The following is a 141,698-nucleotide window of genomic DNA, read 5'->3' as shown; positions in this document are numbered from 1 at the left end:
ACAGAAATGTACTTACAATGGAGGTCTATGGGGCATCCAGTTTCCCTATAGTCTTTTATTGTAAGTGCATAACTATCAACATATCATTTTTGTTTTTTACAAATTGTGGTCTAAATTAGAATTTTTTGTTGTGCTGTCGATAGAGGTTTACCTGGAATATTCAGAAGACTGCATACACTTAAAAATAGTTCACCCCAAAAATTAAAAATAGAGATTTTGTCACCCATACTCCACACTGGAGGGGACGATAATCAGTGAATAATGAATTTTGGCTTTTTCCTCACACAAAGCTATTGTGTGGCTTCAGAAGACTTGGAATATAGAGCACGAGTCATTTGAAATACATCTATAGAGCGTTATTTTTGGTGATTTCCTGTATTTATTGTATTATTATTTTTTTATTATGGAAAAGACATGCCTGAAAGCTCAAATATATATATAAAAAATATTTGTATTTTTGTTCCACTGAAGAAAGGCAACCGGTTATAACAACATAATTACATAATTTAACTTTTTGGGTGAACTATTCCTTTAGTAACACTAACAAATATTCACAGTGAAATATAGAATGAATTATTTGTTAAAAACAAGCAATCTAATATGTCTAAGGCCTACAGGTCCCACCACAGTTAAGTCATACTACCCTCCACAACAAAATCGATAACTTTACCGTAGAGACCAACCCACCCGCAATCTCAGAATGGAAACTCCAGCAGTGACAGGGCTTCTGACAACTGTGGTCTAATAGATGGATATAAAGGGCCCTAAAAGTGTGTGTGAGGGGGAAAGTATGTGTGTGTGAAGGGGGAGCCAAATTAATCTGGGGTCTGATACCCCCCTATGGGAGCAGCTCAATTAACGATCCACACCGGCTGAGGCACTGGGCTAAAAGCCATTTCACTCTCACTGTCTCCCTCTTTCTCTCTTACTCTCTCTCTCTCTATACCCACCCCCTAATCCTAAAAGCAAGAATGAAGGAGCCAGAGAGCAATAGAGAAAGTCTCTTGGAGATTGCACTTTAAAGCAATGGTTCTCAACTGTTGGGTTGCAACCCCCAAAATGGGATCTGATGGGGTTGTGGGGAGCAGGGGGGAAAAAATGTAAATGCAATTGAGAAAAAAGCAATAAACCATCTAACCATGTAGCGTTTAGATAGGAAAATACTAATCAACTTTAAAAACAGGGGAGAAAACGCTTCTCATATCTTTTGTTGTTGATTTCAAAGGACATGCATCCAATCAAACTCTACAGTACTTTGGCGCAAATCCATCTGCCACTTGGTAAATGTCAGCCAAATTAGATGGTAGATGCCAACATGGACAGGTTACTTATACAGGACTTTTTTGTATAATAAACAATTTTGGTATTGTGTCACCCCTTAACACCAATGTAAAATCTGGGTCGTAAAGAAAGACCATTGCACTATAGGACAGTCTGGGATCATACGTTTGTGTGTGAGTCCTTGCATGTGATTTTATCAAACGCACACACACACACACACACACACACACACACACACACACACACGGTCTCTCAGAGTCGCCACAAAACAACACGACATTCTTCCCCTCATCAAAAACACAGCTAACCAAAATCACAGCATGTGGCGTGCCTGTGTGAGTGCATGTGAGGAGTATGAGAGTGAGTGGATCTGTGGGTGTTTGTGTGGCTAATTACTATTTTGGGTAGTGCATGTGTGTGTATACATTCTTAAATGACCAAATCTACCTTCGGGGACATCTGGGGACATCCTCAGTTGAAAAATGGATTCATACTTTTCCTTAAAGTTGATGACCATTCGTCTCTTAATTACAAAAAATTGGCTTATAGTAATAGTACTAATACCAATACTAACAGCTATGACAAATTGTAAAAACAAAAAAAAAGTTTGCTCAACTTAAGCTACATTTCTTACTATTCTTACTAGTTTTAATTAAGTTATCATTACTCTCTAAACCCTAAAGTTGTCATTATTAAAATCACTGAAGTGGTCCTAATTAAACAGTATTGAAATATCACATTTCGTTCTTTAACTTTGGCTTCAAGTAAAACTAAAACTGATCAAGTACAAAATTGCAGCAGTATGGAATATCCATAAGCAATTGCACTTGAATACATTATTTATGTTTGGACATAACAAGGGAACTTATGTAGAGCAATAATAAAGTATGTTAAATATGTACAGTATATAGTTATAATTCTTATGACTATTATTGTTGTTTTATTGTAGCTGGTTGATAGTTGTGATTTGTGTGCAGTCACAATGAGAGTGATTAGTGTTACCTCTGGTGAACTTGGAGCCTATTCAATTTAAGCCATTCTTCTTTACTCAATTGTACTTTACAAAAGTGTAGATTTATGTGCACTGAGTACTGAGGAAAGTCCAGTGTGTAATATGGCTAACCGAGATTCCAGTTTTAATTCCCCTTACACTGTAGAAGACGTGCTATAACTTAATTTAAATAATTAAATACAAATAATGATACTTTAGTCACAGGTAAAGGTTACTTGTAACTAGTTAACATTACATAAAAAGTACTTGTAAGTATGTTTACTTAGAAAAAGCATGCAAACCGATTGCCTTAAAAAGATCTAAGGTCATCTAATTAGATTTTACAATGTAACCAGTAATTAACAAACTTTTTTTATTATTCTGAAAAAAAGGCAAACATTCTTCTTTTAGGGCAAGTGTGTGGGTTAGGGCTAGTCTATAGTAATTATAATGAGCTTTGTAAAAAAAACATAGAAGTCTATAGTATATCCTCAAGTAACATCTCTGTATGTGTGTGTGTGTTCTCACTCACATATTTTCATTAATTTGTGATGGATTTGAGTTGAAGATATAAAAATCATAAAATGCTCACGATGAATTGATGACAACAGTATTTTGCTCTTTGTGTGAACCAGAGAACATCATCCTATGACCAACACAGGAGACATCAGAGTTGCAGAAGGGTAAATATTTCATAGAAATACACTCATCATTCTCTCTCTCTTGCTTTCTCTTTCCCTCCCTCTTTCACAGATGATTTAATCTTTTAATATCATCCTATATTAAGAGAACAGTCCAGTTAGGTCAGTCCACTCTCCACACACACACACACACACACACACACACACACACACATGTTGTGTTTCCATGTTTTATGGGGACTTTCCATAGACATAATGGTTTTTATACTGTACAAACTTTATATTCTATCCCCTAAACCTAACCCTACCCCTAAACCTAACCATCACAGAAAACTTTCTGCATTTTTACATTTTCAAAAAACATAATTTAGTATGATTTATAAGCTGTTTTCCTCATGGGGACCGACAAAATGTCCCCACAAGGTCAAAAATTTCGGGTTTTACTATCCTTATGGGGACATTTGGTCCCCACAAAGTGATAAATACACGCTCACACACACACACACACACACACACACACACACACACACACACACACACACATTCAAGACTACAGTATGCTCACATAGACCAACACAACCCATGATTAGTTCACACAACCACACTCTTCACAATCTATGAAACTAAAGTACCCTAAACTAGTGTTCATGCATATATAAACAACACCAAGCCATGGATTATCCACACACTAACACACATAATTACTTACACAAAGTGGTTGAATGGCTTGTCGCATAGGAGGGCTCCCTACATTACAAACTCTTGCTTTTTAAACTATCTGTTGGGACTTCAATGAAAAAGTATTTAACATATGAAATAAAAACATTGTGGGATAAAGATGGTCTTCAGCTAAACACACATTAAAATATGAGCATATTTTAATACACACAGAAAAACAATGCACTTAAACAGCATAGTTCTGAATAAAAAACACACACCTTTTTTCTTTCTTTTCTTTCCTTAAGCCTCAAGTTTATCCGTTTCTGACAGGTGCCATGGTCCTGTAGACTCCAGAGGAACGACAGGCTCCAACACACACTCTCCTTACCCTCTCAAGAACACACACACACACACACACACATGCGCCGGGGAATGACAGATCACACCAACAGCAGCAGAAGAAGCAGCCCACGCATGAACGTGTTTTAAGTCCAAGAGTTCTTTTAATTTATGTGTCTAGTCTATTCTCTTTCTCTCTTTCAGTTTCTTCTGTCCCGGGTTAAAGTGATTTTCCAGTCAATGTCTTTTATTGCTCTTTTCTCTCTTTCCTGTTAAGTTAATCTCTCCTTCTTCTCCACTTTACTCCACTTATTCTACTACTTCTTTCTCTATCAACCATTTTTCTTTCTCTCCCTTTTTCTGTCAGTGTTTCCCTGCTTTGGTTCTTGCACTGACTGTTACCGCAGAGAGCTCCAGCTTTCCCTCTCTCTCCCCTCCCTCTGTCAGCCACTCCCTCCTGATGGCAGGCTATTATGGGTGGAGACTGGCCAGAGGTAAAAGTCTCTCTCTTGTATACTGGGATGAACACTATCAGATGTGTGTGTGTGCGTGTTTTGTAATGTTGAAGATGAGGTTTTGGAATGTTTTAATTAGTTCTGGATGGGTTCCTGTGGACTCACCTCAGGACTGTAATGATGTCAATCATTCACTGTGTTTTAATCATGTATCAGTGCATCTATGAAATCAGGCTTTTAAATGGTGAAGATCTGCACTCATTACAAATACACAGTGCTGTGTGAGCTGCACTACACAAGTTTGACGGAGTGATGTCATAACAGCACAGATGAGACCCTCTAGAGGGAAACAGTTTGCATCTGTTCATCATGGCCTTACACAATAATATTTTTACATTTTCTTTCTATATATATTTTTATTTCTTTTATTCTCTTTATCTTATTCTGTTTCTCAAAAGTGCACCTGAACATCCACTTCTTCATCTTGGCAAACTCTCTTTTGAGATGTCAATAAGTAAAGTCACTGTAACAGGTTTCTCTCTGTGAATGTGTCTGAGAAAGAGAGATAGATAAGGAAGAGATAGAGAGCTCACCCATGTTATATGACACTTACCATAAGCTGTCATGGAGACCTGATGTCATCAGCAGCCTATAATGTAAACCTTTGTTTTCCACCGGCTTCACACGCACACGCACATCCACACACACTTACACATACTGAACTTTCTTTGCCCTAGGACCCAGATTTTATATTGGACATCAAGTGGTGGCCCATCGTATAAAAGTAAACAAAAATGTCCTTAAAATAAAACATTGAAATGTATTAATATTACCATGAACTGCATAAGCCAAACCAAATGATTGTTTTTTAAATACAGTATCTCTTGAAAGTTGATGGAATGTTGACCGCACAAAAAAACATTGTGATTGGCACAAATCATATTTTAAAGTTGCAAGTGAACCTGAATTTAATGTAGTCATATTTTCTTTTATCTTGCATTGTTTTGTTCATAGCTTTCGAAGATGTTGTCTATGTAGGCATTTGGCCAGATTTTACCGAGATAGATGAATTTGCAAAACACTGCAGTTTGACTAGACACATGGCTTTTGACATACACAAAATCATCAAAAGCTATGGAAAGCATTATCTCCTTCTTTTTGAATTGGATAACCCTATTTATTTTGCTGTCCTAATTATGCATTTATTCATTTGGCAGATTATGCATGACTATATGGTTAGTAGCGTTTTTATTATTTGCATTTAGCTTTGCTGTCCACAACCCTATGAGAACAGACCTGCGACCCATGTTGAGAACTACTACAATAACACATATGCAGTGAGGGGACAAATGATGTCATGGGTATTTGAAATGAACATTACTTTACCATGACATTTCCAGTCATTTGTGATATCATTTTGATGTAACCGTTTCGAGTATTTTCCTTAAAAAATAACCGAATTAAGAATTATTTGCTCACAAATCACGATGGCTTGCAAGCAGGTTTTACACTACACAAGAGCAATATATAGCTGATAAAATATTTTAGAGAAGAGGAAAACTACAAAATGTATATTCACAGTATAAATTCCCATGACTTTAAGATTTCCCAAGATTTGATCAATTATCATTAATTATCCAGTCCTCGAAAAAACAATTTTACAATTTCCTGATATTAGAATGTAGAATGTTTTAAAATGGGGTGACAATTGTAGCTATGATTTTCACTTGCTACTATCTCACATATCTCACTGCTTCTATCTTTCCTTTTAATAAAATGTTCTTCTCTTAGCCGAACAATGAAGGGGAACACACACACAAATGTGCTCTCTCCAGAGCAGGCAAAGGAACCCTGAATGGCCTATAGTTGGGGACACAACTTAGGAAACAGAACTGTGAGACCCATAAATACCAGGACCACCCTAAATAAACTGAACATACACAAAATTACACAATCACAAATTGTGTGTTCTTTTAACCTGACTCATATGTGAGAGATGTAACCTTGCAATAATTTCCCCAAGTCAAGATTGCTTCCTTTTATCTTACAGTATGATAATTAAAGGTCCCTGTAATTATGTAAGTATTCCTGTACAACCATGTAAGTGACCTGCTCAAGGGCACAGTGCAGAAAGAACATGATGGGCATCCTCCATAACTCTTAATTTCATGGGTTGCACCAACCTGGGATTACGCCTGTGACCTCTGCTAAAACATACGGTACAGCTACTCCACACAACCATTAGACCCCTATTAAAGAAACACCACACATTTTATGAATACAAAAGAAAATGTAATGTAACGAACCCATAAAAAAAATTATTATATGTATGAAAAGTATAATTAGTGTTGTGTAATGTAATACAATTTAGTGTACAAACTAAATTAATTATTATGTAACTTTTCTTCTCTGTGGAACACAAAAGGTAGCTTAGGTAACATGTTAGATACAGTATGTTAGTCTCAGTCACCATTCACTTTCATTGTTTCTCTTTTCAAAACAATAAAAGTAAATGGTAAGAGGCTGTGATTGTGACTTTTTGTTCCACACAAGAAATAAAGTCACATGGGTTTGGAAGAACATGAGGATGAGTAAATGATGACAGAATTTTCATTTTTGGGTGAACTGTACCTTTAAATCTTTCACAAATAAAACCTACAATCATACTACATATGACACTCAAAACCTAATTAAACAGATCCATCATTTTTTACAAGCACTGTAATTTGTGGCCACTAAATAATATTTAGCTTTTTATTTAAGACAGATTTTATCCTACAGTATTGCTTCATACTAACAATCCATCAAACTCATAGATTATGAAATATATTTAATTAATTTACATAACAATTTTAATTGTAGCTTTTGTCTATTATAAAAGGTTTTTTTTCAGTGAGCGTGTCATGTCATGTCACTTTCCGAAAGAGTTTCCTTTGTCGTTATTCTTTTTTTAAATGGATTCAGATGTGTGATTTATAAGAGCAATGTGGAAAAGTGTAGAGAAGTTTAGCTAACTGCTCATAAAGGAAGGGTTTAAGCATTGACTCAAAATCAACCCTTTATGACAATAATCTGTTATACAACAATGTAGCTGCATAGTCTTGACACAAACATTTTATCTAGTGAATGTTATTTAAAGTGAAATGACTCTAGCACAAATCACTATAAGATGAGGTCAGTACATTCACTGGCATTAAAAATCACTTCAGGACTCTAATGGTCAAGTATTAAAGAGCCTGTAGAGTTGTAATAGCTTTTACTGTTGCTACATCATAATAATAGGTCCACTACTTCATTCTCCTAATGTAATTTTATGGAAATGTAAACAACACAACCGACGCCGTAGTGAAGGGAGGAGGCCATTGCCAACCAGAAATGTGCATAACAAATCTTACAGAAGCAATGAAGATAATTAATGACATTTAATACCCAGAGTGCTGTCCTCTGGTCAGAGAAATTAATGAAATCAAAATGTTCCCCACTTGATCCTTCTGTCTCTTTCTGTTATTCGCTTCAGCCAGCATTCCTGATGGACTGAGTGGAATTCAGGCATTCCGGCCAAAGTCTTCCACTCACACAAGGCGCAGTGGAATTCTGATGTTGTTACAAAATGCAAAGCAAAGCCCCCTCTCTTTTAAAGCTGAACTGTGTAATTTATGTGCCTCTAGTGTCATTACATGGCATTACAAATGTAATCACTGTTTTTTAAATGATGCCAGAAAACTCACCCTGTCTTTCATTAGTTGTACAAACAGATATTTCTGCCCGAAACTCACATGATTGGTTGAACCAATGTTGCAGTGTGGGGCTGGACAAGCAAAACTGTCACAAAATGTGAGGACCAAATGTCCCCACAAGGAGAGTAAAATCTGAAATCACCTGCATAGTGGGGACCAAAAACAGTCCCAACAAAAAAAATGTTTAAGGCATACAAAAAATAAATAAATAAATAAAAATAAAAAAAACGCAAAAAGGGTTATGTTTAGGAGCAAGGGAAAGGGATCAAAAGCATAATTAGCTAAAAAAAACAATGGTGAATGGAAAGTCCCCATCATGATAGAAAGAAAAAGCGTGTGTTGACGATGTGTGAGAATTTGTTTGACTTGTAACCTGCCAACAAAGTACAATACTTGCGATGTGATGGTTCATGGTGCATTAGCAAGTTGATGAATGTTCACACACACAGACAGACGCATATGCACACGACTCAAGGTCTTTGCAAGCATTGAGCCACATTTGCTATCAGTGTGAAAGAGTCCTTGAAAACTGTTTATCAATCAATACTGGCTCAGTTAGGATAAGAAAAAGAGAGGAAGGGTTGTGGAGGAAATAAAATAAAGGGATCAGAATATAAAAAAATTTGGAAGTGGAAGAGGTACACAGTGGTTTCTAGTGAAATAGCAGGTTGCGCTGTAGTTCGCTTGTGTTTTTTGGACACTGTGTATCTGGCAAGAGTATGCATCACTCAAATTTGAGCTAAAAATTTAATTAACATAGAACTTTAGAAAGGCCAACTGCACATTTACACGCATATGAATACTCTGAATGTTAAACATATTGTGTTCCTTTCTTCTGTTAAAACTATGGATTGTTTTTCAGGAATAATCTATGTTAGCTGTTATTCTGATTTGGTAACTCAAAATCACTCAAATGTATTTAGGTTAAAATTACACATTAACACTACCCAATGGTTTATCACCTTGATTGTGTGTTATAAGACAGAGCTGCTTCCGGATACAGATGTGTGACATGGCTTTAAAGAGGCAGGCAGAAAAACTGGGAATCATGCAGAACAGAATTTTTTTACTGGCAAAAAAGTTAACTGTCAAAATTACAGAAAAAATAAATAGAGGGATGCAAGACATGATGAAGACTGATGACAATACAATGCAAAGAGAAATACATTACCAGGAAATAACTCAGTTTTGTATTCATTCAACATAATTATACAGTTGTCTGTCTTTGATTTCTACTTTATTACAGTTATACAGTCATTCACATTTGCTGCTTTACAGAACTTTGAACGAAGATCGGGACTTCCCTCTGCTTTTCAGACACTGTAATTCAGACCCTTTAATGTTTTCTGGCTTTTCCCTAAAACACACTGACTCACATACAGAACACACTTGCTTTAACCATGTGTGAGGGCCTTGGTAATTGCACCTAAACTCTATGTTAGTGCTTATAATGATTTTTGAGGGGGGAAATGCAAGATAATCATTACATTTTACTCAAAGTATACATATATGTACATAGAGTATGTTTATAACATATGGTGTGCACAGTGGTCAGAGAGATGGAAAGAAAAAGAGGAATTCATTCCATCAAAGGGAAACCCAGTAGAGAAGTGGGAATCTGATATTTCACTGATGTCACTGTGTGTGTGTGTGTGACCTTTTACATCATTATGACATCATGTAACATATTGTCATCAATTCAATTGCTAATTGTTCTTTTCCCACACTTGAGCATTAGATTAGTTCATGCTGTATGCTTGCTATAATGATGTAATGGACAGCAGTGTGCAATGAAATGTTGCATACAATCAGCTCAATCTGTTCTCTTTGTCTTTTTATCCTACCATCTGCAAATTTACCCTTTCTGCTCCTTTTTAATGGTTCAATGTGCTGTCTCATTCTTTCACTCTTTTCTGAGGTTGGTTGCGTGAGCAGTGTTAAAAAACACACACACACATGTTATGTTAACATGTTATGTCATGTTAAAGTCTCTAAAAAAATTTTTGTGATAAAGTGACCAAAAGAAGAAACTTTTCTTGCATTATTCATTCAATTTTTCATCTACTTTGAAAAACCTCTCCCTCTCTCCATTGTTTGATCTTTTCCCAAAACCTTTGATGTGGTATGCCATATCATTTATAAAAATGACACGTCAGCACCCTATCACTCTTGAACACAAACTTTCAGATTTGCACACACAGGTGTTGATACTAACCATCAAAAACAGACAGATGCCAGCTGTTCAGTGTAGCCCTGCACACATACAGACACATGTTAACTTGCTGTCTAAATGAGGACTTCCATTGTTTTTATATAAAGCTAATTATAATTACTACTATTTAACCCTATAAAAGAAACCTTCCAACATTTTTTGAAGAAATAAAAATATCTTTGAATCATTATTTTACAAATGAGGATATCAGCTAATGTCAGTTTGGTCAGATTTAGCTCACTTTGGGGGACAATTTTGTCCCCAAACTACAGCTAAGAACACACACACACACACACACACACACACACACACACACCAGCTGCAACGTATGTTAAAGTATCTCTCTTTCATCTTGCCTTACACTACCATCAATTCCCCTCCGTCTTTGGATCTCTGTTAAATGCTGAAACACTTCTTTTCCGAAACGTAGCTAACCAAATTCACTTCATTACCCAATTCTTTCTCTCTCTTTTTCTTTCTCTCTCACTCTTTCCTCTTGTTCATTGTTAAAACAGATGTTTGTCTGCCTGTTCCATTGGTATGCTGATTCTACTGTGTGTGTAAGTGAGTGAGCATGCGCGCACGTGTGTGTGTGTGTGTGAGCGTGTATTTATCACTTTGTGGGGACCAAATGTCCCCATAAGGATACTAAAATCCGAAATTTTTGACCTTGTGGGGACATTTTGTCGGTCCCCATGAGGAAAACAGCTTATAAATCATACTAAATTATGTTTTTTGAAAATGTAAAAATGCAGAGCGTTTTCTGTGAGGGTTAGGTTTAGGGGTAGGGTTAGGTTTAGGGGATAGAATATAAAGTTTGTACAGTATAAAAACCATTATATCTATGGAAAGTCCCCATAAAACATGGAAACACTACTGTGTGTGTGTGTGTGTGTGTGTGTGTGTGTGTGTGTGTGTGTGTGTGTGTGTGTGTGTGTGTGTGTGTGTGTGTGAGTGAATGAGGAAACTAAAATGACTGAGCATTTAACATTGAACATGTGGGACAGCTATGCACTCTGGGTATTGGGATAAGTGGTGACATAGGTTCAGGTTGCAGGTAAGTATTAGTTGAATATTTACAGATATGTGTAATTAAGTTATGAATTATGATATTAAATATTGCAGCATCAGGGACTGACTTTAGGGAGGTGTTCCAATTCACCATTATTATTATAAGTTTAAAGGAATAGTTCACCCCAAAAATTAAAACAAATAAACAAACCCAGATGACTTACTTTCTTCTGTGGAACACAAAAAGGAAATGTTTTAAAGATTGTGGCGATCTCTCTTTAAAAGGACCATCACAGCAGGAGGACACAGGAGAGTGGTTTCTTCACAAGTAAGGCTTTAATGAATATACTCCAGCGCTTTTCAGCTTCTTAATATCAGCTTCACAACAATCACTCATCAGCTTCACAATAAGGTCTCTTGTCCCTGACTCTCTCTCCGTCTTCTGGTGGCGTGGCCACATATATGCTGCTCTCCACATGCTCACTGGAATTAGAGACAGGTGTTAGAATAATTTAGCTCAGGTGTAAGCACCCTTACCTATTTCTCTCTCTCTGGACGGACGCTCGACCACGCCCCCACTGCCACACTCTGATTTCCATAGCACACTGAAAAAAGTGGTAACCTGTAATTGTTACATCAAGGATCTATTTCTACTTGGTCTAACCTATAAAAATTACATTTTTTTGGTGTAACCTAATTTGTCAGGTTGATTTATCCACATTAAATGAAAAAATTTTAATCAAATAAAAGTAGTAAATTTAGCTGATACAACCCAAAGCACATTTTAAGGTTACCTCACAAAAGATTTTTAGAGTGCAGCTGATATTGACTCACTGTAATGCTTAAAACATCACCAAAAAGCATCATCAACGTAGTCCATGCAACTCGTGGATCATATTCCAAGTCTTCTGAAGACACGATCACTTTGTATGATGAACAAATCGAAATTGAAGTCATTATTCAATATCAAATCATTGATCAACTCAAGTATACAGAGCCAAAATCAAATATGGCGACACGTCAAAACATTAAACCTCATCGATTCTTGTGTCAAGACTTTACAATGTAAGTTGTATTGTATAATTACATAAGTTATACACAGCCAAATCAATAAAAGTTAAACATCACACTATGTCTCACAGGATTCAGAACACATATTCCCCGACTGAAGCACCAGGATATTACATTTCCTTTAATGCCATGTGGCTAAAGGATCGGTAAGGCCTAAAGGAACTGCTAGTTTCTGTTTCTCTCTCTCTCTCTCTCTCTCTCTCTCTCTCTCTCTCTCTCACACACACACACACACACACACACACACACACACACACACACACACACACACACACACACACACACACACACACGTACACTGCCAAATATCTTGTGTGCTTGATTGCGCATAACAATGTTATTTTGTGGCTTGAACTTCAAGAGAACGGTACAGAGCTCTTAAAAAGTTTTTTGGCCTCTCTCTTTATACTCGCTTTCTCTCTTTCTCTCCCTAAAAAATTGCTCATTTCAGAGGATCAGGAAATGGAACAACAAATACCCACTGACACACACTTTCTGTGGTAACCAGCAATGGTTCCAGCTAATGAGATGTGCAAGGACCAAGTGGCCATACAGACAAAAACAAAGAGCCCCATCTGAACTGTCCTTGGCCACACACACTCATGTTGTGTCTTTAGGAGTGAACACAAAGGGACAGACTGAGTCACTGGATAGAAAGAGCCACTAAAAAAAGGAAAGGAAGAAAAGAAGTGTTGAGAGACTCTGGGGAAGTTCACAATGATGAATTGTCCATTTAACCTGCCTTTGAACTGAATCAGATTCATTTGATTCATTATTAACTCGACAAGTCTCTGAATGCAATAAAGCATGAATTGTTTGTTTGGACGACGTGGTGACAGGGTGCCACAATTATAGAGTTTAAAGCTAAACTGTTTAGCCAAAACTAAACAGTTAGAAGAGGGTAGCCTCCTAGAAAAAGTGTAAATGTGAGTTTATGAGTAACAATGAGTGTGTGTGAGCAGACTGAAGGAGGATAAAATGTGTACAGATTACTTAAAATAAAAAAAATACAATTAGCAAAATAACAGAAGAGCGTTCAAGGTCCTTCAGAGTTGATAGTTTAAGGTAAAGTGATGTAAGCTTGGAATGTGCAGGGGAACTACCACAAAAGTGTACATTTACATATTCAATTGATAGCCCTATTTATATTATAATTGTAATATGCATTTGGGTCATACCTTTGTGCCTTTTAAGTCCCCAGTAAAAGCTGTGGTACTTAATAGGCCTGTTCAAATAGACCACTTGAAATGTTGTACTCTAAATAATTGAGTGTAATTTCCTTATGTCCCAAGAGCTGCACCTTCTACATATTTGACAAAAAAGGGATAAATCATTCGATTACAAAATGTTTTTTTGTCATGAGCAGTATTTACGTTTTTACCCCACGCCCTCGCACTGGAAACTGTTGCAGCTAATTCGGGCTGATTAACTATATAAATCCATGTAAACAGCCACATCAAATGTAAATGCCGTTTGTTCTACGGAACGTGTGATTGACAACTGGAGCGTGAACAGACAGCATTTATTAACATGCAAAGTGAGGGGCGCGAGGTGTGCATGATCATATGGTGAATAATATATATGTTAACATAAAGAGTAAACACATTTTATCTAATGTACAATATTGTATTTAATTGTTATATTATAGTATCTTTAAACCCCAATATAAGCTAGCATTTCTGGGCGCACAGCGCCATCCTCCGACTATAAACAGCAATTCTTTTGTACTGAAAACTGAAATAAGGATCCACACAGGACTTTCAAAGCTATGAAATAGTGAAAGTAGGCATTAATAAAACATGATCTTGCTTTGGTTTATATTTCAGCATTATATATAATGTCCCTGTGGGACATTTTCATGTTTTTACTGTAATAATTACTAGAAATGTTTCCAAACCTCTCTTCTTATTGACAAATTCATCCAGATTTGACAAGAGCCCTTAAAGGGATATTTTAACAAAATTCACCCTCATGCCAACATAGATGTGAATTACTTTCTTTCATCTGCTGAACACAAATTAAGATTTTTAAAAGAATTTATCAGCTATTTTGGTCCATACAATGCAAGTGAATGGGTGCCAATATTTTTAAGAAAATAAAAAAAATCACACAAGTCAACATAAATGTAATCCACAAGACTCCAGTGGTTAAATCAATATCTTCAGAAACAATGTGACAGGTGTAGATGAAAAACAGATCACTTTCACTTCCTTCTTGTGTTTTTGGTGATTCACATTCTTCTCTGCATATCACCCCTGCTGGGCAGGGAGAAGAATGTCTAGCAAAAAGAAAATGACAAATATTGATATGTTTCTTACTCACACATATCATATCACATCACTTCTGAAGATATGGATTTAAATACGGGTGTCTTATGGATTACTTTTACGCAGCTTTTTTGTGGTTTTTGGAGCATCAAAATGTTTAAATATTCTTCTAAAAATCTTAATTTGTGTTCTGCAGAAGAAAGAAAGTCATGCACATCTTGGGTGGCATGAGGGTGAGTAAATGATGAGAGAATTTTCATTTTGGGTTAACTATTTGTTTAAAATGATAGCTCAGCCATAATTTAATAATTTAACATTCTGTCATCATTTCACTACCCTCATGTTGTTCCAAACCCATGTGAACTTCTGTGTTCTGTAGACAATGTTAGGGACTGACAGTCTCAGTCACCATACACTCAAATTATAGAGGGAAAAAAAAAACACATTCACTGAAAGCAAATAGTGTCTCAGGCAAACATTCTGCCTAATATCTCCTTATTGTGTTGCTTGGAAGAAAGAAAGTCATATGGGTTTGGAATAACATGACGGTGAATGATAACAGAATTTCCATTAATAATAACAATATTAATAATTCTGTAGTACATGTTAAATGTGAATTATGTAATGGTATATAGGGGAGTTAACTGCCATTACGTAATTTGTGAAAGTAACAAGTTACTCACTACTTGAATACTCTTTTAATTGGATACTTTCTTACTATTACTCAAGTAATTATTTATGTAAGTACATTTACTTCTACTTGGGCAATTCTTTTTTTAAAGTAATTGTACTTTTACTTGAGTACAGTTTTTGGCTACTCTACCCACCTCTGACAATTAGGCAAAGAAATGTGTGATGCAGCAGTTTCCTTCAGGATCAAAGCACATGGTTATGTTCTTGTTATTTATACCCTGTCTTGTTTTTTCGTTGCCCTTTGTTTGTCATTTTTGTCACTTTTGTAGCTCCTTAGTTTTCACTTTTGGCACCCTTGTAACTCCATAGTCTTGTTTTCCCTCGTGTTCACTGTTCATTGTTTTCACCTGCCCTTGTTAATTTGTCATTTGCTTCTGTTAATCACCTTGTCATCTAGTTTGTGTTCTGGTTGTTCATTGGCCCCTTTGTCTCACATTCTTGTATTTAAACCCTGTCTGTTTGTTCTGTCTCGGTCAGTCGTTGTTTGTTAATGGAGGTATGTTGTTAGCCTGGTATGTGTTCCCTGCCTGAGTTCTCTGTTTGTGTTCATCGTGTTTAGTTTTCAGTTTTATGTTTTATTTCCCCATTGAGGGTTGTTCCTTTGTGTTTACTTGTTTGTTTATTTAATAAATTCTTAACTGCATTTGGATCCGCATCTCCTCATCTGCCTCTCTGCTCAAGCGTTACAGAACGACTGACCCAACAATGGATCCAGCGGTTCTCCGGGCAAGCTGCCGCCTCCTGGACCTGAAGCAAGGAAGCCGCCCGGTGGAGGATCACATTAGGGACTTCCTGTACCTGGCGGGCGCCACCGACTTTCCTGACTCCTCCCTGGTGGTGTTTTTCCAGGCTAGCCTGACCGGTTCGCTCCAAGAGCGGTTGCCCACGACGACGCATGGCTGGACGCTCGGCGAGTTCATGGAGGAGACACTTCTGGTATGCGGCTCGCTGCTTAGTTTGGGTGTGGTTGAGGATCCTGCCTCTACTCCCACGGCGGTGACCCTCCAGTGGTCCTTGGCTCGTCCTCTTCCACCTGCCCCACCGGTCAGCGAACTCGCCCCCACGCCTGTCTTCATCCATGAGCCAGCACGGTCAACTTCGTCCACCCAGAGGAGGAAAGAAGACTGGTTTCCGCCTCCCGGCCCACGCCTGCCCCGGTCTGCGAGCCAGAGCCTACGCCTGCCACCGTGAGCGAGCCAGAGCCTACGCCTGCCACCGTGAGCGAGCCAGAGCCTACGCCTGCCACCGTGAGCGAGCCAGAGCCTACGCCTGCCACCGTGAGCGAGCCAGAGCCTACGCCTGCCACCGTGAGCGAGCCTGCGCCCACGCCAGCCACAGCCAGCGAGCCTGAGGCCACGCCAGCCACAGCCAGCGAGCCTGAGGCCACGCTGACCAGGAACAGTGTCCCAGCTTCGCCAGTCGCATCAGCCCGGAGGAAGAGGAGAAGGGGAAAGGTCTCTGCTCTCCAGCCTCCGCCTGCCGCAGCCCCGTACCATAAACCCCTCTTGGCTCTGCTCTCAGCGCCCAGCGAACCAAAACTGGCGCATACCACGGTAACCCAGCCAGCGCCTGTCGCCTCAGAGGTCTGTGAGCCAGCACCTGTAGCCTCGACCGTCCCTGAGCCAGCGCCTGTAGCCTCGACCGTCCCTGAGCCAGCGCCTGTAGCCTCGACCGTCCCTGAGCCAGCGCCTGTAGCCTCGACCGTCCCTGAGCCAGCGCCTGTAGCCTCGACCGTACCTGAGCCAGCGCCAGTGGCCGTGACCGTCCAAGAGCCAGCGCCAGTGGCCGTGACCGTCCAAGAGCCAGCGCCAGTGGCCGTGACCGTCCAAGAGCCAGCGCCAGTGGCCGTGACCGTCCAAGAGCCAGCGCCTCTCGAGCCTTCCAGGGCTCCGCCTTCCGGGCTTTCCAGGGCTCCGCCTTCCGGGCTTTCCAGAGCTCCGCCTTCCGGGCTTTCCAGAGCTCCGCCTTCTGGGCTACCCGGGCTTTCCAGAGCTCCGCCTTCTGGGCTACCCGGGCTTTCCAGAGCTCCGCCTTCTGGGCTACCCGGGCTTTCCAGAGCTCCGCCTTCCGAGTTACTCGGGCTTTCCAGAGCTCCGCCTTCCGGGCTTTCCAGAGCTCCGCCTTCCGGGCTTTCCAGAGCTCCGCCTTCCGGGCTTTCCAGAGCTCCGCCTTCCGGGCTTTCCAGAGCTCCGCCTTCCGGGCTTTCCAGAGCTCCGCCTTCCGGGCTTTCCAGAGCTCCGCCTTCCGAGCTTTCCAGAGCTCCGCCTTCCGGGCTACCCGGGCTTTCCAGAGCTCCGCCTTCCGGGCTTTCCAGAGCTCCGCCTTCCGGGCTTTCCAGAGCTCCGCCTTCCGAGTTACCCAAGCTTTCCAGAGCTCCGCCTTCCGAGCTTTCCAGAGCTCCGCCTTCCGAGTTTCCCGAGCTTTCCAGAGCTCCGCCTTCCGAGTTTCCCGAGCTTTCCAGAGCTCCGCCTTCCGAGTTACCCAAGCTTTCCAGAGCTCCGCCTTCCGAGTTTCCCGAGCTTTCCAGAGCTCCGCCTTCCGGGCTTTCCAGAGCCCCGCCTTCCGAGCCTCCCGAGCCTTCCAGGGCTCCGCCTCCCGAGCCTTCCAGGGCTCCGCCCCTCAAGCCTCTTGAGCCTGCCAGGGCTCCACCTCCCAGGCCTCTCGAGCCACCCAGGGCTCCGCCTCTCGAGCCTTCCAGGGCTCCGCCCCTCAAGCCTCTCGAGCCTTCCAGGGCTCCGCCCCTCAAGCCTCTCGAGCCACCCAGGGCTCCGCCTCTCGAGCCTTCCAGGGCTCCACCCTCAAGTCTCTCGAGCCTGCCAGGGCTCCACCTCCCAGGCCTCTCGAGCCACCCAGGGCTTCGCCTCTCAAGCCTTCCAGGGCTCCGCCCCTCAAGCCTCTTGAGCCACCCAGGGCTCCGCCTCTCGAGCTTTCCAGGGCTCCGCCCCTCAAGCCTCTCGAGCCTTCTAGGGTTCCTCCTCTGAAACCTCCTAAGGCGCCACCCCCTTCGGCCCCGCTTCCAGAGACTTCTAGGTCTCCGCCTCTTCAGCCTCTTACGGCGCCACCTTCCTTGGCCCCGCCTCCTGAGCCTTCCTCGGCGCAACCTCCAGAGCCTCCCACGGCTCCGCCTCCTGGGCCTCCTGAGCCAGCATCGGCTCTGCCTTCCTCAGCCCCGTCTCCTAGCTCTTCCAGGGCTCCACCTCCAGAATCTCCCAAGCCTCCCACGGCTCCGCCTCCTGAGCCTCCTTCAGCTCAGCCTCCTGCGGCTCTTCTCCTCGAGCCTCCCTCGGCTCTGCCTCCAGAGCCTCCGACGGCTCCACCTCCAGAGCCTCTTAAGCCTCCTACAGCTCCGCCTCCAGGACCTCCCACGGCTCTGCCTCCCGAGCCTCCTACGGCTCCACCTCCAGAGCCCCCTACGGCTCTGCCCCCAGAGACTCCAGAGCCTTCCAGGTCCCCGCTCCTAAAGCCTCCCACGGCGCCGCCTCCCTCAGCTCTGCCTTCTGAGCCTTCCAAGCCATCACCCCCCCTCGGCTTCGCCTCTCGAGCCTCCTTTGGCTCCGCCTCAGAAGTCCCCTTTGGCTCCGCCCCTCGCAGCTCCGCCGGCCTCCCCAGTGGCCACTCCTCCTCCCAGGCCCCCTGAACCGGTCCTTGCACCACGGCCACCTCCTAGGCCACCAAGACCGGCCTCTGTCCTGTGGCCACCTCCCAGGTTCCCCAAACCGGCCCTTGGCCCACGGCCTCCTCCCAGGCCCCCTGAACCGGCCCTTGCCTTATGGCCAGCCCCCGGGCCATCTAAACCTGTCCCTGCCCAGTCAATACCACACCGGCCTCCTAAACCTGTCCCTTTGTGCCCCCATGGACTGCCTTATTGCCCCTTGTGCCCCCATGGACTGTCTCATCTCCCTTTGTGCCCCCGTGGACTGTCTCATTTCCCCTCGTGGCCCCCCTTGGACTTCCTGCCTGCCCTCTGTGCCCCTTGGACTGCCTCCTTGTTCTTGTGCCCCCCCTGGTCTGCCTGTCTGCCCCCGGTGCCATCATTTTGTTCTCTGTGGGTTTTCTGTCTTTTGTCTTGGGTTTTTAGGATCGTCTGGAAGCCGATCCTTTGAGGGGGGGGGCTCTGTTATGTATACCCTGTCTTGTTTTTTCGTTGCCCTTTGTTTGTCATTTGTCACTTTTGTAGCTCCTTAGTTTCCACTTTTGGCACCCTTGTAACTCCATAGTCTTGTTTTCCCTCGTGTTCACTGTTCATTGTTTTCACCTGCCCTTGTTAATTTGTCATTTGCTTCTGTTAATCACCTTGTCATCTAGTTTGTGTTCTGGTTGTTCATTGGCCCCTTTGTCTCACATTCTTGTATTTAAACCCTGTCTGTTTGTTCAGTCTCGGTCAGTCGTTGTTTGTTAATGGAGGTATGTTGTTAGCCTGGTATCTGTTCCCTGCCATCTGTTCCCTGCCTGAGTTCTCTGTGTTCATCATGTTTAGTTTTCAGTTTTATGTTTTATTTCCCCATTGAGGGTTGTTCCTTTGTGTTTACTTGTTTGTTTGTTTATTTAATAAATTCTTAACAGCATTTGGATCCGCATCTCCTCGTCTGCCTCTCTGCTCAAGCGTTACAGTTCTACTAAATGGAGAGAAACCAAATTTTTATTAATGAATTAATTATTTAATATACTTTATAAACAGGAAGTGGTGTAAATAGAAAATTACCTGTGATAAACCCTTTGGTCTTTGGTTTCATGAAAAAAAAAAAAAGATCAGAATTAAATTAATGAATTATTAGCCAGTTACCAGCTTTAATAATAAAGTTATCACTCCAAAACAATTGAAAGGTACTTAATTCCCGTTAACCTTCAGATAAAAAAAAAAATTCTTTCTTTTTCTTGAAATTAAATAATTTCCTTGATTGATTCCAATCTTGACCATCTGTTTGGAGATTTCAGCATTTTCCCATTCAAGTAGATAAGAGCTGTAATTATCTGAAAACAAAATAGCTGCTCAGAGACATTACGAATATGGCCACCATATGAATTCACACTCAATTGGTAGAGCATGTCAATTGTAACTCTAAGGACAAAAGTTTGATTCCAATATAACACCAGTGCTGGCATCTCTCCACTGGCTACCAGTTTGATACAGAATTAAGTTTAAGTGTCGGTCAAGTGAATAAAAAATGCAATTATTCACAATCATGATATTTATCAAAGTGCCATCACTTTACCATTGTGCACCCAGAGTAATTTTTTGTAAAGAACACAAAATCCTGTCATTCACAAATTATGTTTTTTTTTCAGTTTCCCCCTGTTGCCGGTGCTTGCAATCTCTGAGCGGTGAACCACAGAGAGCACACAATGTGCCAAATTACTAAAGAGAGACAACACAGGTACATACACCACACACATACCTCACCCCCACAACCCACCTGTCAGCAAAACAGAGACAGAGAACAAGAGATGTAAAATATTCTTCACGTTACATAGCCCTTCAGAGTCAATGGCCCATGTTAAATCTCTCAAGCAATGAAAGTGTGTTGCTTGTGTATATGTTTGTGCACTTGAAAGGAAGAGTATGTATGCGGGTGTGTGTGTTGCTCAACAGGGAGGAAATTAAAATGTGGCTTGTGATTTATCTTCAGTTTATAGCAGGTCACACACACTCCTCTACAGATCACAGTTGGCATGGTGGGTTGAAGGTAACTTAGCAGATGTCCTTGCAGAAGGAGGTAGACACCATTAAAGACAGTGAAAGAGAGAGAGAGAACAAATACTGTAGGTAGGACAGTTATGCATTAAAACAGTTAATTGCTTTATGAACAGCCAACAATACTAAGATTTGACCCTATTCTGATCTGTCCTTATAATATAGCAATGGTTCTAGTATGTAACTTTTTTGATGTTAAAATATTTATCCTATTCCTACTTATAAGTATTATAAGTGGATTTTTTTGAAAACTGTAAACTCTCCATCTCTGTGCTGTTATATAAAAATATGAAGTGGCCCGACTGCTCAACACAGCAATATTAATGGTGTAAGTTGGAGGCAGGATGTATGTCTGTTCTCATATAGTAACAGACAATCATACATGGTTAGGATAACAACGCAAATAGGCTTATCATGGGAGGCCAACAAAATAAAAAAGCTTTCCATATCTTTTGTTCTTGATATCAAAGGTGCGCGTCCAATCAAACTCTAAAGTATTCCGGTGAAAATGAATCTATCTTTGGGTAGAAGTTAGCAAAATTAGACAGATGCCAGCATGGACTGGTTTAACATCCTCTCATCCTTGTAAACCATGAATAAGACGCAAGGTAAAAACAATAAAGGGAAAACATGTGACCAATAAACCATCCTCGGGGGAGAGGAAGAGAGGAAATATTGATGAGAACATTTGCTGCACATTTAAAGGGCTGTGAAACATATTAGCACATATAGCAGCATAAATGTTGCCTCTCTCTCTCTGTGTTCACCTGTAGAGGTATGCACTTGTTCTGATTGACAGGCATTGGGAATGATGTTTACATGCTCTCACCCTGAGATGGTTCTGTCACACATAACTGAAAGGTGTTCCTTAGTCTTGAGTTATTTTGATAAGGACACTTTTAACACCAAAGCTATTTAAATTCTATAAATTCATTTTTTTTTTTATTACCCAGCTTTATGTAAACAACAATAAGTATTTTGGAGGTTGATTTCACCAAAAAAAAATTAAATGGTGACGAGGGCTGTAGCTAGTGGGGTGAAAGGTGGTAACAATTCTTGGGGCACAAAGGTCTAGAGGGGGCCCACAACAAATTCAATACAGGTTTTTTTTAATAGGAAAGGGGCCCAGAGCAATATATAGTCAAGGGGTCCAAAATTCCTGCTATGGCCCTGATGGTGACTGTGGTGCTATCTAGGAATGCACCAATATGAAAACTTTAACAAAAACCTATATAGGCCTATACTGATACCAATATCGATATTTTGCCACTTACCTTATTTTGTCATCAGATCAGTGTTTCACTTTGGAATTATGCTTTAAAAACGTACAAAGAAGTACAAAAGCTTTGTTACTGTTCTTACAATAAATAATTGATTTAACATTCCATTTAATATATATATATATATATATATATATATATATATATATAAAGTTGGCAACCTGCTCGACCCACTCTGAGAGAGATTCGAACATGTGAGGCAGGAGCGCTAACAAGGAGACTATAGACTACAGCTTCTAGCATCAGTCGCTAGTGCACCTCTTAACAGCAAGGGAGTGAGGTTTACACACTGCACCGCTACCTACCATTTGGCTACCGGTACAGATGCAGTCATGTGATCCATTTAACCTAAAACTATCAAGATGGGGCTCATGATGCAGCGCCGTTGTTTTGCCTGCCATTCATTTTGATAGCGTAGTTTAAGATAAATATTACTTAAACCGAATTGGTGTCCGGTGATGGAACATGAGGACAAATGCGTTTCAGACCACTGTGGTGTAAGGGGATTCAAGCATTTAAAAATGTGTCACTGTGGACGAGAAACTTTTGGAAAATGCTTGAAAACAGCGATGTGGTGGTCAGCGTTTTGAAAAGGAAAGCACATTTTTCAAATGTTTCAGGATTGATGTTGACATAGCCTAAATATTACATGCTCTTAGAAGTGCCAACCCTTCTACATATTGTGGCTATTATTATTTCTTGATTATGGATTTGAATTCACAGAGTTTTAACAAAGTGGGTTACTAATTAACCATAAATAAATAATCACTTTTTCACATCAGCACATTTCCATGCTTGTATAAAATATGCAGATGGTTTGAATATGGTCAATAATTGGCTGATACATATCAGCGGCTGATACATCAGTGCATTCCAAATGCTATCATAACATTGCTCTGTTTGTTTAAGCAATTGAGTGAGTTTGGGGCAGGGCTATCTGTTTGATCGACCAATGAAAGACAGGGGTAGTCTTTGGAAAACCTGTTTAGAAAAAAGCACATATTATTGTCACAGAAATTGACACAGAAATGGCACAGAAATTACACACTTTAGCTTTAAAGACACAAAATCTAAACATGCAATTAAGTGGCAATCTTAAATAGCGAACACATTCTCAAACTAACACATTCATTCCTTCCTTTCCACATCACATATTCTGTCTGTGTTATTTTGCTTCTCCATTGCTAATCTATGACTCAAGAATATTAGTTAAAGAAAGAAAGACAGCAAGAGGACAGAGAGGAAGAGGACGTGGAGAGAATGCACCCTCAGGGTGCCATGTTGTTTGGACCTGCCTTCCCAACTCTGACACACACACACACACACACACACAATGACCAAATAGCAGTGCTTGTCAACTGGTTTTGCTTCAGAAAGACACAGTTTTTACTTTGGGTACTAATTGTTTATAATTGTTAATATAATTATTTTACAAAAGTAAACAAAAATGTCAAAGTCAAAAAGACGTAGAAAAATAATTCCTCTCCATTTGTTGATAAGTCTATATACTGTATTTTACTAACCTAACAATGCATGATTATAGTTGCATTTGATTTCATAAGTTTTCCCTGCTGTTCACAACCCTATCAGAATAGACCTACAACCCATTTTTGGGTCACGACCCACCAGTTGAGAACCACTGGCCTAATGTACAGTAAGCCCTCTCTCTATGGTACATAAAGAGGGATGTACTGTAATAAATCAGGATTACTGTACTGTATATTTAAGCACTAAAAAGTAACGCTTTTGTTTAATACTTTCCTCCCCCATCATGGGAGAGTGAGAATGAACAAGGGAGGGAGGGAGAAATGAAAGGAGATGGTGGAGATCACACCATAATGGGGAGACAAAGAGGAGGACGAGGAGAGAAAGATGAAGATCAAAAGAGAGTGAGAAAGACAGCCAAAGAGAAAGCTGGAGGGAGGGAGAGAGAGAGAGAGAGAGAGAGAGAGAGAGCAAGGTGGTAAATACCTGATGGTATAAAAAAGACCTTTGACTTTTGTTAGTGTTGTTGTATTAGAAAACGTAACATTAAAACAAGTGGCATTTATTTCAAAGAGAGTTAGCACAAGCACCCTTTTCAAAACAATTCACAAAAAGACGTTTGTAAGGTTTTTAATAATAGAACAATACATATAATTACATTAGAATGATATATTAATATTATACCTGAAACATGTAATGTGATAAACTATGCATGTGGTTACTCTGCTATGACACCTGTGTGAACTTGAGGGGAACGAACCTCATACATCCACTAAACCTAAAAACTGACCTTGGGAGCAGTAGTTTAAAAATAACTGCAAAAAATGGCTTAGAAGAGTGAAGTTATCGCTGAGAAAAGATTCACTTGGTTTGATAGTCTGTTATCTAATACAATTACCTTTCTTCATGTTTAAGTGTGGTTTAAGTGTCAAAATACTTATTGGGGCCATTGTAGATGAATGTCCAACAATTAGAAAACTAGAACTGATGAGAATGTTACATTAACCAACTGACTGAAGGGGTGGCATTAGCATAGCTGGTCCAATAAGAGAATGAGGGAGAGATTTATATCTTATAATAGGATAATCGGCTTGTTTTGGGGCAGTGTTGGACATTATTGCATTTGGCTGCGTTAAATCAGGTGGTGGTTTAAGCCTCTGTTGGACAAATGTTGCCGTTTTTGCTGGCAAGTTTGAAGAGATTATCCTCAAGAATATTTTGCATTTCATCACTGTATTCTAGGTTAGAGACAGCAACATTCGAAACTAGATTTTTACATTTTCTGAAGATCTCTGTGGTGCTTGCTAAAGACTAATACTAACTCAAAAAAAAGAATTATTCTAAAACATTGTTTAATTTATGAATTGATACTCCACATGAAAATGTCTCTGAATGTCCCCAAAGGGAGGGTTTTGTCAGATTATTGTCCTCAAACTAGTGCTAAGAACGTACGCACATACACACTTTCTGTTTTCAGATTGTTCCAGGAAAAATGTGGTCAAGTGTGCAGATCGGAGTCAATTTAAAAGCTCCCCATTGTTTTTGTTTCTCTGTTCACAATTTATCATGGATAAATTTATCAATGGAACTATCTACATTAGCTCGCACACACACACAGGAAATAAGGTGTGCAAGATATGCATCAGGTACTGAACATAATGCAGATAGAACAGCTATTAGCACAGCCTTCACACAACAGGTGTGAACGCAGCTGACAAAGCGATTCACATACATGAGCACACATACAAACAAATATGCATACTTGAAACATCAATAAGTTTCATAAACACAGCCCCGGGCATACTGCATTTGTCATCGGCCCAGTGAGTACAAATGCAGCTTCTGAGAGAGGGACAAGACCAAACAGCCTACCATATACTCACTCCACGAGCACACACACGAGTACACTGTACATGCCAAGGGTGAATCACTTGAGTTATGAGAGAACTATAATGTAAGGGTGAACTCGAATGAATTTAAAGGGACTTACTTCATAAAATGTGACAGAGAAAGAGAGAGGGAGTAAGAGAAAGAGATGAAAATGGAAAGAAAACAAGGGCATTGGATTAAGATGGGTGATTCTTTCTGATGTCTGCTCCGTGCTGAAAAAACAAAAACATCTTAAACCAGCCTAAGCAAGTTTTCTGGTATTAAAGTAATAGTTCACTCAAAAATGAAAATTCTCATCATTTACTCACCCTTTTATCATCCCAGATGTGAATGACTTTCTTTCTTCAGCAGAACACAAATGAAGATTTTTACAGGAATTTCTCAGCTCTTTTGGTCCATACAATGTAAGTGAATGGGTGCCAAAAATCTTTAAGCTCCAAAAAGTTTATAAAAGTAATCCATAAGACTCCAGTGGTTAAATCTATGTCTTCAAAAACTATTTGATAGGTGTGGGTGAGAACCAGATCAATATTTTAGTCAGATTTTACTAAATTCTCTTCCCTGCACAATCAATCTCCACTTTAATTTTTACTTTCACATTTACATTCTTCATGCACACCCCCACGTGCAGGTAGAAGAATTTCTAGCAAAAGTGAACTTAAATATGTATCTGTGTCTCACCCACACCTATCATATCACTTCTGAAGATATAGATTTAACCACTGGAGTTTTATGGATTTATTTTATGCTGACCTATGTACTTTTTGGAGTTTCAAAATGTTGGGACCCATTCACTTGAATTGTATGGACGTACAGAGCTGAAATATTCTTCTAAAAATCATAATTTGTGTTCTGCAGAAGAAAGAAAGTCATACAAATCTGGGATGGCATAAGGGTGAGTAAACGATGAGAGAATTTTCATTTTTGGGTGAACAATCCCTTTAACTTGTTTAAATTGGTTTATAAGCTGGGCAAGCTGGTGTTCAGCTGGTTTGCTGGTTCCCAAAACCCCTCTAAAACCAACAAAACAGAACAGGCTGATCAGGCTGCGAGTCCAGCTCAGCCCAGCAAACCACCAATGGCTGGTTCAGGATGGCCAGCATGGTTCACTGTTAAGTGCTTACAGTTAGACAGAGGGACTGAAAGGAAGTGAAGGGTGACACAAGTGTGTGTGTGTGTGTGTGTGTGTGCGTGAGCAAGCGTGGTGCATTACACTTGCAGGTTCACATGTGCAGACTGTATCTGAGGCCCTGAGGACCTGCAGTACCTCTCTGAGATATAAATCAGTGTGTGTGTGTGTGTGTGTGTGTGTGTGTGTGTGTGTGTGTGTGTGTGTGTGTATTCTTCAGATTAGACACATTCAATTGACAATCATTTTCACTCATTATCTCACACGAACAAACACGTTCACACTGAGGGTTAAGACATTTCTCTCTATTTCACAAAATCACATTTCCAGTAAACACCCACCAATTTCATGATTTTATAGTGTGCATTCTAAGAATCTATGAAGAGCCTGTACAAGAGATTTAGAGATTTCGTAATAACACTACAATCAAATTTCCATATTAATCACCATTATCCCAATAATTGATAAATATTGATCTAACCATTGTATTTTTTTTAAATAATAACACAGAGAAATAAATAACCAAACGTAACATTTTATATAGAGACCACAACGAGACATACAAGCTTATTTTAGTCTCTCTAAAGACCAACATTTTAATCCCTTAATAAATGTAACACTGTAATTATTATCTGAATACTTCACATTATTTGTCCATCTAAGGTCCACGGTGAAACTAAAATGTTCATGCCTATTATTATTATTATTGTTTTTGCAAACCCCCCAGCTTGGGGTTAGCCACATCTTAATGACCAACCTAAAGCCTAAGAAACACGTTTTGACCTGCATGCTGTGTGTATGTGCATATGCATGCTTTACACAAAAAACAAATGTGTTTGGTGGACTTAAATATCAGTGTTTTATAAAACTAAGTACAACATTTAATCATTCTACTTACGTCTTCTATATCAATATATGTTATACTACAACTACTACATTCATGCCAATACAATAATAAATAATGTCATAAGACATAGGCCATGTATGTGTTTGCATAACCCTGGCCTCTTTTGTGATAGGTCTTTATATGTACCCTCAGGATGACTGAGAACTGGGTGATTGATGGATGAACAGATAAGGATGGAGAAAGAAGGAAGGCAGTAGCTGACTCTGACACCCAGGGTCTTTTGAAAAGAATTTAGCACTTCAGGACACACTGAAAAAAATACTTTCCTAATGCTGTTTTCTGTGCTTTCTCATTTCCTTTTACTCTTCTTCACTCATAATTCTGTGCTAGTGTCTGATCTTAAATCAAACTCACAAATTTGCGCTGTTGATGAAGGTGAGATCATCAAAGAAGGAACAGAGAATGATGACAAGATACATTTGAATAAACATTAATATATAACTATGAATACACAATGCAGTGCGACATAATAAATATCCTATAAGAACCGCAAGTAGCCAGAATACTGAAAACTGAATATTCAATCCACAAACTGATCTCACAGTGCAATCGGAAACTGTAGGTTAAATTTTCTTTAGCAGTAGCCAAACTGTTGTTGGGCGTATGGTTATTTAGTATATATAAGCTCCTTTTTCTGGGTGTAATGTCCACAGAGTGGCACCAAAAGCGACTTGAACACTTTTAGTAATTTGCCAAAAGAACATGATGTAATACATTGAAGAGGATTGCATATTTTATAAACTGTACCCACCAACCCAAACACCAAACCTAAACCTAACCATTAGTGGAGAAAAAAAAAAGTAATGTACGAGTAAAGAATTGCACTCATCACTGATTAATTCCTGGTTTCAACACAGAATATAAACCCGGGTCTCCCATGCTGCTGACTGTTACGAATGGGCAGCGAAGGCAGACGAGGAGATGCGGATCCAAGTGCAGTTCAACTTTATTGAGGAAACAGACAAGGCAGGTACACGGAAAACTCGGGAACAAAGGAAAAACCCTCAATGGGGAAATAAACACAAGACTGAGAAAACAGGCAGGGAACACATACCAGGCTAACAACATTCAACGATAGACCCCGATTGAACAAACAGACAGGGTTTTTTGGACTCAAGATGGCGCCGAGTATGGCTGCTGCGTTGCGAGCTCCTTTACAACACTGCGGTTTATTGTTTGTTTTGTTTACAGTTCTTTGTTTTTTTGTCTTGGATGTTGTCTGCCTTATTGTTTACGACAGCCAAACGCTTTTGGACATTGGTTCTACAATTTCACATCGAAAACCGGACTTCAAATTCCTTAATGCCGACCCGCTGTTTACAAACACGCCGGCGGAGCCCTTTGTCTGGGCTGCCCGGCCGCGGAAACACAGAAGGAAAAGAGGAAAACGAGCCGGCGTTCTCATCAGAGTAAGACGTCGTGCAAATCGACCCCCGCTACCAGTATACTACTGGCAAATGTTCAGTCTCTGGACAACAAGCTCTGCGAGCTGAGAGCGCGGATCTCTTTCCAACGAGAGACGAGAGATTGCTGTGTTATCTGCCTTACAGAAACCTGGCTGGCTGCGGAGATTCCAGACTCGGCCATCGAAATCACGGGCTTTTCCGTGCACCGAGTGGACAGAGCGAAAGACCTCTCCGGTAAAAGCAGAGGTGGTGGTGTATGTTTTATGATCAACAAATCATGGTGTGATCAGAGGAACGTACATTTCATCAAGGCTTTCTGCTCTCCTGATCTGGAGTATCTCATGCTTCTGTGTCGACCATTCTGGCTACCGAGGGAATTCACAGCGGTCATCATCACAGCTGTGTACATCCCCCCACAAGCCGACACAGACCGGGCACTCAGGGAACTGTATGGGTGTATAAGTGAGCAGGAAACCGTGCACCCTGAGGCTGCGTTCATTGTTACCGGGGACTTTAACAAAGCCAACTTCAAAACAATCGCTCCAAAATACCACCAACACATAAAGTTTAACACACGAGGGGATCGGGTTTTAGATCATTGTTACTCTCCTTTCCGGAATGGCTACAAATCCTTCCCCCGCCCCCCATTTGGCAAATCGGACCATTCTTCCATTCTGCTTTTGCCCGCTTACAAGCAGAAGCTGAAACGGGAAGCACCCACCCTCAGAACGATCCAGTGCTGGTAGGACCAATCAGACTCTGCGCTACAAGACTGTTTTGATCACGCGGACTGGGAGATGTTCCGGTCCGCGTGATCAAAACACATACATGGGTTAACGGCGAGGTTCGCGCGGCACTCAATGCGCGGTCCTCCGCTTTTAATTCTTCTAACACGGAGGAGCGTAAACAAGCCAGTTATGCCCTCCGTAACACCATCAGTGAAGCCAAACGCCAGTACAGGCACAAACTTGAAGGTCAGTTCAATACCACTGACTCTAGAAGTATGTGGCAGGGAATTAATACCGTCACGGACTACAAACGGAATAAAGACTCCGCTGTGAACACTGCTGCATCTCTCCCGGACGAACTTAATACATTTTATGCTCGTTTCGAGGACAACACCACAGCCCTCGCGGAGAGAGCATTCGCGACTGACGCTACAGAGGTTGGTTCACTCTCTGTCTCTGTTGTGGATGTAACCCGATCCTTCCGACGGGTGAACATCCGTAAAGCCGCGGGTCCAGATGGCATTCCGGGCCGCGTCATCAGAGCGTGCGCGAATCAACTGGCTGGTGTTTTTACGGACATTTTCAATCTGTCCCTCTCCCAGTCTGTAGTCCCCACATGCTTCAAAACATCAACCATTGTGATGGTTGCAAATGCTTTGAGAGGTTAATCAGAGATTACATCTGCTCTGTTCTGCCCCCCTCTTTGGACCCATTGCAGTTTGCCTACCGCAACAACCGCTCCACTGATGATGCCATTGCATCTACACTACACACTGCTCTCTCCCATCTGGAAAAAAGGAACACATATGTGAGAATGCTGTTTGTAGACTACAGCTCAGCATTCAACACCATAGTGCCCTCCAAGCTTGATATGAAACTCCGGGCTCTGGGCTTAAACGGCTCGCTGTGCAGCTGGATCCTGGATTTCCTGTCAGGCAGACGTCAGGTGGTTAGAATGGGCAGCAACACCTCCTCATCACTGACCCTCAACACTGGAGCCCCACAGGGCTGTGTTCTCAGCCCACTCCTGTATTCACTGTACACACATGACTGTGTGGCAACACATAGCTCCAGTGCCATCATTAAGTTTGCTGACGATACGACGGTGGTAGGTCTGATCACTGACAATGATGAAAGAGCCTACAGAGAGGAGGCGCACACTCTGACACGCTGGTGTCAGGAGCACAACCTCTCCCTCAACGTCAGTAAAACCAAGGAGCTTGTGGTGGATTTCAGGAGGAAAGATGGAGAACACAGCCCCATCACCATCAATGGAGCACCGGTAGAGAGAGTCAGCAGTTTCAAGTTCCTCTGTGTCCACATCACTGAAGAACATGGTCCGTCCACACTGAGGCCGTTGTGAAGAAGGCTCACCAGCGCCTCTTCTTCCTGAGACGGCTGAGGAAGTTTGGAATGAACCAACACATCCTCACACGGTTCTACACCAGCACTGTAGAGAGCATCCTGACTGGCTGCATCACTGCCTGGTACGGCAATAGCACCGCCCACAACGGCAAAGCCCTGCAAAGGGTGGTGCGAACTGCCAGAAACATCATCGGAGGTGAGCTTCCCTCCCTCCAGGACATATACACTAGGCGGTGTGTGAAAAAAGCCTGGAGGATCATCAGAGACTCCAGCCACCCGAGTCATGGGCTGTTCTCACTGCTACCATCAGGCAGGCGGTATTGCAGCATCAGTACCCGCACCAGCCGACTACATGACAGCTTCTTTCCCCAAGCAGTCAGACTGTTGAACACTTGATCTATCACGATCAATAATTAGCACCACACTTTATTCATCTATAATTTCACACTGGACTGTCAACATATTCTCCTCAATATACTACTTCATATATATATATATATATATATTTCATATACTCCTACTTATTGTATTGTATATTGTGTATTGTATATTGTGTGTATTGTTTACTGTACATAGTATATAATTATTGTGTTGTGTAAGTATGTGTACATTTGATTTGTAAATTGTTTTGTGCAAGTATTTTGTTTATTGTAATTGGTATATGTCTCGTCACTGTCATGACTGCTATGTTGCTCGGAACTGCACACAAGAATTTCACCTACTGTTGCACTTATGTACATGGTAGTGTGACAATAAAGTGATTTGATTTGATTTGATTTAAATACACTGACAAGGGAAGACAGGAACCAATGAACAACAGAACTCAAAACAAGATAACAATGTGAATAAACAGAAACCAATGGTAGACTAATGAGGACTGGTGAAAACAATGACAGAGAACACGAACGCTAACAGGGAGACTGTGGAACTAAACAAGGGACAAAAGTGAAAACTACGGAATACAAAAGTGACAAAAATGACAACCAAGGGGTAAAAGTAAGAACAAGACGAGGTAACCCTAACAGAGCCCCCCCTCAAGGAGCGGATTCCTGACGCTCAAAAGTGTCATAAAAAACAGGAAGAACAAATGTCCACTGACTGGGGGGGGAAGCTTGTGGTGGGCAGACAGACCAAGGGGAGCAACGAAGGGCAGACAGGCAGTCCTGGGGGGAACGAGGGGCAGACAGACAGTCCAGGGGGCAATGAGGGGCAGACAGGCAGTCCAGGGGGCAACGAGGGGCAGACAGGCAGTCCAGGGGGCAACGAGGGGCAGACAGGCAGTCCAGGGGGCAACGAGGGGCAGACAGACAGTCCAGGGGGCAACGAGGGGCAGACAGGCAGTCCAGGGGCAACGAGTGGCAGACAGGCAGTCCAGGGGGCAACAAGGGGCAGACAAGGAAAAGGGACCGGTTCGGTGGGCCTGGGAGGTGGCCACAGGACAGGGACAGGTCGAGGAGGCCTGGGAGACAGCCACAAGACGGGGACAGGTCGAGGAGGCCTGGGAGGCGGCCTTCGGACAGGTCTAGGTGGTCTGGGAGATGGCCGCAGAACAGGGGCCGGCCCAGGGGACCTGGGAGGAGGCCATCGGACAGGGACAGGTCCTGGAGGCGGAGCCGTAGGAGGCTCAGGAGGCGGAGCCTCAGGAGGCGGAGCGTAGGAGGCTCGGGAGGCGGAGCCGCAGGAGGCGGAGCCGTAGGAGGCTCGGGAGGCAGAGCCGTGGGAGGCTTGGGAGGCGGAGCTCTGGAAAGCTCGAGAGGAGCCCTGGAAGACTCGGTAGGCGAAGCTCTGGGAAGCTCGGAAGGCGGAGCTCTGGAAAGCTCGGAAGGCTCGGAAGGTGGAGCTCTGGAAAGCTCGGAAGGCGGAGCTCTGGATTGCTCGGAAGGCTCGGAAGGCGGAGCTCTGGAAAGCTCAAGAGAAGCCCTGGAAGACTCGGTAGGCGGAGCTCTGGAAAGCTCGGAAGGCGTTGGCGCTTGGACGGTCATGGCTACAGACGCTGGCTCAGGAACGGTCGAGGCTACAGGTGCTGGCTCAGGGACGGTCGAGGCTACAGGCGCTGGCTCAGGGACGGTCGAGGCTACAGGCACTGGCTCAGGGATGGTCGAGGCTACAGGCACTGGCTCAGGGACGGTCGAGGCTACAGGCGCTGGCACACGGATATCTGAGGCTACAGGCACTGGCTCATTGACGTTTGAGGCTATCGGCACTGGCTCATTGACGTTTGAGGCTACAGGCGCTGGCTCGGGGACGGTCGAGGGCTCAGGCTCGCTCACCATGGCTGATGAGGACTCAGGCTCGCTCACAGTGACATGCGTTGGCGCAGGCTCACTCACAGTGACATGCGTAGGCGCAGGCTCGCTCACCGTGACAGGCGTGGGTGCTGGCTCGCTCACCGTGGAATGCGTGGATGCTGGCTCGCTGACCGTGGAAGGCGTGGGCACAGGCTCGCTGACTGTGGAAGGCGTGGGCACAGGCTCGAAGACCGGGGCAGGCGTGGGCCGGAAGGCGGAAGCCCGTCTTCTCTCTCTCCTCCGGGCAGATGAAGAGGGCCGCGCTGGCTCGCTGACCAAGGCAGGCGTGAGGGGACGAACCACGGGCGAATGGAGGGTTACCACTGTGGGAGGAGTGGGAGGGTTCTCCTCGATGACACCCACAGTGAACGGTGAAGCGCAGACCAGCAGAGTCTCTTCAATAAACTCGCGGAGCGTCCAGCCGCGCGTCGACGGTGGTAACCGCTCCTGGAGCGCACAATTCAGGTTGGCCTGAAAAAACACCACCAGGTCGGAGTCAGGGAATTCGGTGGCACCCGCAATCGCGAGGAAATCGTGGATGTGGTCCTCCACCGGACCGTTTCCCTGCCTAAGGCTGAGCAGACGGCAGCTTGCTCGCAGAACCGCTGGATCCATTGTTTTGGTCTATCGTTCTGTTGTGAATGGGCAGCGAAGGCAGACGAGGAGATGCGGATCCAAGTGCAGTTCAACTTTATTGAGGAAACAGACAAGGCAGGTACACGGAAAACTCAGGAACAAAGGAAAAACCCTCAATGGGGAAATAAACACAAGACTGAGAAAACAGGCAGGGAACACATACCAGGCTAACAACATTCAACCATAGACCCCGATTGAACAAACAGACAGGGTTTAAATACACTGACAAGGGAAGACAGGAACAATGAACAACAGAACTCAAAACAAGATAACAAGGTGAATAAACAGAAACCAATGGTAGACTAATGAGGACAGGTGAAAACAATGACAGAGAACACGAACGCTAACAGGGAGACTGTGGAACTAAACAAGGGACAAAAGTGAAAACTACGGAATACAAAAGTGACAAAAATGACAACCAAGGGGTAACAGTGAGAACAAGACGAGGTAACCCTAACACTGACGCAGCATGCCTCTGGTCATGCCACAGCTGGGTAGGCACAATGTGGCCGAACCTAGGATACTGGAACTATCTGAAACAACAAGTCGACTTCCTGTGTGATCATGTTGCAATCAAATTCAATTTCACTGTGAGTGAACTGTGTCAAAACAGAAATGTCTTGTAAAATGAGAGCACAGGTACTCAAAAACAACAGGTAAACACAACAAACAATGCACAGTCTGTGTGTATTTGTTTATACAAACCAGAATGATGACAGAATATGCTTTACTAGAGTATGATTATGCGTTACAAATTCAGATCACATAGTCTTAAACATGATATGTTTAAGAAAAACTTAGGTATGCATGGACCAACTTCTCAAATCAAAGGATAAAGACTGAGCCCAACACAATTACACATACTCAAGTCTGACCTTAATCCCCAGCTACAAAATCAGTAACTCTTGATTTTTGCAACCATACTGTCTTGATAAGCAGTGTAATGATTTTTGTAGATCACCTTTTGCGAGTGCACATACACACTGGTACACAGAGCCAGATCTAGTGGGTGCTGTGATGAGTAATGTAAAGTGTCAAAATGTATCATAATGGCACTAACCCTAACAAAATGTACCGGAACTAAAAACACATGCAACACCCCCTTCCCTAATGTCGACGGGATACTCACACACACCCCACCCCATCGAAAGAATACACAGTGCTGTCAACAGGGCTGAAAAACTAAACTAAAATGTTTTAAATTCTTAAATGTTACTATATTGACATAATTTCAGAAAAGGTAGCAGCAAGACAAATTTTTAAATCGATGTTGTCTCCTGCATCCACAAGATGAAGCAATTAATCAATATAGACCAAACAGCACAGTGTTATAACTACACTATGTAACTTTTGGCTTTCTAGCGTTTAAAAAATAAATCTGCATGTGTCTTGAGGAAGAACACTGTTGTTGTTTGTGGTTCGGCTCTGCTCCTCTGCATGGATGAATGTGGTTTGAAGCACCGGTGAACACATGGATACAGGACATCTTACCAGTTTGAAAAGACACATAAATAACGAAAGAAAGGAAAAGACGGATATCTGAAAACATGTCATCTGAGCATGTGAGTGCCATACCTTATGCTGTTGTTTTGACTTATTGGAAACATTGATGTTTGGAAATAATGATGTTTCAAATGTTAGGCAACATAAGACACAATGATAGTTAGTCTGATAAGGTCAAATGCTGTAAGGTTTTTATAACTACAGGATATTCTGGCCAAATAGACCACGTTAGTAACTCATTTATAGAATGTCATTGTTACCAACCAGTGGTCAACATAGTTTCAAGACTCACATGTCCTTGGGAAGCCTAAGACTAAAGGATTTATTCATATAAACGATTGCCATTCTAAAGAAAATACACACTTGTGCTAGCAAGTGAAAATCTGCACTGATTATAGTCTAATTATTGTAATTCACTACACACATACACACAAACATGTGTAATAATGCACATGACCTTATTCACAGTTGGGGCATCTTTAAGTTATAATGGGAATGACAATGAGGGATAAACCAAGCCTCTTCAATAGGTTGTACTCTTTAGTGTTTTGGATCGTTCCACTAAGAAAACATAAAAAAGGGAGGGAAACAACTTGTTGATAAGAGTGGTCAACGTAGAATGGCCAGACTGGCCCGAGATGACGGAAAGTCTACAGTAACTCAGATAACATTCTGTACAATTGTAGTGAGCAGAAGAGCATCACAGAATGCACAACATGTCGAACCTTGAGGCGGATGGGCTACAACAGCAGAAGACCACGTAGTGCACTTCATTTGGACGATAGTGTTATTACAGTGCTCAGTGAGTATCTGCTTACCCAGCCACAGTATTGCTACAATGAATGAATTCAATCTTCATTTCAATTCTTTTTGAAGTCTGAATTAATCATAATGATGTGATTAAAACATAGAATGAAAATTTGCGCCTACAACGGGACTCAGTTCCCTCCACCTCTCAAGTGACGTAGGCACGTTGGCATGTTCACATGAAAACTGATGTGATACAACCGGAATTGCAACTCGATATGTTTACTAAAGAACGCTTTTCACAAGTTTCAAAGGTTTTGCTTTCATTTGAACAAGCCAGCACGCTTATGTCACACTAGAGGTGGAGGGAACCAAATCCTGTTGTGGATGCGTATCAGAGATCGACCGGAAGTAAACCATTATAGTGAAAAGGATTTAAATTATTGATCTGTTTCTCAACCAAAGCGATTGAATAGCTTTAGAAGACATTAATTTAACCACATGGATGCTTAGTATGGATTGCTTTTACTATGATTGTCTGTGCTTTTTGGAGCTTTAAAGTACAAATCACAATCCACTTGCATTGTGAGGACCTACAGATCTCAGAAATTCTTCTAAAAATCAACTTCTGCTGAAGAAAGAAAGTCATACACATCTGGGATGGTATGAGGGTGAGAGAATTTTCATTGTTGGGAAAATTATCCCTTTAACGAACATTTACCAACCCCAATTCTGAAAAAGTTGGGACAGTATAAAAAATGCTAATAAAAACAAAAAGGTGTGATTTGTAAATTATATTCATCCTTTGCTATATTGAAAGTGTCACGACTGGTTGCTGAGATGAGACAGGAGACATAGGATCTATTTGCAGGCTTTAATAAAAATTATGCCAGTGAAACAACAAACAAGAACTGACAAAGGAATGCAAAAACTAAAGGGTATTTTACCACCGTGAAACATCACCATTTCTTCTAATAACACTTATTAAGCATTTGGGCACTGAAGACACAAGTTTGTTAAGTTTAGAAAGTGGAATTTTCCACCAATCATAGATTGTGTTGGTCTTTAGCTGCACAATTGTTTGGGTTCTTCATTGCCGTATGGTGTGCTTCATAATGCGCCACACATTCTGAAGTCAGGACTTCAGGCAGGCCAAACTAACACCTGCACTCTCTGCTTACACAGCCATGCAAAGCCTTGAAATCCATTCAGTATGCGTTTTGAAGCTGTCCTGCTGGAAAATGCAGGGACGTCCCGGAAAAGACGATGCTGGAGGGCAGTACATGTTGCTCCAATATTTGTACATATCTGTCTGCATTCATGGTGTTCTAACGAATGTGTGAGTTACCCATGCCATGGGCACTGACATACCACTGGCCCATACAGACACTGGCTTTTGGGCCTGATGCTAATAACAGATTGGCCCTTTTTCTCTTTGGTCCAGATAACATGATGGTTTTGCTTTTCAAAAACCTTTTGAAATGTGGACTCTTCAGACCAAAAAACTCAGTTCCACTGTTCTACTCTCCATCTAAGATGAGACCGAGCCCAGAAAAGTCAGCAGCGCTTCTGGACAGTGTTGATGTAGGGCTTCTGCTTTGCATAGTAAAGTCTTAACTTGCATCTGTGGATGCAGCGGTGAGTTTTGTTGACTAACAAAGGTTTACTACAGTGATACCAAGCCCATGTTCATGATATCCAGATGAATATTACAGATGAATGACGTTTTTTAGACAGTGACATCTGAGGGATCAGAGATCACACGCATTCAAAAATGGTTTTCATCTTGCCCTTTACGCACCAAGATTTGACCAGATTCCTTGAGTCTTTTAACTATATTGTGCACTGTAGAGGGTGAAATGCCCAAAATCCTTCCAATTTTTCTTTGGGGAACATTGTTCTCAAAGTGCTGGATTATTTGTGGAAGCATCTGTTGGCAAATTTACAAGTACTGAATGATCCTTGCTCTTGAAAGACTAGGCTGTTTTTTGGAGGCTCCCTATATACTATGACATGATTGACTCACCTGTTTAACATCTCCAGTTTCACATCACCTTGTTCTTTCAACTCGTCAAATTGTTATAAGTCTTAATTGCCCCTGTCTCAACTTTTTTGGAGCGTTTTGCAATAATCTGATTTGAAATTACTGAACATTTAAAAAAAATACAAATAATTCACAAGGAAATACATCATATAATGTGTAGATGTAGTGCTTTCAATATAGCAAAGCTTAATATAATTTACAAATCAATCCTTTTTGTTTTGTTAGCATTTTTATATTGTCCCAACTTTTTGGGAAGTTTTTGTGGTTGTATATGCATACAAGACTTTTCCCTATGTAATTAAACTGTACTCTTTTTCTGTGACAGTGAAAGCTGATCCTCTCAGTAACGGTGTGAATCAGATAAAAACTGTGCTTCTGCTACATTCAGAGAGAGAAACTGGCAAATAGAGAAAGACTATGAGCTGGAGTAGAAAGTAAAATAAGCATACATAAGTCCCTTGTGCTCATGCTTTGTCCGCTTTAGTGGGGTAAAACCACAATGAAACTTGAGACAAGAGAGAAATTTGGAGTCTTACTCTTTGCATCTTTCACACACATAATGTACATACAAACACACTTATGGTTGTTATTAATACAGCCACCAGTATACAGTAGCTTTTAGAAAGACTGGCCAATAGCCTATAAGAACCATTCTGATGGAAAGATGGTCGGAAAATTAGCCCGGTGGGTTTAATTCAATACTTCAGGCATTACTGAGTGGCTTGGACTAAGTAACCTGCTAAAACAACAACAAAAACAGCTTAAGTCTTATTGGTGTCCCAGCCAGGTAAAGTTGGTCTTGAGCTAGTTTATCTGGTCGGCCAGCAGTTGGCAAGTGCTAAAACCCCTCTAAAATCAGTAAAAGAGACCAGGCTAGGAAGACCAGCAAAACCAACTCAGAGTGGTTTATGGTGTTTTTTTACAGCAGCGTAAAAGGGCCGTTCAAACTGAAAACATTTTTGCTTCCGTCTGCAAGGTTTTTCAGTTGTTTTTGTATGTCAACAAGCACTAGATGTAGCTTGTCTCAAGTTATAAAGAAAAAGGTGTCTCCAGAGTAGACATTGTGCATTCTGTTCTATTCATTGCATTGCATTTTTTTTTTTTTGTGCAAGAATGCTATCAGTCTGAACAGCCCTTAAGGCAATTCTTGACAGCATGGCTCAGACTGGTTCACACTAAATAAACTGTATTTACTTCAGTAAAACATTTCTTTCACATTGGATTCAGTGTGTAGACCTCTATATGTTCCAGTAGCCAAAATAGACTAAGACAGATGGTGCATAACAAATGACTAAATGTGACTGTACTCACACATACAATGTGCACAACACCAACTACCTGTACAATCCACACACATTCACACAAATAACAAGAAGTGGTAGATATTGAAAAACTGTACGTGGAGTGAAGTGTGGCTGTGTGAGTGTGTGTTTTTGTGTCCTAAGAAAGATTTAGTTGATCTGTTGGCTGTTCACTCATCATCACACATATTTGTTTTTTCTATCATGGTGGGGACTTTCCATTGACCTCTATTGTTTTAAACTCAGCAAATATTATTTTATGTACCCTAACCCTAAAATAAAAAATAAATAAAATTATCATTAAGACAAGTATGTTTAAGTCACTTGTGGGACCAGGTAAATTTAAGTTTTACTTGTAGGGAACATTTGGTCTCCACAAGGCAAACCTGATACACACACTTTCTCCAGCATCTTAATCTCTTAAAGGTAAATATCAATAAAAAATGTTATGTCTTTAAAAACTTTTTTCATCAATCAAAGTCTCTCACAATCCTTCCTGTATCTGTCTTTATTCAAAACAAACCACACACACACACACACACACACACACACACACGAGAGAGAGAGAGAGAGAGAGCGCTCTTGTCACTGACATACCAAAATCACAGCCATTTTACCACCTGCTTTTAAATCATCTCTCACTTTATTATGGGCTGTAAGTAACTATGGTGATTGGCCAGGTTGGCAGGTGAATGCTGAGGTCATTAGGGTGGGTGGAGTTAAGCTGCATTCCCTAGACATCACCTCACCACACACACTTACACATTAACGTCTCCATGAAGATGAACTCTGCCCTTCCAGCAGCATTCGCAGCTTTAAAATGCGAGCAGGGTTGATCCTTTACTACTGGATACAAAACACACAGCCATAGTCTGACACACCTGTTCATAGCAGACAAAATCTTTGAACTACAGCGCCACAGTGCTTTGGTTTGAATTTTATTTGTGACATTTTTTTTTTAAATTATTATCAAAAGCATTTTAATTCTGCATTTAACTTTGCAGTTTTATTATAATATGTAATGTTATAAATTATAATTACATATTAAACTTATATAATAAGTAATATTTGTATTATGATTAAATATAAAATATTATAAAAGAGATGGTTGTGTAACTTTAAATTCTGATTGTAAAATGACTATAAATGCACATGTGTCTGCACAACGTTGCAATGTTGTTTGTCAACAGCCTACCATTAGTATAATTAGGCATAGGTGGGCCGACTTGTTTATTTTGATAATTAGGTATTAATAATAACTGTAACTTTTTATTGAACTTTGGTGTCTTTTATCATAATGTTGTTGCAGCACTATGCATTAAAGTGATTTCACCATGGGTAAGAAGGCTTTAGAAGTACAGCCCTAAGAACACCCCTTACCAATGGTAAAATCACTGTCGCTCATGGCTTATGGCTCTGTTATTAATTTAACCTGTGTAGGGTCATATTCTGAAAGGTCAATAATCCTACACTCATATTCTCAGACAAAACCTGTTGTTGGTGCCAACCAGCACAATGAGACAGCAGGCTTGGTAACCACGGGCTCAATCAAGCATATCATTGTTAACTGCCAAATACACACCCTGACACAAACTCTCACAGTGAGCGAAAAGAGGCATGAGTATAGGAAAGAATAAAAACACCATATCGAATTGGCAGAATGTGGCAAGCGTGAGAACCAAGTGAAAGAATATAAACAAGGTTCACACGGTGATCAGGGTAAGGACACATTACACAATTAATTTAGTCAATTAATAAGAAACATTTACTTGAGAAGTGAAGCTGTGAAACCTATATATATATATATATATATATATATATATATATATATATATATATATATATATATATATATATATATATATAAACTCAGTAAAAAAGAAACAGGACACTGTATTTTAAAGATCATTTTGTATAAATCCAAATAACTTTACAGATCTTTATTGTAAAGGGTTTAAACAATGTTTTCCATGCTTGTTCAATGAATCATAAACAATTAATGAACATGCACCTGTGGAACGGTCATTAAGACACTCTCAGCTTACAGATGGTAGGCAATTAAGGTCACAGTTATAAAATCTTATGAAACTACAGAGACCTTTCTACTGACTCTGAAAAACACCAAAAGAAAGATGCCCAGGGTTCCTGCTTATCTGCGTGAACATGCTTTAGGCATGCTGCAAAAAGGCACAAGGACTGCAGATGTGGCCAGGGCAATAAATTGCAATGTCCGTACTGTGAGACACCTGAGACAGCACTACAGGGAGACAGCAAGGACAGCTGATTGTCCTTGCAGAGTCAGACCACGTGTAACCAAACTGGATCGGTACATACAAATATCACCCCTGTGGGACAGGTACAGGATGGCAACAACAACTGGCTGTGTACACCAGGAACGCACAATCCCTCCATCAGTGCTCAGACTGTCCGCAACAGGCTGAGAGAGGCTGGACTGAGGGCTTGTAGGCCTGTTGTAAGGCATCTCAACGCTGTGCATTACAGGGAAGACATCCTCCTCCCTCATGTGGTACCCTTCCTGCAGGATCATCCTGACATGACCCTCCAGCCATACTGCTCGTTCTGTGCATGATTTTGTGCAAGACAGGAATGTCTGTGTTCTGCCAGAACCCGGATCTCAATCCCATTGAGCACGTCTGGGACCTGTTGGATTGGAGGATGAGAGCTAGGGCCATTCTCTCCAGAAATGGAGTTGATAATTATTTCATAGCAACATTGAATGAGCCACCATTAACTTCTGATATGTTTAACATCCGTTACTTATGCGCAGATCAAATAATATCATGTAAACTGCTCGTAACGTCATCCAGTGACAGGATGTCTTACATCCTCTACGAGTGGTAGCCATTGGCAAATGGATGAGGAAAAGCAATGGCCAAAAACCTTTTTAAAATGCAATTTAAAAGGTGCTTTTAAAGTGCATTTAAAAGGCTCATTAATGTTCCCTTTACAAAAGGCTTCACTACGATGTTGCGCTGCTAAGCGCTACGGGGAACAATCTTGCATTGTGAGCAGCTGTGAATTTGTGTGAAACACGTCAATGAACATTGACCTGAATTTATAGCCTCGGCTGGTGAAGATCATTAGATGCACCTGTGGCCAGGCTATAAAATAGAGGCGTCACCAGCGTGTCGACAGATATTTTTCATTCAGAGCATACTATGCTGTGTGTCTCACAACCTGCTAGAAAACTTTCTTCCCTCTTTGTTAGGAGTTAGAAATTGTTAGGCAGTGCGCAGAACTTTCTTTCTTTCTCTCTCTGCTCTGAAAGAGTATTTATATTTATATATAAAAAAATAAAAAAGAGAGAATGACGGAGAAACAGAGCAAACGATGCGTGTTTCCTTGTCAACGTCTCATGACGGACAAGGACACGCATGAGTTTTGCTTTGTTTGTTTGGGGGAAGAGCACGCGGCTCTGGCGTTGGGGCGGGGCGGGTGCGCGCATTGTGACCTCCTTTCGGTCGGGATGCTTCGCGCTCGCCTAGCTACTTCCGAGAGCCAGCACCCGCACTTCATTCGTGGGGCTCTCGTATGGATCTGGCTGAGGAACGAGAGACGGGTGCGTCCCTTTCGCTCGCTCTCTCCCCAGATCCGGCTGGTCCTTCTCGTGTTCTTGATGCGCGCTCCGGCGCCTCTTCAGTTCAGGAGGGGGACCTCGATTCCCTTGGGTCTATAGATTTCGAGTTACCCACATCAGAGCACTCAAAACATGATGCAAAGTCCTCTGAGGAGTTACTCGATGTGGTGACTCGTGCTGTGGCCAGACTTCAATTAGACTGGCCACGTGACCAAGAAACCCCCAAACGCTCCAAATTAGAGGACAGATTTCTGTCTGATGGCCAAGGGAAGGGAACACCTCATCAGTCCCTTCCCTTCTTTGATGACCTCCACGATGAGCTTGCTTGTTCGTGGAGGTACCCTTATACCTCGCGCATTCACGTGCCCTCGACGTCATTATATTCGACTATCGTGGGTGCTGAGGTGCGAGGGTATTCGAGGATGCCGCCGGTCGAAGAGACACTTGCGGGTTATCTCTCGCCGGTTCGGCATCGTCCTTGAAAAAACCTGCTCTCCCCTCTAAGCCATGCAGGACTACCTCTGTGCCATTGGCCGGTCTATGTCCGCTTTAGTCAGTACGGAGAGGCATTTATGGCTTAACCTGTCAGGCATCCGAGATAGGGACAGAGTTTTCTTAATCGATGCCCCGGTTTCGCCTTCTGGTCTCTTCGGAGCTGCCATGAATATGGTTATCTCCAGATTCCAGGAGGCGAAAAGCCATGAGGAAGCCTTTGGGCAGTTTCTTCCTCGCCGCACTCAGGGGGCGGGGCCGTCAGCCACCCAGTCTCGCCCCGCCTCTGCTAGGAGAGAGGCTCAAAAACAGAGCGTGGCGAGTTGTGCTCCCCTCGTAGAGACTGGGGACAGGCTCGTCGCCCTCAGCAGCCACCCAAGAAGGACCTCAGGGCTGTGATCTCTAAAAGAAAGAAGCCCTCACGTTCTTGTACCCAACTTTGTGAGGGTAGTTCCCTTCGGGACGGGGCGCGTGTATCATCCACTTCGGCCCTCCCGATACCCTCATGAAACCTCTTCACTCCCACCGCCTTTGGTGTTTCGGGTGATAGAGGCTTCCAACAAAGAGTTGGGTGTACCATTACTCCCTGCCTTAGTCTAGGACACGGAACACTCAACACCCCCTCAACAGGAAGTGTTGAAATTAGTACCCATCTCAGGGAACCTGGCAGCGTGGAAACTTCTGCCAGGTATTTCTATGTGGGTTCTAAAGACAGTAGAAAGAGGCTACAGAATTCAATTCGCTCGCCGCCCTCCACGTTTCAACGGCATGGTTCCCACTACCGTAAGACCGGAGCAGGCATGTCTACTGTGGAAAGAACTGCAAAATCTCTTGGCAAAAGGGGCCATAGAACATGTTCCCCTTCCAGAGAAAGAGTCAGGCTATTACAGCAGATACTTTCTGGTTCCCAAGAAGGGTGGGAGGTTGCGTCCGATGCTAGATCTTCGAGGCTTGAACCGCTCGGTCAGGGTGTTCAAGTTCAAGATGCTAACTGTCAAGTCGGTCGTGTCTCAGATCCAACATCACGATTGGCTGGTCACGATCGATCTCATGGATGCATATTTCCATATTGGAATTCTGCCACAGCACAGGAAGTTCCTGAGGTTCGCTTTCGGGGACGAAGCCTTCCAGTATAGGGTTCTTCCATTCGGCCTAGCCCTATCACCCCACACATTCACGAAATGCATGGATGCAGCACTGGCTCCTTTGCGACTCCAGGGCATCCGCATTCTGAATTATTTAGATGACTGGCACAGTCGCTATCACTAGCACAATCTCAAGAACTGGCAGTTCAGCACAGGGATATCGTCTTGGCTCATCTAGGTTCTCTGGGTCTGAGACTCAACGTCCAGAAGAGCGTTCTTGCTCCAACCCAGGAAATTACCTATCTAGGGATTATATGGAACTCATTCACGATGCGGGCACAGTTGTCTCCCACTCATGTCAGCTCCATCCAGAATTCCCTGAGCAATCTCAGGCTAGGTCAAAGTTGCACTGTTCATCAGTATCAACGAATACTAGGTCTCATGGCGTCTGCGTCCACGGTGATTCCTTTGGGCCTTCTCCATATGAGACCGTTTCAGCTGTGGCTAAAAGCCAGGGGATTTCATCCAAGGGCCAGTCCCCTAAGGCAAATAAGGGTTACGCGCACGGCGCCGTTCCCTTTCTATGTGGCTCAGACCCCGGTTCCTTACCTTGGGTCCCACTCTCGGTGCGTCACGTCATCACAGGATGCTAACGACAGACGCCTCCCTGACGGGTTGGGGTGCGATCTTAAGTGGTCGTCCAGCCCAAGGGGAATGGGAGGGTCATCAGCTCGATTGGCACATCAACTGCCTCGAGCTGATGGCGGTATTTCTGGCCCTGAAATACTTCCTCCGACATCTGAGAGGCTGCCATGTCCTTGTGCGGGTGGACAACACAGCAGCAGTCTCCTACATAAACCGTCAAGGAGGTCTACGCTCTCGCCACGTGAATTTGCTGGCACGTCGGATTCTCCTTTGGGCCCAGGGCAAGCTCCTGTCACTCAGAGCAATTTACATCCCTGGAGGCCTAAATGTGGGAGCAGATTTGCTGTCCAGACAAAACATACCGAGGGGCGAGTGGAAACTCCACCCCGAGGTAGTACAACAAATTTGGGAGAGATTTTACAGAGCAGAAGTGGACCTCTTCAGCCTCTCAAGAGACTGCGTAATGTCCCTCTACTTCTCTCTGAGTCACCCAGCCCCCTGGGTCTGGACGCGATAGGCATACATGGCCCAGAATGTGTCTGTATGCTTTTCCCCGGTTTCTCTGCTCCCGGGAGTCTTAGCCAGAGTTTGCCAGCAAGGGTCTTGCCTCTTACTGATAGCGCCTCACTGGCCGAACAGGATTTGGTTCTCAGAAATTATATCTCTCCTCGACGGCTCGCCTTGGGCGATTCCGGACAGGAGGGACCTTCTGTCTCAGGCACAGGGGACGATATTTCATCCCCGGCCCGAATTGTGGAAACTTCATGTTTGGCCCCTGAAGGGTACCAACTGAGGAACACAGGGCTGTCAGCCTGAAGTTATCGAGACCATTCTTAGTGCTAGGGCTCCCTCCACCAGAAGAATCTACACCAATAAATGGGGTGTCTTCGAAAGGTGGTGCAGTTTACATGGTGCAGATCCAGTTAACTGCCAAATTGTTTCAGTTCTGGACTTTCTGCAGGAAAAACTGTCAGCAAGCATATGCCCCGCTACTCTCAGGGTTTATGTGGCCGCCATTTCGACTTGCCACGCCTTGATGGACGAGGCCTTTGGGGAGGCACCCTCTACTCGCTCGCTTCATTAGGTGGAGCCAGGCGACTGAGGGCTCCTGTTAGGACAAGAACTCCCTCATGGGACTTAGCAATAGTCCTGGAGGGTCTGGCCGAAACCCCTTTGAACCTCTAGAGTCAGCGTCTGATAGACTTCTGACTCTCAAGCTGGTTTTTCTTGTGGCGATTACCTCTCTTAAGAGAATCGGGGATCTACAGGCTCTGTCTGTTTTGCCGGCCTGTTTAGAGTTTGCCCCAGGTATGGCCAAAGCTATCCTGCATCCTCATCCTGACTACCTTCCTAAGGTGCCTTTTTCGACACTACACCCTGTCACTCTGGAAGCCTTCTGCTCCCGCCGTTTTTAACGCCGGAGCAGAAAAGTCTTCCCGGACTCTGCCCAGTCCGTGCCCTTCAAACTTATGTCCACCGCACTAGCCAGTGGCGTAAGTCTGGGCAATTGTTTGTCTGCTTTGGGGCCGCAACAGGGGGGCAGCCGCTACCAAGCAGACTATGTCACATTGGGTGAGGGATGCTATTGCCCTGGCCTATGAGGCGCGCGGTCAAGCTTCGCCAGTAGGTGTCAGGGCTCACTCCACCAGAGGGGTCGCCGCCTCTAAAGCCTTGGCTAGAGGGGTCCCTCTGCAGCAGGTTTGTGATGCGGCAGGCTGGTCCTCTCTGCACATATTCATCAGATTTTATAGTTTGGATGTTCATGGAGTGGTGGTGGTGTAGTGGACTAAAGCACATAACTGTTAATCAAAAGGCTGCTGGTTCGATCCCCATGGCCACCACCATTGTTTCCTTGAGCAAGGCACTTAACTCCAGGTTGCTCTGGGGGGATTGTCCCTGTAATAAGTGCTCTGTAAGTCGCTTTGGATAAAAGCGTCTGCCAAATGCATAAAAATGTAAATGTAAAAAAATGTAAAAAAATGCTACTCCGGGCTCTTACGTCCTTGAGTCAACATCCCAAGCTCATGCCTGAACGGGTTTGTGACGCGGCAGGCTGGTCCTCTCCGCGCACATTCTTCAGTTTTTTTATGGCAGGCTCGTGCCTGAACACATTCGTGATGCGGCAGGCTGGTCCTTTCCGCACACGTTCATCAATCTTCATGGGTTAGATGTTTCTGCTACTCCGGATTCTAACGTCCTTGAGTCGACATCCCAAACTCATGCCTGAACAAGTTTGTGACACGGCAGGCTGGTCCTCTCCGCGCACATTCTTCAGTTTTTATGACAGGCTCATGCCTGAACAAGTTTGTGATGCGGCAGGCTGGTCCTCTCCGCACACATTCATCAGATTTTATAGTTTGCATGTTCATGCTACTCCGGGCTCCTATTCCCTTGAGTCGACATCTCAGCTCATGCCTGAACAAGTTTGTGATGCGGCAGGCTGGTCCTCTCCGCTCACATTCATCAGTTTTTATGACAAGTTTGTGTTGCGATAGGGTTCTCTTCGCACACATTCATCGAACTTTATGGGTTAGATGCTTTGCTACTCCGGACTCTTATGTCCTTGAGTCGACATCTCAGCTCATGCCTGAACAAGTTTGTGATGCGGCAGGCTGGTCCTCTCCGCACACATTCATCAAAATTGAATGGTTTAGATGTTTATGCTACTCCGGGCTCTTATGCCCTTGAGTCGACATCTCAAGCTCATGTCTGAGACCTCTCGCGTTTTTGTGAGTACACTGCACAACCGTAGGGGTCCGGACAGCCCCAAGTGCGGCGGCGTGGGTATTGCGTTCCCCGTAGCGCTTAGCAGCGCAACATCGTAGTGAAGCCTTTTGTAAAGGGAACGTCTCGGGTTACATCTCGGGTTACAGGAACGAGATGTTGCGCTGCTTTGCCACACTGGGACATCCCAGGACTGCTCTTCAGAAAAAGGTATCTGTTGACACGCTGGTGACGCCTCTATTTTATAGCCTGGCCACAGGTGCATCTAATGATCTTCATCAGCCGAGGCTATAAATTCAGGTCAATGTTCATTGACGTGTTTCACACAAATTCACAGCTGCTCACAATGCAAGATTGTTCCCCGTAGCGCTTAGCAGCGCAACATCTCGTTCCGCCTTTTTCAGGGAACAAGGGTTACACATGTAACCCGAGACATACTCATTTATTGCTACATTTAATGACATTTTAAAGTTGAAATTCTAATTTTTTTGAATGCACTTTTCTTATTGTTAAATAGAAGTACATTTTAAAACATGAAATAAATAAACACATTTAAATGTGTCTATTTAATTTTCCATTTTTAAATTGGTTTATTTATTCAAATTGAAATGTGTCTATTCATTTGACCAGTTATAAGTTGGTTTATTTATATTTGTTAATTTATTCCTTCATTCTTTTGTAAATGGCACTCCTGGACTTCCATATTTTTTACTGGAAAACAACATAAAATGACTGTTTAAGAACATTTTTTTTGCAGTGCAATGCATACAACACTCAACCACCCAGCTGGTCAGCCCTCAGAAAACTCTCCTTTTCCCTTATTTCTCTGTTCTTCATCTGTATATTTCTCTCTTTTAATCATTTGTTCATTCATTCAGTGAAGTAACACAGGTGCACCTGTTTCAACTGAATCTTTTCACTGCAGCAACACTGTCAAACACACATAATCCCCAACTTCACTTAGATGCACACATAGAGCTCAGTAACGCCCACCAGCTCACTGCACACACACACACAGACTGAATGTCTGGCCTTTAACAGTGACTGAGAGAGAGGAAGAGAGAGGAGGCAGTCAAAAGTCATATGTCTTTCTTCCTCTTCAGTTATATTGTGTTTGCAGTGTGTCACCTGGTATGAAAAAGAAAGGATAAAGAGCCCATGGATGGAGAGAATAGAGGCCGAACAAAATCAAAGGATGAAAAGGGATGGAGGGTTTGGGAGAAGAGTAGAGTGAGAGTGCACACAAAATGAGCAAAATAAAACAGAGAATGTTTTCCAAACTGAAAAGGGCTTTTTAAAGCTGCCCTCCCCTCTAAACTGCTCTTCAAGCTTGTGTGAATGCTCTATCTTTCTGTTCTCAAGCCCAGGAGACAAAGAGACTGGACGCAGAGCAGCAAATAGACAAGTGAAATGAGGGTTGTATCAGGACAATCAGAACAAGTTGACTGACCAAGAAAGTTTGGGAATGGGTAAATTGCTCCCAATGTTAACATTAACATACAATACACAATAAGTTTAAAGCATTTGTAGGTGAAGAAAGAGATTATTGTTATGCATTTTCTTTATTTATCACCACACAACCAAAGCCAATTTCCAACTTTTTATGTGACGTTACCGTAGAATGCTACAATATTAAATAAATACAGTATGGACCTGTCTGTTTGTTCGTTTAGTAAAGCGCAAACTAAATAAAATATTGTTCTGCGATTTATATGTGAGTGCAATTATGAATCAAGATTAAGTTCTGACATTTACTTTTATTTCCAGTCTATTGTAGTTTCTTCTGATTAATTAAAAGCTGTAACTTACTCTCTGTGCATGTGTGTGGTTTTCCTCTCAAACAATCATGCTGAGCACATTACAGTACTTACAACAGCTCATTATGCTCCTTAGAGACTTACAGACAGAGAGAGAGAGAGAGAGAGAGAGAGAGAGAGAGAGAGAGAGAGACAGAGAGAGAGAGAGAGTCTTTCACTGCCCACAGTGTTGGTCAGTGTGTTTGAATTCCCCACAGAAGCTCATATCTCACACAGTATGACCTCACACCATCCTACACACACACACACACTTAAACTAGTGAGCTAACACTAAAGAATGGGAGACAGTAAGTAAAAGGGACAAAACATTCTACCCACAGTGTCGAACATGCCACAATGCACTACTGTCTTCCATTTCCTCCCCCGTTTTTTCTACTCTTTTTTTTTCTTCTTCATTTAAACAGGTTTTTGCTGAGCTGCGAGACAGGCATACAATAGTGTTTGTTTCTCATAGGAAAAGGGATTAAAGGTGACCATGGTGCCACACCACACAGCAATTTCTCTGCCCGTCTTGCCCTGGTGAATATGCAGTGCCACCTACTGGACGAATAAAATATTACAGATGACTGCAGTCAAGGGATAGTTCATCCAAAAATTCTTTCATCATTTACTCACTGTGGCAGCGGGGGCGTGGTCAAGCGCCCGTCCGGGAGAGGAAAGCGGTAAGGGCGCTTACACCTGAGCTAAATTATGCCTAACACCTGTCTCTAATTCCAGTGAGCACGAGGAGAGCGGCATAAAAACAGAGCCTCCAGACGGGGAGAGGAAAAAAGGAAAGAGAGCAGACCCAGCGTTTGTGTGTTCGTGTATTTGTGTATATAAAACATAATTAAAAGAGAGACGTACCTTGAGAGGAAGACCTGTTTCCTGTCCTCCTTCACTAGTCTAGTGCTACACTCACCCTCATACCATACCAGATGTGTATGACTTTCTTTCTTCTGCAGAACACAAACCAATATTTTTAGAAGAATATTTCAGCTCTGTAGGTCCATATAATGCATAATGCAATGGTGGCCAGACATTTGTAGCTCCAAAAATCACATAAAGGAAACATAAAAGTAAACCATAAGACTCCAGTGGTTAAATCTATATCTTCAAAAGAGATATGATTGGTATGGGTGAAAAATAGATACAAAGTCCTTTTTTGTTTTTACTTTAAATCTTCACTTTCACTTTTACATCTGAAAGTCACATGTGGTGCCTGTTTAGTTCCACTTTCACATGTGAAAATAAAACTGGAGGCTTATAATGAAACATAACGTAATATTGTTCTGTTTCTCACCCACACAAATGATATAGCTTCAGAAGATACAGATATAACCATTGGAGTCTTATGGTTTACTTTTATGCTGCCTTTATGTGAATTTTGGAGCAACAAGAGTCTGACCACCATTCACTTGCATTGTGAGGACCTACAGAGCTGAGATATTCTTCTAAAAATCTTTGTTTGTGGTCTCCAGAAGAAAGAAAGTCATACACATCTGGGATGGCATGAGAGTGAGTAAATAACGAGAGAATTTTCATTTTTGGGTGAACAAACCCTTTAAAATAGAAATATGTAACTTTTTTGGAGTAAACCCTATAACGGCGTGTGTATCAAATATGATACACAAAGTTTGATGGCTCCTGTTTCACTCTCTGTTCAAGCTGATGAGCCAAACAACTTATGATATATAAGTTTCACCTATTTATGGCAAATCTAGCGGTTATTTGTGAAAAAAGTGGATTCAATGTTTATATCGATCTATTTAAAATTGTGCCGGACTTACATGAAAAGTAACTTATGTTGGGATAAATGACAGCTTATTTGAATAAAATAAAAGTGAAAGTAATGTTTATATTGTTACTGATATTTTAAAAGTATTTTTGTATTTTTATTTTAACTCTCAAAGTAAGAGTATTTGCTGAATATAAGCTATTACAAAATTATGAATATTATTCTATTGAAAACCCCCCTTTGAAAACCATGCATCAAATATAATACATTAGTATAACACAGTGATAATGACCTTTAAAGCCTAATGTATCAAATATGATACATAAAAAGGGTTAGGGTTTCTTTTTATAGTTTGTTTAGTGGTACTAAAAACAGTTTAATGTAAAAAAATAAAAAATAGAATTTTCGGACAATTCTTTCATGTCAGGCTTTACAGGGTTAAAATGCTTTCTTCTATCCCTGCTTAATATGCAGACACAACTATAAATCACCTAAACCATTCATAGGTTAATTTTGATGGTGTTTAAAAGAGAAAGTTTCAACATTAAAAGAAAAATGAAACTTTAAATCAGGGGAACTCTACTTATACCTCTGCTATGCTTACAACACTAAATTTTATACAGTGTCTCACTCCCAATCGGTGTATCTGCAATCCTAGAAATCATCTCTAAATGCCTTACAGACATATCGAAATGAAAGGCTACTCAAGCTTAATTTTGACAAGACTAGGCTCCTCTTCCAGCCAAGACCTTCCTCAATAAATCTCTCTTGATCTCAGTCAAAGGTCACACACTCAGTGCCTCCAGGTGTGCTCAAATGCTTAGTGTCAGCCAAGTTGACCAATACTCAGTGGTGAGCCACATTTATATGACAGCAAGATCCTGTTGCTATATCCTTGGATCTTCAACCAGGCTCTAATCATTTCATGACAAGACTAAAGCCAGTCCTCCCTTACTAGACTACCAGAATCTAACACACATTCCCACAAACATTAAAATGTTGCGGCTTGGCTTGTTTTGAACCTGTGGGAATTATTGTAGTTTACACTTCTGCTCAAGTCCTTTCATTGGAATTCAATTAATCCAAACCCATGTGACTTTCGTTCTTCTCAGTAGGCCTAACACAAATGGAGATGTTTTAAGGAGTTTGTTGATTTCACTACAATAGTTGTTGATAGTGACTCAGCTTCAAAAAGTGTCATAAAGTACGTCAGTGCGACTCATGCTTCATATTCCAAGTCTTCTGAAGGCATGCAATCAATTTGTATGATGAGCTGACCAAATTACATTCGATTTTCACTCTCAAATCCAATCAAATCATTTATCAACTCCTATTAACAAAGCACAAATATAGCGACACATCAATAACATCAAACCAAATTAGTTCTTAGGCATCTCGTGACCAAATGTCATGCTGTCAGTCAGTCATCGAGTATTAAAAATAAAATCTCCTATACTAGTACTTAAGTATCATCATTTTCAAATGTTACCTATCACAATTAGCTTGACAGCTGTTGTTACAGTTTTGTTCTCAAAATGCTGAAATAAGACGGTCATTATTCTCAAATCTATGCTATTAATTGTAAAGTCCATCAAGTAGCATATGTGTTCAGGTGGGTCTCAGGACAGATGTTATGTTCCACATTTGAATACAACAGACGTTACAAAGGAAGTCCCGCCTTACAGATAAAAGAGCCAATCACCTTTTAGATACAGACATAGCTTGTCAATCATCTCGAGAACGCGCATCCGTACTAGTTGAACCAGCCAGAAAAATTGCGATTTTTAGCGAGATCTGAGCGAAAGATGCACAATTTATGATGTAATTGTTGTCAGATTTTACTGGTTTTAAATATGTTTTTTGATCGTAATCAAATCTTCCCCATTCAAGTAGATAGGAGCTGTAATTTCATGCTGCTTGTTTACAAATAAAATAGCTGCACAGCCTGCCCGGAAGCGTTCAAAAGTTTGCAGTCGAGTCGACTGACTTGCATTGAAAGGGACTTTGTTTATCGCCACCTAGTGACGTAAAGGTGTACGTGCAGAAATGGTCACTGAACGACTCTTTTTTTTTTGTAAACGGATTGGATTAAAAAGACTTGATTCGGAATATACCCACCACTTCTAAAAAGGCATATTTGTTCCACACACCTTCAGGTTACTTGTATTCTTAAATATCTATTAGTGAAATGAGTCAACGCCCATGTAGTTGTCACATAATGCTTTTCAACGGAACTCTTCTCAACTTCTTGGTCAGACAGTCAATTATTAAAGCTGATCTTTAGGTCGAGTTAAGACAGACATAACAGGGTGTAAAATAAAGTAACTAGGAAAATATTATACCTGTGAAAACGTCTTGCTCTCTGCACCACATTTCAGACTAATACATGCATTGGATATCTGATTCGATTCGATTTGAGTCACTCCCCAAGTCCAAATATGTCATGGTTATGGTGAATTAAAGATGCACTCTGTAGCATCATTCAAACACAATAGTTTTCAGGTACAGGTGCCATTGTAGAAATTCACTATTTCAGCAATGATTAATTAAATTAATGATTGAAAGTGTCAGATAACGGAGCAGTTACTTAAGCAAGTAGAATTCAGCTGGTCATGTGATCCCTTTTCATGTAGAATAAAACAGCTTTTAAATAGTGACTGATATGACTCTTCATCTCTAAATGATTTTATGCATGTTACAAAATTACTATTAATTTCAATAGAAATAATCAGGAAAGAATGACTTAGTGCACCTTTAAAAGCATTTACAATTCAAATGTTAAAATGGACAATTCTACATCTTTTATTTTACATAGTTTATTATCAACTGTATAAATTCCACAAGTAAGAATCAGTCATTTTATTATTAAATTATTAATATCAACATTAATACTTTTAGCAGAGGAAATTATTTAAAGGATGGAATTATCTCGCTCTCTCTCTCACACACACACTGATTTTCCAGTGTGATTATACTTTTTTTTTTACATATTAGATAAAATAGCTGTTAATACCAAACACTTTTTATTTCTCATACAATAATAGATTACAATAGAAAAAACGAATATATTACAAAATAAAATAAATCAACACAAAAACACAAGTCAGATCATTAAATTGCACAATGAGATTCACCAACTGAACTTTAGTTTCATCAGCAAAAAAAAATCCAGAAAATGAAAATGTTTTAATGATAACAGCTACAGATGTGTATGCTGACATGAAAATTCAGGAGTGTTTAACACAGCTAATATAAGTGAAGAGAGATGACGGCGAGTTTGAACTCACTAGGGGGAGATGCCACAGAAGCCCTGTGAGAAACACAGATCTCGTCACCCTAATTAACAAAAAAAAAAAATAAAAGGGATGAAAAGGTTGAGTGTTTGTGCATACAAGGTAGTGAAATAGGGAGACAAGAAACTCTCTTTGTCTGGGTATATGTGCTTGTGAGAGTGTGATCTAACAGGCAGCTGCAGGGTCAAAATGCCTCTCTGTGTAGTAAGCCATGGACAAATATATATAATGATGACCTCACAGTCTGACACTCTAGCAACAAGGCCCAGAATAAGAGCAATCCTACACAAAACGTAGCACATTAAAGGGATATTTTACCCAAAAAAATAAAGTTTACATAATTTACATTCCCTCACTGTTTTTCCCAATCCCATATGACTTTCTTCTGTGTAACACAATCAGAGATGTTAGGTAAAACGTTAGCGACTGACAACCTCAGACAATTCACTTTTGTTGTTGCACAGAAGTCATATAGGTTTGGATGACATGAGGATGAGTAAATGATGGCAATTTTCTTTTTTTTTGTGTGAACTAACCCTTTACAACAAACACACCTACTTCAGGTACATTTATGGAAAATACAATAACATCATGTTCACTAACACCCAGCAGCAACAGAACACACACACACACACACACACACACACACACACTAGTGCAAAAATCAAACAAACAAACAAAAAAAAAAACAACAGCAATGTTGATGAAACTCAGTTTACAGTTTGACATCTCCTGATAATCCTTGACCCTATAAAAGGTTTGGACAGCTCAAATGTTGAATTTCAAGTTTACCACCAATAACATTACAGGCCTGTGGGCTGTAAAGTTTTCTATAACAATACCAGCAGTTGTTCAGTAAACAGTTGTCAAAAATCCAGTTTCAATCCAACTGTAGGATCACCATCAAATGCTGTTTGACAGGCTTTTCCATCATCTGCTCTGTCATATGACAACTAAGTTTGCAAAACAACAAAAATGTACATCAAAGATGTCATGAATACTCTCCATTCTATGGGAATGTGCTACAGAGCAACCAGAGACTCACACTCTACTATAGCACTTCCATAATCCTCAGACAGTACCACATTTTTCTTTAGAGAAGTAGCATGCAGTAAGGAATCTGCAATTCTGTACTTGAGTGTTTCATGATGGAGGTCGTCACACTTCTTACTGTGGAGTGTTTGTAAGTAGTGGTGGAGGTTCATCGTCATAATGTGGGGGAGGTGTGAGGGGTTCGATGGTGAACACATAGCTCTGCGGGGCATCGCTTAAGCTCTTCCTTCTCATATTCTCCGATTTGAAGCGTCGCATTTTTAGGGGAATAAGCTTGCTACCGGGTCGGCTCTTTCTGCGGCCACCCTCTCCAGAGCTGGGGTCAGTTTGAGAAGAGTGTCTGCGTGCCTGATTTGACCCATCTTCCAAGGCGAGTTGATGTTCCACAAGCTCCTCATAGGCTGGAAGCTGGGTGGTGCTGTTGTTCCGCACAGATGACTGACTGATGGGGTACTGACCACTCTCAACCACCTCCTCATAACTGGGAACCATGTAACTCTGAGCTAACTGCTCCGCCCTACACAAACAACAAATAAATAATTACATATGTACAAAGGGACACAAAATTTGCAATCATCTTGACGTCACTACAGGGATAGTTCAACCAAAAATGAAATTATTTACTCACCCTTGTGTTGTTTCAAACCTAATTGACTATGTTGCATGAAACGCAAAAGGAAATGTTAGGCAGAATGTTATGGACAGCCTCAGTCACTATTCACTTTCATCACATCTTTTTTCCATGCAATGAAAGTAAATGGTGACTGAGGCTGTCAGTCCCTGACATTCTGCCTAACATTTCTTTTTGCGTTCCATTGAAGAAAGAAAGTTATATGGAATGAGGGTGAGTAAATGACTACTTCGACTTCATAATTTTTGGGTGAAATAAGCCTAAAAAGAAATAGTTCACAGAATAATGAGAATTCTCTTATCATTCACTCACCCTCATGTCGTCTCTAACTTGTATGACTTTCTTCTGTGGAACACAATTGAAGATTATTTGAAGAATGTAAGAGGGGTTTTTGTCCAAGTCAATGGGTTCTAAAACTTTCAAGCTCCAAAATGCACATAAAGGCAGCATGAAAGTAATCCATATGACCTGAGTGGTTAAATTCATGTCTTCTGAAGCAACACGAAAAGCAATTGCTTTTGGTAAGACACAGACCAAAATGCCTTTTTCACTGTAATTCTTGACATCCCTAGTCACCTCTGTGTGTTCATGAGAGTTCATTAACACATTTCCACAAGCTTTACACATTTGAAGAGCGCTGCACACAAACCAGACACAGTGTTGCTAGATATGAGGTTTTCACACCCATTTGGGCTGTTTTGGAAATGCAGACGCTAGTTAAAATGAATGACATCTTTTGGGATACTATTAAAATGTATCACAGTCACTAAAAGGTTCATGATAAACACCAAAAATTTAAATGCTAAGTTTTATTGTTGTATAATGATACCAGGGCCTGGCAAATGTGTGCAGGTCAAAGAATCACCGCCTTGAACCCTGCACTGTGTTCTAATCCGGCCGGAAGTCAAGATTTAAAAAAAAAAAAAAAAAGTTTTGTGTTCAGCAGAAGAAAGTAAGTCATGCACATCTGTGATGGTAAATAATGAGAGGATTTTCATTTTTGGGTGAACAAACCATTTAAGTCCTTTTTGGAGCTCAAACATTTTGTAGCCCATTGACTTATATTGAACAGAAACACATCATTACATCCCACAAAAAAGAATCTTCATTTCTGTTCAGCAGAAGAAAGGAAGTCATATGAGTTTGAGATGGTATGAGGGTGAGTAAATGATGACAGAATTATCATTTTTGGGTGAACAATCCCTTTATTAGTTGCATTGGCGGTGCATGCACAAATGCGACTACATGTGGGTTTGTATTTAATTAAGCGTACTTACATAGCCCTCTCCTGTGCGTTTGCGGGTGTGTTGCTGGCTTCCTGTCCCCTGGCCGCTCGCCGTTTGTTCCGTATGCTCAGACACACAGAGAGCAACAGCAAAGCAATGCCTCCTCCGACCAGCACGAAAGCTACGGATGAGGTGTCCCGTACTTGACTAGACTCCATGCCTGGTCTGGAGCTATTCCCAGCTGACCCTGATGGCACCACGCTCCAGACAATCATGACGATCCCGAGGGCTATGAGGCCCACACCCAGCGTGGCAGTAGCATACTGTGCCCCAGAGTTACTGCTGCTGCCTCTGCTGGGGCTGGGAGGTGTCTGGTCGCTGTAGGACATATTTCCAAACCTCACCATGAACCAAGGCTTGAATCTCTTTTTCTGTGCCTGTCAAAGGGTGCTCAGTCTTCTCATTTTGTTCCCTGCAAAGGTTTCTTTTGTCTGTGAACATCAAAAAGCGAGTGGAAAATCAGACAGACTGACATAAATGTGTTCCAGGAAAATATAATAAAAACACTCACAAATCTAGCAATAAATGTCAGCAATCAACCCCAGTCCATCCATAAAGCCTCTGCCTTTCCCAAAACCTGTGTGGAAAATAATGTTACAGTCACCAGGTCTGCAGTTGAGAAGTGATAAGGCTTTTATCATATTTACTGCCTACACACATTGGTAGGTATGTTGGAATTGCTCAACTTCCTACCTTGAGATTAAGCAGGTGTACCTCCAGCTGAGCTTTGGTTACAGGTGCATGAAAATGGAAGAAAGAGTTTAATTCAAGAGTGAAGCGACAGAGTTCACTGCTTTCTGGAACAGAGAGACTTGAATGATATTTAATCTGTCTTCTCTAAGGGGGTTAACATTAGAGTGAAGTCCAGGCAGTCAGTTTAAAAAAAATAAAGGGCCTTAAGTGACAATGTGTTAATGTTTAATAGTCACTCAACCCTGTTGAAAATAACAGCTTAACTAAGCTGGTTTTAGCAGGTTTGATATGTGACCTGACAACAAGCCAACTGTCATAGCTAGGAAACCAGCTAAGACCAACCAACCATCTTAGGCTGGTTTTAACAGTTTTTTTTTTTTCTTTCTTTCTGCAGGGACACTAAAAACTAAATAATAGAGTGCTGTGTCATGCATACACAGTTCCTGGCATTGGCGATCTGTACAAGCAGGTCTGGGGTTCTTACCGCACCCATAATACATTCTCAGCAAGGAAGCAATATTAGTCCAACTCTCAGATATAAATATATGCGCTTATAGCACAGGTGCTTTATTATGGCATCCATTTCCTTCCAAAAGTCATCAGTGGCTCATAAGTTAAGATGTGTATAGAAAAATATGAGCAGTTACATGTGAGTTCTGTGTTTGTGTCTTACAGTGCAAAGGGTTCTCCATTCTTGGACCACAATTCAGGTAGTTGGAAGTTCTTGACTTCCAGGGCTAGAATTCTACAGTTTCTTCAGGATTGACTTGTTGAATGTCATTTACTTTATAAAGTATGAATGACTGAACAAATACAAAACAAATGATTCATTGAGCACGTCTAAACATGCTGGCTGGGGAATGGCAGGAATTTCCACCTCTTTCTAAAAACTCACTGACTAGATCAGGCAAAAGTGTGCCACATAAATCCCAGTACACTTACATACTTATGTCAGATGGTAACTGTATTATAAAGTGAACACACACACACACTCAGTGAAACTTACATTAAGAACTAACGACTGAAATGTATCAATTATTTGCTGACTGAATCTCAATGGGAACATAAAATATGTTTAAATGTTTATTTACATGTAATTTATTCCACACGCTAGACACACAATCAAATAAAGAAGAGATGCAAACACAGAGCAACAGTAGCGTTTAACAGTCGTCACACCTACACACAGTGACAAACACATTTTGTTGGTGAAAACATTGCAAATTTGGGATTCATCTAAAACTACGCGCACATTACTTACGGCTGAAAGAACAAAACTGCGCGATATCATAAAGCTAAACAACAAAAGCTCAAAGAAAACGAGTCAAACTTCAGATTTTCCGGGACTGTCGTGAGCCTTACCATGAAAACTTCCTTGCAGAATCAGTGTTTTTGAAAACGCAGATCGTTTAGACGTTGTATTTGAGAAAACGTCAAGAAAAACATCCAATACAGCACACATACACTGGAGTATTCGCATACATTCCTACACGAAGTGAGCTTGCTGTTACTGTGGCCTTTGCTATAAACAAGTAACATACATCTTCCTGTCCCTTCAGTTCAGAATTAACCCCTTTTACGGACATATTCGTGCTCTTATCTGCCCCACCCATGTGCTTTGAGTGGTTAAAAACACCTTTCCCTTGACATTGAGAACCTTTTGAAATGTGCTCTGTTTAGAACAGTTTTAAATGTAATGCACACAGGTCAATTGTTGCAGAAAGAATGAAGATACGACTCTCAAGAAGCATACTAGGCTACTAAACGGGGGTAAAAGGCACTTTTGATTTTATATTCTCCCTAAACACATCACAGCAACAAAAACCGCCACAATACTTTCCTTAACACCTGATGGTCACTATACACTGCAAAATATTCCTGATCCATGAGATAATTGCCTGCAAATGTCTCAAGATTGAGTTTGTGGTAATTTCATTTAATATATTTTTTTAAAATGTTGCAAATGCATGTAGCTAATGAGAATCCCTAAAATTATCACATTTATTTTGAGACAAAATATTAATTTATAATGTTCAGTTTTGTTTAAAGCTTGAGTATGTTATTTCTGCTACACTAGCGCCACAAAACGGAATTGCAAAAATACACCCCTTTTTTCAAACAGTCAGATAGTCCCGCCCCCAATTTACGTCATTGAGTGCACGGGCAGAGTGCGCGGAGGAAGACAGGTACGTAGTTAGACAGACAGGTTGGCCATCCAATCATTGCATTCGAATGAAATGATTGGACGGGCCTTTCACTTGACGGCCACCGAAAATGTTTTTGTGTGTGTGTGAGCGTGTATTTATCACTTTGTGGGGACCAAATGTCCCCATAAGGATAGTAAAACCCGAAATGTTTGACCTTGTGGGGACATTTTGTCGGTCCCCATGAGGAAAACAGCTTATAAATCATACTAAATTATGTTTTTTGAAAATGTACAAATGCAGAAAGTTTTCTGTGAGGGTTAGGTTTAGGGGTAGGGTTAGGTTTAGGGGATAGAATATAAAGTTTGTACAGTATAAAAACCATTATGTCTATGGAAAGTCCCCATAAAACATGGAAACACAACATGTGTGTGTGTGTGTGTGTGTGTATCTGAGCACTTGATTTAATGATTGCTGTCAGGATACAGATACTTTTAACCAGTATAACGGAAAAATGCTTCTGGTATAAATTGCATATAGTTTTAAGATGATTCAGTCAAATAATGTTTCGTAATAACTGCCCAGTAAGAGATAATATTTGGGGTAAAAAGCCCCCTTGTTACAGCTATAAAATACATTGTTTTTCTTAATTGGGACGAACAGATTTGTTATGAAACATTTTCAAAGTGGGCTCACATTATCCAATCACAATATTGATTAATTTGTTTATAGATGTAAAAAAAAAAGCCAAATATTACTGAAATTAAAAGTAAATGGTTAATCCTTTACTGAAGTAGTTATTTTGAATCAGCTTTTGTTTAATTTGTTACTCAAAAATGCATCTTGCTTTCTCAAATGTATTTGTCTAAGTTGACATATTTTGCCCTGTAACTATATTGTCCCTGTATTTACACTATCATTATATTTTTTTTTTTATTGAAAACAACCTTCAGTTATTATTTATTTTCACAAAAATTACGTTGTTTCATCAATATTCAATAAAAAGACATGACCATGAAAAAAATGAACAGAAAAAAAAGCACATTTTCCTTGTGTGTGACCCACTGTACCCTAATCCAGATACAATTCTATTTTACATAAAAACATAAACACTAATTAACAACCAGGGTTTCCAGTTTCATAACTGATTAAACAACCAGGAGGAATCTGTTTGTCAGCCTTGCGAAACTTATCATTAATAATCTTCAATCTTTCCATACTGTATTTCTGTTTGTTTGCACCGTATCAGAAACAACCGGTAAGCTTTAGGATGATTGTAGAACTGTTGGCAGGCTGACATGAATTGATGTCCCTGTTGGACTCTCAGAGAACATGTAATCTCATAAACATGGGCTTTATCAACCACAGCACTGTAGAGAATCTGGACAGTCCATGTCAGATCACCCGGCTGCACCCACATAAATATGTCTGTCAGGATTCACTCAAACAAATACTGAAAATTCCTAGATTGGAACAAACGCTCAGCAATATTTAACTACTTTATGGGCAGATGTGAATCAGGCATTGTTAATGATGACGGACAAAGGTTCACCACATATGTCTCATTACTGTGGTTAAGGAACGACATGAAACAATACACAGAACAGAGAGAACTCTGATGTATTACTTATTTTCTCAGTATGATAAAGTACTTTATTAATCCTGTGTGGGGAATTGCACATATGACCTGTAATAAATTGCTGTAGAAATATGTGGAATCAGAACAAAGACTTAACAACAACTTACAGCAAATGGATGATCAAAAGCATCACCTGAAAGATTTGTTTTGCTTTGACCTTCACTTTCAACAAATCCTTCTCACTAACTCAACAAATGAACAAGATACAACTTACTAATGTACATGACCATGGGATTGGTTGTTGCATACTAGAAAAGTATACATGATATTAGGTTTTGTGATTTACAGCTGGGCCCCTAAAAGTAGCAGGTAGGGCTATAGTCAAATTTAAAGAAAATGTATATTATACAAAACATGCAATGTGATTGGGTAAAAAAACATATTATCACCATGTTCATGTACAAAAGCAATTATCCCTTGGTTGGTCACAAAGCACCTTACAGTTACAGTATAGTGAGTGTAATGTACTTTATACTGCTTTGGATAAAATATTTGTTAAATGATACTTGAAGAAACAACTCATGCTATTTACTCTGCATCATTTTAAGATCACAGGACTAATTCATCTCTAAACCTGGTATTAGGTTGACATGAACTTCATTAATGTAAATTTACAAAATTCATATGTATTCACCTACATAATACATTACAATGTACAGTATTTATGTAGTTGTAAATCTAATGTTCTCACAGTTTATTTTCTAAAACAAACACATTAAAGTTCCAACATATAAACAATTTTCATTGTGGAGATCTAAACCGATAAATGAATACTTTGTTTATTTGCTATTTCAAATGTGATATTAACACTCTCACTTTGATACAAATAAGTCTATACTAACAATGACATAAGGCTTATAACATGTTGCCAAGATCTTCACAGGCAAACAGAGAGTCCAAGCTTGTTTTCTGAAAATATGAACTTTCATCAAAAAATAAAACAACATCTTCCCATTTGTGAGCAATAAGTAAGAGTCCTGTTTTTCAACATTGTTCTTGACAGAAGGGCTCAGACATTGGTGAGCTCAGTAGCAGAAAAATGTCGAACTGGGCAGCACTCTCTTTGCTGTGAGACCTCCTGAAGTCCATTCCTTGGAAATGACCCAGACCTGTTCAGGTGACTGTTCTTCCATCCAGGGAAATTCTTTGGGCTTAGACCAAGCTGCTGCTGTAGGAAGAAATGGATCCATCAGATTCCTGATTCATTGGTTCACCGAACGTTTTGAATTTGACTTTTAAGAATTATTCAAGCAGTAACACAAATCTTCACTATCTGTAGGTGCATTGTAACTGAAAACATCACTCGAAGGAAAAGAGCACAGATCTTGAAAAGAGGACTCAGAGAATGTTTGTGCAAAAAGATTTAAGGATAGATAAAATCTAAGACATTTACAGAAGTTTTTTATGATTTGCTTTGAGGACTTTTGGGGACTTTAGAGTTTCAGAATAGAGTTTAATGGTGAATCTTTTTTGTCATGCCCAAAGACAGTACAACAAATAATACCATGATGTAATACTTTACCATTTCAATTATAAATCTTTGTTTCGCTTACAGAAATGAAAATTAGATAGATTTTTTTGTTGTTGTTGCTTTATGTAATGAAAAATATCAGTTTTGATGTTGAGGCGAAATATAACCCAGGCAATATGCTTGACAGGTTTTTTGAGATTTATACTTTATGGTGCCAGGGTTTTTTAGTTTTTTTTTTTAAGGGTTAGGTTAAAAAATGTACAATTCAGGTTTAATGTTCTACCTTCACCCTCCTTAAAGACTGTTGATCATCATGGCAACTGGGTGATGAGCTTCTGAGAGAACTCCGCCGGTGTAGTGTCGGTGGAGTTCCCAAAGGTTCAACTTCCTGGTCAAGTCCTGCCCTGATTTGATACAGAAATCTGTTGAAACAATTGCTCACATGGGCTGTCTCTTTATGTTGTATGACAATATATTTACAGAGACATCATTTTATAGAGACCTGCAGTGTTTTACACACACACACACACACACACACACACACACACACACACACACACACACACACACACACACACACACACACACACACACACACACACACACACACACAAAACCCCCCAAAAAAGTATCAAAAGTGTATAGGGTCATTAGAGACCCTAGGTATGTAATAGTCTTTTTTTTTTTTTTTTTGTACTTCCATAAATTATAATATTTTTTATGATTTAATATCTATATAAGTTTACTATCACAGGATATCTTTTCTTTTTTGTCTATTACAAGAGGAATTTGTACTATATTCATACAAATAATATTATATCACGTTGATTTTCTGTGCTACAATGCAGTATCCCATATGCGTGTACTCACATAATATACACGCTATTTCTTACTCAAGGTGGCACTGTATGGAATTAATTAAGTGAACTTGAATGTATTTGAACAATTCAAATGTATGTGGTTCGAATTCAGATTGTTAAATTCAGATGAAATTTATTAATACACTGATTCGGGTTTTATATTCAGATTTGTGTAAAATTGACAATGACATCCGGGGTACTCATGAAGAGTAATCGAGCCTGTATGTAATCAAACTCCTTCTTGACCAATCACAACTTAGCTCACAGTTCACAGTTAAAAAAGGAAGGGTCCGCTGTGAAATAGTGCCAACGTGGGATCATGGCTGAACAAGAGCCACAACCTCTCTCTAGCGTACATTAAATAATCTGCCCTAATGCAAACTCCAGAAGTAATTAGTGTGATTAATTAACAGGCTGTTTGAATGGTTAATGTATATTAACCATTAAAAATAGCTCCTCTCTCTCTCTGTTTCTCTCTTGCTCTCTCTTACCTGGATGCACTGACAAGGACCTTCATCTCTTCATTCAGGTGATGGCGCACCATGTGCTTGTTGCTTGAAATACATAAAGCCGTTGCCATGGTATCAGAGTTGAACAAGGGATCCAACACCATGACGGCACCATGAACCCCACTATTTTGAAGATGGTCAGCAAACTCCTACAGTAAATGAACACACAAACACACTTTTTCGTTTCTGTGATGAACTACACAAACACTTAAAGGAATATGTCATCAAAACATTTAAATTCCATCATTACTTAAACACCATCATGTTGTTCCTAACCCAAATGAGAAAACTTTTGAAAACTATCTTGGCCACTCTTTTCCATACATTGAAAATTAATGGAGAATGAGTCTGATATGCTACAAATTGGCAATGAAGCACCATAAAAGAGGTCATAATTATTACTATATTCCTCTGTGCACTATATTCTTTTTAAAGCCATGCAATTTTCAGTAAACAATTAAATAAACTGCTCCTTATAATTGCTATAATTTTACTTCAGAAGACATGGAATATAGAGCATGAGTCGTATGGACCACTTTTATGATACCTTTACCTCTCTAGAGTTTTGGACCACCACTCCTCATTCACGCTCATTAAATGGAACAGAGTGACCAGAGTATTTGTAAAAAAGCACTTTTTAAATTTTATTGAACAAAGAAAACCAAACATGAGGTTGAGCAAATAATGGCAATTAAATGTTTCAGTTGAACTATTAATTTAATTCTTTCTCTGTTAATACTGTTGTTATCTCTCTCTCTCTCTCTCTCTCTCTCTCTCTCTCTCTCTCTCTCGTACCTTCAAATCAATCTCTTTAATCCATTTAATGATGCGATGACAAGTCCACACCACTGGAAATATGTTTTGATTTTCACACTCTGCTCGTCTGGATTGCAGAATCTGCAACAGAACATTATTACAATATGGCATCATTTGTCATTTAGCTTTACAGTGCCACATACAGTAAATTATTTTTGCTCAAGAGTAAAATGCTGAAACTAAATTGTGATTTAAGTTTGTAAGTTGTTTTTCTTCTTGGTAAGGTTTAGTGTCTGTGGGATTTCCCAGTTTACTGTACCAGGATTACATGTGTGGTGTGTGTGTGTGTGTGTGTGTGTGTGTGTGTGTGTGTGTGTTACCTCTTTGTCAAAGTTGAGAGAGTGTAGCAGCTCTATTCCCAGCAGCAGACTGTTCTGATGGGCTTTTTTAGACACATGCAGATGTTTTTCTAAGTCAGTATGTGTAAGTGTACTCAGGAGACGTCCATCCACCAGGTGATTGTGAAAAAACTGAGAGTATTGAGGGAGACCCACATCAGTCAGCCACGCCTGAGCAACCCAGTGATGATCCATGTCGGCTGCTTTAGAAAGCCTGATGCACACACACACACACACACACACACACACACACACACACAATACAAATAATAGGAATGAGTCTCAGTTGGTTATAATTTCTGATTTTTAATCTGTGCTCAAATGTGCCACATGCGCACTATTGTTCAAAAATCCAAGAATCCTCTGCTTGCAGAAATGCAGTTGTTTGGCATGTACTCTTAATTAAAGCTGACAATTTAGGACCTGTGAGGAGTCTTTTACTCAAACTAGAGACTTTTATGTTGCCTACCTGTCCTTTTGTTGTTGTGCCTCTGGGCTGTCCACTCTCCTGTTAGATCAAGTTTACTTTCTTCTTTCAAAACAGTAGCCATGCAACAAATATATATATATATATATATCACATTTCACATTTGAGGTTTACTGACTGTTGTGCCAAAGAAGATAAATTCAGATAAACAATTACATAACACGTGTGTGCATATTGAGTTTATAAATACCCATTTGATTAGCACAATATTAGCTCTGAAGAACTAAGCTATACTGTGCTTTTCCCCCAAAATGGACACTATGGGGCAAAATGAAATTTGCTGTAACAAATTTGTTTTAATTATTAACTTTTCTGATTATAAAGTTTGCAATTAAAAAAGGACCTAAAAGAGTGATTTTTCTGACAAAAATTTTAACCCAGCTATAAGTTTGTATCAAAAGAATTGTTCTAATATCTGTATTGTTTATAATGTTTGGACTTAAAAGCGGCCCTAAAAGATAGATATTTTTTTCTTTAGGTATTTTCTGTAGCCTATGCTATCCGAAAGTGACTGATGAAAATTGTTCCGTCACTCTGATGTTCCACAGGGTTCAATTTTGGGCCCTTTACTTTTAAGTATTTATATTTTTCCTCTTGGTCAGCTTTGAAGATCACTGGGTCTTAATTATTATTTTTATGCAGACATACAGATACTGTATATATTCATTCTAAACCTGCTGAAAATCAGGCAGACATTGGCTTTTATGCGCCATTGCATCTTTACACAGAAATCTGGTCACGCACAACGCAGTCTAAAGATGCCTTTAGTGTTCTAAATCTTTTTGAACAATAGTGTGTATTTACTACATTTTGAAAATATCCACACAAATATAGTGAAATATGTAGAAAAGAAACTTGTCAGGACATTTTAAGTGGACCTCACTATTTGAAATGGTCATGGATCGAACAAATCATGTGTTAACACATCTAATAATGTCAACAGGTTTTTTGTGAGGGTTAGGCTTTGGGGTATGGTTAGGAGAAGGGTTTAGCAATATGAAAACCGACTTCACTAATATAGCTTCTATTGTGTTTCTGTCTCACCCATGTCCTGATTCTGCATTCCTGTAGTCCTCGATAGCCAGACGGAGTTTCCTGCGGTGCATTGAATTACTGACACCCAGAACACACTCCAGGTCCTCATCAGTAAGAACTAACAAGACCTAACAATACACACATCGGGAATCATTGTTTAATTCCAACACTAGCACACACATGCTTCTTTAAATACTCTGTAGTATCATGGTTGGTCTAATTAGCTGTGTGCTTGAACTCACCACCATAATGGTGAAAATATATCACTGGTATAATTTCATTATAATATAATGGTATCACTGGTATAATATTATAGAATGATATATGGAATAATATTATTGTATAATGTATAACTGGTATAATTTTACAGAATGATATATGAAATAATGTTATTATAATAGAATGTTCCACTGGTATAAATTTATAGAATGATATATGGAATAATGTTATTATAATATAATGTTCTACTGGTATAATTTTATAGAATGATATATGGAATAATGTTATTATAATATAATGTTCCACTGGTATAAATGTATAGAATGATATATGGAATAAAGTTATTATTATAGAATGTTCCACTGGTATAAATTTAAAGAATGATATATGGAATGTTATTATAATAGAATGGTATCACTGCTATAAATTTATAGAATGATATATGGAATAATGTTATTATAATAGAATGGTATCACTGGTATAAATTTATAGAATGATATATGGAATAATGTTATTATAATATAATGTTCCACTGGTATAATTTTATAGAATGATATATGGAATAATGTTATTATAATAGAATGGTATCACTGGTATAAATTTATAGAATGATATATGGAATAATGTTATTATAATAGAATGGTATCACTGGTATAAATTTATAGAATGATATATGGAATAATGTTATTATAATATAATGTTCCACTGGTATAATTTTATAGAATGATATATGGAATAATGTTATTATAATAGAATGGTATCACTGGTATAAATTTATAGAATGATATATGGAATAAAGTTATTATAATATAATGGTATCCACTGGTATAATTTTATAGAATGATATATGGAATAATGTTATTATAATATAATGTTCCACTGGTATAATTTTATAGAATGATATATGGAATAATGTTATTATAATAGAATGGTATCACTGGTATAAATTTATAGAATGATATATGGAATAATGTTATTATAATATAATGTTCCACTGGTATAATTTTATAGAATGATATATGGAATAATGTTATTATAATAGAATGGTATCACTGGTATAAATTTATAGAATGATATATGGAATAATGTTATTATAATAGAATGGTATCCACTGGTATAAATTTATAGAATGATATATGGAATAAAGTTATTATAATATAATGTTCCACTGGTATAATTTTATAGAATGATATATGGAATAATGTTATAATAATAGAATGGTATCACTGGTATAAATTTATAGAATGATATATGGAATAATGTTATTATAATAGAATGGTATCACCGGTATAAATTTTTAGAATGATATATGGAATAATGTTATTATAATATAATGTTCCACTGGTATAATTTTATAGAATGATATATGGAATAATGTTATTATAATATAATGTTCCACTGGTATAAATTTATAGAATGATATATGGAATAAAGTTATTATAATATAATGTTCCACTGGTATCATTTTATAGAATGATATATGGAATAATGTTATTATAATAGAATGGTATCACCGGTATAAATTTATAGAATGATATATGGAATAAAGTTATTATAATAGAATGGTATCACTGGTATAATTTAATAGAATGATATATGGAATAATGTTATTATAATATAATGTTCCACTGGTATAATTTTATAGAATGATATATGGAATAATGTTATTATAATAGAATGGTATCACTGGTATAAATTTATAGAATGATATATGGAATAAAGTTATTATAATATAATGTTCCACTGGTATAATTTTATAGAATGATATATGGAATAATGTTATTATAATATAATGTTCCACTGGTATAATTTTATAGAATGATATATGGAATAATATTATTAAAATAGAATGGTATCACCGGTATAAATTTATAGAATGATATATGGAATAAAGTTATTATAATAGAATGGTATCACTGGTATAATTTTATAGAATGATATATGGAATAATGTTATTATAATATAATGTTCCACTGGTATAATTTTATAGAATGATATATGGAATAATGTTATTATAATAGAATGGTATCACCGGTATAAATTTATAGAATGATATATGGAATAAAGTTATTATAATAGAATGGTATCACTGGTATAATTTTATAGAATGATATATGGAATAATGTTATTATAATATAATGTTCCACTGGTATAATTTTATAGAATGATATATGGAATAATGTTATTATAATAGAATGGTATCACTGGTATAAATTTATAGAATGATATATGGAATAAAGTTATTATAATATAATGTTCCACTGGTATAATTTTATAGAATGATATATGGAATAATGTTATTATAATAGAATGTTCCACTGGTATAATTTTATAGAATGATATATGGAATGTTATTATAATAGAATGGTATCACTGCTATAAATTTATAGAATGATATATGGAATAATGTTATTATAATAGAATGGTATCACTGGTATAAATTTATAGAATGATATATGGAATAATGTTATTATAATATAATGTTCCACTGGTATAATTTTATAGAATGATATATGGAATAAAGTTATTATAATATAATGTTCCACTGGTATAATTTTATAGAATGATATATGGAATAATGTTATTATAATAGAATGGTATCACTGGTATAAATTTATAGAATGATATATGGAATAAAGTTATTATAATATAATGTTCCACTAGTATAATTTTATAGAATGATATATGGAATAATGTTATTATAATAGAATGGTATCACTGGTAAAAATTTATAGAATGATATATGGAATAAAGTTATTATAATATAATGTTCCACTGGTATAATTTTATAGAATGATATATGGAATAATGTTATTATAATAGAATGGTATCACTGGTATACATTTATAGAATGATATATGGAATAATGTTATTATAATATAATGTTCCACTGGTATAAATTTATAGAATGATATATGGAATAAAGTTATTATAATATAATGTTCCACTGGTATAATTTTATAGAATGATATATGGAATAATGTTATAATAATAGAATGGTATCACGGTATAAATTTATAGAATGATATATGGAATAATGTTATTATAATAGAATGGTATCACCGGTATAAATTTATAGAATGATATATGGAATAATGTTATTATAATATAATGTTCCACTGGTATAATTTTATAGAATGATATATGGAATAATGTTATTATAATATAATGTTCCACTGGTATAATTTTATAGAATGATATATGGAATAATGTTATTATAATAGAATGTTCCACTGGTATAATTTTATAGAATGATATATGGAATAATGTTATTATAATAGAATGTTCCACTGGTATAATTTTATAGAATGATATATGGAATAATGTTATTATAATAGAATGTTCCACTGGTATAATTTTATAGAATGATATATGGAATAAAGTTATTATAATATAATGTTCCACTGGTATAATTTTATAGAATGATATATGGAATAATGTTATTATAATAGAATGTTCCACTGGTATAATTTTATAGAATGATATATGGAATAATGTTATTATAATAGAATGGTATCACCGGTATAAATTTATAGAATGATATATGGAATAAAGTTATTATAATAGAATGGTATCACTGGTATAATTTTATAGAATGATATATGGAATAATGTTATTATAATAGAATGGTATCACCGGTATCATTTTATAGAATGATATATGGAATAAAGTTATTATAGTATAATGTTCCACTGGTATAAATTTATAGAATGATATATGGAATAATGTTATTATAATATAATGTTCCACTGGTATAATTTTATAGAATGATATATGGAATAATGTTATTATAATAGAATGGTATCACTGGTATAAATTTATAGAATGATATATGGAATAATGTTATTATAATATAATGTTCCACTGGTATAAAGTTATAGAATGATATATGGAATAATGTTATTATAATATAATGTTCCACTGGTATAATTTTATAGAATGATATATGGAATAATGTTATTATAATAGAATGGTATCACCGGTATAATTTTATAGAATGATATATGGAATAATGTTATTATAGTATAATGTTCCACTGGTATAAATTTATAGAATGATATATGGAATAATGTTATTATAATATAATGTTCCACTGGTATAATTTTATAGAATGATATATGGAATAATGTTATTATAATAGAATGGTATCACTGGTATAAATTTATAGAATGATATATGGAATAATGTTATTATAATATAATGTTCCACTGGTATAAATTTATAGAATGATATATGGAATAAAGTTATTATAATAGAATGGTATCACTGGTATAATTTTATAGAATGATATATGGAATAATGTTATTATAATATAATGTTCCACTGGTATAAATTTATAGAATGATATATGGAATAAAGTTATTATAATATTATGTTCCACTGGTATCATTTTATAGAATGATATATGGAATAATGTTATTATAATAGAATGGTATCACCGGTATCATATTATAGAATGATATATGGAATAAAGTTATTATAATAGAATGGTATCACCGGTATAATTTTATAGAATGATATATGGAATAATGTTATTATAATAGAATGTTCCACTGGTATCATTTTATAGAATGATATATGGAATAATGTTATTATAATAGAATGGTGTCACCGGTATCATTTTATTGAATGATATATGGAATAATGTTATTATAATAGAATGGTGTCACCGGTATCATTTTATTGAATGATATATGGAATAATGTTATTATAATAGAATGGTATCACCGGTATCATTTTATAGAATGATATATGGAATAATGTTATTATAATAGAACGGTATCACCGGTATCATTTTATAGAATGATATATGGAATAATGTTATTATAATAGAACGGTATCACCGGTATCATTTTATAGAATGATATATGGAATAATGTTATTATAATAGAACGGTATCACCGGTATCATTTTATAGAATGATATATGGAATAATGTTATTATAATAGAACGGTATCACCGGTATCATTTTATAGAATGATATATGGAATAATGTTATTATAATAGAACGGTATCACCGGTATCATTTTATAGAATGATATATGGAATAATGTTATTATAATAGAACGGTATCACCGGTATCATTTTATAGAATGATATATGGAATAATGTTATTATAATAGAACGGTATCACCGGTATCATTTTATAGAATGATATATGGAATAATGTTATTATAATAGAACGGTATCACCGGTATCATTTTATAGAATGATATATGGAATAATGTTATTATAATAGAACGGTATCACCGGTATCATTTTATAGAATGATATATGGAATAATGTTATTATAATAGAACGGTATCACCGGTATCATTTTATAGAATGATATATGGAATAATGTTATTATAATAGAACGGTATCACCGGTATCATTTTATAGAATGATATATGGAATAATGTTATTATAATGTAATGGTATCACCGGTATCATTTTATAGAATGATATATGGAATAATGTTATTATAATATAATGTTCCACTGGTATAATTTTATAGAATGATATATGGAATAATGTTATTATAATATAATGTTCCACCGGTATCAATTTATAGAATGATATATGGAATAATGTTATTATAATATAATGTTCCACCGGTATAAATTTATAGAATGATATATGGAATAATGTTATTATAATATAATGTTCCACCGGTATAATTTTATTGAATGATATATGGAATAAAGTTATTATAATAGAATGGTATCACTGGTATAAATTTATAGAATGATATATGGAATAATGTTATTATAATATAATGTTCCACTGGTATAATTTTATTGAATGATATATGGAATAAAGTTATTATAATAGAATGGTATCACCGGTATAATTATATAGAATGATATATGGAATAATGTTATTATAATATAATGTTCCACTGGTATAATTTTATAGAATGATATATGGAATAATGTTATCATAATATAATGGTATCACCGGTATAATTTTATAGAATGATAAATGGAATAATGTTATAGTATAATGTTCCACTGGTATAAATTTATAGAATGATATATGGAATAATGTTATCATAATATAATGGTATCAACGGTATAATTTTATAGAATGATACACTTTCTACATTGGCGTCTATGTGTATGTATATTTACAGTATGGACAATGACAAGGTAACAGCTACCTTGCCACTCTTAACGTTATCTGCACAGGCCCGGATGTACATTGGCATTGTCATGATCACCTCCAGCCACGCCTGCACGGTTCCAGCACGCCAGCGGGACATGGGCACTGTCCGCACGAGCTCCACCTGCTGCAGCCGATCCAGCTTTTCCTCGCATTCTGAGAGACTCACACTGAGGCGGGCGGGGCTTGATAAACTGTCTGAGTCTAGATTGGTGGATTATGGTAGAGGGGCGGGGCGTAAGTCCTTCTATTTAATGAGCTTTAAAGGAATAGTTCACCCAAAAAATGAAAAATATCTTATCATTTACTCGCCTCATGCTATCCCAGATGTGTATGACTTCCTTTTTTTTGCAGAACACAGGCGTAGATTTTTAGAAGAACATTTCAGCTCTGTAGGTCCATACAATGCAAGTGACCAAAATTTTGAAGGTCCAAAAAGCAGATATAAGGCAGTATAAAAGTAATCCATACGACTCCTGTAGTTTAATCAATGTCTTCGTAAGCGATCTAATATTTTGGGTCATAATAGACCAAAATATAACTCCTTTTTCACTGTACATCTTGCCATTGATAACTCGATTACACTTCCTATAGTGCTTGATGCATGCGCAGAGAGCTAAATGTCACTAGGAAGTGTAATTGAGCTTGAAATCATGATCGCTGAGGAGACTGCTAATGTCAATATTTATATTTTGGTCTGTTCTCACACAAAATCGATTGGATCACTTTAGAAGACATTAATTAAACCACTGGAGTTTTATGGATTACCTTAATGTGGTCTTTGTGTGCTTTTTGGAGCTTCAACATTTTGGTCACCATTCACTTGCATTGTATGGACATACAGAGCTGAGATTTTCTTCTAAATATCTTTGTTGGTGTTCTACAGATGAAATTCACAGAAGTCATACACATCTGGAATGGCATTAGGGTGAGTAAATGATGATAAATTGATATTTTTGGGTGAACTACTCCTTTCAGTTATTAGTGTTATCTCAGGTAACATGTGTTGCATCATCCGTAGAAAACGTATTTATACTGATAAAAATAGTTAATTAGAGTTATATAAGAGGATGCATGTGCTGCAATGCAAATGGTTTTCAAATTTTCCTCCAAATTATTTATTGATAATTTATTGAGATTTACACAAGGCAAGCAAATTACCACCCCACATTCTAAAAGTAATTCCACCAGTAGTTGGCAGCACTTGTTTCATTTGTATTCAATATATTACAATCAACTATGTGTCCATAATTGGTGCATTATTCGGCTGTTTTGGGGGACCCAAAAAGCTCTTTGTAGTATTGGACAGACTTTTTTAGAATCAGTCTAATCTGTCTGTGTCCAGAGGTATAAATTCAAGACTGAGATTGACAAAACGCACTGCTACAGACTGACAAAAAGATTGCTTGAACTGCTTTTAAAGTGTAAATTGTGTTGGCACAGAAATAAATAGCTTGTCAGGACAGTCTCAGGCCTGGGTCTGCAAACAAAGTTTTTTTTTTTTGCTTATCTCTCTTCTTGCAGTGCTTTATAAGCAGGAGTGTGGAGTTAATGAGGCAATGCAGAGACAAACAATGTACTGTTATATATTCATGCGATTCATAAGCATGCAATGAATTGATTGCTTTTGAGAGCCCCAATTAAAACTTAAAAAAATCGGCCACACACAGATACTTAAATGCAAAAAGTGGATCAGTCCTAAATAAAGTTATTTAGTAATGCATTAGTAAATTATGTTTACACACTATACACAACTACCAAAGCAACATCAGGCAGATGAGATAGTCATCAACAGCTCTGGGAGGCAAATTACACAGAGCAAAGAACTCAATCACACACCTTTCAGTGTTTTTATTTCATTTTAAAATAGTCTGTAGTTATACAACTTATTACCGTTTTCATTTCCATGCCATTTAGAGTTCCATGCTATTCAGCACCAGCCTGAGCCAACACAGCAGGGAGAGAGAGAGAGAGCATCGACAGACACAATCTCTCCATCTCCAGCTGACGAAGAACACACAACATGCTCTGAAAAACTCTTTTATTTCTTCATTTAATATCAGTGCAATATTGAAATGTACACAATGGTAAGAATCTGCCACTGAATGATAGCTAGCTTTAATATCAGAAAAATAAAATAAAAAAGAGACTATAAATACAAAGTTTAATGGTGAAAGAAAAAGGCCCTGTAGAGTAGAGGTAATCCAGTTCCCACTTGCAAAACAATATGGGAAACTAATGTGGAGCACTATGTCCTACCCTGCTTCATTAAAGGTTACAGTTATATATTAAATGACAATAATTACCATGACAGCTATCCAAAATGGATAGTGGGCTGGGGTTTCCATAACCACAGATCAGAGATCTGTTTTGTATTTCCACACAACACACTTCCTACTGTAAGACTGCTGCTCTCAGATCAGTTTTTGCCTCCTGGTTAGTGTTTTTGTAAAGGCATTTGCCAGAGTTATAGTGTGTTATGGTGATTATAAACTCTCCTGTGGGAAAGGCAATATGAACCACTGTTCACTCAAGTCACTTGACTACATCAAATATTGTCCAAATATCAGAATATGCATCAGTTTGTGCTTAGATTAATATTTTAGATCACAGTGTGAAATGGTACACTTTTTTAAGATTTCATATACACTGAGGGGTCTTTAGCCTGCTGGCTTCCTACAGGAGAGCCTGATCAAAATGTTTAACACACAGGTCTAAAAACAGCAAGACAATGACACCACGTCCTAACCAGACGTGATGCTAAATTTGTCCATCGACACTGAACACGATAATGCTGTGTGACGGAACAGTCACAGCCAATCAGAACATATGTTTGATGTTTAATATACAGCTTTGACAAGCGGGATCTCGGACAAATGAGATTTAACTGTGGGCGGGGCTAGACAGCCTCTATAGAAACCAATTTATCGACAAAATGGATTGTCGCTTGTCATTGTTGCTGGTTGGGACAAAAACTGATTTATATGGAAGAGAGCATTTATCATGTTGCGTCTGGTTAGGACACTGTGTGAGAGTTAAATGACATAAAAGGCATCCGGAATAAAAAAAACAACAACAAAACATTTACAAGCACTGAGTGCACAATGACCATTATTTACACATCCAGCAGTACTTCAAGTTTCCAGTGAGATGCTAAAGTGGGTATAAAATGAAAGGAAGAGTAAATACACACACACACACACAGGCACACGCGCACACACGCACACGCACACACACACACACGCACGCGCACACACACACGCACGCGCACGCGCGCACACAAAATGGGCTCTCAGCTGTGTCACCAGTCACCATCCTCCTCTATGTAGAAGTCAGGTGCATTAGTACCATCAAACAGAGTGGGGTCCATGGACTTCCTTTGCTTTCCTCGACCGAACACCCGCGACAGAGAGCCCAGTCCCATCCTCTCCTTCTTCTTCCTGCGTCTCTGCTCCTCGAGATCCTCCAGAGACTAAAGAGATGAAGATAGAAACAATAATGAGCAATAGAAGTAAAGGAGATACATAAAAAATGTGTGTGCAGAGCAACTGTGTAGCACACTGTCAACGTATGTACATGTTTTGCAATGAAAAGAGTGTTGCAGTGAGATGAATACTGTGTCTGTACATAGAATTTGTGGCCAAAATTTTCCATAAAGGCAAATTCTGTTTTTCTTCTATAAATGCTTGAACTATTCATTCAGTGATAGGGTTAGGATGGGGATTAGTGTTAATAGTAATTACTATTAATACTTTTCTACAGTACAGTTTATTGTGACCAGCTTTATATAAAAACAATAGAAGTCTATGGTATGTCAGCATTTCGATAGCTCAGTTAATGTGCGTGTGTCTTACATTGCAGAGAGAGTGTGTTCTATGTCGTGGTGAATCTGATGGTGTTGATGACCTCTCTCCCTCCATTACAGAGGCATCTGAGATGACCGATGCTTGTTTGGAGTGACAAGGACTGATCCTGGCTGCAGCTGATGACATTATACTGACACTATCAGCATCACACACACACGGCGATGCTTTCAACACTAACATACATAAACACAGACACACACACCACTGTTTCAGAACTGTGAGGCTGATTGTGTATGATTATTTTTACTCATTTTATAAAAAGACAATTTTCAGTTTTATGGTTCACATATTTCAATATAGACATGGGATTATTGTATTATGTGTAATGTGTGTTTATGTGTGTGTACCCTGTCTGTCCATTGAGTGGTAAAGGTTTTGTTGACTCTGTCGTATCGCTGCAGTCAGAGGAAGCTCTGCATGCATCGCCCACTCTTGGTTGCCGTTGACGACAGTCTCTGTAGGCATGGCCAACGAATGTCGCTTAGGAACATCCTTAGTGAGCGTAGCCAAAGACTGTTTTGCCTGGAACACACAAACAGATTTAATTTAATCAATCTGCTTTATCCCCAGAGTGTGTTTTTGTAAACAAGTGCAAAACGTGTGAAAGAAAAAGTGTAGTCCATCCCAGAATAACTGCTCAAAACATTTCACAGTGTCAGAGTGTTGGTCTAAAGCTAAATTCATGTTATAAATAGGCCCACACAGAATTTGTGCCAGCAGAGTTTTGCTCTGTAAGCTCCATAAATGTCTAAATTTCAACACCCATCATTTACAAAATTTTTGTGTGATTTTTGTGTTCATTTGCTTTTGCTTATTAAAAATATTATTATTATTACTTCTTTTGTGTTATTTTATAGTTTTGATGAATAAGAGTGTAATTCTCACAGCTCTAATTAATACATTGTAGTTTCTGCAAAATTTTGAAATGTTCCCCCACAATTGGTATAGAAAATGTAAATACCTTGGAGAATCAATGTGGGCCTAGTTATAAATCACATCAAAGCCATGCCAGTAAACAAGCCCCCCCCCCCCCCCACACATACACACACACACACACACACAAACAACTACAACAAAAACACCACCACAACCATCGCCCATTGCCATAATTTTCAATATCATTGGGTTAGAATGTTTTTTGTTTTCAAGCTCCTAAATGTTCTAATAAATCAACATGCAAAATGGAACACAAAACACATTCACACGCACTATGAGGAAACAGAACACTTCATGCTTTTTTCCCATTCCATATACACAATGAGTTTTTTCTCATTGACTTATTCCAATTAAACAAAATAGGCGTGCAACCAATCACATTATCTAAATTGTGCATATCAGAGGGGGAGTCAGCACTGTACACCAACCAAAGATGGACTTGGGACAGGCCTGGCTGATCTTACCGACATGTTTTTAGGAGAGGCAGGTCTTTCTGGAGAGCGAACGAAAACACGGCTCTCTAGTTTCTGAGCCATAAAGTTACTCATCTGTTGAAGAAACACACACACACACACACACACACACACACACACACACACACACACACACACACACACACACACACACACACACACACACACACACACACACACACACACACACACACACACACACACACACACACCTGAGCTATTCAGTTAAAGACTCATGAAGACACTCTTGGCTAGGGATGTGCCAGGGAGGTTAACTAATCAAACAACTGGCTAGTCGATTAGTAGTGTTGACTACTAACATCAATATTTTTAGTGTTGATGGTTTTACTGGGAGAGGCAATCCACAAATGAATTGAGAGTTGCAAATTCTTAGAGATTTTTTGCATGACGAGGGTTTACTAATCAGTAAATATCAGTCAGAACAGTAAAACCCTCTGCAAGTCTCTTTATTGCTTTAGGTTTAGTCATTTTATGTGCTGTTGTTACACCAATCAAAGCGCCGCATCAATAACACATTCATGACTGCTGGACTTTAAATCCTCTGCTGAGAGTAATATTCCCGTATTTATGAGGTGTAGTGGAGAGATTAAATCTTTGCAGATTCTGTCTGACACTGCTTTTGGACTGCAACTAACAATTATTTTGATAATTGACTAATCTAGCAATTATTAGAGAGATTATTAGACTATTCGGGCGATTATTGCAACGATTAATCATTAGCTCTTAACCAGCTATTCAGCTTGTGCCTCAAGCTAAGATGTTGTATTAAATATGCTGTAAAAATGTTGTAAAAAATTTAAACGAGAACAAAAGTATCTTTTAAAAATACCTCTAAATATCCTTCATTGCAAAAAAAATTTATTTTGTTTTCCATTTAAAAACATCCCAAAGTATTTACCTGAGAAGCAACATATAAGATATTTAGACTTGTTTTCAGAGAATATATCTTGAACATATGTGTATTATGGGCAGTAAAGACAAAATACACATAAATATATTCAACATTCTCTGAAAACAAAACTCCAAAAGATGCTCCCTACTGGAAAAACAGCATGAATACAATGCCAATATTAGTTATTTATGTGTAGTACAAGTCATGATTTAAAATGAGTAAACTAAGTAAGTGTTAAAAGCCAGAGTTTCAACAAAAATATTTAGTATGAACTGAAGTCCATCCTGGAGTTCCGGTTATGGAGTGGTGCGGAGAAGACGACCCTCTTATATTTGCTGAGTAGTAATTCTTCAAGCACACTTAAAACTTTAATACATCCTTTGTAATCGATGCACAAAAGTCCAATAATGGAAATGGCACCGAAAAAAAGAACAAAATTCAAGAAAAACTGACTAATGAAGTGCAAGAGGTGTCACAGGATTCTAATCACGCAGGCTAATTAAAAGAGATGGAGGAAGATGAAGACAGTGAATCTACCAAAGTAAATGAGTTGAACCCCAGCAATGCAGATGTTTTAAAAGCCATTAGAGAAATGGACAAACGAGTTCTGATTAAAATTGATGGTGTCATGTCAGCGATTAAAGAGGTAAAGCAGAGAATGAACGGGCCCGAAAACGCATTTCGGGCGCAGAAGACAAGATCGTTCAACTACGGGCTCACGTGAATATTCTCGAATCTCAAATTAAAAAAATTACAGAGAAGGTGGACAGATGGAAAACAGAAAGAGACGGAACAACTTGAGGTTGGTGGGTTTACTGGAAAAAGAAGAAGGGAATGATGCGTGTGCGTTTTTAGAGGCCTAGCTTCCAAAAATACTGGAAATGGACATAAGTACATCTTTAATCATAGAACGCGCACATAGAGTGGGTCCACATAGAAATGCCGGTGACCATAACACAAGGCGAGATGCATCACCAAGAACACGAATTATGAAGTTCCTTAACTTCAAACAAAAAGAACAGGTGCTTAGAGCAGCCAGGTCTAAGGGGATGATTTCATACAAGGAGCACTCTCTTCATTTCCATCCAGATGTTTCTGCTGAAGTTCACAGGAAACAGAGAGCTTACGATTGAGCGAGACAGAAGCTACGAGAAAGAGGAATCAGTAAGCACAGAATCATCTACCCTGCTCGTCCACTTGTTTCTGCACAAACGTTTAACAAAATAACAGATTGTATGTATCACAGCATAGTCATCTCTGATCATGCAGCGGTATCCTTAGCATACAACATCACACATCCTGCTAAATGGCGCTTTCAGATAGGATGGCTTCGGGACCAAGAATTTATAGAATATTTGGGCAAATAAATTGATATTTCCTTTTAAACTAATAAATCTGAAACTTCTGCTTGTATTAGATATGAAGCATTAAAAGCTTTTATTTGAGGTCATATTATTAGTTTTTGCAGTTCAAAAGAAATTAAACCATTAGAAGATCAGATCATGAGTTTAGAAAGTGATATTTTCCAGAAAGTTACGGACACAATAGAGGCTAAAGAAAAATTACTTTTACTCAGGTCCCAATATAATGAAATATCAGCAAGCAGAGCTGTCGCCAAATTTTGAAATTGAAACAAAATTTTTATGAATATGGAGATAAAACAGGATGGTTACTTGCATGGCACATTCGAGAACAACAAACGGAACATGCTATTACAACAATTGAGAGTTCAGCAGGAACTATAGTTGATCCAGTAGAGATCAACAAAGCATTTAGAACTTATTATGAAAAACTTTATAGTTCAGAGTGCTCATTAAATTTAGATATCCAGATGCAATGGTTAGATAATCTAAATCTACCCCAGATTTCAAATGAAGAAAAGGATAAATTAGAGGAAGACCTCACATTAAAAGAAATTGGAGATGCTATTGATTTTATGAAACCAGGAAAAGCTGCGGGCCCAGATGGCCTTCCATAGAAATGTATAAGAAGTTTAAAGAAAAGTTGTTAACCCCCTTTTTGCAAATGATACTAGAGGCATATCATCAAGGCCTTATATCATCCTATATCATTCAGAGGTGCATTTATTACATTACTACCAAACCAGGATTTAAAAAAAAATGTTTTTATTGTTGACATTGTTGATAATGTCGACTAATCATTTCAGACCTACACTGCTTAAAGAAATAGTTGCAGTAAAACAAATTTAACTGCTTGATGTCTTGCAGTTCTGCGCTTTTGGATACATTGCGAGGATCGTCCTGAAGCACTCAGGCTACACCGAAGTGCGTCATTCTGCATTCAGGATGCGCATTCGTGGTTTTGTGCAGTTCTTTATTGGAGCCTTTCTTGTTTCTTACTTTGATAGTTTTGTGAATAAGATGTTATTGTTATTAAGCCATCTGTTGAATATCCACTAGAAACTATGTTGAAAGTGCTGCACTTAGTGTTTGTATATCCCTCTAAAAGACACCTGATCGGGGTCACATGAACATAACAGAGCCTTATTATACTGTGCATTATTATCTTTCACACTGACTAGTCAACGAATTGTTCAAACAACCGACCAACTAGTGGACTGTGAAAATTGGTAATTTTGTTTATCCTCTAAACCAGAGGAACACACACCTCAAATATCTATAAACATACTCATTCATTCAGCAGACAAGATGGAGGATATTTTGATGCGCATTTGCCTAAATAGCATGTCTCTAACCATAGCTAGTTCAGCCTCCAGCTCCTTTATCCTGTTCTCTTTCAGGTCCAGTGCAGAACGGAGCGCACCGGCGTGTTCAGTGGCCTCTTTGGTTTGCCGACGTAAATCCCATTTTTCCCGCTCTAAAAGATCCTTTTCTCTGGCTAAGACTCTCACCGCATCCTCACTCTCCTAAAACACACATACACAAGAAGTTTGTGGAAATGTGTACATGTTTGAAAATGTTGTGCAAGTAAGTGTAAATGCATAAGAGCTTGTTGTGTGCATATATATGTGTATGTGCTTGTGTTTATGAGATATACTTTTCGGTGTTGTTCATAGTTGCGAATGAAGTCTCGTAGCTGCTCCTCACGGCTCTCTAGTGTTGTATACAGCTGCTGCATTTGATTCACAAGATCAGTCCTCTCTAACCTCAAACGCTTCCGGTCTGCCTTCATTGCTGGGGAAAACAGAGAGAAAGACTTTTGAAACCACCAAATTCAGAAACCTACTTTGTGAAAGAAAAAATACAGAGCAGAAAGAAATAGAGCTAAAAAACAAAAACAATATGGGTAGATGATAAATAATATGTCCTTGATCGACATCAAGATTTTAGGTTAAAATGTTTGTGAATGTGGAAAGTTTATTTTAGGTCCTGCAACTAGTCACCATATTGAGTCAGTAATTTCCCTTCACTAGTTAATTTAAAGTAGTCCCGCAGTGTAAACAAATATTTTTAAAGGTCAAAATATTCCTCAAATAATATAAAGTAATTAAAGCGGCATGAATAATAATCATAAAAGAATTAACAAAAGACCAAGAAAGTTTAAGATGGTGTGCCGCATGTCACAAAAAAGGACATTTTAACTTAATAAAAATTCTCTTTTTACATAAAAAGCATATAAAAAAATAAAAAATCCAACAAACAGTGCAATGCGTGCTTTTATCAACTCAATTCTTTTCAACCTCTCTGTATGAAAATCTGTGCTCCACTTATAGTCTTGCCCTGACCCATGAAAAGTGCTTCACAACATTGAAAACATTCTGTTCTGTTTAAAGCACAAGTAAAAAAAATAAATAAATTATAATAATGATTTCTAAAGATCTCACAGAGAATGAAATAGAGAAGGAAAAGCATGAAACCAAGAGATAATCTATAACTAAAAGAAAGAGATTTACTTGTGTTTACTTATCTACCCATTATAAAATATTGAATGTATGTTAATTAAATGCTGTTGCTATGAATTCATTAGTCAATATAGTTATATTATACAGTATAACCTTATATATATATATATATATATATATATATATATATATATATATATATATATATATATATATATATATCATTACTATAATGAGATGCTTAGGCATTTGAAATCATTTTGGAAATAATGCGCTGGATCTGGATTCTGGTCTCAATATACATTCAGTACGATCAATTTAAATGTATTTTTTAGTTTGCATGTAAGCATTCCCATTTTTGCATTATTATTATTATTAAACACTTGATCTCCAAGGTGTTAATTTTTCAAACTCCAATCCCATTCTCTTTCCTTTTCATAGTCTCTCTCTCTCTCTCCTCTCTCTCTCTCTCTAGCTGGCTGTGGTTAATAGTGTGTGATAACAGAGGCAGTAATTGACTGTTTTAGGTTGTTTGTAGCTTCTGCTCTGACTTGCAAATTGCAGGCCATCTTTTCCAAGGACATTGAGTCTATTCAGCCCCCACTTAAAGACTCATTAAACAGGAGCCAAACTGAACACAAAAAAGTCTTTTTCTCACTCATGCGTGCGCACACACACACAAACACAAACACACACGAACACCTGGTAGAAGGTGGAGAGCGAATCTTAATAGCAGGGACTATTCAGATAAGTGGATCCTCTAAAAGGCAAAGCTCTCCAATTCCCTCTTAAATGTGTTTTAATTTAATAATGGATGCTCCTTTCCTTTAGCTCATAAACACAGACACATGAAAAAGATAAGAAAAGATACGACTTTGTATTATCAGAGCTCACACACTGAACACAGAATATTTATTGGTCATTTAAATTTTTTATCCATCCATCTCCCACTGACGTGGACTCCTACGGCAAGTTTAAAAATTAGGATTTTGAATAGACATTTTTAGAAAGCCTTTCCCTCATTTACAAATAAGATGCACTGTCTTTCTATAGTACTGCAGAGAGTGATATGAGCAGGCTGGAGCACAGACACAGCTCAGATGCACACCAAAAGACAGTAGCCACATTGCAAAACTGTTCAAGTGCATTAATGTTTAGGATTCTTTTTAGCTCCCCCGATTTAGCATGTGAAACACAAGAACAGTTATTCCTGCATCGCTCACTTTAGTCACTGGAGAAAGTAGATTTAGAGACAATGTCAGAACAAGGAGAGCAAAATCCCTTGATACCCAAGCACTGAGGATTTTATACCAGTTTTGTGGTCAGTGCTGTTCTGACAACTTCTGCATGTCACAGTAACAGATCTGAAAATGAGCCACAGAACCAAATAAAAAAAGATCTCAGCACAAGAGGTCCAAATCATTTCAAGGTATAGCGCAATTCTCTGCAGATTTAAGAAATGGTACAGTCAAAACACCTTATGCTTCTCAAATGAGTTCATGATAGGGATTCAAGGTCCTCTCAGGGACATATACAAAAAGATACACATTTTTGCTAATTTCAGACACCTCATTTGGGTGTGGGGGGTATATCATGAAATGGTGAAGCTCATGAATATTAATTAGGTTATGTGCAGATAGTGTCAAATAATATTTTGCTGTTTTAATAAAAGTAATTCTTGATGACCAATTAAAGCGCTCCAATAAATATTTCACATAATAATTTTATCCGTCTGTCTAAAACTGTCAGTACTGGGATTTTATTAGTCAGTGGATAAAAACATGGATCAGTAAGCTTTAAGCCAGAATGACTGATTGGGCTTCAAATCGTCCATAATATAACTTTTAATTTTAATAAGCGAAAATTGCATCTGTATGTTAGTGGATGTACTCTATATCATCAGCGGAGACACATCTGTTTGCATTTTGCTTTGCCATTTGCCAAGTACTAAAGTGTGCATCTGGATGCACAAGAGAATGTCGCCGCCTGCTGTCACTCAACGACACTAATAACAGCCACAACGAGCACACAGCATAATATTGAAAATAACAAACTCAAGCACCGGATCGCCACTTATTTTAACACATACTAACAAAATAGAAACTTCTGTTCAAGCACTGGAGATGTTACTTGACTAAAGCTATTTAAAAAATTGGTGGGGACAAAATTGGCTAAGTCAAAAAGTGATAGGGACATGTCCCACCTATCCCACCCGTTAATTACGTCTATAAGATAATGCCTTTCCGCAGGACTAATTAAATCTCTTAGAATTCTTGGAACTGAGATTTTAAAACAGACAAATTTGTCAAAAATGAATGTAAATCATTATAAATCACATATAAGTCAATGAAATTAATTAATTAATAATCAAATCTCATTTTTATTCTTTACATAATTTTTATTCCAAGCAAAGCTTTAAAGGAATAATTCACCCTGAAAGGGAAATCCTGTCATCATTTCCTCACCCTCATGTTGTTCCACACCCCGTATTACTTTATTTCATGTGTGGACCACAAAAAGAGATGTTACGTAGAATGAGCCACAGACACCATTTGCTTTCATTGTATGGTAAAGAATGACAATGAAAGTAAATTGTGAAAGGGACAGAGCAGAGTGGAACTTAAACTAAATACAGGGCTCAATGCTAAGGAATTATTTTACTGGCACGGTTTGTACTTGTCCTACCAAAATTTTCACTGGCCCCAAAACAAAAATAAAAAAATAGATGTTTTAACAATCATGGCTTTAAAAAAAATCTGTCCGAGTCTAAATATAATTGATATCCATTTACGTTTTTTAGATGTATTATTCCCCCTAAATTGTATCATGTTTATCATTTACAAGATATGATTTATGCCTTATGTAACCCCATATAACGCTTTACAGTTCTTAATTCATAAATTATCACATTAACCTCAGTCGCTATGCCATTTACACATACGTTTTTAAGCGAAGAGATCTGTGGACCAAATTATGGGTTTTCAGTCACCCTCAAGCTAAAATGAAAGCAAATTTTAATTTCACGCAATGTGAACACATCATGTGCGGAGGTACTTAAAATGTTGCGCAAGACGTGCAATCCCGCTACAAAATGTATGAAGTGGGTACATTGGTAATTGCTGCAGCTAAGACACTCGTAAACGTGCAAGGACAGTTCTAGAAGTGCACGCTCGGTGTCTGCATGTTCTTGTGTGTGCACGCTTCCATTCTATTATGCGCTCACGCATCTTTGTGAACTAAACATAATTTGTGCTCTCACACTTGTTGTCGACTTGCACTAACGTTATAAATGCAGCACTTGCCTAATCTGCAAGCGACCGTTCTAGCAACTGACATACATTTCTCTCACACTGGCTACGGACCATCGGGCAGTCCTTATTGTCAAGCCCATCTCCATTTTTGTTCAATGCAAGAAAGAATGATACAAGTTTGGAACAATATGAGGGCAAGTAAATTACAGCAATTTCATTTTTGGATGAGCTAGCACTTTAAAGGGGCGTTCTCTTGTACAGCCTATTTAGTGACCTCAAGTCATTAATTTTCAAAGAGAGTATTATTTTCCTCTTTTTCAGTTTATATACAAACACTTCCCCTGCAGTATGCTAATGTTTGCAGAAAGGTAACTTGTTCCTTGTCAAAATAGAATGACATCTTATTTTTACCAGCAATAAATATAATTTTTTTTTGCAGCCCACCAAACACATTAGGGCATTTAGTGGCAGGAACAACTACAGACTTTTTGATTTAATTAGTACAGTCTTTCTTTTCGCAGAGTAATTAAGCAGTCATGTTTTGGGGTGGTAGAGCTGTTCTTATTCCAGGATGACAGGTCTAGAACAGACTGAGAGTTGGGGTTAAAGGCCAGGCTCTTAGTTTTCAGTAGCTAATCTCAACTCACCTTGTAATGACTCCTTGGCTCTGTCCAGCTCCTGCTCTTTCTGTGTCAGCTGCACTTGCAGCTGTGAGACAGACAGCAGCTCCACAGAGCAGCCTCCTCCCGTCTCCTCCAGCTCACGGTTCAACATCTCCCTCACCTGCTTTAACACAGACACTTCTTCCTGCAAATGCACCACCTCCTCGTGCAACAGCACTACACAGAGGGAGAGACATACACATTGAGAGAAAGAAAATTCAGTCCAAACAGGCAACACAATTTATAATCGTGACTATTATCTTTTTTTAATATATTTTCCTGATTTGCTCTATACCTTACTGCTAAACTGATACATTCTGAATATTATTATTGAATTAAGGTAGCTTATCTGCTACTAATTTACCATTAAACATTATTTGTTGTAATGTTTTTGCTTATGCCAATAGAGCACTCTGAAACTAAAACTGTGTCAGAGAAATAACGTCAGTGAGAAGGCTAAATTGAATAATTAGTGTCACAGGACTAAAAATGTTTTTACAGAATTTAAACTATGAAAGGAAAAAAAACTTGTTCTAAGTATTCCACCATTCCAACAACATGAAGAATAATGCAAATAGTCCTCCTACACACTTGATAGACCCCAACAGCTCTGAAACTAGAAAACCACCTGTACAGGTGTTGGAGACACACACCATCTTTTTATCTGAAGGCGTATGCTTAAATGTTTGAAATGAGTCTTGTATACAAAAATATAATTGTGCCAACATTTTAATTTATTTAATTACAAAACTAAAATTGTATATATTAAAAAAAGCTTTTGAGATTGTAGACTTGGTCCAAATAATAAAGAAAAGCAGCAAATAAGTGCCCAACATAGATGGGAACTCCTTCAGTACGGTTTAAAAAGCATCCCAGAGTGACACCTCAAGAAGTTGGTTGAGAAAATGTCAAGAGTACATGTCTGCAAATTCTAGGCAAAGGCTGGCTACTTTGAAGATGCTAAAATATAACACAGTTTTGATATATTTTGGATTTTGTTTAGTCACAACATAATTCCTATATTTCAATTTATGTTATTCCATAGTTTTCATGACTTTATTATTATTATAAAATGTTAAAATAATATACAATTATAATAAAGAATAAGTGTTTCAAAACCTGACCGGTGGTGTACATAAGAGAATTCCTATCATTTCTGCATGCAGAGAGTGAAAGTGTGAATCTGTGCATTGGTAAAGTATGTGTTGGAATGCAAGGTAAAATGTTTAGAAGGTTTTAGTAATAATGCATCTACAGCCATGCACTGAACTTACAAATACAACTCAATCACACATACAGTATGTGAACCGAATATACATGTACAGCTTTAGAAATTTCAGTCCTACTCCTAACAATGGTGAATCAAAATTGTGATATTTTCATTCCATTTATGACAGATTGGTACACACAAACAATTATATATATTTTTTAAATGTATGAATCACATTTATTGTCTTCTCTTACATTAGTAGATCAGCTGCTAGGTCTGTGTCTGAGCGTTGTAATGGTGTAATTTTTTATGAGCTTTGAACTGTGTCTGCCTGGCTCAGGTCCATTATGATCTATGTGTGTGCGTGCATGCTTATGTGTGTATGTGTGTGTGCACACGTGTATGTGTGTGTGTGTGTGTGTGTGTGTTCTGTGAGGAGAAAGATTACCAAACCACATTCTCTAGATCTGCTAATATAAAGATAAGACTACCAACACTAAAACGTATTGTTAAAATTTATTTCATTATACTATAATAATTTCAAATCAAATAAATGGTCAAGTGGTAAAAACATTGGACTGTTCCTCAAAAGGTTGTGAGTTCGAGTCCAGCAAAAAATGGTTTTAAATTTAGTAGGGTGGTACATTGGCTCAGTGGGTAGCACTGTAGCCTCACATCACTGTAGACTCACAGCTCACCCAGGGCCTTTCTGTGTGGAGTATGTTCTCCCTGCGTTCGTGTGGGTTTCCTTCAGAGTCCCACAGTCCAAAACCATACAGGTGAGTTCACTCATCAAGTGAATTGGAAACTGTAAATTGCCTGTAGGTGCGAGTGTGAATATGTGTGCTTTTGGCCTGTAACTGACTGGCCACCTGTCCAGAGTGTTTCCCTGCCTTCAACCCAAGACAGCTTGGGATAGGCTCCAGAAATACATGTGAACCTACATAGGCCAAGTGGCTATAGAAGATGGATGGATGTAATAATTTCATGTTTTTAGAAGTGTGATCATCACATTTGAATCTGGGTTACTGTGTCTTCAGTTCCATCTGTGAAGCGAAATTTCTCATTCATTGCTTCTCAAATCAGACATTAACACCACATTTCATTCTGAATGTGAGGTTTAAAACAGGTGAGGAATTCAAAGAACCTGGCATTCTTCCTTGTTAGAACAGGCTGATGTCCTGACACAGGCATCTAACACATTTCCAGAATCAGCTTCAGTTTACTTTCAGACAGCACTGTTTTGCACACTGCATTATATGTATTAGAGCTGTGAGACCGCAGTCTTGACTAATCCAAAAATTGGGCTCAAGAATGGAGATGAGAATCTTATCTAGATTAGCTGGGTTCAGAGAAGGGTTAGAGTTGGCTCCATACCGGAGTTTCTTGTCCAGACAGTATTTATTTTTATTTTTTATTGTTCAGTATTATATAAGAGTGTGGTTTGAGTTTTTACCTGGAATCCTTTTGTGCCTTGCTATTTTTGTGCCTTTAAAAACAGGATATCACTGCTGGCATGCTTCCTTAAATAAGAAAGACAGTGTGTCTAAAATGGGCCCAGTCAGACATGCATGTATGTGTGTGACAAAGAAATTAAAAGAGAAAGAGACAGAGTGAGAAACAGAACGAGGCATGTGTGGGCTTTTTAAGCCATTTGTTCCATAAGTCTTGAGCGTCTTGCCCTTTGAGGACCATTGTGGAAAAGGGCAGCAATCTAAACCCTCCACATTTTGAAGGGTCTGATTAATTCTGTTAGTGCAATCAACCACAAAATGAGTGTGAGAGCCTTGGGGAGAAGGCTTGAAGAAGGACTGATCATTGACTTTGCCATAAAATACAGCAGAACTCTAACAGCATATTCATTGAAGAAAATTAGATGGAAAGCACAACAAAATGTTATCCTTTTTTCTTTTTTTTACATTTTTGGGTTCAAATTCATAGGAAGGTATACAGTTTAGGAATATATATATATTTATTTTTAAGCTTTTCACAATTTTATAAGCAGTTAAGTCTTTTTGAATCAATTTACTGTCCCTAGAGTTTTGCAAAATGATTTTTACGTGGCTTGGACAAATTGTGGCACTTTCCTGGTGAAATAAACACTAGAGGCGCTACAACAATAGCTATGTTTCCATCTAAGCTGCGAATTTAATTTACGTGAAAAACTACAATATCGAAAAAACAATGAGCGAATAAAGTCACCTCATGTGTTCTAATGTTCAAAAGACCAAAATTATCACTTCTGGAGAAATTGTAGCCACTGTGACTCTTTTAATATTAAAAAAAAACTTGCATTTTAGAGCACTCAGACAAAACACTGTAAAGAACTTTGTCTCATATCAGGAAGTGACAGTGTTCAGGGAACACTATTTGTGTGCGTTCCTCGTTCCTTATGTCTTTGCAGATCTATATTATATTTTTTAAAAAATGTCAATAAACAGTTCAAGTTTGTATTCGACTTATTTGCTCAGCAAACACTTAACAGGCTTTGGATTTTCTATACACCGTTATTTCAGGATGACCAGAGCAACATTTCAGAAGCAATTATTGGTTTACTGGTTAGTCAGTTTTGATTCATACGATTAACAAAATGTATCTACCTCAAGCGAGCATTTAAGTTTCAGGAGATTGTATTTGCATCTTGGTGTTTCCATCTAGCAGGTTTTATGTTAAATCCCGAAATGCGCATAAAAATACTTTGATGGAAACCCAGCTAATTACTTTTTAATGCCTTTAACACAAATCATGAGAAATTTTTGTGTTTTTTCATGAGAAATTTTTGTGAAATCATGAAAAGCAGATTATCAGCTCATAAACACTTACTTTTCACCCTGTTCCTCACACAATGCTATCTGATTACATACTATTGTGCATTGTGCAACTGTGCGTGTTGCACTTGCAATGCAAAGGACCGGGGAACAAGTCTAGTAGAGCATGCAAGTCGACACGTGAACCGAAAGTGTAATAGAAGCACCTACATTTAATGTGGTTACTTCTGAAATTGCAGTTTTCATCTTACATTTTCTTTTATTACACTATTGTTTAGATTTAGGTTTAAGGTTTAGGGTAGGGAGGTAGGTTTTGTTGATATAAAACTTGATACAACATTAACCTTAAAAACCTCTATCTGATTATCTTTAGAGGGGGACAGTGCATGTGAATGTTGCAAAGCTGCCTTTTATTAGATGCAATTTTGCATCATGCACGTGAAGTTTGGGCTTGATAATAACAAGACCACTGGCTTGTGATTTGCATTTCTGTCCTGGAAAGCTCACAATTCAGTGAATGTACACTGTACACTGGGATGATGTGATGCCAGGCCTGTCTATTGTGATTAATTTAACTCCTATCGGAGGCTGTGTTCTCTGTGTTCTACTGGTGCAATATTCTGATGCAAACAAAGCTCCATGACACTGCATTACTGCAAATTCTTTCTGCTTTTAAAAATACAATAAACTGAATTCTGTTTCAATAAAGGATTTGTGTGTGGGGGGGTGGGGGTTTGCTTAGCTATATATAAATATGACAAAACTTTATTCATGAAAAATATTAATAAAAAATATATATTACTATAATTATTATTACTAGTATTATTAGTTGTAGTATTATTGAATTGTTAAAAATGCAATAAGTAAATAAAAATAATAGAAGTCTATGGTATGCCCTCATGTAGATAGGCGTGTATGTGTGACTTTATGTGCATGAGCGTGCGCATGACAGTGTGTCTGTTTGAATATAAACACGCCTGATGATCTAACGGTCCATTCTGTCTGCTCATTGCATTTAAAAAACAAACAATGCAAACCACCTGAATCACTCCAACCAAAACATAGTCAACACACACGCACACAGTACATACACTCCTAGTAAAAACCAGTCTTGTAGCTCTGCTAAAAAAATCTAATTTCTCTCTGTTTCTCTCCAGCTTGAGGGAAATGCTTATGATTACTTGTCTACTCACATCCATTCCCTTGTCTTGTCTCCAGTTTTGTCACCACAGCGACTCAGTCAAATGGTCAGAAAATAAATAAATGAATCTCTTGCGCTAAATCCAACAGGAATTTTCAAATTCAAAACTCAAAATCCCTTTTCACCTGCCGAGAGAGACTCCCACAGGTTTGCAGGTATTAACTCTCCTCACTCCTCCCTCTCATTCTCTGCTTAAATAGGAGGAGTTACAACTGACACCACTGTTCAACACACACACACACACACACACACACACACGCAAAGGAATGGAAGTACTTAAGGTCAAGGTGCAGAATTTCAATCAGGTAATGACTCTCTTTTCAAAAAAATACATACAAACTGCACTCTCGCTTGCCAGATTCCGGTAAGAGGAAACCATACACACATACGCACATACTCAAGTTAACAATCAACAACCAAACACACTGTTCACAGAATAAACTACAGAAACCCTCTCGTATTGGAATCTATTTTCATTTATTTTGTTTTATATTATCTCAGTGTGTACACATATAATTGTGCATATAATTGCACGTATAATTGTGCCTACTCAAATTGTTAATGGAACTTATTAACAAGTTATGAGCAGAACAAATATGTGTGTAAATTAGAAGGAACACTGAATGGGTTCATGAATTATATGCAGTATACACACAGATTTGTTCTGCTTGTGTTTTATGAAAATGGCCCAATGTGTAAGTATAAATAGATTAGCATGCATCACAAAACTTAGTGAGCTATCTACTTAGACAGCAGTTTAGGCGGTTCACTAGGGTTTGGAACAAAGCCAAATTGTGTGTTTTTATTTGAGGGCTTAAAACACAAACTGCGCAAAGACCATTTTCTCACAGATTCATAGACAAATCAAAACTATCTGTGTGCCTGTTTGTAGCTGCGTTTCAACACTAGGCTAAATTTGACAGATCCCTCTGGATTTGAATATCTGGTTTGTCAACACACATCATACACTTAATGCACACACAAACACACGATTCCATTACATGAAGGAATGTAAAGTGTGGCTTACTGCTGTGTAAACACCACTGTGGACAAAGATAAACAACTGCAGCCTGGCATTACATTCTGACAACTCATTTTTCTAGTCTTTGAGAAGCAGAAATAGCAGGATTTACAGTGCATTCAGAAAGTATTCAGACCACTTAATTTTTGACATTTTGTTACGTTTCGGCCTTATCTACACTCCATAACCCATAATGACAAAGCAAAAAAAATGTTTTTGATAACTTTGTACATTTATAAAAAAAAACAAAAAACTGAAACATTATAATTGACATATAAGTATTCAGACCCTTAACTGAGTACTTAGTTGAAGCATCACTGGCAGTGATTACAGCCTCTTTTCAGTCTTTTTGGGTATGACGCAACAAGATTTGTGCACATGGATTTGGGGAATTTCTGCCATTCTTCTCTGCAGATCCTCTCAAGCTGTCAGGGTGGATGGGGGCCATGGGTGGACAGCCATTTTCATATCTCTCCAGATATGTTCAATTGGGTTCAAGTCCGGACTCTGGCTGGGCCACTCAAGGACATTCAGTGTTGTCCCTAACCCACTCTTGCGTTGTCATGGCTGTGTGCCATTGTCGTGTCATTTTCCTGTCGGAAGGTGAACCTTTGGCCCAGTCTGAGGTCCTGAGCGCTCTGGACCATGTTTTCATTAAGGGTGTCTCTGTATTTTGCGGCGTTCAGCTTTCCTTCAACCCTGACAAGTACCCTGTCCCTGCCGCTGAAAAAAAACAACCCACAGCATGATGCTACAACCACTATGCTTCACCGCTGGGGTAGTATTAAGCAGGTGATGAGCGGTACCTGGTTTCCTCCAGACATTACGCTTGTAATTGAGGCCAAACTGTTCAATCTTCGTTTCATCAGAACAGAGAATCTGATTTCTCTCAGTCTGAGAGTCTTTAGGTGTTTTTTTGTGTCTTGCACTGAGGAAATGCTTCCATCTGTCCACTCTGTCATAAAGCCCAGATCGGTGGAGTGTTGCAGTGATGGTTGTCCTTCTGCAAGTTTCTCCCATCTCCACACATGATCTCTGGAGCTCAACCAGAGTGACCATCGGGTTCTTGCCAAGGCCCTTCTCGAATGATTGCTCAGTTTGGCCGGGCAGCCAGCTCTAGGAAGAGTCCTGGTTGTTCCAAACTTCTTCCATTTAAGAATTATGGAGGCCAGTGTGCTCTTGGGAAACTTCAGTGCAGCAGAAATTTATTGTAGCCTTCCCCAGATCTGTGCATCAACACAATCCTGTCTCTGAGCTCTGCAGGTAGTTCCTTTCACCTCATGGCTGTGTTTTTGCTCTGATATGCATTTTCAGCTGTGAGACCTCATATTAGACAGGTGTGCGTCCAAATCATGTCCAATCAATTACATTTTCCACAGGTGGACTCCAGCCAAAGGGTAGAAATATCTCAAAGATGATCCAGAGTAATGGGATGCACCTGAGCTAAAATTAAATATCATAGCAAAGGGTCTGAATACTTGTGTCAGTGTGATATTTAATTATTTATTTTTAATACATTTGCAAACTTATCAAAAATCTGGGTTTTGCTTCGTCATTATGGGGTATGGAGTGTAGATTGATGTGAAAATCATCATTTTAGACTGCTTTAAATCGCAGGATTGGCGGTTCGATTCCCAGACCACATCCCAAAGTCTCCTTGGGCAAGACACTGAACCCCAAGTTTCTCCCATTGGCAGGCTAGTGCCTTGCATGGCAATTCTGCTGTTGTGTGTGTGTGTGTGTGTGTGTGTGTGTGTGTGTGTGTGTGCGTGTATTTATCACTTTGTGGGGACCAAATGTCCCCATAAGGATAGTAAAACCCGAAATTTTTGACCTTGTGGGGACATTTTGTCAGGTCCCCATGAGGAAAACAGCTTATAAATCATACTAAATTATGTTTTTGAAAATGTAAAAATGCAGAAAGTTTTCTGTGAGGGTTAGGTTTAGGGGTAGGGTTAGGTTTAGGGGATAGAATATAAAGTTTGTACAGTATAAAAACCATTATGTCTATGGAAAGTCCCCATAAAACATGGAAACACAACATGTGTGTGTGTGTGTGTGTGTGTGTGTGTGTGTGTGTGTGTGTGTGTGTGTGTGTGTGTGAATGGATGAATGAATGTGATGAATGAGACGCAGTGTAAAGCGCTTTGAATACCGCTAAGGTTAAAAAGGCACTATGTAAGTGCAGACCATTTACCATTTATAATCTTTGAGTAGAAACAACACCTAAATTTGTGTCAAGTGTACTCAAAACTTTCATGTTACTGTGCTGGACTAAACAAAAAGTTTTATGTGCAAGCCGTTTCCACAAAAAATGTAAGTAGAGTGAGCAAGTTGGGATTTATAGTGCATGATTTTTATTTTCTATATTCATGACTTTTGTATTGTCTAATCAATGATTTACTTGTCAGCCACAATAATGTCTTCAAACTGTCTGAATTACTATATAATACTGTATATTATATTTATAATTATTTTAATTATTATATAATCTTTATTCAGGAGCCTTTTTTGGCAAATATTTATAAATGTGAATTATTGTGACCAATTAATTGGCATATCATGTAATTAATTTGATTGAAATGTGTAATTGATTGACTGCCCTATTAATTTCATAATATAATTTCTGCAATTGTAATTTCTGTGTACATACATTTTAGACAGTAAAAGGCTGTCAGACTGACATGTTAAAGGGATAGTTCACCCAACAATTAAAGACTCCAGTGGTTTAATATATGTCTTCTGAAGTGATACAATCAGTTTTGGGTGAGAACAGACCAAAATATTACACATTTTTCACTGTAAATCTCCAATTTCACTTTCCAAAAAGGATTTAAATATTGATCTGTTTCTCACCCAAAGCGATCCGATTACTTTAAAAGACATTCATTTAACCACTGGAGTCATGTGGATTACTTTTATGTTGGCTTTATGTCTATTTTGGAGCATTAAAGGTCTGATCACCATTAACTTGATGAGAGAATTTAAATTTTTGGGTGAACTTTCCCTTTAAGCTATATGGAGGGGTGATGTTTAGGGGTGGGTTACTTTGAAATCACTAGTATCACAATAACATGCAGACACAAAATAAACTGGCAGGTCATTCAAATAATGGGAAATATAAACAATAAAGAAGAAATTACTAGAAAAAAGAAAAAAAAAAGTTACAGTGATTGGTTCTTCCTCAGAAGCACTCAGCAGCATAATTTTACCTAAATACAACTTTGTTTCCCAGTGGACTCCAGGAATTTATGTAAAGTCAGTGAAGCCATAAGATCAGGGTTTATTTTATAAAAGAAAGCTCTTGCCCTTTTTGTGTGCAGTATGCATCAAACAGTCTGTGAATGGTCAATGGCTGAACAGTCTGAGGCTGAGACCAGAGTGTGTGTGCTGTTTTTTGTTGTCTTATCTCCCAGCTCAGGAACATTCCCCAATCTCCATCTCTCAGGAAAACCCTCATAGAGTTTCAATCTGACATGTACACTCATTTTCATTCCACCAGTCAGTGGTGCGTTTATGGATGCGAATGCGCTTGCGCCTGCCTGTGTCTATGCAGGCTTCTTTACATGGTTTTTGGGTGTGTGCAATATTCTTACCTTTATCAAATGATGTATCTTGGTTAACAAGGTCACTTCTTTGACTAAGCTCAATCAAAGCTTTCTGCCTTTGCACTGGTGTATCTGAGAGAGAAAAACACATACACATCATTATCTTAGTGAACACCAACAACACAAAAGTCTATAGCTCAAATCATGACCTCTGATATCAGCAGTGGTGTATCTTAACTCTGATCCAGCTGAAATATCACACCACTCTCTGCAGAATGAGCTGGAAGCATTTAACACACAAATCGATGACAGCATAGAGGCTCAGCCACTAGATGCTTGTTATAACGCTTTCAGGATAGATTTCAATGCTTAGAAAATCTCTCTGCCTAATTAAAATCTGCATAATCTTTAAAAAAATATTACCAGCTTTGTTCTGCTGGGGGAAATACGCATTCTGTCACTCCCCAGTCTCTCTCGAAGCAGTGTCATTACCTTTAACGAAAACTAAAATCTAAGTGAAAAAATTTTCATGAACTGAAATAATAAACAGAAAATATCAATTGAAAAATTAAAAATTAATAATAAAAATGATAAAAATATATAATAATACAAATTTACATGATTCCCAAACAAAATAATATAGAATAATAATTCTTATTTATTTTAGTTTGATACACAGTATGCTATAAAATTTGAAACCTTTACAACTTTCACTAAACAAGAAAATGCCTCCAGATATCGATAACACTAGCCAGGTCTCCTAAGCAACCAAAATGGCCCGGTTGCTAGGGAGGGTAGAGTCACATGGGGTAACGTCCTCGTGGTTGCTATAATGTGGCTTGCTCTAGGTGGGGTGCTTGGTGAGTTGCACGTGGATGCTGCAGAGAATAGTGTGAAGCCTCCACACGCTACTACTCCGCAGTAACACGCTAAAGCTATGTGATTAGGTGCCTGGATTGACGGTCTCAGACGCGGAGGCAGCTGAGATTCGTCCTCCCTCGCCCAGATTGAGGCGAGTCGCTATGCCACCACGAGGACTTGGAGGGCATTGGGCATTCCAAATTGGAGAGAAAAAGGGGAGAAAAAAATAAATAATAATAATAATAATAATTTATATCAGTTATTCTAATAAATACATAATACATCTGCTAAAACAAAAATGAATTATACTGAAAAACTTATATTTAACTAAAACAAGAAATCACTGACAAAACTAACACTCATAGTGTGAAAACTAACAAATACAAACCTAAATTGAAAAAGACCAATTAAAAAAATCAGAGATTAAAGAAAAGTAATACAAATTAAAACTATAATATTCCTGCATCTAAGGGATGTGGTAAGATGTTTGCAGATTTGCTCTCTGATCAAATGTCACTCAATTTGAATTTTAGCAGGGACTGACAGCAAAGTGTCAAAGATGTTACAGATGTCAGTGACTCAAAACACTCACAAATACACACATGTAAACAAACACACACATGCCCTTGAAGAATATTGATTTCATGATCATGTGTGACATAAATCACTGAAGTGCTAAGCGCTAAGACACTTAATTTCCTCTTCTCTCATTCCTTCCCCATCCTTTTGCTGTAACAGTACAAAAGATTGTTGGGAAATATAAACACTGTTCATCTATATTCTATCTAGCATCTACAAAGTAATTGCCCAAAACACACACAGAGGTGGCACAGGTCTCTGAGAGGCTGTATCTCGAATAAGATGCATTAATTTAAACTTAAACGGCTCTATCGCTCTATATTTCTTTCTGTCCCTCACCCACACACACACACACACACACACACACACACACACACACGCGCACGCGCACGCTCACACGCACACACGCACACACACACACACACACACACACACACACACGCACACACACACACGCACACACACACACACACACACACACACACACACACACACACACACACACACACACACACACGCACACGCACGCACACACACGCACGCACACACACGCACGCACACACACTGAGTTTAACAGATCGGTGATGAATGCATGAAAAGTATTGTTTCCCAAGCAGAGAGACAGAAACAAGATTAAAGAGAGTGAGGGGGTGGGACAACATGTCAAACAAAGAGAAGAAAATGCAGCAGTGGTGGAAGATGTCTTTGTCAAAACTTCAGCGAGACTGTCAAACACAACAAAAACATTTTAAATACAGAATATAAATTCCTTTGACATTTTTCCTAACATCCTAGTTCTAGAAAATGCATCCTCTAAAGCACATGAATTCAGATTACTGGTAACTCATAAGCATCCCGTTGTCATGGGAACCAATTGGTCTGACTGTAATGAGGTTTTTCATAAACAGTTCATCCACCATGACACAAAACTAAATGGGTTTTCCCTCAACCTGATATCATTGTGGATTAAATGTAAATTATGTTTTTAATTAACCTCAAGTAATACCAAGCCGATAGAACATTTCAAGGACTTAACAATAACAAAGGAATTAGAACTCTACTGTGCATGTCTGGCCCTGAAGCATTTCCGGAAGCGCCATTTTTATAACCCAGAACTGTAAAAATAAAATGACTAACATACTGTTTTAGAGCCTAGCTAAAATGGAACAAATTAGATATTTGCAAAAACTGAAAATCAACAATGAGGTGACATTACCGGAGCCTTTAAATAAGATCTAGAGTCAACAAACGTTTACCTGAAGTGACTTACCTAGACATGTTGACACTGAGCATCTACACGAGAGAGGCAATGAAATTGCATCATAGTTTAGATGCTCACAATTGAGTGTAACTGTCTGATTCTGGAAGTAAAAATCCCATATATTTTTCCATAGACAAAATTGATTCTCAACAATAACTTGAGCTCCGAGGATGTTCATCAATGGTATATGCTTCAGTTAAAGCCATCCATCTGCATTATTTCAACTTCATTGTTTAAAAATTGTTTGACAGCAGAATTCATGGTAAACAGCTACATTACCATGGTACAGCAGAGAAAGCTTCACCAATCAGAGAACAGTAGCCAACCAAGGCCGCAAAATGTGCCTCGGAGCGACCACGCGCTCCCATGAAGCACTGTGATTGACGTAATCGAGTCTGTCTCACTTCACCCTTAAACTACTCATCTATTTGTACATATCAGAATATTTTGCAATAAATGTAAAATCTATTGTTTCCATACCTATAATCAAGAACATAAAATCAATTGTTTTATCTATTCACAATGTTTTTTATTCAATTAAATCATTCGCAATTGCATTTTTCTGATTTTCAAATACTTTTTTGCTTCTGATCAAAGTTTGTAATGTTGTGATTCACCTCTGAGCTGGTTGGTTTGGTTCATGGTTTAGAACTCTTTTATGTAGGATTTTTTGAAAAGTCAATGGGAAAAATACTTTCATAACCGACATGGCTGAAAAATGTGGACGGTACTGTTGCCCTCTATTATTTCCTCAATGGCAAAGTCAGGAATATTGGATTGCTCCTGATATAACCAATGAAGCTGTTAATGCAAGCACATGACTTGCAGACAAGGTAAGTGTCTTCTTTTTAATTATATAAAATAGAATTTAAAAAAAAACTTTCCTCGTGTGTCACTTTCTTCTGCAGGAGCTTCTATACTACTCTAGCTACTCTGAGAACTTGACAGTGTGATACTGTGTTGACTTTTGTATGACAAATTGCTTGTTAAGTTCCTCATTTTGTTGGTTGCTTTGGATAAAAGTGTTGGCTAAATTACTAAATGTAAAAGACATTCATTATAATGGGAATGATCTAGTCACTTTTAGAGTCCTTCAAGAAATACCATGACTAAATTAGCCAGCTATACTCAACCTATTAAGATTACCATTAGTTGGCAAAAATATAATTCACCTACTAGAGTTAAGATGTGTGCTATAGTTGTTAGTACTGCACGTATCCATCCTATCACTTGCGGTTGTTTTTCAGAAATGTAAACACTTTAATTTCCCTAAGTTCCAGGCATCCAGAGAGCATTCAGCCACCGAACAAAACAGTATACATTTTAATAATGACATTCTATTACATTCTATTGACGTTATTAATGTCACTATGAATAAAGTGCCTCCCGCTGTTGTTTTGAATAAGTCTAACAAAGACGTCACTTTCTTGCACCTACAAATAGCGCTTGAAATGGTCTATATGCTGTTATTTTTTTCTGTGAAACACCAAAGGAGCACTTCGAAAAATGATTACACAGCTCTATTCCAAATACCAACAGTTCCTAGTGACTTTGGGCTGTCAAGCTCCAAAAATGGCAAAAAAGCACTATGAAACCAAAAAAGTAGTCCATTATCACATGTGATTTCATATTGTGGCACCCAAATGCTTGTATGTTATTAATTAAATTAGTTAAAGATGTTTAAAATCTCTCATTCAGGGGTCAAAACTCATCTATCTCTCTGACAGACAGTCTCCAGCTAAGTCAGGAGATGACCAGGGGTTGCTAAGCAACAGATGCCAGCCAAGGCAACAGTGCCCAAACCTGCATGTTTTAGGGGCATCAAAGGGCCCTAATTTTAGATGTTGAAAAGGGCTATAGTACCAGAGGGTTTAAAGGGAGCATTTTATTAGGAACACTATCATCCTAATAAAGTGCCAAATGTGGTCTTCTGCAGTTGCAAACTATCCACCTCAAGGTTCAACATGTTGTGTATTCTGAGATTCTATTCTGCTCACCGCAATTGCACAGAATGGTTATCTGACTTACCGTAGCCTTTCTGTCAGCTCGAACCAGTCTGGTCATTCTCTGTTGACCTCTCTCATCAACAAGGCATCTCAGTCTGCAGAACAGCCGCTCACTGGATGTTTTTTGTTTTTGGCACCATTATGAGTGAACTATAGAAACTGTTGTGCATAAAAAAATCCCAGGAGATCAGCAGTTACAGAAATACTCAAACCAGCCCATCTGGCATCAACAATCCTGCCACAATTGAAATAACTGAGATCACATTATTTCCTCATTCTGATAGTTGATGGCTGATGTGAAAATTAACTGAAGCTCCTGACCCGTATCTACATGATTTTATGCATTGCACTGCTGCCACATGATTGGCTGATTAAATAATCGCATGAATAGGTGTAGAGGTTTTCCTCATAAAGTGCTCAGTGAGTATACATTCATTCTTCAGTAAGTTGTTATTTTTGTATCTGCTTGTACGGAACTACAACAAAGATGAACATTGAAAGTTGAGAGGCTCTTGAACAAAATAACTTTAGCCTGTGACAAATGAATTGGGCTTATAAGAAATGGAGTATCTGTAATAAGCAAGGAAACAAATATATTCAGTTGTAATCGGACATCAGAGTACACTGTTAAAGAAACTCTCAAAATTCAAGAGAGTATTAATGCAACATAAGAAGAAAAGCTTGGCAGTGCCATAAGCAACCCATTAATCCCATTGAAGGAGATGTTCATGGGACATAAACAAGTTAATAACAGTGATAGAGAGATCTGATAAAAGCTGTCAACTATAGCAGTGCTGATGGCCTTGAACATTCCCTGAATGACAAACGCTCAATGATGCTCTCACCGTGACTTCAGGCCTTGAACAAGCTCTTGAAATTTTCTGCTATTCTCTGAATTTAAATGCTTTTCTGATTTTGAAGCGCAGGAAGACCTCCATAACAATTATTAAATATTTTAATGAAGGCTCCGCTTTTAATGCCACAACTCTGCCAGCCCAAGAATTATCCTTGATCAGTATGTACGTATGTGCAGAGCTTTATCCATTATGAATCTCAACAAAATGACTAGATAGCTTAGTAACGAAAAAAACATTTTGGTTTACTAGTCTGAATGTTAGAACATTGATTTCAGTCGAAGTTGGCTTTTTTTAATCACTTTTCAGTGACTGCTAACTATAAAGTCTGTAGTACAAAGTACATATTTATATATGTACATTACATTTATAACCCCTTTCCAAAATGTTCCTCTTTAGCCTAACCTTTTATACCTCATTGGTAGGGAGGGCTTATTTCAGAGTGCCATATCATCTCAGAGTGCTGTAAATAGCAAAATACACGAACGAACAAACACTCTCTCTCTCTCTCTCTCTCTCTTTGGCTGGTAACCTCATCCAGTCTGTTTGATGCCAAACGGTAAACAGATATAAGTACATCTGTGTTCAACATTATGCTGAACACTGGCAAACACAGCACACAAAATTAAATCCTTAAAACTTAACCATTAACACATAAAAATGTTTAGGATCCATTAACTTGATGGGTTTCTTGAGAATCTAGACAAATTACATATAGAAAATCCATAGTCATACAACCGACTCACAAAACTCTTACAAAGCCTAACTTCATATGCTACATATATAATAAATATAAAACAAATATTCACAACTACATACTCTGTGACAGTAGTGCAACAGATAGGAGTTGAATAACCTATCCTGTTGTTTGTTTCTGGAGACACAATAGTTAAATATGGCAGAAAATGCAGCATGTTCACATTTGGCTGATCAGATCATATGACAAAAATAAAAGCTTGCATACACAATGGGTCAGTAACTGTGACAGCATGCATGACAACAAATGCATTTTCTCTGGCACACAGACATATTAGCTACTCACTTTTTTGCTTTATAACCCAACAGAAGTGAAAGAGACAGTGTGGAAAAACTGTCCTGTCAACTCCTCTAGATGTTCCATACTAACAGAGCAGGTGGAATATGACACTCCCTGAAGCATGTGTGTGTGTTTGTGTGTGTGTGTGTATTATAAGAGTGAAGTGAGTTAATTGAAAAGTTTTAAGCTATGCAGTGCAAAGGTTGTACAGACTGCCCCTTCGCATCCTCTCTCTTACTCTCGCTCTCTCTCGCTCTCTCTCACACACGCGCACGCACACACTATTTATTTATAACTGAGTATTTCAACCCATACTGTTGTTAGTGTGATAAATGAGGAGTTAGCTAATGGAAGTTCTGTAGTCTTTTTATGATTTATTATGATCTGAATACAGCCACACACACACACACACACTCACACATGCTCACTCATCCAGGCCAAAACCATAGTCAGAGTAGATGGACTTTAATGTTCATGAGGGGTCAACAGGCTCATTCAAGGGCACTAGAGCAGCAGGGTGTGCAGGTGTCAGATGAACTGAACAACTTCAGTATACAGAGACTTATCCTGCACTACACTGTCATCAGTAAAGACTTATGTCTACAGCGTTAATCAGTTCAGCCTGAACGTGTGGTTTTGAGTTCTGTGAAAGAAAAAGAGAGAAAAGGCATGGAAAGAGAATACTGAGGAACTGAGAGAGAAAAGAAAGAAAGAGGGAGAGATAGAGAGAAATGTGATTCTAAACTGACTGACAAAATTACTTGCGACAACTGGAGACTTGGGTCATTGTTTAAGCTTTTATGACAAACATCAACACACTCCCTTGCATGAAGACTCAGTTACGCACACAAATTCTCAAAAGCCATAGACTAGTTCTCAGCAGAATAAAGATGCTTACATACTATAGAAAGCTCTGAAAGACCATTAAAAAAAATATTTAAATGCTTGAGATCTGTTTTGAGTGTATTAAAAGAGCCAGGTCAATTTAAAATTAAGCAGTAAATTACATTTAGATTAGATTAAGTAAAACTGGACCTATCTGTCTGAAATTTGCATTAGTCAAAATAAGTTTTTAGTTTAAAATGATGTAGTACAGTGAAGAGCAATGCATATTTTATTACCTCTATGGTACAAAACCCAAACTCCAAATCTAAACCTAACCGTCAGTGGATTGATAATGTATTCTTGATCAAAGCTCAGAATCATGTTCATCATGAATTATGCAAAAATTATTACTTCCTGGTTTCACATGGGATGTGAACCTGGGTCTATGAGGTTGTTGACGCAATGCTCAGTTGCGCCACATGAAAATGTAAACACAATTTAAGTAATGCCAATAATGGGAGACGGTTCTTGTCAGTAACTCAGTAGAATGGGGTTATTGTCAGGGTGCTGTAATATTCGGCAGCAACATATTAACATCCTGTGTCATCATGTTGACATTGAGCCTCTAGTAAAGAATAACGAGTAGTGGTAGATTTCTTCAATGGCCAATTTTACTCAAAATGCACTAAAAGAATATTTAAAATACAGAAAATGTGCACTATCCATTTACAAGGCTGTAAGGCTGTATTTGGAATTTACAGTAGGTGGAATGGCCACTTCGGTTAATCAGCCTTTTGGGCACAGTTATCGACTCTCATAATATCCAAGTATTGGCCATTTAATTGGCCTGGATGATATATTAATAATTATGAGATCACTCACAGAGTCTATCACGTGATCACATCAGTAAGTGTGAAAAATTACACAACAACAACTGTACAAATGAGAATCATAATCAGAAAGGGTGAGTCATTCATATAAGTGACAAGAATATTCATAGTGAGTAGTTTGTAATTCTACAGAACAAAAATAAATGAATCACAATCATTGGTGAAGTCAGATGGAGTGAACATTATCAGGCAAGGTAAAAGAGTGACTCCACATCAACACAGAGAGTAGGGAAACATTGTCATTGAGGTAAAAGAAAGAATACAGTGCATGTCAGCATTAACAGAGAAGTAAAACGTACGTTGGCGTCATCTGAAAGATATGAGAGACCCAGAATCACAAGCCAGGTAAAACAGTCAGTCAGCACTAATGGGAGGTAAAGGAATTCAAGACGAACAAAAAAAGCAAGAGAATGATACAGGATAAACACTTAAGAGATAGCATGGATTAGTTGAGAGCACATCACGCTCATATGTCTGACAATATTAGATTAAAACCAAGACCGGAACTTGATGATAGTGATTTAGCCTGACCTTTAAAGGGGTAATGTCATCAGGAATCAAATTTTCCTTGACCTTTTGACATATTAGAGTTTATTACTATAAAAACATACAGTACGTTTCAGAACTCAAAACTTCCTCTTAGACTCCCCACCTGGCAAACATACCATATTTCCCATTACACAGGGTGCATATTGAAGTGGTCACACTACAGAAGCAAACACCCTGGTTGATCATCTATTACAGTTGTATACAGATTTATTAACCCTTCACATTCACAGCTTGTGCTAGTCTGAGCTATTTTCACTGTTCTTACTTTAATATAGCATTATCACCAAATCTTAACTCCCTAATAATAGAATTATTCAGGAGCAATAGTATGCCGACTTTAAGTTTTCGATTATTTCATTTAAAACAACTATAGTAGTTTGATTGCATACTTCACATAAAGCTTAGTGTACACTACATGACTCAAGCTGATCCCCTTTGATGTTTTGTGTCAACAACTGGTCTGCGAGGAGAAGTCTTGGATCTCATGATGAACAGTCTTGTTGTGTGCGCACTCCTATGACAGGTCGAGATGCGTCCCAGACGCTACGACAGTTTTAAAAACAGCTTGATATCCAGACGTCTTGTCGCCAGGTGTATGCAATGCCCCAACGAGCAAAAGACTGACAATGAGCCAAAGCCAATGAAATAAATAGAGAGCTCAAGAAGAGGGCAAGGTATTAGGAAGCAGAAAAAAATATATTATTACAAAATTAAAATGAAACTTCACCCACATCTCCCTACCCACTGTCTTTATAATTTTGAGCTGTTTTTTTTTCTTTGAAAATTGTGTCAGTAAACACAAAAACAGGAGAAAGATGTTATTTTATGTTTGCTGACATGTTATCAAGACAAACTGCATGAGTTTGTGAATTCATTTTGTTATCTTAATTTTAAGATGCATCGGTTTCAAACAGGACAACGCTAAAGTCAGCTGAAACGGATTACATGCGAATTAAAAGCGAAATAAGTGTACGATCGTAAAATGTAAAAACTTGAACATGCAAAATAGGGACACAAGTATGAGAAGCATGCACATTAGAAGCTCAGATACAGGTACTGTACTAAAACGTCACTAAAAAATTCTGCTCTAAACATCATTAAGAGATTGAGAAGAGAATAAGTAAGAGAAACTGTGCGCCTGTTTTTAGCGATTTCTGATGCGTGTATATTGATGTCTTAAAAGGGAGAGCACAGAAAACCGAGGGTTTCAGACAGAGGGCCAGAGACAAATATAATTTAATACTATATAATGTTTTTTTGTGTGTGTGTAAAAAACCTTTACTAACACTATAAGTTAAATAATAAGGAAAATAATAAATTAAATATAAAAGGAATGATACGACCCCTCTGATGCTGCTTTAGTGCCATTTAAAGCCTTAAATGATGGTGATCACAGTGATCCGAGTGTGAAAATGGTCTTTATAAGTGAACGGAGCTGTGTGTGCACTTGACTGTTTCAATCCAGCTGCTTAATCTGGATATATGTCAGATGTTTCATCTTCTGCCTTGCATTTAAATTAGGCTGTTCACAAGTCTCAGAGATCAGGATCAGGACAGCTTGCAGACCAATCTCAGTGTGCCAATGCACAACACCTGTCTTCTCAATGCACTCTGGCTGTGAAATAAACAACTAGATACATTGTGCATTTTAATAATAGATAAACACCAGTGCATGAACAAACACACTTATGAAAATATAACCACATTAATACAAGGCAAGTAACATAATTGAAATCTAAAAAGCTAACGACCCCCTTAATAGCTCATTAATGTCACTGGGATAAACTAAAGGCATTGTGTGTGAGTGTATGTGAAGAGAGAGAGAAAAGCTTTTAGCGGCATTATCAGTCCTCTCCTTTGTGATGTCATAATGAGAGGAAAGATTGCCTAGCAACGCACACTGCTGCCTAGAGACAGATAGATGGGGAATTCGAACTTGAACAGCCCCCATGACACCTGTATAGCAAATTGTCTGTTTGCATCATGCTTTATAACACTAGAATGAAAACAGTAATTACAATAGCAATTGCTTATTTGATAAAGATTTACATTAAGTGGAAAGTCAGGTGACTATGTATCTAAACTAATGACCTCACATTCACTGTTCTTAAATGTAAATGCATAAATATACAGTAATTTTCATAAGCAGAAATAACCAATCTCTTGTATGTGTATGGCAAACAACAACAGTTATTAAATCAAAACAATTACCTAGCCAAGCCACAGAGGCAATTCAGAAACATCAATATCACATAGTTTACAAGCAAATGTCCAGTCAGTTACGGCAGATGTATGTGCAAGTACACATAGTGAGAAAACCCCTCTATAAACTAGCTATAAACATGAATCATTACAAAATACTGTAAAAGAATTCAACAGAATCCTGTGTCTTTAGAATGTTACTGGCAACCCCTAGTTAATACAGAGACATGCCATTAGTGAGCAATGATTCTACGAGCAGACAAAACTGTGTGTGTATGTTTATTTGTATGCATTTAGTGTCTCATTCATTAGCAGTAGGTCTTTGTAGGGCCATCTGCACTGCTGCTCTCTCTTCTAAAAGATAAATTAGCACTGTTCTCATCTACACTGACAGACTGTGTTTGGGCGTATGTGTCTGTGTGAGTTTCCATCTTGATTAGTCATTATTTTGTCAATACACACTTCCTGCATTCTGACATGTTGCCAAATGTCACAAGCCTTAACAAAGCCCCTGATTGGCTGTTAGAGCAGCTTGATCAGTCTGAATAATTACAATAAAAAGACAAAAGTAGGGATGCATTCAGTGACATGGCAACCCAAGCCCAAGGCAGAGCAAAGAGAGGTGAATTGGATGTGGGACGTTAAACACAAGATCACAATCTACTGAGCTCTCAGCGAGTGCTGAATGAAATGAGAGAGTGCTGCGGGCAGGAGCATCACGGTGACTGTCAAGATTCAACTGAGCTCATGAGGCGAATTTTTACTGAGTAATGATGAAGAATTTAAAGATGAATGACTTCTGTCTTGTTCACACATTTTGTTGAATAATTGTTTAATGTGTGGTTGAGTGTGTGTGTGTTTGTGTACACAAGTTAAAAGGGAAACGTGTAATTCTTCGATGGTTAAATACCTTCCCCTATCAAGGTTTAATGTGCAAACATGGCTATAAGTCATTTGAAGGTTTATTTACCACAAATTGTAAAGCCTGTGGCTCTGTGGTGTTTTCAACATTGCTCTGTATTAGTAGCTAGGCTTTTAGTAACTAGGGACTGGGGATGGGAATCCAGGGTTTCGATTCCTCTTAACGATTCAGATTGGAATCGTTCTAAATAGCCTATTTGGAAATAAATAAAAAAAAAAAACATTTTTATTGCATTTACTGCCATCAGCAGGCTGTTGCCAAACAATGAGATAATTTCAGATTTCAAAAGATCAGAATTATTTTTATACAATTATTGCAAAAGATGTTTTTAACAGACTTTTTATTTACTTTTTACAGGCATTATTGCAATCCTATAAGTGGTCCTACTGTAGTCTCTTACATAGCCTGACCTATGACAAAGATCTGGTGTCTATGGTAGCTTCAACTGCCCATTTAGACAGGAAAAGCCATCTAACTGACTGACATGTGATAACTGACATGCGACCAATAACAGTCGGTTATGGGGTGTTCGGGGGCGGGGTTGTCGGAGATATACAGTGTGTACTATAATATATGCCGACATAGGGGAAAAATTCGTTATATAATGGCATGCAAATCTCCGCGAGCGATTGCAAAGAAAATACACTGGAGAATAGCAGAAAATGTGTAGAGAGTCTAAAGGTCCAAATATACTTCATATGAAATCAAAGAACGAACAGGTGTGATGTCCTTTAGAACAAAATCTGGTCAAAAGAAGGTGTTTTTGTGTCCATTTTGGTGGTTCGTATCAGCTGATCTGGGACTGCTCAACAGACTGCTTAACACCTTCTTACTGCCATTGGTCCTTGTCAATGGTAGGTGTGACCTGGAACTCCACCTACCTCGACAGCTAATTTTGTTTATGTTGTTCAGTCAGTCAAAAGCAGTCAACAAGAGCACACCGGCGTGTAGTTATCAGCGAGCTGGTGCAAATTTACCTACATCTCAATCACAATTCACAATCATTCATGTAGAATCACTGATAACACATTTTAATGTCACATTAGTTAAGGTTTTACATGTAGCGTCCTCATATTTAAATGATCCTCTAAACGCCTCCCACAGCAGTGTGGTGGGTGTTTGAATGTTCGTAAACTGTATACTGTTGCTCAAATGTTTAGAACCTCTTTTTACCTTTGAACAAAGAATGAATAAGAACTTCTCCTGAAGTATATTGAGGCCTTGAGTACAGCACAGAAAACCTCTTTATAGAGAATTTCACAGAAATAACTTTGTAAACAAAGCAGAAAATGCAGCTCTGCTCTTGTATAATCCCTTCACCTCAAAAGCGCTCATTTTATGAACACGGACCCTTGTGAACACAACTCTGCTTCCGTCTCTGGATACAAAGTTTACCCATCACAGCTGTTGTGGTCTGCGTCGAAGTTACATGTTTGAAGAGGTGCACGTCAGGCAAATTTGAATCCCACGCAAAATCTGCAAAGAGAAATTCTTTGCCACCGGAAGTCCATCACGTGAATTCACGATCGCACAGATTTGCATTGAGATGACTGCATTTTGCCCGTGGAAGGTATGTGTGACTGCACTTTTAAGAGTAATTTGCTTAAGAAACGCACTACACTGTTGATTGAAAAGTATGGCTCATTCACTGTTTGCACTGTGTGTTTTATGCAGTAGATTCATGAGAGGCAGCGCTGTCACTAAATGAAGAAAACCCTGTTAAGAGTATTTTGATATGGTGTTATGTCTGGTATCGGGAGTAAAAATGCACGTTCAAGAACTGGACAGAACTGTTCCGTTAACGGAAAAGAAAGTCATACTGTTTCAGTATGTTTTTTTTATGGAAACAGTTCCAAATAGGAACAAGTTCTTGATTTTCAACCCTAATCCCAACACGGTCTCAAATTTCAGCAACAATGGTGTGAGTTTTAGGCTGGACTATCTGTACAACAAATACCACTTAAAAACAGTCATTATTTTTTCTATTCTGTTTGGTAACAGTAGTGGAGCAGAGTGGATTCTTCACCATTTTACACACAGACCAAACTGTTTTTCATGTAATTCTGTAAAACAGAAGTGTAAACTGATGGGAGCATGTGTGTATGAATGTGTGGTGAAACAAATCTCTCATTTTCACTTAAGAGCACATTTAATGTTTCAACAGTTATCTGAGATTGAACAATTATTGAAATCACACTCCTTATCAATCATCATTGTGCCCTTATGTATGGCATAATAACCACATGGGGGGCTCTGACATAGAGTATGTTGCTCTGGATAAAAAGTGTTAAATGTATGGCCCAAAATGGCCCGGGGTGGAGTGCAGGTGGATTATGCTTAAGGGAGAGGCATTGTATCTAAAATATTGATTCCCTTTTGAACACCCAAAAGACTCAAACGAAGCCTGATAAACTAATTCCCAAGCTACACCACACAGCTTAGAGACAACCAGAACACTGACCAAACAATCAATGCCTACAGCAGGAGAACAGGGCATAATCTTCTAGTGCAGTACACTTAGTCTGACAGTAGGCCTCTAATGGAAAATAAAATGAAGGGTCATTTCCTGAAACATGACCTCTGTTCGGCTGCATTACTGTGTTCCAGTAGCACAGTATCTAACATGGATTTCTGTTTCACCAAGGAAAAGATCTATAACATATGTTGATGGATAGAAACACAAAAACTCCCTCTCTCATAATAAAATACACACACAAACAGCATTCTGTTGTGAAACAGACACACCTTAACACAAAAACACACTCTGAAAAAACTGTAATGAAACACAACAACAGAGCAGACACAACAGAAAACAATTTTCCTTAGTGACCCACTAAAATTAATGGAGGAAATTAAAAGAGCCAGAGGGGATGAGAGAAAGGTAGTTTGACAGAAAAGAGAAACCAAAACACTGACCAACACCAGGTCCATTCATGCATGCTTTCTCTCAATGAAAGTCAGAGTGTCATTCTCATCACTAAACATAATATGTCCAATTTTACTACTGCTCTTCACTTGTATAATTCTTTGTCAGATAAACTATATTTGTAAACGCTTTGGCAATTGAAATGTACAAATATGCGTCATGCCAGTACAGCACTTTAAAACTGAAACTGTGTGTGAGAGAGAGAGAGTTTGTGTAGAGTCCATTCACTCGAAGGTCACACAGGTAACAGTTGTGAGCGGTAACATGTGCGGTTATTTACCGTGGTGGTTCTGTTGTTGTTGCTGCTGCTGCTGCTGCATGATGATGATGATGATGATGATGAGGTTCCTGCGGTTCTCCTGGTTCTTCCAGCTCGTCAAGTTCCGCCGGTCTGTGACCGGTGACAGTCAGCTCCGCGCGCAGGTTCGCCACCTCCTGACTCGCACACTGGATCGCTCCATCGATCCGCTGCGCGAGCTGCTTGTTCTCGTCCATCATTCTCCGGATCTTCGCCTGCGGGGAGAATCCACGGAACGTGTCATATTGGCAGCTGCATCATTAGGACACTAAAATCCCATTCTGACAATTTTACGATCTTTTATAAGCGCAGAAATCCACCAGGTGAGTATGACTGTTTAGAGTCCCATACTGACTAATGTCTGAATGTGTTTGCCATAGAGAAAAATAAACCGTAAGAGATACAGAGCGTCTTTGGAGAGAATAACCGGCGTGCTTTACAGCTCCTTTCCGCCGCGCGTACTCGTGAAGGGAATTAAGCGCATGCAGAGGCTCTTTACATGGACTATACCATCTGACGAAAAGCACAGGAGGACATCTTTCGAAAGGATCGTTCAATTTGTATCTCAAACTGTTTATTTAAATACGCCACTGTGTAGTTTATTGTATTTTACATAAAAAAAAAATATATATATATATATATATATATATATATATATATATATACACACACACACACACACATGCCATATTCAATCACATATATATTTATTTATATTCACACACACACTCACATATATATGTGTGTGTGTATATATATATATATATATATATATATATATATATATATATATATATATATATATATATAATGTGTGTGTGTGTGTGTGTGTGTGTGTGTGTGTGTGGCATTTGTTTAATGAAAAATATAATTAATATTTGACTATATTGACCTATATTATAATACATTTTAAATATAAAATATAAACATTATATTATATAAAATTATATATTATTATAAATAATATTATATTATACAATTATATAAATTATATATATATATATATATATATATATATATATATATATATAGAATTGTATATTTAAAATTTATTTTAATATGGATCTAATAGATATAAGTTATCAGAGGAATTGTATATACTCAATATATTTGTTATTGACATATCTGAGACGCATCCTCATTCATCTCGCGGAACTTTAATTTTTACTACCTGCCATGTAAATTAGCCTAATCTTTTTGTTATTTAGCCAGATGGAATCTGCAGACTTTCTGTGGTGATTTTAAGGGAAAATCGGAATTTGAACATTGTAAAATGTGTTAAATGGACCTGAGAGTCAGCACACTTGGTATTGGTATCTGGAGGTAAATCCAAATTATTATATTTCATAAACAAACGTGCAAGGGGTGGGGGATGTGCAGAACATTGTGAATGACAGATATTGCAATTCTGCATTAGTTTGCAGAGATTTCTACAGAGTTCTGCACACACATAAATCCTTTGGGCCTTGTTGATAGTGCAAAGAGATATAATACCTTACCTTACCTCCTTACCTTAAATACTCTTACACAGTTTTAATGTCAAACTAAGTGTGACTGCAGTTACCACTTCACAGAATGTTTCACTCAAAATGTAGTAATAAGTGAGACAGAAGAAAAGCTGACATTCAGAGATTTTTTTATTTAGGCTTATTTGTGAGGGAGAGCAAGTATATTTTGTTATAGTGTGCCCACTCAAATTCTTTACTTCAGTCATCTCCTGAGACAGCTAAACAGTGTGGTTATGTGAGAATGGTAAGAATGTTTGTGGAGGTTTAAGAGACTGTTTTGTGAACAGGGGCCAAAGCCAAATAAATGACTCATTTCAAAAATCGCACTTACATCACTTAATTCTTTTCTCATGAATAAAGAAGCCTTCTGATTCATTCCTTTATAAACAAAATTGTTCCACATTAATTTATATTCTAAAAGCATCCTCTCTTTCTCTCTACTGCAGTCAGTCCTATAATTTCTGTGTGAAACCACTATAGACTATCTACTTATTTTGTCTTTCATATTAATCACTCATGTCAAAGTGTCACTTTGTCAGGCAGCCTTAAAAGCTTAACAGCCACACCCAAATTCTCTAAATACTGTATCTGACAACATCCACCACCCTCTTAAAAATATTTGAATAAGATGTCTTATTCATGAATTATTTGACCAGCTTTTACTTAAAAGCTGCAATTGAAACAGAGAATCAGTTCAGGACAGGTCATGTTCGGAGTAGCATAGAACCACACTACTATTCAGTAATAGTATATATAGTTTGCATAGTAGATGTAGATTTTCTGTATGCATACAGTACATCTCAAGAAATATCGAATAATACCTATGAAAATGGACTTCATGGACATGCACATGTAATGGCCATAGCAATTAGATGGATTTACATGCAAAATAACTGTATTTGTTGAGGTGATAACTGGATGCTACTTGTTCATGTGGCAACAATAGGCCTACAAGCATGTAGCTCCTGTTTAAAATGTTTATTGTTGCATAATCCATTTCAATTCACAAAACACAGTAGACAATATATACACTATATACTGCAGAGTCAGCTCTGATTGGATGAATAATACTTTAAAGGGATAATTCACCCAAAAATGAAATTTCTCTCATAATTTACTCACCCTCATTCCATCCCCGATGTGAATGACTTTCTTTATTCTGCAGAACACAAACAAGGATTTTTCGAAGAATATCTGAGCTCTCTAGGCCCTCACGAAACAAGTGAATGATGATTAGGTCTTTGAAACTCAAAAGTCAGCATAAACCTAATACATAAAACTCCAGTGGTTTAAGAAATGTATTTTGAAGCAACCCAGTTGGTTTTGGGTGAGAACAGACCAAAATGTAATTCCTTTTCCACTGTACATCTTGAAATCAGTCTCCATGGCGATCATGATTTCAAGCTCTATTACACTTCCTATATTGCCATCTAGTGCTCTGCGCTTGCATCAAGCACTAGGAAGTGTAATTGATCTTGAAATCATGATCGGCCAAGAGACTGCAATGGCAAGATGTAAAGTGAAAAAGGAGTTATATTTTGGTCTGTTCTCACCCAAAACCAACTGGATTGCTTCAGAAGACATTGATAAAACCACTTATGGATTACTTTTATGCTAACCTTATCTCATTTTTGCAGCTTGACACCATTCACTTGCAATGTATGGATCTACAGAGCTGAGATATTCTTCTAAAAATTGTTTCAAGTTCAGCAGAAGAAAGAAAGTCATATGCATCTGGGATGGCATGAGGGTGAGTAAATGAGAGAATTTTCATTTTTGGGTGAACTAGCCCTTCAAGCACCTCCCTTGTTGACCCAGGAATACATCTCACTCAGCAAAATCAGGATGTGCATATACTGCGTAGTATTCAGTAAACAGCATTGAGCTAGTACTTGCCAAACAGAACCATTGTGAGTAAAATTTTCCATGTTACTTAAGCCCACACCCCTCACCGAGTTTGGCCTTCCCTGACCACACCCCTCTCTGGATGCTGGATGGTGACCACTAGCTGTAAGTAATTGCTGTTCACATGGATGAATTCATAAATCAAGCAGAAAAAAAACTGTTAAAAGCAATACTCGTTGCTAGAACATGTTCAACATCTCTCACAAAGTACTCTATGTAACTGCAGGTGAACAATGTACTGTGTGAAATAGGGCTTACTGTATGTATTTAGCTGATATTCTGGACCAGATGAAAATGTCTCTCTCAGTTTTTTATGACATCACTTCCTCCAGGGAGCTGTCAGAGCAGTGTGAGGGTGACATTCAACTGTCTCTCTCTCAATGTGTTCTTTGTCAGTGACAAACAGTATTAAAATCCCTTGTGGAGGACAATTTTCTATTAACCTCATCATTTATTGAACAACTACCTAAAATACTTAAAGGGGTAGTTCAACCAAATATGAATATTCTGTAATCATTTACTCACCCTCATGTTATTCCAAACACATATGACTATCTTTGTTCTGTGGAACGCAAGAGAAGTTTTGAAGAATGTTGGCATTGTTTTTTTTTTATACAATGAAAGTTAATTGTGACTAACGCTAACATTCATATCTTTTGTGTTTGACAGAAAAAAGAAAGTCATTTGGTTTTGGAATACCATGTGGGTAAGTAAATAATGACAGAATTTCCTTTCAAATCATTTTAAATGTCAGAGCCCAGCATTCAGAATCTCTCATCCAGCAGCTGTTTTTTAGATTTCAGAGGCAGAGGCTTTTTCATTAATCCTTATTTTAATTACTGCTTTCCTGTTGAGAGATTTGATTCACTTAATGCTATTTAAGAGAAAGGATAGGATCACATAAACAACCATTTCCTTATTTACTCTTTCTGTCTCTTCTTTCTCTCTCTTCCTTTGTCTACTTCTGAATATGCCCCTATTAATCTTTTTCTCCATTGTCCTTTCCACCTCTCTCTCTCTCTCTCTCTCTTCCTTTTTTTCTGTCTCTCTCCCTCTGCTAGGTTGAGCAGTAAAATGAGGAGAGATAATTAATGTAGCCCTTACACAGCCAGAGACAATAGGCCAGATGGACAGAAACACATATACACAGATCAAGACAAAGTTACAAAGCATCTTGACTGATGCAAAAACTGACTTGTGGAACTTTACCACACCTTTAAACTGTGATAACAGCCGATGACACACACATGCACAACCTCTAAAACAATGTGTCGTGGAGTTTTAACACTCGGGGGCCCCCCACATTTTAGCTGGGCTCATCACCATGGTAACAACCAGTCCTCTAATGTCAGGTGTATCTTTAGTGACCATGAGTTTCTGATTGGTTGGAGGCCTTCTGGGATATCGGAAGCAGATGGCATTATGGGATACATTAGTCATTTGTGACAAGTGTCCCCTGAGAACCAGCTGGGCCTTTGCACGCTGACCAGAGTGGGTGTATGAATGTATGTGTGTGTGCGGTGCATTAGTTTTGATGAGGAATAGTAAATTGACTCTAGCAGACCTTATCAGACCTTGTCCACTCTCCTGGGACTCACCGGCAAGAGACTGCGTTAGATTAGTCTGGACCTTGCTAGGCATGTCTAGTCCTGATTCATACTGAGGGTCATTAATGTGTGCTGTGAAGGTTGAACCGGCAAGATAAGCTTTGTTACCCTATAAAAAGCTGACTTGAAATAAATGTGTTTGTGTGATTGAACTGAGTGAGTGTGCTTTTTGGTATTAAAACTGCACAGTAGAGTACAGGAGTATGGCAGCAACATTATTTTAATTTCTAGACCCCCCTAGGCCCTGAGTCAGCTGATGGATCGCTGGTTTGGGGAAGGGGGAGGTTTCGGCTCATCATAGTTTGATCCGGCCAGGAGCAGCAGATGGGATAGGGAAATTGTCTGTCCAACCGGACACACCGAGCACAAACACATACATATATACCTATATCAGAACACTGACCTTTGCAAATGAACGGAAACATTGTTCTGCATACATTTAGAATATTTAATGGATTATGAAAAATATATGGCTGCTTACATGTCATTACATTTTATGCTTTGAGCTAAGGACAGGTATTGAATACATGAGTCACAACAATTCTCTTCTAAATAGATTATTCTAGTTTTCGAAGTGGTTTCAAAGTTTTATAATGAATAGTTCTCATGAAAAATATGTGTTAAAATCACATACGCTAACATGAAATGAAGACTTCATTCATATCTAGCCTGAGGTGTCAGTATATGTCCAAGATGACTGTCATGTCGGCCAGCATAAAGACATTTCTGAATTCACTGTAAAAAAAAAAAAATTATAAATAAATAAAGATTTTAATCAGTGGACTTGTTTTTAAGTGGTTGTATTGTTTTGTTCAGTAAAAATATCTTAAAAATAAATATATATATTTACTTGAGAGGCTAAATAACATAAGGCCATGGTTTTTAAACATTTCGATGCCAAGGACCCCTAAATAAGATAATATCCTTTTAAGGGACCCCATTATAAAATATAAAGCCAGCTTTTGTCCTGTATAAAGACCCAATTTTACTGTGTGAGGAAAACAGCATGATATTATGTAAAGATAACATGTAAGCTAACTTAAATTTTTTTTTTTTTAATTTAATTTCCCCCCCGGAGCCCCTAGAACCCTCTTGCTGCCCCCTGTTTGAAACCCCCTGACATAAGGTGACATTGAGTTTTGTTACAGACAAATCTAACAAAATGTAGTGAGGTCTGTGCTTAAAAGAATAATAATAAATAAAAAAAGCTATTTGCCAATGTGGAAACAAAAATAAACTTCATTTAAAGGGGAAACAAGTTTATTTTTCTTATCAAATTGGCAATAATAATAATAATCTTGTTTAAAGCATAATCCACATTAAATCTTGTTCCATTTTTCTGACATAAAAAATAATACAAGTAAATGTAAATGTATCTTGTTTAAGCAAGTTAAGATATTTTTATTGGAAAACAATAAAATATATGAGTAAGACATTTGTTTTTTGCAGTATGCACCTTTGAAATGCTGCTATAAGAACTTAAAGGTCGGAGCCATGACTTAGCCGTCTATGCACATTTCCAGCGGTCTGCAACATGTTATGTGATGGTGCTCATGTGAGCAATACAAGTTTAAGTCAAGCTTGAGTCCTGCTTTCCCCTTTTTTACTTATCATTTCCTGTCTATTGTCCCACTGTCTCTATATAGGGGCTCCTGTACCGCAACTGGTAGATAGTTCTAGCAACGCCCAGGGAACACACAAACTGATACAAAAAAAATAATTATACTTTGGACGCACTGCAATTCCCTTTGGATATAAGTGTCTGCAAAATGCACAAATGTAAAATATATGTAAAATCTAATAAAGTGACAAATAGGCCAACAACAACAACAAAAAAGAACATGTCTGAAGTGTATTATTCAATCATACCTGTGTGTTGAGCTGCAGGTGTGTCATGACTGTCATGGCTTTCTGGAGTGTTTCTTTTTCAAGAAGCAGTGATGCCTGCTCTTCATCCACCATAGTCTTCCACCACTCACACAATGTAATTGGAGCAACATTCTCATTCAGACTGCACAGAGACTGACCCTCCATGGAAAAGAGGACACGTATGCACATACCCACTAGGGGAGGGAATCACAAGGTTACTGGCGATAGAATATAATATTGATATTAAGGTCACGGTGATATTGTTGCGATTCTTTATTTTTGGTTTATTGTGATTCAAAACTATGATATATTGCAATATTTCACTCAATGTTTCTCATTTGTCTTCATCGGACTTAAGATAACTTAAGATAACTTCCAAATCCACTGTTAAATTTAAATTAAAGTGCCAGTTTACAAAACAAGGCGAGTTTAATTCCTAATATCTATTTACAATGCAAAGCCATGAGCATATAAGACCATAATGGCTCCCCCTATATCTGTGGTTAGGTCAGTGTAGCTAGTCTTTCTAAAAACATAGTATTTATGAATACAATAGTAGCCAAAACCCTTTAAAAACATTATTTATTAAAACACAGTTTCAATACACAAAAGTATAATAGATGTCACCCAAAAGGTCAGCCTATTTTATATGACACTAACATTTTTGTCAAAATACCTTAATGTTACTATAAAATAGTAATACATTTTGGTAGGGTGAGTATGTGTAATGCATGATAACTGCACCTTCTAAGGGACTGTTGTTGAATTCCTAGAACGATTTGGCAAATAAATAATTTTTCCCATCTCCATAATGTTAATGTGGGAAAATTTTATTAAAAATATTGATATTTGGTGTGCAAATATTGATACAATATAATGAGAAAAAATATCACGATACTTAAACATAGTGATATTTTTTCCCCTCCTCTAATACCCACATTGTCAAACAACAGAGCACTAGCATACAGCTGATAAAGAGAAATCTTCTCAGAATGAATGGCAGTCATGAAGCTCTGGCTGAGAGTCCCTGAGTGATCACCGTTTTCCATTTAGACTGAGTTCAAGTTAATTAGGATTTAATTTCTGTTTTATTTAATGAGATTTAAATTAAGTTAAAGTTGTAATGAACAGCACGATAGGGCCAGCAGAAAAAGGTCCTATCACAAGGAGATTTAGAATTTTGAAGTCAGGAACGCATAATTAGGTCCAAACAGAATCTGCAAACATTATCTTTGGAAATTTTCTGTGCTGATTTTGGAGGAAAATCTACTGAATGTATTCATGATAAAATGTGTTAAATTGAGCTGAGAGTACTCAATCTAATTGGTTGTCTTCGGGTGCACAATCTGTATGGGCCCGTTCATAATTACTTTAAAGTCAAAATGAGAGTTTTGTGGCTTTTAGTCAATGTTTGCTTTGAGGCCATTTAAACTCAGCAAATAAGAAACATCCTCTCACTTTCAACTGTTTTTATTTTTAGTTAACTTGTGTAAATATTTGTATGAACATAAAAAGATTCAACAACTAAGACATAAACTGAACAAGTTTCACAGAATTGCAGTGGTGGACAGTAACTGTAATTCGTTACTGTACTTAAGTAGCTTTTTTGCGTATCTGTACTTTACTGAATATTTAAATTTGGGGAGACTTTTACTTTAACTCCACTACATTTCAAAGTCAAATATCTTACTTTTTACTCTACTACATTTTCAAAATCAGTCGTTCCTTTTTATTTATGATTGGATAAAAACGTAACTGGTCAAACGAGCCACCAATCACAGTACAGCGCGCACGCTTTGTTTTGAACTTGCCTTGGCGGCATCTACTAAGCGCGAACCAGGGGTGCGTTTCCCAAAAGCATCGTTAGCCAACTATGGTCGCAAGTTCCGTCGTTATCATCATAGTTCAACGAGTCGGTGTTTCCCGAAACCATCGTTCCAACGAACATTCGCAAACAGCATCGCAGAGTTGTGTGGTTGGAACGACAGCTCTCGACCTGTGGTTAGAAGCAGAGTTTCTTGTTATTATAACATGTGGGCTTAATAAATTATTATCTTGAGCCAAATAAACAAGATGACATTCAGTACAATCAGTATCTTTTATTTAGAAGACATACAAATGTCCTTTATGTGTTTTAGTTTGTCAATAGATTTAAAGCACCGTTTTTGAAGAGTGCGCATGTGTGAACGTGCTCTAGTGCGTAAGAACGAGCCTATGATTGAATCTGGAAATAAAGCAAATAACTGAGAAAAATATGAGATAGTCCTCAGATGACATGTCCGTAATTTATAGCAAAACATCTAGCATTAATTCGATCGCAAACAGATTCATTAAAAGTAGTTTTTACTCCACCACATGTGTGACATCATTAACCAACGTGGTTGAACAACCAATTTGCGACAATACGGTTTCGGGAAACAGTCGTGACTAGCAAGTTGATTTCTTCAACAGTGCATCGTACTATGGTAGTGGAGCAGCAAGTTACGTCGTTGTACAGGAAACGCACCCCAGAGCCGTTAAATATGAGAGTTGCGAACATAGACGGTTGCGACAGTGATCTCGCCGCCGCGTGTCACGTGATTCGTGTAGCTCTCAATAGTTCCAAAAAATTGCGTTGCCAATGATTTTAAGCGGGGCAGAGAGCAGCAGCTATTATTGCAGCAATTATCGGTAAATACTGACGCATAATGTACATTGCTTATTATGTTGACACTAAAATGACTTGCATATAATAGCATTTTTTTCTGGGGAGTAGCAGAAACACTGCATTAATACGTTTTTGTGTTTAATTTTGGAGGAAATTGGCTGCTCCCATAACATAGAATATATATATATATATATATATATATATATATATATATATATATATTTTCTATGTATGTGTGTGTAGCAGTGTGTGTGTATATATATATATATATATATATATTTAATGGCATTGTGCAGGTTTATGTGAATGTATCATAACATTAGGATGTTAATAAATATGACCATAGACACTCGAGAAAAATATATACAGTAAACACTGTAAATGTATTATACCTTATGGGAACAGTCCCTTCCCTCCAAAATTAAACACACAAAAAATGTATTCAATTCAATATATATATATATATATATATATATATATATATATATATATATATATATATATATACATCTGACTAATTAATGTCATTTTATTAATAGATTGGTGTGCCAAGAGTGACATTAGTCTTCATGTAGACTGAGTTAAGCAAGAGTCTTGTGACAAATTATAATAGGACATTATGGCCATAAAAAATCATAGTATTGGATACTTAAGTACATTTGAAGGCAAATACTTTTGTACTTTTACTCAAGTGAATGTTTAAAGGCAGCACTTCTACTTTTACTTGAGTAATATTTTACCTTGAGTATCTTTACTTTAACTCAAGTACATGGTATGTGTACTTCGTCCACCACTGCAGAATTGTGACTAACAGAAATTGAATATTGTGCCCCTGAACAAAGGGAGAGTCCAAATCAAAAGTAACAGTCAGTATCTGGTGTGGCCACCAGCTGCATTAAGTACTGCAGTGCATCTCCTCCTCATGGACTGCACCAGATTTGCCAGTTCTTGCAGTGAGAAGTTACCCCACTCTTCCACCAAGGCACTTGCACATTCCCGGACATTTCTTGTGGGAATGACCCTAGCCCTCACCCTCCGATCCAACAGGTCCCATACATGCTCAATGGGATTGAGATCCTCCTGGCCTCCTCGGCGACGAACCTCCTGGCCTATGCAGACCTGAAGAGAGCCATTCTGCAACGGGTCGGTCGGAGCCTGGAAGAGAATCGCCAGCTCTTCCAGGGCATGAAGCTAGGCATGTCCGATCGCCTGTTTGCGTTTGCTCAATGGCTCCGGGACACCTGTCGGAGGTGGCTGCTCGCGGGGGACCGCGACGTCGAGGGAGTGATCGACCAGGTGGTACTGGAGCAATTCGTCCAACGGCTGCCCCGGAAGACGGCGGAGTGGGTCCAGTGCCACCACCCGGCATCGCTGGAGGAGGCTGTTTGTCTGGCGGAGGACCATTTGGCGGCGATCCCGAGGGCGGAAGAGCCCTCTTCCTCTCTCTCTCTCTCCCCTTCCCCTGTGTCTGCACGCCCCTCCTCCCCCACCCGTGTTCTCTCGCTCTGTTCTCTCCCCAGGGCCCGTTCCTGCCCCGCGCAGGCGTGGAGTGTATGTGCGACCAGCTTCCCGGCCTTGGGAGAATGTTCCTTCCCCTTCCCCGTCCTTCAGCCACTCTCCTCCTCAAGTGGGGGTGCCCGCCAGCACAGGTGCGGGCGTAACGCCTGGGCCGGCATGTTGGAGGTGCGGGGACCCGGACCACTTCTGGGATCAGTGTCCGCTGATGGAGGTGGGGACGGTGGTGTGGGTCTCCGACGTCCCGCAGGCTGCCCCGATCGGGCTGGAGCATACCGGATTCTGGTAAGGATCGGGGGGGTATTTACCAAGCTTTGATGGATACTGGCTGCAATCAGACCACCATCCACCAACGCTTGGTTCAACCCGGGGCTTTGGGTTTAGCTAAACTGGTGAGGGTGAGGTGTGTGCATGGGGACGTTCACAAGTATCCCATGGTGACTTTGGTGATTAAATTCAGGGGAAGAAACCATAGCGTGCAGGCAGCGGTTAGTTCCCACCTCACTCATCCGCTAATCTTGGGTACTGATTGGCCGGATTTTATAGATATTTTAGAGGGTATTTGTGCAGATGGGTCCTGCATAAAGAGGTGTGCGGTGTGCGATGCTTTGGCAGGGGAGGCGGAGCCGGGGCCGTCCTCGGCTGCTCTAAATGACTAGGGAAGGGGCGAGGTGGCCACCCCTCCTCTCAGGGAATTCTCTGAGGGGGACTTTCCTCTAGAGCAGTCGCGGGACGAAACCCTTAAACATGCTCTTGACCAAGTGAGAGTAATTGATGGTCAACAGCTCCGGCCGGGCATCGCCATTTCATACCCATATTTTGCCATGATTAAAGATCGGCTATATAGAGTGACGCAGGACGCTCAAACAAAAGAGGAAGTGACACAATTATTGATTCCACGGAGCCGCCGGGAAATGGTTTTCCAGGCGCCTCACTTTAATCCTATGGCCGGTCACCTAGGGGAACGAAAAACACTTCTCCGTTTAATAGCCCATTTCTATTGGCCGGGCATTGGCGGTGACGTCCGCAGGTGGTGTGCGGCATGCCGTGAATGTCAGCTGGTAAACCCACTGGCCACCCCAAAAGCGAAATTTCACCCTCTACCATTGATCAAGGTCCCCTTCGAAAGAATTGAAATGGACCTCGTCGGGCCATTAGAACGGTCAGCACGCGGACATCGCTTCGTGTTAGTCCTAGTGGATTATGCGACGCGATATCTGGAAGCAGTGCCTCTGAGCAACATCTCCGCACGTAGTGTTGCAGGGGCACTCTTCAAGATAATCTCCCAGTTGGGGATTCCGAAAGAAATCCTCACCGATCAAGGCAGGACTATCATGTCACGAACACTCCGCAAACGTTACGAACTGTTGGGCATTAAGTCAATTCGCACTAGCGTTTACCATCCCCAGACCGATGGCCTAGTGGAACGATTTAATAAAACGCTCAAGAACATGATTCGTAAATTCGTACACGATGACGCTAGAAATTGGGATAAGTGGCTAAACCCCCTGTTGTTTGCAGTACGGGAGGTCCCGCAAGCCTCCACAGGGTTCTCCCCGTTTGAGCTGCTGTACGGGCGACGCACACGCGGGGTCCTTGACGTCATCCGCGAAGCTTGGGAGGAGGGACCTTCTAATAGCAAAAATGAAATTCACTTAGTTCTTGATCTTAGAGCAAAACTCCACACACTGGGGCGACTAACACAGGAGAATGCTCCAGGCTCAAGAACGCCAACGCCGGCTGTATGACAGGGGTGCTCGGCTATGGGAATTTGCACCGGGAGATTAGGTACTCGTATTACTCCCAACATCGAGCTCTAAATTACTCGCCAAGTGGCAAGGGCCCTTGGAGGTCACACGACGAGTAGGGGATCTCGATTATGAAGTTAAACGTACCGATAGAGGGGGCGCACGTCAAATATATCACCTCAACCTCCTGAAATTATGGAGGGAGGAGGCGGCCTCTGTGACGTTGGCTATGGTAGTTCCGGAGAGGGCGGAGCTCGGACCGGAGGTAAACAAAAACTGCAATCTTAACACTCCGGTTACTTGTGGAGACCACCTCTCACCACGTCAACTCACAGAGGTTTCCGAATTACGAAAGGAATTTGCGGATGTGTTTTCCCCTCTACCGGGCCGTACAAACATCATACAGCACCACATCGAGACCGAGCCGGGAGTGGTGGTGCGTTGCCGCCCCTATCGCTTACCCGAACATAAAAAGAAAATAGTTCGGGAGGAATTAGATGCGATGCTTGATATGGGCGTAATAGAGGAATCCCACAGTGATTGGTCCAGTCTGGTTGTTCTTGTTCCCAAGAGTGATGGGTCTTTTCGATTCTGTGTGGATTACAGAAAAGTCAACGCGGTGTCTAAATTTGACGCGTACCCAATGCCCCGTGTTGATGAACTGCTCGATCGGTTAGGTACTGCTCGATTTTATTCGACCTTGGATTTAACAAAGGGTTATTGGCAGATCCCCTTGACACCAATGTCCCGTGAGAAAACAGCCTTCACTACGCCGTTTGGATTACACCAATTTGTGATGCTTCCTTTCGGTTTGTTCGGAGCACCGGCCACATTTCAGCGTCTCATGGATAGGATCCTCAGACCTCACACCGCTTACGCCGCTGCCTATTTAGATGATATCATTTATAGCAATGATTGGCAGCGGCACATGCAACATCTGAGGGCCGTCCTGAGATCGCTGCGGCAGGCATGGCTCACGGCAAACCCTAAGAAGTGCGCGATTGGCCATGTGGAGGTACGGTATCTGGGGTTCCACTTGGGTCATGGCCAGGTGCGTCCCCAAATTGATAAGACCGCAGCGATTGCGACTTGCCCTAGACCTAAGACCAAAAAGGGGGTGAGGCAGTTCCTGGGGCTGGCTGGCTATTATAGAAGGTTTGTGCCTAATTATTCGGACGTCACCAGCCCGCTGACTGACCTCACTAAAAAGGGGGCTCCAGATCCAGTTCAATGGTCGGAGCAGTGTCGACAGGCGTTTATGCAGGTTAAAGCCGCACTTTGTGGGGGGCCGCTTCTTCATGCACCTGACTTCTCTCTCCCTTTTATTTTGCAGACGGACGCTTCAGACAGAGGGCTGAGGGCCGTACTCTCGCAGGTGGTGGAGGGGGAGGAGCGCCCAGTGCTGTACATTAGCCGGAAGCTCTCTTTGAGGGAGACTAAGTACAGCACCGTGGAGAAGGAGTGTTTGGCCATTAAGTGGGCGGTCCTCACCCTCCGGTATTACCTGCTGGGGCGGGCCTTCACCCTCTGCTCGGATCACGCTCCACTCCAGTGGCTTCCCTGCATGAAGGATACTAACGCCCGGATCACCCGTTGGTACCTGGCTCTCCAGCCCTTTAAGTTCAAGGTGGTCCACAGACCGGGGGTGCAGATGGCTGTCGCCGACTTTCTCTCCAGAAATTGGGGGGGAGTGGTAGACAGGCCGGCTGGCGCCCCGGCCTGAGTCGGGCGGTGGGGGTATGTGGCAGCGGGGGCGTGGTCAAGCACCCGTCTGGGAGAGGAAAGCGGCAAGGGCGCTTACACCTGAGCTAAACACCTGTCTCTAATTCCAGTGAGCACGAGGAGAGTGGCATAAAAGCAGACTGAGAGCCTCCAGTCAGGAGGCCCCCGACAAGCCAACCCAGTACGCTTGTGTCGTGATGTGTTATATTTCCTGTAAACTATTGTCAGGCAATTAAAGTCTTACCTGTTGTTGAAACCTCGTTTCATGTCCTCCTTCCCGTGAGGGTTGTTCCACACTTTTTTAAAGTCAACTAATCACATTTTACAGTGTGGCTTTAAAAAGCCATTAAATATGTCCCCTTCAAATTACAGTCGAAAATACATTAACAAAGAGAAGATGATGAAACATTCCCCGAAATCCTAGAAGGAGAACCTACTGTAACGATGTGAGGAAGAGTCAGACGGGAAGTGCGGATCCAAAAGCGGCTTTATTTGACAATCATGAGACAGATAAAGAAATAGACAAATTCAGGAACAAATGAAAAGTCCATGATGGGAAAAGGAACTAAATACGGGAAAACAGAAAGGGGCTACACAGGTTGGGGAAAACATCCACGAAGGGCAGGGAGACCTCGAATGAACACAGATAACCAGAGGAACAAGAGCAGCGAACATGCAACGATAACATTCAACTTACAACATACATCAAACAACGATCGACAAGGACTGAAACAACAACAAACAAGGGAATGAGGGACACCTGGGGGGAACAATCAGGGAAGGAGAAGCAATCAGGGGAACACCAATCATAAAAAGAAACTACAGAGGACTACAAAGACCAAACAGGAAATAGGAACTAAACTAAACTTCAAAATGACAGCACAAAACAAAAGACAACAGTGAACATGACAGAATAAAAGAAACTACAAAAGGACTACAAAACCAAAACCAAAACAGGAACTAAACTAAACTTCAAAATAACAGTACAAAACCAAAAGACAACAGTGAATGTGACAGAATCCCCCCTCAAAAGGACCGGATTCCAGACGGTCCTAAGAAACAAGAAAATAGAAAAAATAAACACATTTTCAAGGAGAGAGGAGCTAGAAAAGGGGGAAAACAGACAGACAAAAGGGGGCACAAGGGACACAGAGACAGACCAAGGAGGCACAAGGGACAATTAGGCAGTCCATGGGGGCACAAGGGGCAATTAGGCAGTCCATGGGGGCACAAGGGGCAATTAGGCAGTCCACGGGGGCACAAGGGGCAGACAGGCAGATCAGGAAGAACGAGAGGGCAGACTGGCAGACCAGGGAGGCCGAGAGGGCAAGCAAGCAGTCTCTGGGGGTGTGTGAAGGGAACCGGGTCAGGTGGCCTGGGGGGCGTCCACAGGGTAGGGATAGGCTTAGGAGGCCAGGGAGGTATCGACCAGGCAGGGACAGGTTTAGGTGGTCTGGGAGGCGTCGACCGGGCAGGGACAGGTTTAGGTGGTCTGGGAGATGGCCGTAGAGCAAGGGCTGGTTCAGGGGGCCTAGGAGGAAGCCACAGGACAGGGACAGGCTTAGGTGACCTAGGAGGTGGCCATAGGGCAAGGGCTGGTTCAGGGGGCCTGGGAGGAAGAGTGGCCACTAGGGGAGCTGGCGGAGCCAAGGAGGACTTCTGAGGCGGAGCAGTCGAAGACTTGGGTGGTGGCGCTGAAGGAGGCGCAGGCAAGGCCGCAGGAGACCCTGGGGGCGGAGCAGAGGCAGGCAGAGCCGTTTGAGACACTGTGGGCGGAGCAGAGGCAGGTTGAGCCGTGGCAGACTCAGGTGGTAAGGCCTTGGGTGGACCAGGAGGCAGACCCGTGTTGGGCGGAGCCGAGGAAGGCTCAGGAGGTGGAGCCGAGGAAGGCAGGACCGCGGAAGGCTCGGGAGGCTCAGGAGGCGGAGCCGAGGGAGGCGGAACCATGGAAAGCTCTGGAGGCTCAGGGGCCGGAACCGTGGAAGGCTCAGGAGACGGAGCCGAGGGAGATGGCACCGTAGGAGGTTTCAGAGGCGGAGCCCTAGAAGGCTCTGGAGTCTCTGGGAGCAGAGCCGTAGGAGGCTCGGGATGTGGAGCCGTAGGAGGCTCTGGAATCTCTGGGTGAAGAGCCGTAGGAGGCTCGGGAGGCGGAGCCATAGGAGGCTCTGGAGGTGGAGCCGTAGGAGACTCGGGAGGCAGAGCCGTAGGAGGCTCGGGAGGCGGAGCCGTAGGAGGCTCAGGGAGAAGGGCCGTGGAAGGCTCGAGAGGCTTGAGAGGCGGAGCCCTGGGAGGCCCGAGAGGCTTGAGAGGCAGAGCCCTGGAAGGCTCGAGAGGCTTGGGGGCGGAGCCCTAGAAGACTCGAGTGACTTGAGGGGCTGAGCCCTGGGAGGCTCGAGAGACTTGAGAGGCGGAGCCCTGGAAGGCTCAAGAGGCTCGAGAGGCAGAGCCCTTGGAGGCTCGGGAAGCTCGAGAGGCGGAGCCCTGGAAGACTCGAGTGACTTGAGGGGCTGAGCCCTGGGAGGCTCGAGAGACTTGAGAGGTGGAGTCCTGGAAGGCTCAAGAAGCTCGAGAGGCAGAGCCCTTGGAGGCTCGGGAAGCTCGAGAGGCGGAGCCCTGGAAGACTCGAGTGACTTGAGGAGCGGAGCCCTGGGAGGCTCGGAAGGAGGAGCCCTGAAAGACTCGAGAGACTTGGGAGGTGGAGCCCTGGGAGGCTCAGGAGGAGGAGCCCTGGAAGACTCGAGAGACTTGGGAGGCAGAGCCCTGGGAGGCTCTAGAGACTTGGGAGGCGGAGCAGTGGGAGGCTCGGGCGGAGGAGCCCTGGAAGACTCGAGGGACTTGAGAGGCGGAACCCTGGAAGGCTCGAGAGGCTTGAGAGGCGGAGCCATGGAAGGCTCGAGAGGAGGAGCCCTAGGAGGCTCGAGAGGAGGAGCCCTGGGAGGCTTGAGGGGCGCTGGCTCTAGGACGGGCACGACTACTTGCGTTGGCTCTTGGGCGGTCACGGCTACTGGCGCTGGCTCAGGGGCGGTCACGGCTACTGGCGCTGGCTCAGGGACGGTCACGGCTACTGGTGCTGGTTCAGGGACGGTCACGGCTACAGGCGCTGGCTCAGGGACGGTCGAGGCTACAGGCGCTGGCTCAGGGACGGTCGAGGCTACAGGCGCTGGCTCACTGAAATCAGGGCCTAAGGGCTCTGGCTGGTTGACCGTGGCTGAAGGGGGCTCAGGCTCGCTGACCGTGGCTGACGAGGGCTCAGGCTCGCTGACCGTGGCTGACGAGGGCTCAGGCTCGCTCACCGTGGCTGACGTGGGCGCAGGCTCGCTCACCGTGGCTGACGTGGGCGCAGGCTCGCTCACCGTGGCTGACGTGGGCGCAGGCTCGCTCACAGTGACAGGCGTGGGCGCAGGCTCGCTCACAGTGACAGGCGTGGGCGAAGGCTCCCTCACAGTGACAGGCGTGGGGCGCAGGCTCGCTGACCGGGGCAGGCGTGGGCCGGGAGGCCGAAGCCCGTCTTCTCTTCCTCCTCCGGGCAGACAAAGTGGACCGTGCAGGCTCATGGGAAACGACTGGTGTGGGGGTTTGCTCGCTGGCAGGTGGGGCAGGCGTGATGGGAAGAGCCATGGGCGAGTGGGAAGTCACCACTGCGGGAGGTGAGGTTGGGTCGTCCTCTGCCACGCCTACAGTGAGTGGCGAGCCGCTGACTAGCAAAGTCTCTTCCACTATTTCCTGCAGGGTCCAGCCGCGCGTCGCGGGGGCAGCCACTCCTTCAGTGTCGCATTCAAATTGCCCCTAAAGAAGACCACCAGGGCTGAATCCGGGAAGTCCGAGACGTGTGCCAGCTCAAGGAAGTCCTGGATGTGGTCTTCAACCGGTCGGTCTTCTTGCTTTAAACAAAGCAGCTGATAGTTGGCCTGTTGGACCGCTGGATCCATTTTTGGTCGATCGTTCTGTAACGATGTGAGGAAGAGTCAGACGGGAAGTGCGGATCCAAAAGCAGCTTTATTTGTCAATCATGAGACAGATAAAGAAATAGACAAATTCAGGAACAAATGAAAAGTCCACGATGGGAAAAAGAACTAAATACGGGAAAACAGAAAGGGGCTACACAGGTTGGGGAAAACATCCACGAAGGGCAGGGAGACTTCGAAAGAACACAGATAACCAGAGGAACAAGAGCAGTGAACATGCAACGATAACATTCAACTTACAACATACATCAAACAACGATCGACAAGGACTGAACAAAGAACCAGGGTTTAAATACAAGAGGAACAAACAAGGGAATGAGGGACACCTGGGGGGAACAATCAGGGAAGGAGAAGCAATCAGGGGAACACCAATCATAAAAAGAAACTACAGAGGACTACAAAGACCAAACAGGAAACAGAAACTAAACTTCAAAATGACAGCACAAAACAAAAGACAACAGTGAACATGACAGAATAAAAGAAAATACAAAAGGACTACAAAACCAAAACCAAAACAGACAAGACAAACATTTCCCAGTATACTAATAACTAAAATATAAATGATAAATTTTAACTTAAATTTTTTTTGCAAGTGGTATTTAAAGTAAGGCACATACACTCACTTAACACATTATTAATGCATGATTTTATGCATTGCACTGCTGCAAAACAATTGGCTGATTTGATAATCACATGATTAAGTGTACAAGTGTTCCTAAAAAAGTGCTCAGTGAGCATATGCTTCACCTAAAGTAATATTTTTTACAATTACAGCAGCTTCGAATACCATTTCCTGTGTATCTCATCCAGTGCCGGTTCTAGCCTTTTGGGGGCCCTAAGCAGAAATTTGTGTTCGGGCCACCCGTCAGTATGTTCGCAATGCTACTTACAATCTCTCTGACGGTGAAGCAACTTGCTTAGTTTGCCTATAGGGAGGACCGGCACTGATCTCATCGATCAGATCATAAATACAGACAAAAATTATTGTCTTTAGAGTACTCTAGACATTCTTTTTCTACCACAGCCGATCACCTCTCACTCTCATTCTCTTAATTTTTTTTATCTAGTTTTATATTGGATTTGCTCTCTACTATCTGCTATATACACAGACCCAAGCCCCCACATCATATGTGTAAGAAATTTGAAACACACTGCTTCATTCTGAGTCACAATCTATATTTTCTCTTGTCTATGTTAGAGAGGGTTGCAGACCACTGCATCTCTGGGCATTTCATTAGCTAATGACAGATGCTTGAGGGAAAATACACCACTTATCTTTTTGGAGTGCTTTAATAGATGCGTGTTAATTAATCCAAACAATGGTGGCAGGTAGGAGGAGGACACGAATGTTGTTGAACGCTAGCAACATAACCTCTGGTTCAGACTGAGTTTCTATCTGATATTGGATGTGTGACAGTGACTCTGCCTTTGAAGTGAAATAGATATGCATGACAGACAGGACTGATGATAAACCTTTGCTGTCAACTGTAATCCTGAACCACATCTCTCATTTTCAGCTGTAGCAAAATAAATGTGTGTGTTTGTGTGTGTGTGTGTGTGTGTGTTTGTGTGTGAGTGTGTGTACTTACTAAGCTACAGTTTGGGGACACATTTTAACCCAGAAGTGAGCAAAATTGGCCAAATCTCCCTTTGGAAAAACAATCCATACATAAAAATAAAAAAATTATATATATATATATTTTCTTTTTTTTTTTTTTTATTATTATTCCAATAATGCAAAACATTTTCTATTTAGGTTTAGGATGTGGGTTTGGATTAGTTTAGTTAGATTTATATAAAAACAATAGAAGTCTACGGTATGTCCCATTTAGATAACTGAGCTTACGTGTGCGTGCACGCACGTGTGTGTGTGTACAGGTTTAACCTCCATTGTGGGGACCAAATGTCCCCACAAGGATAGTAAAACCTGAGATCACCTACATTGTGTGGACCAGCCAGTGGTTAGGGGATATAAATTATTATTAGATCTGTATACAATCCATAGGAGTCTATGGAATTTTCCCACAATTATATAAAAACAAAATGTGTGCGCATGTGTGTGTGGTTTACCACCACCACCACCACAAAAAAAAAAAAAGATCAAATACTGCCATTATGAAGCCATCAATCAAACTGGGAGTCATCAATAATGATACACTACCCAAACCAATTGTGGCAGTGCTAAAAGCTGATGAGGAAAAGTGAATATTTCAATCTTTGAATGCTTTGCCTTATACAATCAATTACAAAAACAATCAACTCTGTGTGTGTGTGTGTGGGTGGGGGGGTGGCAGGTTTAAGTGGTTTATGTGGACTTTTTTTGAGGTTACAAACTGATAATTACAAGGGTATTATGCTATGAATGTATTAAAAAAACATTAACAATGTTTTATTGAAAATGTAAAAATGCAGAAAGTTTTTTGAGAGGGTTAGGTTTAGGAGTTGTGTTAGGTTTAGGGGACAGAATCTATAGTTTGTACAGTATAAAAATCATTATATCTATGGAGAGTCATTATAATGAGAGCTGCACCAACATGTGTATGTGTATGTGTGTGTGTGTTGGCTATGGCCCTTTGAAATTCTTGATATAACACTTGATATGGTGTTTTGATATTCTTCAATTTGCAAATAACTGGTAACAATGTGAGTCTGTAGGTTAAACAGGATCTATGACGCAATCTAACGGTCAATTGTCACAGAAAAAGAGCACTATACAGCTGGCCGTACAGCTTTCCAAATTATTCTGCGTATTAGAGTCATGCAATACAATAAACCCTCTAATTGTATTTTTGTGTACAAGGTACAATTGTATAATAGGTAGAAATAGCATATACACAACACAACCCATCTCTGCAGAAAGATAGTTCTGTTATCCTTTAAAAGCTACTTTCATCACCCTTTGGGATCCATCTTGGGCAACCTAGCCTAATTTATTATATGGTTATTTATTTATACACAGCATTCTGAAACAGTCGATTCTGATTGGTCAATTGCACCATCCAGTGTGGTCATCTAGGTATTGCAAGTCATATTTCTGGAATCAATCTCCAATCTCAACTAGCCTAAGATAATAAATTAATATAAACACAAATCAATGTATCATATCCATTTATTTATTTAGCAAGAACGAGCAGTCAGATGGTCCTTTTAAAAAATAAACAACACTTTCGTCAGAACTTCGATGCAAACCAGAGGTGGAAATCAGCTGTTTTCTATATTTTTCATTCTCTTACTTCTCACATAAAAAAACATAGTTAAAATGCTAATCAATATTTCATGACCATTTACAAAAATCGAGAGTTCATGGCAAATTTGTCACAAACTCGCCACACTTTCATCACTGATTGTTTTCACAAGCAAATTTGCAGCAAATTGTCCATTGTTGCCAAAGATTTGCTGGAGATTTACCACTTCCGGTGAAGAGCAGCACATTTTTCTGTATGTTTGATGGTTTTTTTGAAAGGCTACTTTTGTTTAATCGATTATTAGCTGTGTTACAAGCAAGTGTAGCCAAACATAGCTAGCTTTGAACCTAAAGGCAAATTTTATTCTATATTATCTTTTAGGGATATTTGAAGGATCTAGCTAGTGCTAGCTGTCTAATCTGTCAAATCTAACACAACAGTTGACCGGTTTTCTGCCACCACTTACTGCGCTTGCGCTACCATTGTTTGTAAACAATGGGAATGGTCTAAAAGCTGCGTGATAAATATCTGTATTGCCTCTCATTATGTTAAATCCTGCCTGAAGAAACAGCTATCAACATAACATTGCTTTATCTCTCTTACTCATTAAAACAATTGTTAATTTTCAAAATAAGTGCAAGAGGAGTGGATTTATTGCAGAAATTCAAACAACAGATTTCCAACCTTGGACACACCTCACAATAGAGGGTGAAAGAGACAAACATCACATACACACGTTTACTTAGCTACCAAATTATGGACACATAGATAGACCTACATTGATTTTTTTAAAACATAAAATTAACACTCTATTTTTTTGGGGGGGGGGTTGTTTGTTTGTTTTTTCCAAACAAGGACCCGAATACCTTAAAAGGGATTTAGCTCGCTTGTGCACGCACACACACACACACACTCACATGTTGGTCCTATCATTACGAGGACTCTCCATAGACATAATGATTTTTACATGGTACAAACTATAGATTATATCCCCTAACTCCAACTCTAACTCTAACCCTACCCCTAAACCTAACCTCAAAAAAAACTTGCTGCATTTTTACATTTTAAATAAAACATAATTTAGTATGTTTTTTAAGCGATTTGAATTATGGGGACACTAGAAATTTCCTAATAAACCACATTTATAGCATAATACCCTTGTAATTACCCTTTTTAACCTAAAAATATGTCCTTGTAAACCTCTTAAACCTGCCCACACACACACACACACACATCACATATATTCTTAAAGTGTATTGATATTCAAGACCAGTCTACTCTTGCTGGAGCAGCAGTACATCTTTCTGTATTCTGAGAAAGAGAGAAACTACACTACACAAACTGAATAAAGACTCTGATATAAAGAGTGCTCACACAAAAGGTCTTAGAACTAAAACATTCATCTCTTTTTCTCTTTCTGTTCTTTGATGATCCACAAATAATCTTCTGCATTGATGTAAAAATTCCCCATTTTGCTGCATTTAAATGATTCTCGTGATAAGTCATGTGACTCACTCCACATGTTTGACTGTTGCCCTTTAGTCACTGTGCTATTGGGTTTAACTTTCAGGGCACACAAGTGGATCTGTACAGAAGCCTGTCATTGCAGTATCCAAGAGACTTCTGCCGAATTGTTCCTACAGTGCTCAGGGGCAAAACCCTGCAGTGTAAACAAGTGGAGCGAATGCAATGAGGCGAATGAGTGTGCTGACATCAAACATCTACAGAAAGAACAGAAACTGCAGCCTTGGAAAGACAAAGTGTGTGTGAGATATAATCTCATTTATCACAAACGTATAAGACGTCCAAAAAAAAGCTGAGAAAGGTGAAAAATTACCATTTCTGCAATTATTCTTTTGCATCAGCCAGAGCAGTCAGGTTGATCTGAACCTTCTATGAATAAACACAATCTAAACAACAGCCTCTATTACATTGTCTCTCTCTTTCTTATTCTGTTTCTATTTCTGTCTTTCTCTTAGGCTAATTTGACCACTAATTTAAAGGTTAAAGGTCATGCTCAAACGAATCACTGCATGTAATAATCTGCATGTCCAGGCTGCATCTCAATCACAAGAACAAATCTAACATCAAGGTAAAAAAAACTTCCATTTAAATAGCATGTTAACTACAAAACAACAGTGTATATAAGAGCTACTGTAAATTGGTTTAGAATTCTTAGGACCATATTACAGAAACGTCCTCTCTTAAAAGGATGATTCTCACAAAATATTTACTTTCTGTCATAATTTGCAAACCTTTGTGATAATGGAGATGTTAGGCTGAATGTAAGCCTTTTTCACCTCTTTTCCAAACATTGAAAAGGAATGGTGACTCATACCAACATTCTGCCTAACATCTCCCTTTGTGTTCCAGAGTAAATGGTCAGATGGGTTCGTAACAGTGTGAGAGTAAATGATAACAGAATTTTCATTTTTGGGTGAAATATCCCTTTATGTCTTAAGTATGAAATAAAAAGTTACATAGGGCATATAGATCCTAACTGAAATCACCCTGGTTACAGCTTAGATAAGATAGGATGGAGTTATTATGTACACTCAAAAAAATATTTTTGCCTATCTTTAAGATGTATCCATTTCAATGTAATAATACATTTCGATCTAATTGAATTGCCTAATCTTTAACCAAATAAAATGTATAAATCTTAAAAAGTGCAAGTTTTATTAATTACATTTTCTTCAAGACTATTCAATTCAATGATATGGAAATTTGTTATTAAATTGAAATGGATACATCTTAAAATAGGCTAAAATATTTTTTTGAGTGTAGAGTTGAATAAGGATTTCTTAGTACAAACTAACAAGCGCTTAATAAACTAAAGTGTTAAATAATAATTTATAGAATTGCAGTACCATTGGATATTAAATATACTTACAATTACAGTAGTGTACAACAGCAGAATATACTGTTTTTGCCATCACAGCAAACAAAGTTTAAATAAAAACAATAAAGATTATAAAAGAATTTGATCTTGACAAGAGTAGTGCAGTCAAACTCATTAAGGCATGAAATACAGTTTGATCTTAATGGTTTATAGTGATGAGGCAAAATAATACAGATACTCACTGGTCCCTCACATGACATAGGGTATGTGAAGTATCTGCCATCCTTTGTGTATGTGTAAGTGGCTGTATTAATGTGTGAATGACTCCTTTCTTATCACTTTCTCTTTTCTCCTTCTTCCATGCTCTCTCTCTCTCTTTATATATATGTATACAGGGTTGGGGAGTACTACGGCAAAACAAGTGAAAAATCTGCCAGTGCTGAAGGAAGTTGCGTTACTGACCTTGATTAATCTAACGGAATACATTACAAATAACAATTTACAGCATGTAATTTGTCATTTGTAGTGGAAAAAATACACAAAATAACCCTTCCAAACAATATACACTCACCGGCCACTTAATTAGGTACACATGTAGATCTACATATTTGTGCAATTTTTTAATCAGCAAATCACGTGGCAGCAGTACAATTTATAAAATCATGCAGATATGGGTCAGGAGCTTCAGTTAATGTCCACATCAACCATCAAAATGGGGAAAAATGTGATCTCAGTGATTGGACCGTGGCAAGATTGTTGGTGCCAGACGAGCTGGTTGGAGTATTTCTGTAACTGCTGATCTCATGGAATTTTCATGCACAGTGGTATCTAGAGTGTAAAGAAAAGTACGAAAAACAAAAAACTTCCAGCGAGCGGAAGTTCTGTGGGAGAAAATGGCTTGTTAATGACAGAGTTCAGAGGAGAATGGCCAGACTGGTCCAAGCTGACAAGAAGATGACAGTAACCCATATAAACATGCGTTACAACAGTGCTAAGCAGAAAAGCATGTCAGAATGCACAACATGTTGAAAATTGAGGCGGATGGACTATAGTAGCAGAAGACCCCCTCCGGAGCACCACTACTGTCAGCTTAGAACAGGAAACTGAGGCTGCAGTGGGCTCAGGCTCACAAAACTAAGCAGTAGATGATTGGAAAAACATTGTCTGGTCTGACAAATCTGGATTACTGCTGAGGTACACACAAATGGTATGCCGACTGCAGCCTCAGTTTTTTGTTCTGGCTGACAGAAGTGGAACCCAACATGGTCTTCTGCAGTTGTAGCCCATCTGCATCAATGTTTGACATGTTGTGCATTCTGAGAAGCAATTCTGCTCACTACAATTGTACAGAGGGGTTACTGAGTAAAAATCGTATTCGTGATTATAATATTTTTATTGTTTTCCTGTAAAAATATCTAAAAGATTAGTTTGATTGATCTTGTTTTAGAAACAACACAGCATAAGATATTTAGGTTTTTCAGACAATGTATTTTTAACATTAGTATTTTGTCTTAATGTACTGGCAGAGTTTTTATAGTCAAAACAAGTGAAACAAAATTTACCAGTGCTCAAGAAGTAATCCAAAGTATTTAGAATATGTTACTGACCTAGAGTAATCTTAAAAGTACATTTTACAGCATGTATTCTGTAATCTGTAGTGGAATACATTTCAAAAGTAACCCTCCCAACACTATGTGTGTGTGTGTGTGTGTGTATATATATATATATACTTATTGAGCACTTTATTAGGAACACCTGTACACTGACTTATTCAACCAATGTAGGAGCAGTACAATGCATAAAATCATGCAAATATGGGTCAGGAGCTTCAGTTAATATTCACTTCAACCATCAGAATGGTTTCTCTGGTTTGAGTATTTCTGTAACTGCTGATCTCCTGGGATTTTCAATCACAAAAGTCTGACAGAAAGGCTACGGTAACTCAGATAACCACTCTGTACAATTGTAGTGAGCAGAATTTCATCTTAGAATCCACAACACATCAAACCTTGAGGCGGATGGGCTACAACAGCAGAAGTCCACATTGGGCACTTTATTAGTAACCATAGTGTTCCTAATAAAGTGCTCAGTGAGTGTATATATATATATATATATATATATATATATATATATATATATATACACACACACACTGATGAGCCAAAATATTATGACCACTCACAGGTGAAGTGAATAATGTTGATCATCTCCTAACAAGGCCACATGTCAAGGTCTGGGTGGATTAGACGTTAAGCGTACAATAACTTCTCATAGTCAATATGTTGTATGCAGGAGAAATGGTCAGGAGTAAAGACCTGAGCAACTTTGACAAGGGCCAAATTGTTATGGCCAGACGACTGGGTTAGAGCATCTATGAAATGGCAAGGCTTGTGGGGTGCTCCCGGTCACAGTAGTGAGTATCTACTGACAATGGTCCAAGGATGGACAATCCACAAACCAGCGACAGGGTGTTGGGCGCTGTGTACTCTGATGAGCCAAAACATAATGGCCACCAGCTAATATGCTGTTGGTCCTCCACGTCAGGGCCACCATCAGGATATATGGACAGGGGGACAACATTTTCCAAATTGGACCCCCTGCGACAGACTTTGACTGTGCGGAGTGCTTGTACATGCTCACTGCCAACCTGAATATGAAAAACTAATATTCTAATAGAGTGTTTTCTTACTCTTAATGATTTTTGTTTCATTTATTAAAAAAAAAAATTAATACAGCAACCCCTACTTACCACGGCACTGCCAGCACTGTCCCCCACCACCCACCCATCCTTGTGTTACTCACTCACTCACTGTTTAGGGATGCTATAGTCTCTCCGTCAGTGGACCTGCTCTGCATGGTGGGGATGCTCATCTCTCCCTCAGTTTCTGATGGTGGGTGATATCATAGGAAGAGTCTTATTATTTTCTTGCTGACTTCAGGCCTAAAAATTTGCTAATTGCAAGCCTGAGTAATTCCAGCAGGTTCCAATATAATTGCCTTATAAGTATGGATGGGTATCGTTAGGATTTTATCAATACTATTACTCTGGTCGATACTCATAGTTTTTTTTTTTTTTTTTGATCAATTAATAAATAAAAGTGTTGTTTCTAGAGTAGCAACAGTAATGTTTACAACAGCAAAGTCACTATCTATACTCAACATCTCACTGGAAACTAATCTAAAATGTCAATAAAATAATTGTATCCAATCGCTGTCATCAAGGGTCTGTGTTTGATGTCACTCAAACTGCGCACATGTGGGTCAAGTGTATGTGGATCTGTCACCATCTTTGCTGCCTACATAGCGACGTGGAAAACTTAATTTTGATAAAACTTCAAATAAAAAAAATTGACTTCTCAGCATTGGCAACATGTCACACATTAACATAGCTACTCTTTGTCAGGATCTGGTCACCCTTAGTATGTATATGTGTGTGTGTGTGTGTGTGTGTGTGTGTGTGTGTGTGTGTGTGTGTGTGTGTGCGTGTATTTATCACTTTGTGGGGACCAAATGTCCCCATAAGGATAGTAAAACCCGAAATTTTTGACCTTGTGGGGACATTTTGTCGGTCCCCATGAGGAAAACAGCTTATAAATCATACTAAATTATGTTTTTTGAAAATGTAAAAATGCAGAAAGTTTTCTGTGAGGGTTAGATTTAGGGGTAGGGTTAGATTTAGGGGATAGAATATAAAGTTTGTACAGTATAAAAACCATTATGTCTATGGAAAGTCCCCATAAAACATGGAAACCAAACGCGTGTGTGTGTGTGTGTGTGTGTGTGTGTGTGTGTGTGTGTGTGTGTGTGTGTGTGTGTGTGTGTGTGTGTGTGTGTGTGTGTGTGTGTGTG

The 141,698-nt window shown here is 39.4% G+C and overlaps 3 protein-coding genes across 6 annotated transcripts in view; all 3 read right to left on the bottom strand.

Annotated features, from left to right (window-relative positions):
- Positions 1–4,302, bottom strand: part of sema3b (sema domain, immunoglobulin domain (Ig), short basic domain, secreted, (semaphorin) 3B) — a 45,536-nt gene extending 41,234 nt beyond the window's left edge. Inside the window, exon 1 of the mRNA XM_052094253.1 lies at positions 3,852–4,302. The gene's annotated coding sequence lies outside the window, so the exon portion shown is untranslated. The remainder of the gene's footprint in view (positions 1–3,851) is intronic.
- Positions 4,303–55,640: 51,338 nt separating this feature from the next.
- Positions 55,641–60,377, bottom strand: tmem51a (transmembrane protein 51a). Of its 3 annotated transcripts, none has more exons than XM_052095170.1 (5): positions 60,156–60,377; positions 58,794–58,897; positions 58,612–58,677; positions 58,092–58,531; positions 55,641–56,700 (listed from the first exon to the last, which is right to left on the bottom strand). In XM_052095170.1, exons 4-5 carry the CDS (start codon positions 58,445–58,447, stop codon positions 56,298–56,300), a joined length of 759 nt encoding a protein of 252 aa, XP_051951130.1. In that variant the 5' UTR covers positions 58,448–58,531; positions 58,612–58,677; positions 58,794–58,897; positions 60,156–60,377; the 3' UTR covers positions 55,641–56,297. The 3 variants fall into 3 exon arrangements, with proteins under 3 accessions (XP_051951130.1, XP_051951131.1, XP_051951129.1); XM_052095171.1 differs by having other exon boundaries at positions 58,794–58,893; XM_052095169.1 differs by having other exon boundaries at positions 58,794–58,825.
- Positions 60,378–62,577: 2,200 nt separating this feature from the next.
- Positions 62,578–113,782, bottom strand: kazna (kazrin, periplakin interacting protein a). 2 transcript variants are annotated; one of them, XM_052094849.1, is made up of 16 exons: positions 113,319–113,782; positions 98,176–98,259; positions 88,365–88,556; positions 83,662–83,798; positions 83,360–83,530; positions 79,722–79,805; positions 78,669–78,843; positions 78,310–78,494; positions 77,804–77,927; positions 74,454–74,659; positions 68,102–68,220; positions 66,553–66,784; positions 66,212–66,313; positions 65,399–65,565; positions 64,331–64,451; positions 62,578–63,744 (listed from the first exon to the last, which is right to left on the bottom strand). In XM_052094849.1, exons 1-16 carry the CDS (start codon positions 113,356–113,358, stop codon positions 63,586–63,588), a joined length of 2,298 nt encoding a protein of 765 aa, XP_051950809.1. In that variant the 5' UTR covers positions 113,359–113,782; the 3' UTR covers positions 62,578–63,585. The 2 variants fall into 2 exon arrangements, with proteins under 2 accessions (XP_051950809.1, XP_051950810.1); XM_052094850.1 differs by lacking the exon at positions 79,722–79,805.
- Positions 113,783–141,698: the final 27,916 nt, after the last annotated feature.

This window comes from Xyrauchen texanus, chromosome 27 (genome assembly GCF_025860055.1).
Source record: "Xyrauchen texanus isolate HMW12.3.18 chromosome 27, RBS_HiC_50CHRs, whole genome shotgun sequence".
NCBI lineage: Eukaryota > Metazoa > Chordata > Actinopteri > Cypriniformes > Catostomidae > Xyrauchen > Xyrauchen texanus.
The sequence above is the reverse complement of the archived record's forward strand: the minus strand, read 5'-3'. Positions and strand labels throughout refer to the sequence as shown.

Bases quoted from the DNA above. Each gene is read 5' to 3' on its own strand.
- tmem51a (XM_052095170.1), bottom strand. From the start codon at position 58,447: ATGGTGAGGTTTGGAAATATGTCCTACAGCGACCAGACACCTCCCAGC. The intron at 56,701-58,091 runs GTAAGTACGCTT...TTGTTTGTGTAG, and splicing joins AACGCACAGGAGAGGGCTAT to GGCGGAGCAGTTAGCTCAGA.
- kazna (XM_052094849.1), bottom strand. From the start codon at position 113,358: ATGCAGCAGCAGCAGCAGCAACAACAACAGAACCACCACG. The intron at 98,260-113,318 runs GTAAATAACCGC...TTTCTCTCTCAG, and splicing joins ACAACAACAGAACCACCACG to ATACACCAGTGCAAAGGCAG. The intron at 65,566-66,211 runs GTACGAGAGAGA...CATTTACTGTAG, and splicing joins TTAAAGAGATTGATTTGAAG to GAGTTTGCTGACCATCTTCA.